The sequence below is a fragment of the Telopea speciosissima genome, chromosome 6, assembly GCF_018873765.1.
Source record: "Telopea speciosissima isolate NSW1024214 ecotype Mountain lineage chromosome 6, Tspe_v1, whole genome shotgun sequence".
Classification (NCBI taxonomy): domain Eukaryota; kingdom Viridiplantae; phylum Streptophyta; class Magnoliopsida; order Proteales; family Proteaceae; genus Telopea; species Telopea speciosissima.
Window position 1 is genome coordinate 12,818,828 of NC_057921.1, and position 144,179 is coordinate 12,963,006.

The 144,179-nt window shown below is 41.3% G+C and overlaps 1 protein-coding gene across 5 annotated transcripts; it reads right to left on the minus strand.

The window, feature by feature from the left end:
• Window positions 1-3,489: 3,489 nt before the first annotated feature.
• Window positions 3,490-104,260, minus strand: LOC122664318 (protein EXPORTIN 1A-like). 5 transcript variants are annotated; one of them, XR_006333325.1, is made up of 33 exons: window positions 103,896-104,260; window positions 103,042-103,158; window positions 84,606-84,698; window positions 84,410-84,481; window positions 83,736-83,843; window positions 83,519-83,601; window positions 59,438-59,579; window positions 59,161-59,229; window positions 58,970-59,047; window positions 58,703-58,765; window positions 58,554-58,598; window positions 58,253-58,360; window positions 58,067-58,156; window positions 57,057-57,260; window positions 56,327-56,386; window positions 39,218-39,328; window positions 39,014-39,111; window positions 38,806-38,914; window positions 37,673-37,738; window positions 37,059-37,157; window positions 36,862-36,942; window positions 13,281-13,370; window positions 12,198-12,283; window positions 11,999-12,079; window positions 11,732-11,914; window positions 9,383-9,449; window positions 9,187-9,297; window positions 5,737-5,844; window positions 5,525-5,662; window positions 5,308-5,445; window positions 5,136-5,240; window positions 3,921-4,095; window positions 3,490-3,820 (listed from the first exon to the last, which is right to left on the minus strand). XR_006333325.1 is itself a non-coding variant. In XM_043860089.1 (32 exons), the coding sequence occupies exons 1-32, from the start codon at window positions 103,992-103,994 to the stop codon at window positions 3,973-3,975; spliced, it is 3,225 nt and encodes a 1,074-aa protein (XP_043716024.1). In that variant the 5' UTR covers window positions 103,995-104,260; the 3' UTR covers window positions 3,827-3,972. The 5 variants fall into 5 exon arrangements, 2 of the variants coding, with proteins under 2 accessions (XP_043716024.1, XP_043716026.1); XR_006333323.1 differs by having other exon boundaries at window positions 3,490-3,807; window positions 3,888-4,095; XR_006333324.1 differs by having other exon boundaries at window positions 3,490-3,807; window positions 3,876-4,095.
• Window positions 104,261-144,179: the final 39,919 nt, after the last annotated feature.

Sequence of the window (144,179 nt, forward strand, 5' to 3'; positions counted from 1 at the left end):
TAGGCTTGTTTGAATTAAACCCAGAATTGTTCCGAGATTCCCAAATAAAGTAACAAGAAATTATAAAAACCGAAAAGAACCAAATTAGAGACTTATTAAGCGTGCAGTGCAACAGGGTAGAAATGTAGAATTGTTCCAAGGACAGGTGGAAGAGAAACTCGGTCCTCAATCCCAACGGACTGGCAGCCCAAATATGTTTAACCTAATCACATGATAGGAAAATGTGCCATAGAGTCTCTTACAAGTGCCACAAAAAACACAAGTGGGACCGATCTGGATCCATTTTGAGAGAGTATCCTTAATTGGGAGCTTTGCATGTAATACACGCCAAAAAAAATTTTAAATTTAGAATGTAAGTTAAGCTTCCAAAAAAAATTCCACCAAGAGGAAAGCAGTAAATTACTGGATGGGGAGTAAGAAAGAAGGAATCTAACAGCAAGTTTAGTACTAAAATGGTCATTGTTGGCCAAAGTCCAACACCATCTATCAATAGATTCCAAGAGAGATAAATTAATAATATGGGGTAGCAATGTAGGGGTCGAAGTTCTTAGTAAATCAAAATTCCAATGAAAGGAAGAAGTAAAGCGACAAACCTTTTCCGAAAATTGAATGGGGGAAGAATTTGGAACAATAGAAAAGTTCGGGATAGATAGGATCCAGGGATCCATCCAAAAGAAGGTATTTTGCCCATTACCCACTTTTCTAAGACAAAAGGATTTCAAAATAGGGATATTCTAGCAACACTATTCCAAGACCAAAAACCTTTCCTAAGGGATTTAGGGTCAAAGAGAGATGAGTTAGGGAAATAACGGGCTTTCAAGATTCTTGCCCAGGGGGAAGAATCTTCATTGAGCAGCCTCCATCCCAGCTTAAGGAGAAGGGTATCATTAAGGATTTTAGCTTTTCTAAAACCCAGACCACCAACAGACCTAGGGAGGCAAAGATTTTTCCAAGAAATCCAAGAAGACTTCCTTCTACTTCCACTATTGCCATTTCAAAAAGTCATATAATTTGAGTCAATATTATGACAGATTTTTAGATGAAAAGAAAAGCAATTCATCAAATAAAATGGAATAGACACCAACACGGATTGAATAAGAACACTACGACCTGCAAAAGATAGGAATTAGTTTTGCAAGAGGAGTCTATTACTAATCCGATGAACCACATAGGTAAGAGCCTTAATATTTTATTTTTCATGAAAAAGGTTTGTGCCTTTATTTTCCATGAAAGAGGTTATTTTTTTTGGTGAAAATCCATGAAAGAGGTTTGTTCCTAAATAACAAGTATCAAAGTGTATTTTAGGAATCTCCAAAATAAAGATATTTTCACTAAAAGGGGAAAGATTTTGTACACGGACGTGTAAACCGTGTACGAAACTCCCCCCCCCCCCTTTACTTTTTTTTTTTTATGAAAACCCCCCCTCTTTCCTCTCCGTTTCGTTCTACCATTCTTCTCCGTCACCGGCTCCCATCCCCCTCCTCCTCCGGCTCCAGGTCCCTCTTCCCTTCCCTCCCTCTCTCTCTCTCTCTCTTCCACATACGGCTCCTACCCTCCCACCCCCTCATCTTCCACAACCCTCCATGCCAGCATCCCTCTTCCCTTCCCATCCTTGTTCACCCAAGGTTTCCATTAATTCCTCTTTCAGGTTCTCCTTAGACTAGTCTTGTGACATTTCGCATTGTTTTGTGAGCCATTTAATGCACTTAAAAAGCCTATTTAAATTTCTTGATTTGAATTATTCTTGTATGAGTATCCAAAAATAAAAATAATTCCTGCACTTGAGGGTGAAAAATTATGTTGGATAACTGTTGCTGAAAAAACTTTGGTAGCACAATGTTCTTAGGATCAATGTGTTTCTTCTACCGTATTATGCATCTGATTTTAAAAACAGGGCAGTGAGCCAAACCATTGACATTCCTCTGCTATACCAACTAATAGATTATGAATTGCCTGATTTGCATGTTCTCCTTGCCTGCAAGTTTATATGGTTTGAAGGTGCCAGTATTCTCAACTGTGCCACTGGTAAAGTTCTTGGAAGCTATACCCTCAGATCTAGGTCGGCATCTCTCTTCACCTCCAACACTAGTTAAAACTTGACAACTGAACCTAAGACATTACAGAAATAAAAATTTATGGTTCCTAGCTTTTACAGTGTCCATTGTTGTACTCTGGCAGTTTTTCAGGACATTAGGTATGGAACACCAGATTAGAAGCTGTTACTCATCTTTTTGTTATGGATGTTATGCCTTAATTAGAATCACTATGCACTATAGGCATTCTTATTCTAAATACTTCCTATTATCTTCTTACATTTGAAGTGGAGTATACCAGCATACGGATCTTCCAAATCTTCAATAGATACAACACTGGCGCTGAGCTTTAAAATTTCAAAACTGTAAGTTACAGGGGAAAAGAGGGAGCAGGAGGGTAGGAAGTGATGGGGGGATGCTAGCATGGAGGGTTGTGGAAGATGAGGGGGTGGGAGGGTAGGAGCCGTATGTGGAAGAGAGAGATAGAGGGAGGGAAGGGAAGAGGGAGCTGGAGCGGAGGACGAGGGGGATGGGAGCCGGTGACGGAGAAGAATGGTTGAAGGAAATGGAGGAAAGAGGAAGGGGGGTTTTCATAAATAAAAAAAAAAGTAAAGGGGGGAAAAGTTTCGTACATGGTTTACACGACTGTGTACGAAACCTTTCCCCTTACTAAAATTAATCTCTTTTAAAATAATTAATTTCCTGTCTAGAAAGACAAATACAGCCGTAATGGTTAATAAATTTTCAAATGTAGTACTAAAAATGAAAATATCATCAACAAATAATAAATGAGAAATTTCTAGGGCTAAATGAGCAACTTTAATGCAATGAAACATACTAAGATCCCAATAAGCATTAAGCAATCCTGAAAGAACCTCCATACCTGAAATGAATAAGGACAGGCTCAAGGGACATCTTTATTGAAAAAGAGGAGAGGTCATAAGAGAGCCCACAAGATTATACTACTAAAAACCAAAACCTAAAAATAGAAAGACAGCTAGGAGAAAGTTCCACTGAATTCTATCAGACTTTTGACATATCAATTTTAATTGCCACAAAGCCGCTCCCCCCTCCATTTCCCTTTATTTCTTGTGGTTCAAGTAATGAAAAATTTCCTAAGCGCCTTTAGCACCCACGATATTCCAAGCATTAAGGCTTTGCAAGAAAAAGTGTAGAGCATGTTGAGCTTGGAATAAGTACAGGTCCTATCTATATAATAAACACCTGTGGACAATAAAGACATCGATCTGTTGTGAGTTAATTTTACCCAGCCAACCAAGTCTTAAAAAAGAAAAATGCTTGACAACTTAAAGTCCCTAAACCTATGCAGAGAATTTAAATTCATCATAGGCGCAAGAGTGATGGAGCGGAGATGGACAAAATTGAAGCTTTTTCAACAACCAAAATACAATATTACTCAACAGAGCCACCAATGCGAGAACCGCCCATACTAGTATACAGTAACCCTATATTGAATCATTGATAAACCTAAATGGGGAGTTACAAAATGTATTCTCAGTACTTTCTACACACGACCAGGCCACATTCTACTTAGCCGGAAAATGATTATCTCAGAACTTTTTGACACTCCAGTTTGCAAAAACACGAACAGGCCACATTCTACTTGGCCAGAAAATGATTATCTCTACATTAGCATCAATCACCATATCATACACTTCCTGCCATGAGTCACCCCCCCCCCTCCAACCGACTACACCATCACCCTGCAAGTAATCACCAGTAGTCCAAACAGCCCTTGGACCTGGAGAGGTACCTTCACAACCCAACAAATAAAAATTGGAAGGGGGAGAACAAAATGAGAAAAATACATAAGAAGAGCACCTTCCCGTTCACCTCCATATAAAATTTGGCAACGATCCAAGGCACTCACTGGGCGATGAACGCATGAGATTAGCACCATCAAAGATCAATCTGTCTGCTATGAATCAACCATCTCATCCTGTAGCTCATTAGGAGCAATGAGCCCTGGAATTGTAAGCATCCGCTGGCGCTCCCTCTCTCTCTGAGCTGCAGCCTCTTCAGCATAGAGATCTTTGTTGTCCTGCAAAAGGCTGAGCATTAGAAAGAAATCCATTTATAACACCCTGGACAATGGATACTACTAATATTTGAACATCCCCTGAACTGATTGGAGAACACTAACTAGAACATAGTTGGGTAGCCCTCAGGATTCATCTACAATAATTCCAACATAGAGATGCCTCTCACATCCTCCAGAAGGTTACATGCTCTACTTAAAACCCATATGGTTGGATAGCCCTCGGGATTCATCTAAAATAATTGACAAATCATTTCCTTCCAGCGTTATCTTGTCAAATACTCGAGTGGAGCTAGAGATTGAAAATAGTCTAGCTAAGCTCCACTGTTAGTCTTTGAGTAGACATGAGCCTGAGCCCAGCCTGCATAATATCACAGATACCGGAAACAGGCATATATGTTTACAACACATGGTGGAAAACCTTGAAGAGGTATTCACATAGAGAACAGCACAGAGGAAAAGTATTTGTGCATCCAACCAAAGACAAATGATTTTACCTAATCACTTCATAAATAACCAAAGGCAGTTGATTTTACTCCTGAATCACTTCATAAATAATAAGAACCACTCACACCACTTATTAAGCAAAAATAAGACAATCATGACAATGACTGGTACGTTTTCTCCCCCTTTATGCCAGACTCATATAGCATTTGTTGCTCATACATACTCCAGCATGAAATGTCAAAAAAGGTGTCAAGGTGTGTCTGGGGTAGTGCGGCAGACCAGGGAAGGGCAAAAGGTAGATTTTTACCCATTTGTTCGAGGGTTTTAAAAACACAAAAAAAAACTAATTTTCTCTCAAGAGGATAAAAATTGGACATCAAGTAAACAGAACTCTGCTACATTTGAGCAAAGAGGGCAACAAAAATTGGGGAGCTGCAGCATCAAAATTGTAGGTGTTACATATGGACAGTACATTCATGTCAGCTGATGTATAATATGCATCATTTCATGTGTACCACATAAGAAACAGATGCAACATTAAGCAAACAGGGGAAGATGGGAAGTGGAAGACTGATTCAACTAATTTATGAAATTACCTGAGCTGAGAATTCTTTTGACTGCACAAGAAAATCACGGATGTTATTCTTAAACGTCGAGAGGTCATTCCTCGACTCAAACAGTCCATTTACAAATTGAGTGACCTGCAAAGTCAAATTATTCAAACCAATGATCTACCGAGAAAAGAAGACACTAAGTCCAATTCCCTACCTCCATTGTTGTCATATTGGGAAATGATGTACCCAAAAGTTTTATGGTGAATTCACGCACAAACATAGAGTTGTTGGGATATGGATAAGGAACTGTTGACGCATCCCATAAAGGTTCTGTTAATGATCCAGAGTCCACCTGAACATGCATCACAGTTGTAATGATTCAGCTGCTAAATGAAACTGAGTCAAAATCAGTAACTTTGAGTTTTTGTTACCAGACAAAACAATTGCTGCAGCACTAATACATGCAACTTGAACCCAGGTTTATGGAATGTGTCTGTCAGAACAGCAAAAATCTCTTGCTCAATTGTCAAAAAGTAAGTCCGGTGGAACTGATTGCAGAACTCAGAAGCCTGTATGATCCATAAGAGAGTGAGCATCCACACCAGTAACCAGAAATATATGCAGGAAAGTACCAAAATCACACCTGAAAGTTCTTCAGCATCTCCAACAAAAGATTGAGTCCAGTTTCTGCAATATTTCTTTCAGTGTGCCGAAAAGCCCAAATGATAGAATCCATTACAAGCTTCAATTGCTAGTAATAGAAACAGCACAGCTCATCAAACTGAGTAATCCTCAAATAAACAAAGGGGAAAAAGAATGCAGCTTGGTTGCATGGCTCCTGCACCCAGCCCCTCTTTTTTTATTTGGTAGAACACCCAGTCCCTCTTAAAATAAAAAATCCCATCTGTGTTGATACCCCTGCACACGCTCTCATTGGCCCCCGTGCTAGTACAGGGGACTTGGCTCCTGTCCAGCCGTGGCGGGAGCTGGATGGTCCAGCGCTTGGAAACCACCCCAAAAACAAGGGGGGTAATTTCACATGTGGGGCCCAGGTGCGACCCACCTGTGAAATGACCTCCCTACCCCTGATTTTGCTGTCGTTTAGCAGGGCTGGATGCTCCAGCTCCCGCCACGGTTGGACAGAATCCTTTTCCTAGTACATGGACTACATGACCAAGCAGCAATCTCTTGCCCTAAACAAAACTATCCACAAAAAAAAAGCTAGGTGCACACAGAAGTACAAATGTAATAAATTATGAAAAGAAGCAGCCAAACAAGATATTTGATGCAGATAAATTGTATGGTCTAAAATACAAACCCAGGGATCAGCACTGGGGTGATCCATCACATAAAAATACAGGCCGGTCCATTGGGCCATAGGGCCAATCAGCCTTCGGCTGGGAGTTACTAGTTCTCTCAAAAGCAGAATTGTGAGGATGGTTTACTTGGTTAGCAAGTTATTTTAATTGCTAGTTTGTTTCCTTTTGTAATATTAGTCAATATTGTCTTTTTGTAGCAGTGTTTGGTGGCTTAGCAATAACTATGTAATTGCTTGGGGAACAATTTACTAATCCCCTTTGCTGAATTTTTTATTTTTGGTAAGTTTGTCCTAATATAAAGTAATGGACCTTAGGTCCTCCCCACGATTTAATGAAGTTGAATAAGCTTTGCTTTGCACAATGTTTTCCAGTGAGAGACCTTGTAGGGAGAGATTTCCTTGGCTTAGATAGCCAACCCTTCCCCTTTCTCTTCTCCACTTGATCTCCACCTTTCCCTTTTACTGTTTTCAATTTCTGGGTTTGACTGACACTAACCAAGGCCTATTTTGGAGCTGCTACTTTGCTCCCTGAAGTCCATATTGAAGCCCATATTGTTGCTGATATAGGTGCTAATCAAAGAAGAATTTTCCAGACCCTGAGGTTCTGGTTTTCTCCCAGAATTCTGCAGCTACCTCGAGATATCAGATCTCAGCAACCATTCACTCACTTGGGGTTATATCATAGAACTAAAATTCGCAAGATCTCGACCGAGATCTCGGTCCAAGGGGTCGAGATGAGACTTAATACAAGTTCTAAAAGTGCAATATCTCGATCAAGATCTACTCGAGATCTCGAGTCGACCCAGATCTCGACCCTTCTTATCCTTTAAAAGTATTGTAACTCGGCAGTACTCGAGATATCTCGATCGAGTTCTATCTAGAACCTATTTTCTTCCCCTGTTAAGGCTATGAGCTCATTTTACCTCCGGATTTCAACGTACAACCTGCCGGAGAGTTGATTTAGCTACACAATTGAAGGATTCAGCTACAAAATTGAAGGATTCATCCCAAATTTGAAGCATTTTTCAAAGGTAAACAATTTTGAGTCACCGAGACCTTGAGGCAGCAACAGGAAGTGTTGGTGATGATGATGATGATGATGGTGATGATTATGGTAGTGATGTTGGTGATGGTGGTGATCCTGCTGGAGGCGGTGGTGGCATGTGGAGTGGTGGTTATTACGATGATCGTTATGAGGGGATGCATGAGCAGTTCCAGTATGAGGTGAGAACGCAGGCGGATCTTGTGCATTACACAGGTGAGTCTCAGTTTACGCATGCCACATAGGATTGAGACCATGGTGCCCCCGCTACGTATAAGAGAAAGAAGGGTCGCAATCATTCATAGGCTCAGGATGATGACACGAGTATGCGGACGATGCTTGCAAGTTTCGAAAGAATGAGTATAGATACTACTAGTGAGCGTCATTCGTGGCATTCATCTCAGCGTCATCATGACTATGATTATGGCCAGGAGAGCACCAGTTCCGAATATAGTGGTTATGGTTAGTTTGGGCAGTCAACACTTGAGTTTGACAATCAAAGCACTAGGTCAGGTTTTAGGCCCATATTCCCAAATCCAAACCAGCCGCACCCATACATGCTTCAATATGACAATAGCAGTGGATTTTACGCCTCATGGAAAATGCCTCCCATGTATCCTAGGATAGGGGAATTGGCATATGTTGATGACAACACTTATATGAATGTTGTGGCAAACTATGTGCAACACCAGAACAACACTATGACATGGGAATTTTATGTGGATAGTTTTGGGACTCAATGCATTAATCAATCACAATTTATGTAATGTAACATTGTTAAACAAATTGATGCATTATACACTTTAACATTTCTAATGCTTATTTAAGTTGCTTTACATTAATTGAATGTTTTGATTGCTTTCTATTACTAAATTATGTGTAGAGTAGGGTATTTTAGTACGTCATCGCCTACCAACCTAGGGTCTAAAGTGAAACTCATATTTGGACTTTGTTTTTACAAAATCTGATAGTGCCATTGTGTTTAAATGGCCTAAAATCGGCTGAGTACCAAGTTTTAGACCCAAACTAGATCTAAAACCTACTGAAACCAGGTTTCGAGTTGGAAATGCACCAACTCGACCAAGATCTCGAGATATCTCGAGCCAACTCGGTTTTCCCAGGGGTTGAGTTGGGGTCGAGTTCCGAGTTTTAATTCTGTGAGTCATATTTGGAGGATCAATCCATACCATCAGAGGCACCACTCGACCTGGTTATTGGCCTCTTCTGGGGTCTGATTTGGGAGATACAAAAAATCTCCAATTTTGTACCCTAAAGCAAGAATTGGGGTAACTCTAAATCTGTCCATCAGTTTGACCTGAAACTTGGAGATCTGATTCCACCCATAGGCTCCTACACTCGATGGTAATATCCTCCTTTTCTCTTCTATTTTGCTGCTGCAATTAATTTCTGACCAACTTACCTTATGTAGCACTGTTGTGCGTGCTCTGCAATTGGGTAATACAGGCTGCTGCCTATTGTTTTTTTGGTTGGGAATAATTTTTGCATATGCAGGGTGTTGCTGGGAGTCCTAAGGTTTACTAAAACCTACTGTTTACTTGTTGTTAAGTTAGTTTTCATATACTCTTATCAGTACCTGTTTGGAGTTAATTGGTGATCCTGTCTGGGGTTAGGGTAGTTGTCACGTAGCCGTACATTAACATTATGATGGCATCAAAATTAATCATCAATCTTGGAGCAATTATTGTGACAGTGATAAACTCAACAAAACCAACCTGACTTGACAAGCTAACCAAAGCAGGGAAACAATGTGTTGCAATTGCACGCAGTAAAGAGAAGAATTTAAGGCGATGCTCTGGATAATCTTCAAAATTCTTTGTAATCATCTGGCAATAAAAGGTGATTTGACAATTAACAAAACTGGGAGACGTACAATATGAGTGCCTCATTTAATAACAGTGACATATTCACCTCAAGTGTGCATTCAAAGATGGCTTCAAATACACGTGGCACATCCTCTGTCATTGCACCCTTGTACCTAGGTTGGGAAAATAACAAAAGTGAGAAGCACTCCAGAACAAAGAATCATAAGCAGAAACTAGTTGTAGGTCAGGATTATAACCAAGTGACTAGCTAATCTTAGTAAAAACATTTATGCTACCAATGAATCCATACTCAACTTAAGGCACTTTTTACATTTGGAACTTACTGGCAAACCATATACCAACACAACTTTCATTTAAATTAAGAAGCTAAGATATGGTAGAATGGAGATTTACAATGTCAAGATTCAAAGAAGTAAAAAATTTGGATAATACCACGGTAAACAAAAGCATCTTGACTAGTCCCTGATCTCATAATGGAGCAAAATTGCCAGCAATGTCATTACCAGATGTATTAATGAGGTGATTCTACCATATAGCCAGAGGAGGAAAGAAAGTAGGAGGGAAGTAACAGGAAGCCAGATCCACAGGATTGATCCAAAACAGCTAAAGTTTACAACTGAAGCTCATGCAAGATCAAATGTCAATAGCAAGCCCATATTGACATTTGAGAAGCCAACAAGGCATATACATCAGATGTGTGAGCTTTTTTTTGGTAACCATGAGATGGGATAATTGACGTTGAGGATATGTGATCAAATCTCTTAAAAATGCACTTTGAAAACATTAAAAAATTATCCACACCATAAAATCTAACCAGATAAACAACCTTCAGCTACCATCACAAGGCCAATTTAAAAAAACTCAGTGTAACACCAGTTACACACCAAAGGGAAGACAAAAGTTCAGATCCAAAACAGGATACACCAATAACAATGATTCTGTTGCACCTCAACCGTGATTTTTCTTCCAATCAACTGATTCCTATAAAACATCATTTTTTTTGTCAGAAGAGAGGTCTAAATGAAACTTTCAAGCCAGCTCTCTTATTCCAGCACCATTAATTTCATTTCCAACACACAACACTCAGAGTCTAGTGCAGTAAGACTATCCAGCAAGCAGTGTCCCATAATCAACAACCCCCCCCCCTCCCCCCAAACAACAGAAAAAGAAATACCAAATATGTTCGGGACCATCTATCTATGCAGTTGACAAGTCTTGACCAAGCAACATATATCATCTCAATGCTATTTAAGTAAATAAAATAATTTAGGGTCTGTGTGAGTAAACAAAGCATAAAAGACTCCCTCTACCCACATTTAAGACGTCTAACTAACCTTTGGATTTTCAATTCACAGAAGAAAGAAAAAGCTGATGCATTTTACCAAGCTCGAATTTCCGCCCACATTATAACAAGGTTTTTTAAAACTCAGAATCAGGCAACATAGCAGCCTCCATGTCAAATGGAAAGCACATAAGTAGGCTTTAGATTAATTAGGATTTTAACTATTCAAAGATATTAAAGTGGAAAGCACATAAGTAGTGAATACTTGCATATAACATTCTTAAAAACATAAGGCAACTCTCCATTCACATTGTAACTGAACAAGTAGACATATTTCCTTTTGCCCAGAAGTTTCATGAACCATTGAACAGCAGTCCGACTGCCAATGGAATAATAGTCCAAATCCCACCAAGGATAAGAGGTCCTTTAAAAAAACAGACTGGTTAATAATTCAAATGGGATTGTCCAGACCAAGCAGTTGAACCCGGAGGCCTGCGATAGTTCATAGTTAACATTTCTATTTATTTAATCCGGACTTACTCGTTTAGGGTGAACCCCCCTTTACTATACCAAATAAAGGCGCTAGCTTTTGCTAGTGGGCCCAGCAAGCGGAGGGTGGTCGTAGATCACAAGCAATCCTTCCGCGTACGCACCTGAGCACTAGCTGATCATAGACCAAGTGCTTGATTGCATGGGGTGCGTTAGCACACGCAGTAGTTTGATTGCTGCTAGCAGGCGTGTTACCATACACAGTAGTTTGATTGCTTCAGAGCCCCTACTCGAGTAAGGCACACGAATTATTTATTTACTTCTTTATTCATTCATATTTTTCGGTTTTTTTGGGGCAGGGAGTCAATTGCACGGAGACTCGAAGTTGAGACCTTCAGTAGCATAGATGAACGCCTTCACCAACAGATCAACGATGTTTCTTGCTTAAAAGCAACATAGTGAAGTTAATAGTACTGTATATGCGATGTAAACCAACTGGACCATTGAAACCACTGGACTGTACGACAACCATTGGACCAACAAACCACAAGGCCAGAACAGTGGACCTCTGATACAATTTTAAAGGTATTTTCCAATAGTTGACATAAATGGTAAGAATAAGTTGGAACAACCTACATGATTAGCAGTCGGTACAGGACTCACTTATTAATGATGGTCGCAAACAGTGACAAGACCTCAGACTCCCTGGCATCTGGCAAATTTCTAGCATAGTCACCCATAACATGATCCATCATTGGTGGAACAAACTGCTTTCCAATTTGAGGTTGATCTTCAGCCTTGTCTAAGAATGTCTCAATGAGCTTTAGAGTTTCCTTCTTGACCGACCTGTTTCAACAAGCAAATATTCAAATAATAATGAATACAGAATTACAAAGAAAGACTCTAACTCAATCCAAAAGTCTTCTTCACCTCAAAAGTTTTACGTAGGAAGTTTTAGAGGCAAAGGGCCCTCCTTCCGCAATGCTGTTTGATATGAGCTCACTATACATTCTGTAGCAAGCATCAGAGTAAGAGAATAAAACTATTAACAAGGAAAATAGAGTATCAAAGCATGTCACAGAAGTCAGAAGCACATCATGAATATTACAGCATTTGAAAAGACAAGCACCTGTACACATTGAGCATGTCCAGAAAGATCAAGGATATTTGCGACAGGAAATATGTTCCAAGCGAACAGGCAACACTCGTATTTGTCTGCCAAATAAGCAACTGTTAAGTTATCACAACAAACATGAAGCGGTGCCAAAAAAAAGATGGTCCACCAAATTATTACACCTATAGAAACAAATTAAATTTATCCACCAGACAATGTATCAAAGCATATGATACACTAAAAATGAAATTCAAATTGCATGTTGGAAGACATTACTCACCTTCAAGAATGCTACTGACCTCACACAGCATGTAGAGTGACAGATTGCTTTTACACAAAACATTCCAAAAATATCACATTTGTTCACAGATGTGAATTTCAAACCACGTAGGTATATAAAAGCATATGTAACTTAAAACACAGCCATGCCTTGACGAATCCCAACACTGAGACAGAAGAGAGAGAAATGGGGGCATGAAAGAGAGTGGCTGAGACTTTGAGAGAGTGAGAGTGAGTGTCAAGGAGGGAAAGGCTGGTGTGTTTATCCTTCGAGAGCCATAGGAACTCCAAAATTATCCTTTAGCCTTGCAGCCTTTTTGACACAGATGACCCAAAAACACAGATTTATTCAGAGAACCTCTCAAAAAGAACATTCCAGCACTGCAATAGTACAACGGGATTCGGGGTTGATTTGCTGAATCAAAACGTGAATACCTGGCCCCAATGTAAATAAATGCCAGGACTGAAATACTTCATGGGCCAGCCCATGTCCATTGATTTGTATTGCTTTATGAATTATTGTTCTAAGACATTCGATTCCATAAGCTAAAAAGAATAGATCAGGCATAAGTGGGAACCCATAATGTGTAACTATCCCTACTGAACCTGCAGCCATGACAAATCAAGCTAAGCTAGTGCTTTGCATTTAACTTAGTAAACAATAACTTCCTGGGATGTAAAACCAATATAATATAATAAGAATTTTCAATTGTCGAGTTTTCTCACCGCATTACTGATTAATCCAGACTACTGCACAACAGATTTAATAGTTCAGCATAAAGGAAGGAACTGAGGAAGAGGCTTTCTATATGGTGATACCTGCAATATGTTAAGTACAGTCCTGATCACATCTTGATCTTTCAGAAAATCTACACTCTGACGTGCCTGCCCAATAATTTCTGCCCATTTCTGTAGGAAAGTATTATTTTGAGTCAGTTAAGAAGAAGTGCTGGCTAATGCAGAAGGAAACAAAATGAATTGTAATGCATAAGACGTCAGTAAGACAACAGAAAAATATGGAAGTTTGAACTTTCAATATTAATCCAAACAGTTAAAAACGGAACAAATCTTCGGAAAATGTCTGGTCTCTGTTGAATACAACACAGCCTTATCCCAACTAAATGGGGTCGGCTACATGGATCCTTGCCCTCCAATCTCTATTCGAGGACATACTTGATACAAGGCCTAAGCCATGCATGTCTTTCCCGAGTACCTCACTTCTCCTAGAGTCATTTTAGGTTTCCCCTGGCTCTTTTAGTTTCTTCAATCTGAATCAAATCACTGCTCCGTACTAGAGCATCCAAACGAATTGCTCGTAGTTTATCATGTATTGGATATACTCCCAAATCAGCTCTAATATGATCATTCCTTACTGTTAAGAGTTACCGTTTTATGTTTAGCATATTCTGGGGGTATTTTAGTCTTGTTTTATGTTTCTAGTTAGTTCTATTGACTTAAGGGTATTTTGGGGAGATTGGTTGTATTTAAATTAATTGCTGAGATTATAAATAATATTCCCCTCTCCACGATTTGAAATTAATCAAATCATGAGGGAGTTTCAACCTCTCAATCGATCTCTTCCTTCTCCTTCTCTTTTGTTCTCTATTTTCTTCTTCTTCTTCTTTGTTCTCCACTGATTAGCCTAGGGTTCTGTTCTGTTACATGGTATCAAAGCCCTAAGTCTGATCCACAGCCCTCCTTGGTGTTGCGGTTTTGAAGGCTCCTCCTTCCCTTTGCTCTCTTGCCGTGGTCCACAGCAACCAAATGCTGTATACTCTTGTCTGAACCCTAGTCATACACTAATGAAGGACTAGGGTTCCCTGGTATGTTGAAGATTGATCGTGTTTTGCGTCTGCTGCTGTCCAAGTTTACTGCAGATTGAAGTGATGGTTATTTACATCTGAGAAATCGATTTCTCAAACCCTGTGCAATCGATTTTTCTCTTCTCCTGGGATTTCTTCTTCACATCTGCTGCTGGTTTGGGGACCTTTATTCCCTTTTATTTTACACCCATACTTGATCGAATATTGGGCTGTTTTAGCCTCCTGCAGATTGTCGACTTTTACCCTAATCTGGGTTTTTTGCTGGAATCGATTCTGTGCCTTATTCCCCTTCATTGCTGGCTGTCTCTGCTCTCTATCTATCCCAGGAATTGGTTCACAATTTTATTTGCTCTAATGGCTGATTCTAAGCCTCCTACGGACAACTTCAATATTCAGATTACCACCATTAAATTAAATGGTGCCTCCAACTACCTCCTTTGGTCTCAAGCTTTTGAGGTTTACGTTACTGCTCGCCGGAAGATGTCGTATCTCACTATGACACCACCAGATCCTACTGATGACAAATATGATGATTGGAAGGCAGAAAATGCAACTCTTCTATGTTGGCTTTGGAATAGCATGGAACCTTCAATTGCCTCTAATGTTATGTTTCATAAAACTGCCAAGGGAGTTTGGGAAGAACTCAAGGAGAGTTACTCTCAAGATACCAATCTGTCCCGAATTTATGATTTGTATGATCAGTTTTTCTCTTTCAAGCAAGAAGGCAAGTCTCTTGGCGAATATTACAGTTCCCTGAAGGGGATGTGGTTAGAACTCAATGTGTACCAGCCTATATCTACTGATGCTTCGTGATTAAAGCCCAACGATCTGAATTTCTGGTTGCTAAATTTCTCTCTGGATTGGACACTGATCTTCAATCCGTCAAAAGCCAATTATTGGCTGGTGGGAAGATTCCATCCATGAATGAAGCGTATTGTCGCATCCAAAGAGTTGTTTCTCCTACGGTGGTGAAATCTGATTCAGCCCCTATCTCCAAAGATAATTCTGCCCTCTTCACTTCTACTGGAGGGCGTGGTCGTGGTCGTGGTACCTCTTCTCGAGGTCGTGGTTCTGGATCTGGTCGTGGTCGTGGGGCTGGTTCTAATGGTCGTGGAACTGGTTCTCACCTTGCTGGTTCATCTTCTGGTGATAGTGGTTCTCGGTGGTGCTCTCATTGTGGTCGTCCTAACCACACTATTGACAAATGTTGGCTGAAACATGGTAAACCACAATGGGAGCGAGAGCAGTTTGCAAATGCTGCAGTTTCTGATGGAGCGGCTCATTCTGTGCATCCTCCAGACACTACACATGGGTCTTCCACCGATAGTGGTAGTTCCTCTAATGACCTGGTCTCTCAGCTCTTACAACGCGTTCAGCAACTTGAGGCATCTTCATCTACAGCTACAGCTGTTCTTGCTCACCCAGGTACAACCACTGCTTGTCTTGCCTCCTCATCTTCTCCGTTGGTCATTGACTCCGGTGCCTCCTCCCACATGAGTGGTAAGCCTAATTTGTTTTCATCATTTACTCAGTCTACTATCCCATCTCGGATTTCTATTGCCGATGGGTCCTTTATACCTGTTACTGGTCATGGGGACATCCCCTTATCTTCTGTTTTTTCTTTATTTGATGTTCTTCATGTACCTAAGCTTCCTCTTAATCTTCCATCTGTTAGTCAATTAACTAAGACCTTGAATTGTTCTATAACCTTTCATCCTTCTCATTGTGTCATTCAGGATCTTGCAACAAAGACGACGATTGGTGGCGGGCATGAGAAGGGTGGCCTCTATTATTTTGATTTGGCATCTACTTCTACGGCAGCGGTTGCTACTTCTTCTAGTGTGTCTCCTTTACATTGGCATTATCGGCTAGGACATCCTTCATTATCCAAGCTATGTCATCTTGTTCCTAGCTGCAAATCTGTCTCCCGCATTGAGTGTGAAGCTTGTGAGCTTAGCAAGCATCATCGTACTGTGTTTCCTTTGAGTCCAGAGTCTAGGAGTACTTCTTTGTTTCAGTTAGTTCATTCTGATATTTGGGGTCCTTGTAGGGTCAAGAGTCGGTTAGGTTTTTCTTATTTTGTTAGTTTTATTGATGATTATTCTCGTATGACATGGCTGTACCTCTTGAAGGATCGATCTGAATTTGTATCTACTTTCAAACAATTTTTTAATGAAATTTGGGTTCAATTTGGTGTTCATTTGAAAATTTTGCGCACTGACAATGCACTAGAAATAGTCCAACGTGAGGTTTCCTCCTTTTGTTCTGACAATGGTATCCTTCATCAAACTAGTTGCTCATACACACCGCAGCAAAATGGTGTGGCAGAGCGCAAAAACCGCCATTTGTCAGACATTACTAGGTCATTGATGTTTCATCTGAATGTCCCTAAGTTCTATTGGGCGGATGCGGTATTAACGGCTTGTTTCTTAATTAATCGTATGCCTTCCTCTGTTCTTAACAATCAAATTCCTTTTAATATTATCTTTCCTGAATGGGCTGTTTTCTCTCTTCCCCCTCATGTCTTTGGTTGCCAATGCTTTGTTCATGTGCTTCGCCCTGGTCTTGACAAACTATCTCCTAGGGCCATCAAGTGTTTGTTCCTTGGCTATTCTCGTACCCAGAAGGGCTACCGGTGTTTTGATCCCGTCTCTCGCCAGCAGTTTGTTTCCGCTGATGTTACCTTTTTTGAAAACTCTCCTTATTTTGTTGGCTCTTCTGTTGACCTTGGTCCTGAGTTTGATACTGGTGGTGGTGGTAGTGTTATTGCTGCCCCTGTTCCTCCTCTCCCATTAGTTGCAAATCCTGGTTCCACCAATGTTAAGGTCTACACACGACATGCTCAATAGCAGCAGCCATCATTGCCATCTCAAACTATTGCGGCTGCCCCTCCACCGCCACCAGCTGACTCCTTGCCTGCGGATCCCACTTTAGCCACGGATGATCTCCCAATTGCAAAGCGAAAAGGTACTCGTACTTGCACTCAGAATCCTCTTTACCCATTGGCTAATTATGTCTCTGTTTCTCATCTTCCACTCCATTATCGTGCCTTTACTGCTGCATTACATTCTACTTTTATTCCCACCTCTTATACATCTGCCTTGTCCCACCCTGGATGGAAACATGCTATGGATGTGGAAATGGATGCCTTGATTTCTCGTAAGACGTGGTCCTTGGTTGATCTACCCCCTGGTAAAGATCTTGTTCGGTGTCGTTGGGTGTACACAGTTAAGTACAATCCAGATGGCACTGTGGAGCGGCTCAAGGCCCGTTTGGTTGCCAAGGGGTTTACACAAACCTATGAGGTCGACTACTTTGAGACCTTCTCTCCTGCTGCGAGGTTAAATTCTGTCCGTATTTTTCTTTCCTTGGCAGTCAACCTTGACTGGCCTCTTTTTCAGATGGATGTGAAGAATGCTTTTTTATATGGTGATCTCCAGGAGGAAGTCTACATGGAGCAACCTCCTGGTTATGTTGCTCAGGGGGAGGATAGTGTCCGGGTTTGTCACCTTCATAAGGTAATTTATGGACTGAAACAGTCTCCCCGTGCGTGGTTTGATAAATTCAGCAGTGTTGTGGCTGGTTGTGGGTTTTCTCAGTGCTATTCTAACCACTCTATCTTTGTTAGGCGTTAGGGGTCTAACGTGGTCATCTTAGCAGTCTATGTCGACGACATCATTGTTACCAGTAGTGATGCTTCTGGAATTGCACAGGTGAACTCATATTTGCATGATAACTTCCAGATCAAGGATTTGGGTAATCTCAAGTACTTTCTTGGTATTGAGGTTGTTTGCAGTTCTCGAGGTCTTAGCTTATCTCAGAGGACGTATGTCCTTGATTTACTTGATGAGATAGGAATGTTGGGTTGCAAACCTATTGATACTCCTATGGATCCCCATGTTAAGTTGGGTACTTTTGCTGATGACAAGGAATTTAGTGACCCACATCAGTACCGACGCCTGGTCGGTAAACTTATCTATCTTACGGTTACTCGTCCCGATATTTCCTTTGTTGTGGGTGTTGTTAGTCAGTTCATACAGACACCTAAGCAAATACATTGGGAAGCTGCTTGTCGCATTTTACGCTACCTCAAGGGTGCTCCAGGTAAGGGGCTGGTTTATTGTCGCCATGGTTTATTGTCGCCATGGTCATACCAGCATTGTTGGGTTCTCTGATGCTGATTGGGCTGGTTCTGACGGCGATAGAAGATCGACTACAGGTTATTGTACTTTCTTTGGAGGTAATCTGGTTACTTGGAAGAGCAAGAAGTAGACCACTGTTGCTCGTTCCAGTGCAGAGGCTAAGTACAGGGCTTTGGCTCATACAGCTGCAGAATTGATGTGGGTTCGTTATTTTGCTCATGAGCTTGGTTATCCTAGTAATCAGCCCATGGAGATGTATTGTGATAACCAAGCTACCATCTATATTGCCAACAACCCCGTTTTTCATGAACGAACCAAGCACATTGAAGTTGACTGTCATTTTATTCGAGATGCTGTCTAGAAGAAACTGATTACTACCCCTTTTGTTCGTTCCCAGTTTCAGCTTGGAGACATGTTTATGAAGGCTCTATTTCGACCTCAGTTCTTGAGTGGTTGTTCCAAGCTGGATCTAGGTGATGTCTACGCTCCAGCTTGAGGGTGAGTGTGAAGAGTTATCGTTTTATGTTTAGCATATTCTGGGGGTATTTTAGTCTTGTTTTATGTTTTCTAGTTAGTTCTATTGACTTAAGGGTATTTTGGGGAGATTGGTTGTATTTAAATAAATTGCTGAGATTATAAATAATATTCCCCTCTCCACGATTTGAAATTAATCAAATCGTGAGGGAGTTTCAACCTCTCAATCGATCTCTTCCTTCTCCTTCTCTTTTGTTCTCTATTTTCTTCTTCTGCTTTGTTCTCCACTGATTAGCCTAGGGTTCTGTTCTGTTACACTTACTTTATCCTTCCTAGTTTTGCTACTCATCCATCTTAACATCCTCATTTCCACTACATTGAGTCTATCTATATGATGCTTCTTAACTGCCTAACATTCTACACCATACATCATAGCCGGTCGTATGGCTGTCCTATAAAATTTTCCTTTCAAGTTTTAAAGGAATACGTCGATCACACAATCCAAATGCACCTCTCCACTACATTCATCCTATTTTAATTCTTTGTGAAACATCATCCTCTATATCTCCTTCATTAATTGAGCCCACATACTTAAAATAATCACTTTGCGGAATCTCTCTCTCTCATCAGTTTTTATCACCTCATTATCCGTCCTAGTGTAACTAAAGTCACACACCATATACTCTGTCTTCGTTCTACTTGTCTTAAAACCTTTTGATTCCAAGGTTGATCCCTGTAAAGAATCCCTGAAACCGTAACCAATGCCTGGCAAAGAGAGAGAGAGAAAATAGAGAACGGGTAATGGAGAAGAAGAGAGAACAATGGGAGAAAAGGGCTGTGCGATAGAATGTGTGCTATATCATACCAACCAACGTATATTGTATCAAGCCAAAACAGAATTACAAAAGGAATATAACTCTTACCTAATTAAGCCTAAAGGCTAAAACAAGCAACTTACTTAGACTAGGAAACTAACAACTAAAGACATAAACTAATAAAGGAAACCACAATCGGGGGACTCCCCCTATCGTGTTACATATCTCTTAACACTCCCCTCAAGCTGGAGTATACACATATCAGAAGAAAGCTCCAACTTGGACCTACAAGATCAAAAATGAAAGGTAGCACCAGTCTTGAACATATGTAGTGATAGACGCCAGCGAGCTCAAAGCAGCACTCCAATCAATAAATCCATCAACAATAGCAGTCCAAACAACTCCAAACGACAACACGTCAACACCAAAAGCTCTTCCCAAGGAAGTCAACAAAATGCAGCATCCAACGACCACATCAAACGTCCTTCCCAATGAAGGCAAAACAAAATGCAAGTAGTAACTTGCTCAAACAAAGACAAATAAAAGTACAACTCCAATGGTTACACAAAATCCCATAAAGGTGCAGCTCCAGTGGCTACACAAAAGTCCATCTCGAGGAAGGCACTCCAACAAATAGAGTCCCAAACAAGAAAAAAAAAGGTCTCGGATAAAATTGCTTTCAGTAGACATCTTCAATTTCCCCCTCACGTGTAGCATTACACGTTAACAAATAACGACCAATGATTAACATCTCAAAGGACGGACATCGCAACAAATCTCATAAGCAAGAGCACCAGCAAATAAGATCCCAATAAACTAAGCTTCAATCACACTCCACACGGTAACAAATAATCTCCCCCTCATGATAGCAACTAAAATCCCAAACTATTGCGATCTAGGGTCCACCAAAGCAAGATAATGGCAAATTTGTAATTAATCTATCAATCCCAATGTAATCCCAATCTTAAAACCCAACTATTGATCCACCCAGGAGAGGTAAAACACAAATACAAGGAAGTAATGGCAATCTGGTAATTAACCAGAATTTTCAAGTGGCTCTTGGCAGAATGGTAAATAACTCACAATTGAAAAAAAAGGAATGGCATATCTGTAATTAACCAAATAGTGGAGAGGGTCAAATGATATATAAAAGCAAAGGGCATAGAGGGAATTAGTATTTAGAGATGGGGGACAAGGAAGGCATGGCAAAATATGGACATAAGGAGATAAATAAAGAAGTGAGGGGCTAAAGAGGAAAACTAACTTTAAACAAGATATGGACATAATGGGACAAGAAGGTAATGTGACTGTCTTCTTCTCCTTGACAGTCCCGCAACCAGCAAAGCAAACAAATGGCAGGAAAACCAACACAAAAAGAAACCCATTTGTAATAGAAAACCTAAAAATCGAAGAATTGCAGTGGTCTCCCATCTTCAGCTTGAACCAGAGGTGAAACCTGGGAATCGATCATACCAATATCACTTCAGAAGGCTCTGGTAGTTCAAATCGATACCAACTCGTAAAAGGAAACCCATTCTGAAATATCGGATCTCCTCTTCATGCAACCAGTAAGAGATCAGCAAGCATAATCAAGAGGTGACTATCTTCAACAAGTGCAAATTGATACCTAGAACAGCAAAAAGCAGGAGCAGTCATCGACCCCATCGACCATACCTTCGAACCAGGAAATATCAGAAACCATAGCAGCGGTAGCAATAATCGAACACACAAAGGGTTTCAGCAACAAGAAAGCTCTAACAGCAATCGACTAGGGTTTGACAACCAAGAAAACCAGCAGTATATAAATCTTCTTATCTTCAATCGATCGATCAATCGAAAAACCAATCATCAAGGAATTTATTAACAGCAAACACACATGCCAAAAGCAACTTTCTTGGACCAGGAAATCACCAGCAATTGATTGCATCAAATTGCAGCAAAGGTAACCAACTAAAAAAATAAATCTTCGAGAACCATCAAGAACACTTGTTCCAAGTAAACGCCTACGACAATGACAAAAAATAGCGGCAAATAAATAAAACAACATACGACCGATAGTAGCACGCCAAGAGGAATCGATTCAGGTATAATCAAGGGGAACCAACGGCCACTCATCATCAAACAAATCGACAAGGCAGGTTTTCAAATTACACCATCAATAAACTTCGATCAACATGGATTGATCAGCAACATCAGCATACAAAGCCCTAGTTCTTTTTCTTCTATGAACTAGGGTTGCCTTCTTCAAAGTGGAAATCCTAGACGACTCTCAAAACGGCAATCACGAAGAGAACCAAGTATTGGTTACTGCTCTGATACCATGTAAAGAATCCCAGAACCTGTAACTAGTGCCTGGTAAAGAGAGAGAGAGAAGAGAGAACGGGATGGAGAATAAGAGAGAACAATGGGAGAAAAGGGCTGTGCGATAGAATGTGTTCTATTGTACCAACCAACGTATATTTATATTAAGCCAAAACAGAATTACAAAAGGAATGTAACTCTTACCTAATTAAGCCTAAAGCCTAAAGCCTAAAACAAGAAACTTACTTAGACTAGGAAACTAACAACTACAGACATAAACTAATAAAGGAAACCACGATAGGGGGACTCCCCCTATCGTGTTACATATCTCTTAACAATCCCCATAACTCCAACTTGGCGTTAATCCCTGTTGTTGTCTCGTCCACCAAAACAATATCATCAACAAAAAGCATACACCAAGGAACCTCAACTTGAATGCCTTCGGTTAAATTACCCATGATAAGCACTCAAATAAGGGATTAAAGTGTATCCTTAATGTAACCCAATTGTAATTGGAAATTCATTACCTTGAACTCCCCCACCCACAGTTCTTGCAATAGTCACCACACCATCATACATATCTTTAATTCTGTCCACATATTTACTTGAAACATTTTTCTCTAGTACTTTCCAAATTAACTCTCTAGAGACTGTGGCATAAGCTTTCTAGATCAATAAAGACCATATGGAGATCTGTCTTGCAACCTCTAAATCTTTCCATGAGTCACCTAAGTAAATAACTTATGTAGTGGATCATCCTGGCAATAGTTTAAATTCTCGCCGAGATCTCGGAAAACTCTAGCTTCTAGAGACGAGTTATTATACAAAACAAAAAAATGTAAAAACTCGAAAAACTCGACCGAGGTTCGAATATTTTGAGAATCTCGGACAAATCTCAGTGAAATCTTGAATATTTCGAGAATCTCGACCTCCTCAGTACTCATAGAGTCGTAGTATTGTATTGTTAGGACTTGAGAGTTAAGACATAGAAAACTAGGGTAGTAAGGTGTCTATGACTGTCTATGACTTATGTATTATTTATTGTACTTAGGTTGGGTGTATGTGTAATATGCATTGTGAACACTTCATTGTATCTTGTGGTTTGTAGTAGAAACTTTAAGACTAACTATTTCTTAAATAATTATTCAATATTATGTGCATAATTTACTTGTTATACTTGCCAATTATGTCTCATATCATTCAAACAATGTGTAGAATAGGCAATATTACATGAAGGGTTCGGCCTTTTACTGCCAACCAAAGGTGCAAATCCAAAACACCAAATTGGGTGGGTTTTAATATTTTTTTTTTTACAATTTGAACCTTTAAATATGTTTATTAAGCCTAAAACAAGCTTACCTTAGAGTTTCGGAGCCAACTATGGCCATATGCCCACCGAAACATAAAAAAAAAACAAAAATACATTGTCTCGCCAAGATCTCGGAAAACTCGACCTAGTCGAGACAGAGTTTTAGAACCTTGGTCCTGGCATAAAACCAAATTGGTTCTCCACAATAGTAGTTTCTTGTCTTAGGAGGGTTTCAATTAACCCTCTCCAATAATTTCATAGCATGACATTAGTTTATGCCCTATTAGTTATTGCAATTTTGAATATCACCTTTATTTTTGTAAATAAGAACCACAATGCTTCTCTTCAATTCATCTGGCTTTTTCCTAGTGTTCATAATTGTTAGAACTGTAGGGGTATTCTGGACATATTCTTGTTTCTATTATGTGGGTTTTAGTCCCACATTGCTTACTTGTAATTGTGTCCTCTATTTTCATAATATAAATAAAGAGATTGGGGTGATCATTAATCATCCAAGCCTTACTCTAATTCTAAATCTGTTAACATGGTATCAGAGCAGGTTTCGAATTAGGGTCCCCTACCTTCTAATTTCAGCTTCTTCTTTCTCTTCTCTTTCTCTCTCTCCCTCGATCTCCTCTTCTCTTCTCTCTTTTCTTCTTTTGTTTTCTATTCTTCGATAGGGCAGCACTGATGAGGTGATCCATAGATCCAGCTGCTGCCCTTTCTCACCTCATTCCATGGTTAAATAAATCTGATCGATATCAACACCACCTTTGTTGCGATATTTGAAGCTTCACAATAACTTGATGGGGAGTGTTAGAATCGTATGGGTATTATGGACATATTCTTGTTTCTAATATGTTTCTGTTATGTGGGTTTTAGTCCCACATTGCTTACTTGTAATTCTGTCCTCTATTTCCATAATAAAAATAAAGAGCTTGGGGTGATCATTAATCATCCAAACCTGACTCTAATTCTAAATCTGTTAACAATAATCTAATTATACAACTTGATTAGCCAAGATAACCCACACTTCTATTAGGACCACATCTAGGCCTTGGTCCTTGCCTACTTTTTTCATCCTCCTTAAAGCTTCTTTTACTTCATATACCCTAATTTTTCGTATTTATCTATGTGGTGTCTTGATGGGTAATGTAGTCTTCTAGGACACTATTACTCGAAGTATCTTCATTTAGTAGGTTGTAGAAATAATCGTACCATCTCTCCTTAATGTCCTCATCCCTTATTAGTATTGTAGCTCCTTCCATTTAGTAGTTTTTCTTTAATCTGGTCTCTGTTGAATGGGCTATAGACAAAATCAGCTCGTCGTTGTAAAGCACCTCCCCTTAATGTCCTCATCCCCTATTAGTATTGTAGCTCCTTCCATTTAGTAGTCTTTCTTTAATCTGGTCTCTATTGAATGGACTATAGACAAATTCAGCTCGTCGCTGTAAATGGAAGTAAGCTTTAGGTTCAGGTGTTCACAAACAAGAAATCATAGTTCATAGGACCGTGGACAGTGTATGTTTGGACAAGGTTAAAACTTAAAAGTGGACGACAACAAGATGGTCTAGATCAATAGCACCTGAATGGGAGCAGCTAAAATTCGATGAAGCTTGGTGTTGCGTCAAGAAATCGCCGGGTGGTCCTTCGGGTGCCACAACCTGCAAAAGGACGTCAGGGACAAGGGAGAACCGGTGTGGTTCCGGCCTAGGACTCGATGCCTAAGTTAGATCTCTCTGAGCAACAGATGAATAGTTGGAATTCAAGATGGGTTGATGGGGTAGAGTACCTCGGAATTTATAGTGAAGTATGGCGGTGTGGAGATCCCAGTTCGTGATGAGTAGTCCTCATAGTAGATAAGTGTTCCTCGTTAGTAGGATTTATCACTTAGTCGGTTGCTCCCCCATGAGAGGTTGAGTCCCAGTAGGAAAGATGTTCTCGGTAGATAGACATGCATGCGCCCTTGTATGTTGGATAAGATCCTCAGTGCATGAGTCCAGCTGAGGTTGTGCCTCTTATGGATGGTACCCGTCAAGTGGTGAGGTGAAGTATATCTCGGCGATGATGCCAGTAGCTTGCATGTAGTACTTGGTCTTGAACCTTGAGTGACCTTGTTGGTCCTTCTCCTTCGGGGCCAGGGTGGAGTACTTGAAGTGACTGGGCTTGGGTAGCCTTCCTTCTAGTGCCAGAACACGTGGCGGCTCACGATTGGTTTTGTGTAATTTTGGGTTTATCACTTGGCAACAGGAGAAAGTTGAAAGTTGTTTTCATTTTGGTGGAGGAAGAGACAAGGCAATTTTCTTGCAGTCAAGCTTGCTAGGGGTGTGCGGTGCATAGTTGTCACAGCAACTAGGCAACCCAAGGCGTTGGAGGGGTGCCGTGTCTCTTAGTCGGTTGCTCACAATATGTAATATAATAATGGCAATTTTATATAATTATGCCTACATGCAACATAGAGATCATATCAATGCAATGTGAAATAATTATGCTAGTAATGACCTAATATGAAAAACCACAATATAATGAACAAAGCATAGGAAATAATATAAACACATTCATCAAACAACAAAACAATAAACATAAATCAACATAAACTTGTGGAGTGTCGACAAGGCATGTTGTCGCCTTAGACCTAAGAAAGAGCTCGGACGCCTTGACAACTAAGGTATGGTGTTAATAGACAACCTCTGTATGTGGGCAATTACCCTATTAAGTAGTCCCAACTAGGGATTCTTAGGCTGTGACATACTGTTTTTATTGTAATATATACCTTGTAGACAATCTCCGTATGTAAGAAATTAGTGTTCTTAGGCTGGGGGGATGTTGGGATTCTCTAACAATTGCAGGGTTTAAATTAGGGTTGGTATTGTTTTAGCAGTCGACAACAGATCTTTGATACACTTGTGTCTGATGCGTCACTTTTTAGTGGATATGATTTTTTGTTCTTGGAGAAAAAGGGGTTGAAGTAATATTCTCTCAGTTCTCAAAAAAGGGGTTTATTCTTGTTGTAATTTGGGTTCAAGAGTAGTATTTCTGTAATAGGGGTATTATTGTCCTTGTACTCATTCCGGAACATTCTTCCATCTATTATAAATAAGAGGGGCTGTGAACATCATATTCACAAGCCATTCACTCACGTTTTCCCACATGGTATCAGAGCTGGGATTCACTTCGGGATTCCAACCCTAGTGATGTGCACGGAACCCTAGAAACCCCTCTTGATCTCTCCGCCTCCGCCTCTCTCTCTCTCCCTCGCGGCTTCTATCTTCTAGCTGCAAGCACCACCAGCCAGCACCGCCTTCCGCCTCCATCAGCATCACCTGCCGCCTTCGGCACAATCGCCGGCATCACCTACTAGCGTCTCCTGTCTCTGCTAGCCTTTCCGTTGGCAATTTCTGCCAGCCTATTTTGCCGTTGCCGCTTCTACCTACTGCCGGCCTCCTTCCAAGGAACTAAAACTCGGGTCTCGATACCAACTTGGCTCTTGGAAAAACCAAGATGAGTCGTCTCACCCCAAGATCTCGCCGAGTTGGTGCATTTTTTTTTTCCAACTCGAAGCCTCAACTTTGGGTCAACCCGAGATCTGGACCCGAGATCCGAGATCTCGCCGAGATATGTCAAGTTTTGTCGAGTTAGGTAAGGTATTTAAGTGGTTGGTGGGTTAAAAATATAGGTCGAAACCGAGGTCCAAGATCTCGCCGAGATATTGCACTTTTGAGACTCGCAGGCAGTCTCGTCTCAGCTTTTCCAAAAACCGAGAAACTCGGCGAGATCTCGCGAGTTCTCGAACTATGCCTCCTTCTACCCTTGGTGGTGAGTTGACTCCCATCAAGGGCATAGTTGTTAAGGCGCCTAGGTAAATCAAGGCAGTCGAGGGGGTTAAAAAACAAGGCGACAAGCCGTCGCCTAGGCGACCAAGCCAACACAAAAAATCAAGGCGAGGTCCAGGTGCTTGGATGCCTAGGCGTCCCCTAGGCAATGCCTTGAAAACTATGATCAAGGGTCCTTTTTTGGTGATTGGTATGTATTAAATCCTTTACCAGGGATTTTACTTGGTTGATGCTCTCTTGGGATTCTTGAGTTGTTTTGTGGGCATCTTATTATTCACCAACATCATCTTGTGAATTTCTCCCTACTAGCCCTATTAGATTGAACGAGACAAATTATCTCATATGGTCACACTCTTGCTTTCTAGCCATTGGTTCCCGTAGTCTCTCTGGGTACATTACAGGAACAATTATGATGCCTGTTGAGGCTAGTGCTTCCCAAGACAAATGGATGACATCCAATTTCTGTGTGATGTCATATCTTATTAATTCTATGGATCCCGAGATTGCTAATGGATACCTTCTCCTTGACAATGCTGCCAAGGATACATACTCTAAAGTGGGTAACACTGCCCAATTTTATGAGCTTCGTCAGAAGATTCATTCCACTAAACAACAAGAACTCTCTCTTTCACAGTATTACTCCAAATTGAGAGGTAAGTGGCAACAACTTGATTTTTATGGGCCATTTGCTGCTGTCTGTGATGAGGATGCTTTTGCCTTCAAGAAGTAGGAAGAAGGCCTGTGTTTGTTTGATTTTCTTGCTGATCTCAATATGGAGTATGACCATATCCGGATGCATGTTTTGAATAGGGAGGCCTTTCCCAACTCTGGGACAGGCATACACTATTGTTCAATCTGAGGAAGGGCGTTGTACTGTCATGGTTAATCCTGCTCCACAAGATCGCTCAGCTTTATTTAGTGGCCCCCAACAGCCTTCTCATGGGATTTCTTCTCGCCCTGTCAGTGATCGGCCCACTACTGATCGCCCTCCCTTGAAATGTGATTTTTGTGGCAAGGAATGCCATACTAGGGACCGATGTTGGAAACTTCATGGGCACCCTGTTGACACTAGAGGCCGTGGTCAAGACTGTTCTACTTCCAGGGCACACCAATCTTCCTCTGAAGAAAACACTGCTGATCAGCCCCTTTCCCAGGAAGAATTTAATAAGCACTTGCATCAGCTTATGACATGCCTGGACACTTCTAGTGGTAATTCCACTCCTTCGGCTACATCGCTGCCAGGACCTTCTCTTGCCGTACCTTCATCTTCTTCCACATCAGGTATTTCTAGTGGTCATTTTACCTCAATCATGCCCAATTCTTGGGTTATTGACTCGGATGCTACAGATCACATGGCAGGTTCATCTTCACAATTTTTGCATTTTTCACCACTTGCTTCTGCTCTAACTTCCTAGACTTTTGATTCTGCTTTGGCCGAACTCCATCGGTGGCACCGTCAGCTTGCTCATCCTCTTTTAAATTTTTTAGCTACTTTATTTACTGGTTTAGTTAAAAGTTGTAATTCATCAACTCTTTCTTGTGATGCTTGCATTTTTGCCAAGCAAACACGTGCAGTTTATCCCATTTCTAATAATAGAAGTTTGCATCCTTTCAATTGGATTTATTCTGATGTGTGGGGCCCTGCCTGTTGTGTTTCATCTTCTGGGTTTTGATGGTTTGTTACATTTATAGATTGTTTTAGTCACACCACCCAGGTTTACCTTATGCACCAAAAAGTGATGTTTTTTCTTGTTTTCAATTATTTCATAAAATGATTGAAACTCAATTTCATGCCCATATGAAAATTTTGCATACTGATAATGCCATAGAATATATGGACTCTTCATTTCAGACATATCTCTCCTCTCATGGGATTATTCACCAAACTTCCTGTGTTGATAAATCCTGCCCAGAATGGTATTGCTGAACGGAAGAACTGTCACCTCTTGGAGGTTGCAGGGTCACTTATGTTTACTATGGTTGTTCCTCCTCATTTTTGGGGTGATGCTGTCCTATACTCCTATCTGCTACTTATCTCATTAATCACCTTCCCACTCGGGTCCTTCATGCCCGCTGCCCTCTTGATGTTCTTTTAGGTTCTTCTTCCTTTATTGTTCCCCCGAAAGTTTTTGGGTGTGTGGTTTTTGCACATAATCACCATGTCCATGGAAAGTTTGATCCAAAGAGTCTTCGTTGTATTTTCTTGGGATATTTTGCCACTCAAAAGGGCTATAAATATTATCATCCCCCTACCCGCAGGCTATTGATCACCATGGATGCTATCTTTCGAGAATCTGAAGCTTATTTTCCTACTCCTAGTCCTCTTCAGAGGGAGTCTCTTAATGAAGAGGAATTGATTGCCCCACTGGATGTGTATACTCCTGTAATCGAAGATACATCCATTGAACTTGAGGATGGTATAACAGGGCAAGAACAGGAGCAGCAAAATACAATCCAGAGGGAGAGAACTTTGCAAATTTTTGCTAGGGGGCCTCGCAGAGTCTGGCATAAAAAGACCACCACTATTGAACAACCTCAATTGGAAGAGCCGGATTTAGTTCCTCCTTTTGGTAAGCCTTTCTAATTCTAGTCTTGATCTTCCTATTGCAATCCGTAAACCAAAGAGAATGTGTACCCAACATCCCATTTCTAATGTTGTGTCATACAATTCTCTCTCCCCTTCCTTTTATACCTTTGTTTCTTCTTTAGCCTCTGTTTCTATTCCTAACAACTGGCAGGATGTGATAGCTCAGCCAAAGTGGAAAGAATCCATGAATGAAGAAATGAAGACCCTGAGAAAACAATCAGACTTGGTAATTGGTTTCTCTTCCACCTGGGAAGAAACCTGTAGGATGCAAGTGGGTTTTTACTGTGAAATAAAATGTTGATGGATCGGTTGAAAGATACAAGGCTAGATTGCTTGCCAAGGGTTTAACCCAGACTTATGGGATCGACTATCAAGCATAGTACTATATCTCGCGATATATCGGTATCTCGGGCCTACCGAGATATCCGAAATATCCGAGATATCGCGAAATATGACCGAAATATTGCATTTTTTCTGCAATATTTCGGGGGTCCATCTCGGGGGGTATTTGGCCATATCTAGGCCTGAAACTTCATGGACAGCCTTATTTAAGCTTAATAAACACATTTAAACCATAAAATTGTAAAAATGTGAATTCAAATTGGTGTTTTGGGCTTGCACCCTTGATTGACATACGGTCGCCGACCCTAATATATAAATAGTTAAATACACATAGATTAGGCAGTTAATATTTAATAATAGTATTTAACTTCATCACATATCAAGTTAAAGCCAATACACATTGATGAGTACCATGATTCTCATAAACTCCATAATATTCAATAACTCGCTTAAAGCCTTAAAGGCAATACACTAAGTGTCAAAGTTAGTAAGTCACAAGACTCGCAACTCGCAAGTCACAACTCACAAGTTCATAGATCAATGAAATCACAACTTAAGTTACAAATTACAAGTGCTAAACTGCTAATAGTAGTTGTTGTGCCTCCCTGGATCAATCCCACTCATGCCTCGCTGGAGTCGACGTCCATTGCTCTCTGTTTGAAGGACATATGTGGACCACGGTATAGAATCGGAGAAGAAACGAGTGTAGTCATCCACAAGTGTCACATAAATGGAATCATCAACATACTGTAGATAACCTATCCTAGGATATAAACTAGGGTTACCAATCGATCCAGTCAGTGAAGAAGATGATCCACTGTGATATGATGTTGGCGCCGGCGCAAGAGGCGATGGCATTGGCTGCATGTATGGCTGGTGAGGTTGGTAGCTAGGTCCGCTAGGGTATGCAAAGATGTTATCTACAAAAGATGATCCAGTATGTCCCTGAGACTGGGACTGGTAGTCATAGTCCCCTACCCCACTAAACTGCCCATATGATGATGATCCATATCCATATCCACCGTAAGGTTGTGATGCACCATAATCCGATGCCAATGGAGTGGTATGTGCGTCAAAAGATGGGGCACGCCAATGTCCAGTCGGTCCTCCCTCCCTATCACCCATACTCAAACCACCAACAGAGCTAGATAGGTTATCAATGTCCATGTGATCAGGTTGCAACTGTGTTTGACAACCCCTACGCTTCCTGTTGTATGTATGTAGGGGGCCTCTCGAGGGTGGGGGTGTGGGGGCACGTGCTCCATGGTCCGTATCTTGTGTGGCATGATCAAACTGTCTCTCCAGTGAATCGGAGTGGCTCTACAGGTGCCGTATCCTGGGCCTCCTGGCCTACCACATAACGCTCTCGCATGCCGTCAAATTCTTCACCACCACCAGCATCACCATCACCACCACCAGCATCACCATCATCACCATCATCATCATTTGAGGACTTAGACCAGTCTTCATCATCAGCAACATTGCCACCAGTGGGCTGGAATGGTATGGGTGAGGCTTCCCTTGCATGTATCTGACCTTCGTCAGCCATATACTCGTCCACATCAGCACCAATCTCAGAAGCTATCATGGGGTCGGGCCTACCTCCCTCCTCATCCAACACTGGCTCACCTCTATCCTCACCTAATCCACAATAGGGTCCTCATCGTCGAAGTCAACTTGAAAGATGTCACTAGATCAATGGTGCCCCTCTGTCCCTCATGTCCCATGCGTATGTATTGCGTTTTAGCCTCAAGTTGTAGTGCACATTCACCGTATGTCGGATAAACGTTGAGACCCCAACTGTTGCGCCTCTTGGAGTGGATGAGTGCAAAGGTACTCCAGTTCCTCTCACAACCGGATGCGAACATGTTTGGGCAAGGACTTTAATTGCTATTCTTCTTAAGTTTTCACCGATTCCCATACAACACCCACCATTCAATTGCATTACAAGTTTACAACAAAAAAGACTTGTATCAAATGTTGTTTCAACTTTCAACTTTCAAATTTCAATACATATGTAATTTAAAACTTAAAAGAATTACCAAGATTCACCACGCGCTCCGCTCAGATCGCAGCCTCGGTTCAAAACTTCCCAATGCATCCCTAAATACCTTGATCTACACCCATGTGGAAAATTAGTAAGTACTTCTTCACTACTTATTTGAAAGCATCAATAAGTTGAGTTTCCAAATGAACTCACCTCATTGTTGCAAATTGCTTGGAGTGTACCATCCGGCTCCAACTTCTTCACTACTTGTTTCACAAAGATCAATAAGTTGAGTTTCCAACCCAAGCCTATTGTTATATTGATACTTAGGGTTCAAGTAGTATGCTGAAATATGACATATAGGATAGAGGTATTGTCAAATGCATAGGTAATTAGTAAATAATAATACTATGAATTAGTAAACATAAAACAAATTTACTCACTGACCTTATGCAGGTGGATGCATAAATTGATTCTCCCAATGAGCATTTATGATATCTAAGAAGTGTTTGCTATCTGCGAGGAGCCACACTATAGACACTATCTTTCATCAAGTCTATGAAAGATATAGGACTGGCATGGTTGGGCCCTTGAGCGGAGTCAAGAACATGTAGAACTTTAACTACGGCTCTAAAACTTTCACCACTTTGTTTAGTTTGGTCCAGAAGTCCTCAGATGACATCGTTGCTTGTGCTTCCCTCCCATTTGCAGTCTTGGAACCCTTCCATTCAAACCACTCCTCAGAAGCAAACATGCTTCTCAGCCCGGCCTTCTTTGTCTCAATGCTTTTGAGGGCAATGTAGTTGGTGGCAAATCTTGTAATGACAGGCCTAACCAAGTCACCCCCACATTTTTCCCTCAATAGATTGAGTGCATAGGAGTGGTTGTATACAAAGTTGGTGACTTGTCTTGCACTTTCAACCACAGTCTTCACCAACTTTAATTTTCCCATATCTTTTAGCATTAAGTCAATGCAATGGGCTGCACAAGGAGTCCAGAAGAGCCGGTACTTACTATTGTTCATCATCTTCTCACCGGCCAGCTTGAAGTTACTTCCATTGTCCGTTACAATCTGGACAACATTCTCAATACCCACATCTTTTTCCACTACTTCCTTTAACAATCTGTAAATATATTTTGCATCCTTTATCTCTTTGGATGCATCCACATATTTGAGGAACATTGTCCTCCCATCACAATAAACCATGAAATTGATGATGGACTTTCTTGTAGGCCCAATCCATCCATTTGCCATTATAGTCACCCCATATGTCTCCCACATATTCCTCATCTCACTAATGTACTCATCAATCTCACTCTTTTGTTGAGGTAGATAAACATTCATTACCTCATATGGGGTAGGGCCCTTGAATCCTGGGCCAGCCTCTGCAATGGTATCTATCATGGTATCATAATGGGGGTCTTGTGCAGTGTTTGCTGGGATGGTATGGTATAGCATCCACTTAGCTATTGATTCTTTAACCAATCCCTTCATCCCCTTCCATACTCCTTTGATTCTGGGTTGACTGCTTCCTTTCTTCTTATGCAATTTAGGATCAGATGTTGATGGTGGTACTGGTAGAGGTGTTGGGGCTGCCCTCACACTTTGTGATCTTTTAAAAGGATTCAAAGTTCTAGGACCTCCAGAACTGCCAGCTCCTCCACTACCCCCTACTCTTTGTCTCTGCTGATCATCTTGAAAACTTACTCTACTCCTTGAAACAGTCCGCCTAAAATCCTTAGCCTCCTCTGCTGTTTGTATGTCATCAGGTACTGCAATGTCATCATCATCAGAGGAGTCATCATCATCATCATCATCATCATTGTATCGTCTTCCTCCTCCCATCGAACTCCTCACTATATCCTCAAGTTGTTCTCTTATCCTTTGCTTGTCAGCCTTCCTCTTCTTTCTTCCCCTCAAACTATCACCAATCTCCCTGGCTACTTCAGTAGGGACCATATGACAACCTACAACATCTTTAGATCCTCCAGTCAGATGTTGTTTAAGTCTACTGGACCCACCTCCCATAAATTGCATGTGACAATAGTTACAAATAGATTTTCTCTTATCCCCATCAATGGGAGTACCATGTAACCATACAATGTCACCCCTATCTTTGGTGTGGTCTCTCTTGTTCCCTCTGTTCTCTTTGTTCCCTCCGCCCCTTTGTTGACTACTTTCCCCACCTTTTGCTTGCCCTTCGCACGTTGTCTATCACGATCCGCCATAATGATACTTGTTTTGCAATGTAAGTAACACAAATAATTAAAAACTTAATGTAGATGCACTTCAATTGACACTTTTAGATTACTAATACACTTGTATAGTTATTTAATATTTTTCCCCTAACCCTTATATTTTTCACATAGTTAAAACCAATTTTTTATATATAATGTTAATATAAGTATTGACCTAACACAACAAAACCAAAAATTAGTAAACATAATATACATGTAATGCATCTCAAAACATATAGAAATAACTTTCATATTTTTTCATTATTTTTTAAACTTAAAACTCATATTTTTCCTTATTTATTTCTGTTTTTTTAATTTTTTATATATTTTTCTTAATTTTCGAAAATTAAAAGAATTATTTAAGAGCAGAAAAATAAATCCGACACTGTGAAGCCGTAGATCGGCCATTGGTGTCTAACATATATTTAATTCATTACTATCTAAGTCATATTACCCCTAATTATTTCCTATTTTAGTTGTAGGAAAATGAATTTTTAAAACCAGAAAAAAAATAAGAAAAAATACATATGGGAAAAAAATTTCGACACCGTGAGGCTGTAGATCGGCCTCCGGTGTCTAACATGTATTAATATCATCAACATCCAACAACATTTGTACAAAGTAGTTTAAAAAAAAATAGTTTTAGAGAAATAGAATTTACCTTAAATAATGAAAATAGGCTTGGATGATGAGCTTAGATGACCCTCCGACGTCTTCCCGACGACAAGGAGCTTCAACAATGCTTGGATGAGGCTTGGAAGGGAGGAAGAAAAGCAAAAAATGAGGAAGAAGAGAGAAAAATAGAGTTTCAGCAGCTCTCGATCGAAATATCGACCAAGAGCTGCGAAATATGGTATAAAAGGGGCCCTAGTGTGACACTATTTGTCACTTTTTCAACATCTCGCGATATATCGTGAGATCCACGATATATCGTTGATATCTCACGATATATCGACGAGATATTGTATTTTTTGGTTTCGGATGTGTTTCGTATCTCGGACATGTCGAGATATACGAAATGTGGCGATATATCGCCGAAATATCGCGAGATTTTATACCATGCTACCAAGAGACCTTCGTCCCAGTTGCAAAGATGAATACTATAAGGGTGATTATTTTGTGTGCTATTAACCTTGGGTAGGATCTTCAACAACTTGATGTCAAGAATGCCTTCCTCCATAGAGACTTAGAGGAAGAGGTGTACATGTAGATTCCTCCGGGTTTTGCTACTTCAAAAACTCATGGGAAGGTATGTCATTCAAAGAAGGCTTTATACGGTTTAAAACAATCACCTAGAGCATGGTTTGGGTGTTTCCATAGAGCCATGGTGTCTATTGGGTACAAACAGAGTAATGCAGTTTGTCAAGAAGGTTAGGCAACACACTACTGTTCTGATAGTATATGTTGATGATATAGTAATTACAGGCAGTGATACTGAGGAAATCACCAAACTCAAGAAGTATTTGGGGAAACTTCGATATTTTCTTGGGATAGAGGCTGCCCATTCAGCACAAGGTATTTCTTTCTCTCAAAGAAAATACACTTTGGACCTATTGACTGACACTGGCATGTTAGGGTGTAAACCAGCAAATACACCTTTGAAACCAAATACCCATCTGAAAAATAAGGACGGAGAACATGTAGATAAAGGTGGTTATCAAAGGTTGGTGGGAAGTTTGATATATTTATCCCATACATGGCCAGATATTGCATTCGTCGTTAGTGTTGTCAGTTAGTATATGCATGATCCCCATACTTCCCATCTTGAGGCTGCCTATAGGATTTTGCGATATTTGAAGTCCTCTCCTGGCAAGGGATTCTTTTTACTCCTCATCACCATCTCCAAGTTGAAGCCTTTACTGATGCCGATTGGGCAGGGTGTCTAGATGACAAGCAATCTACCTCCGGATATTGCACTTTTGTTGGTGGTAACTTAGTCACTTGGAGGAGGAAAAAGCAAGCTGTTGTGGCCCGGTCTAGTGTTGAAGCTGAATTCAGGGCCATTGCTCATGGAATTTGTGTACTCCTTTGGCTCCAAGGTCTTCCTTGTGACTTGCATGTTCAAGTTGATCTTCCCATGCGTCACTATTGTGACAGTAAGTCCGCCACTAGCATTGCTCAGAATCCCGTCCAACATGTTGAGATTGATCGTCATTTCATTAAGGAAAAGCTGGAGTGGGGAAATATTTGTGTACCTTTTGTTCAGTGTAGTGAGCAGTTAGCTGATATATTCACTATAGGAATTCTTATCAAAAATTTTTGTTTTATACTTGGCAAGTTGGGCATGTTTGATATCTATGCACCAACTTGAGGGGGAGTATTGTAATTTTATTTCTGTAATAGGGGTATTATTGTCCTTGTGCAACATTCTTCCATCTATTATAAATAAGAGGGGTTGTGAACATCATATTCACAAGCCATTCACTCACATTTTCCCACAATTCTATACTATAACTTTGATGCTCTGATTTTCTTCTTCAATGAAGTGGTTATTCAAAACAAAAAAAAAAGAAAAAAAAAAAAGAGGACCATGACGGCAAAACACCTACCTGATTGGGAAGTTCCATCAACCTTTGCAAATACTCATCCCTTTTTTGGGGATCGGATTCAGCTTGAATCATTTGACCAACCTGAAAGACAGGCAGCAAGTGATCATTAGCATATTGCTACCACACTTCATGTCCACATATGTGCACATATACGCCTAATCCTAGCTACTTGGAGCAAAAAATTGTTATCAACATACAGATTCATAAAATGTATGGATCTGGTGGGGCTCCAGATCTGCAACAGTGGCTGGAAGGCCTGTCAACAGTTCAGAAACAAATGGTTCGTTTTCCCCAACCTGCAAATTGAAGAGGGGCAATCACAGAAAAAACAGTCATATAATAACACTCCAAACCCAGGACAAACAGACAATCCTTGGATCATAAAGAACAATGGAAAATTATCCATCAGATATAATGTCCTATGGTACTTCCGATTTGACACAGATAGTCAATGAATGTTCAAAATTTCGACTGGTGAGCTGATTTGAACCCTGGGGAAACAGAAAAAATTTGCCAAGTTCAACAAGTTTTGTTAAAAAATTTCAGCAATTTCAGCAATTTTTACCAATTTGGATGCTAAGGGAAAGAAAAATATCTCACTAACTTTGACAAATTTCACTCGAAATTTCAAAACTGGACACGGAGAGGAAATGTGCAACGGATAAAGTAATACTAACCAAACTCTCAAATGAAGTGATAATATTTTCAGACATCATTGATGCTTGACAGACCCCAAAAAGAGAAGGTGCACCTCCCCACTGTTTCTCAATTTACAGTATTATAACCTGGAACATTAATGGGAAAAAGTTACCTGTACAATAACAAATTTACGTTTGCACTTCTGAACAATCTTTAAAAATGTGTCACAGGCCATATCCTGAAAGGGAAATAAGGCATCAGTATACAAAGTGTGATCATGAATCATATACAGCCACATAGCCATCTTCATAAGAAGAAGCTGATACATGCCTGGGAGAAAACACCCAGGAAGTTGCAACAAAATAAAATACAAATGCATGAAAGAAATAGATCAATAATTGCTCATGCAACATGAAGGTGATCAGCCAAAAAGCATGATTTAAAAAAGGTTGTATATGTGCGACAGTGACATGGACCAGCATAAAAAATCATCCATGCTAGCCCAAGTTCAGGAAGAATTTCATAAAGGAGAAAGAATCTGATAGTCAGTTGAACTGCATATTTCTCTCCAAAAGGTCAAGCTTTTTAAATCATTTTCAATCAGCAAATTAAGAACAGCAACCCAAATGATTTGAGGAATAATCATAATGTTTGCATATGGGGCAAATTCTTTTTCAAAGAGTCCTCCTAGCCTAATGTTTATAGCCTCATTTATAATGCTTTCTTCACTCGTTGAAATACGTCTAAACTACTTGAACTAGCTACATAAATCCTGTTCCACCCCTCCATTCTATATAGTGCCATATCTTCTCGTAACTCATATATTCATGTCCCTTGACTGTATAATAACGGTAAATTTGTAACTGCATATGGCTTTCAATGTAAGTGATTGTGCACCATCCCTCTTTTTTTTTTTTTTTTTGCTTTGGTAAATCATTCTACGCCATCCTCATCCATTTTTATTTTTCCAATAGATAAAAAGATTTTATTGGCAGAAAAGTTAGAAGAAGTACAACAACACAACCAGACCTCCACAAGAGAACCCAATACACTCAATACAAATGAAAGTAGACCTGATCAGAAAATTACCATCCATAACCCTTTTAACACAGCCACCTTACACCAATATCACCTTCTGATTGACAATAAATATTAAATAGCTTGTGATAGATAGGAGGTTAAGAATGGATTATGCAGAGTTTTATCAGAGCCACCGACTGATCCAGGTTTTGGCAGGAAAAGTAAACACAAAAAAGTTCATTAAAAATTAAGAAGAATAATAAAGACGGGGACAGCAAAAGACACCTGAACTCCTGGATGTGTTTCATGCATGAATTCAAACAACTTGTTCACAACAGTTTTGAGGAACTTCCAATGAGCCCTCAAAAATTTCGGGTACTGACCAACAACATACCTGCCAATTGAAGCCGGGAGGGGTAGGAAGCAAGAAACTGAGTAAAGCAACCACTGGAGAAGTTGGCATTTAAAAGACAAGCATTTCTAAACATCTTACATAATGTTACTTGCTATGACAGCCTTGTTATCTTTTCCCTTCGTAATTTCACATAAGTTGAGTAGATCCCGAATGACCATTACCAGAAATCTATTCTCCTGCCAGAACACAATGCCAAGAGTAAGCATAGTTCCTGCAGAAACTAAATCCACCCACCCACCCCCAAAAATAAAGACTGCACTCTGAACCCATTAAGAAGCATACCTGCTCCTCCACCATGGACCCAGATATAGATCCTATTGCCCAGCATAATGTGTTTAAGTTGTTCCATGACCAATCCTCACCATTTAGTTGCTTGCTTAACTTTTTCAACATCTGAATTTTCAACAAGGAAAATTCAGCCAAATATAAAGATCCAAAGTAGTTCTTTCCAACAACTACCATCAAGAATGCATCAAGTCAACAAAAATGTATCAAGAGTCTTTGAACCCACCTAATTAAATAAGCATACAATCATCTAAATTCCAATATTTAAGGCAGACGAAAACAACTTCAGACAACCCATAGGAGGAAGGTGAGAATAAGCTTCCAAGTCTATAAATGCATAAAGTAAAGAATGGTTAAGATAGAAGACTAAAGCAAAATTCGAAATTTACAAACAGTCTCCATTTTTGCAGCATGAATAGATGATTATAGGTGAAACCTTAATGTCTACATATATGCTTTTGAGTTCTCTCAACGAGAAATCTCATCGTTTTGTTTTGAGGTTGGTATAATACATCAAAATTCTCCTCAACAAAATGGGGTTGTTGAAAGGAAAAACCACCATTTATTGGACGCTACTTAGTCAGTTGATCCTTAATGTTTTACACTAATGTTCAAAGTCTTATTGGGGTGATGGTGTTTTAACTGCCTACTATCTAATGTGATCTTTGAGTTCTTCAAAATCAATACCCTTTTTCTGTTGTTTTTACTTCTTCTAAGTTATTTGTTTTACCACCATGGATATTTGGCTGCACATGTTTTGCACAAAATCTTCGTCTGGCAATGAATACTGTCGCATTGTGTTATTAATTGTCTTTCTTGAATATTTTCGTACCCAAAAAGGCTATTATTGTTATGACCCTGTCACAAATCAGCAGTTTGCCAGTATTGACATTACGATCTTTGAAAATATTCCTATCCTTGTATGGATTCCCCTTGTAGATACTTCTTCTCCATCTCCTTCTGCACTTCTTCAAGTTTACAGGCAACGTCCCAAGGTTTAGGCACTACTACGTCCATATCGTCCACTGACCAATCTACTTGTGGCTCTGGAGCTCCAACACATGCCACTGACTTACCTGTTGCCCTACGAAAAGGTACCTGTTCTTGTACTCAGAGAACCATTATCAATTATCCTATTGCAAAATTCATTTCAGTTTCCCATTTTCCATTTGCACTCCTTTTGTTTTGTCTCTGTCTCAATATTCTATTCCCAAATCTTTTCACAAGGTGCTGTCTCATTCTGGATGGAAATTAACTGAGGGTGTGGAGATGGATGCTCTTCGTAATCGCCAGACATGGTCTCTGTCTCTCTGATTCACTTGCCTCCAGGTAAGGAGCTAGTAAAGTGTCATTAGGTGATGCAAACCCAATCCAAGATCAACTCTGGAAGAGAATAGGTAGGTATGAAAATAGACAGCTAGGTTGTAGAGATGGAATCCCACCAGTCTACCAATCGTAGGAGTCCCACCTAGGCCATTCCTCAGGAATCCCATCTGGGTTGCCGAGTCTCACAGCTCTTGTTTCTCACAAGGGCTCTCACAAGAGGATTTTTGTTTTCAAAATTCTGGGTTCTGAAATAGCATCCTACCATTCAATTATATAGGAAAAAGGAGGCCTAATAGTCTCTTGGATTACATCAAAATGAATCAAAAAAGACTGTCAGAATTCCAAGACAAAATGGAATTCCCAACACCTATAAACCAAACCCAATACATAGGAAATAAGTCCTAGACCTAGAAACTAACCCCAAAAAATAGAAAATTGTTCCCAAGACTTGGGAACTACAAAACAAAATTGAATAATGGAAAATATTTAATATTGCCTAGGAATATGAAAAGACACAAGGAAAACTAAAAGACTAATTCATAATACAATCCTAGAAAAGTAAATCCCACCACATTAATTAACCTAGGAATGAAAATAAGCTACTACTAAGCCTAATCCTGTATGTCTGTATCCACATTTTAAGCCCACTAAAGTGGCCCATTCTAAAAGAAAACACATGGAATCAAAGGCCCAATGTATACATAACCCCACCCACGGCTTATTTCTAATGGCCATGTTGAGCAGCAGGCTAGGTTGCTTGCAAAAAGCAAACTCAGATATATGGTGTTGACTATTTTGAGACCTTATCACCTGTTGTCTACCTTAATTTTGTTTGTGTTCTCATCTCTTTGGCAATTAATCTTGATTTCCCTTGCTTCAGCATTGATGTAATTTAAAAATGTTTCTCATATGGTGACTTACTTGAAGAGGTTTATATGGAACAACCTCCTGGGTATGTTTCTCAAGGGGTGCATATAAAATCTACAAGCTTCACAAAGACACAAAGTTAGTTATGGTCTAAAGACGTCCTTGAGAGCTTGGTTTAATAAATTTAGTAAGGAGGTTACTGGCTATGGGTTCTCACAATGTATCCAGATTACTATGTCTTTGTTCGTCACCAAGGTTCCAAGGTGATGCGCTAGTCGTTTATGTTGATGATATTATCACATCTGGCAATGATTTGTCTGGCATTGAAGGTGCCACGGCCTACTTACAACAATACTTTCAAATGAAGGACTTGAATGCTCACAGATATTTTTTTGGGAATTTAAGTTGTTCCAGAGCAAAAAAGGTATCAGTTTGTCTCAATGAAAATATATTCTTGATCTTTTGTCTGAGACTGACATGTTGGGTTCTAAACCTATTGATACTCTCCTATGGATCCTCGTAAAAATTTAGAGCATGTGATGATAAGTTGTTTGTTGATAAGCATCAGTATAGAAGATTGGTGGGCAAACTTATCTATTGAAGTTATAAGTCAATTTATGGATAAACCCAAGCAGGCTCAAAAGAGGCAATTAGTTGTATTTTGAGATATCTCCAGGGTGCACCAGGAAAGGTCTCATTTATAAGTCTCACGGTCATATTGATCTAGTTAGATACTTTGATGCTGACTAGGTTGGTGTTAATGGCAATAAGAGGTCAATGACTGGGTATTGTGTTTTTTGGGCGGTAAGATTGTTATGTGCAAGAGTAAGAAACAAATTAAAATGGCCAGATCGAGAGCTGAAGTGGAATATAAAGCCATGGCTCATATTGAAACTGAACTGATGTAGTTAAAATCCTTTCTCAAGGAACATGGTCTTCCCATCAATAAGCCTATTGAAATGTATTGTGATAATCAGACAGCCATGTACATTACTCGCAATCCTGTTTTCCATGAACGGTCTAAGCATATTGAAATGGACTGCCACTTTGTCACAGATATTATTATGAGGAAATCGACCTCCACTCTATTTGTAACTTCTGCACATTATAGAACTAAAACTCGCGAGATTCTCAGTTTTTCAAGACCTCAAAACGAGATCTCATACGAAACAAAAAACTACTCCATCTCGGTGAGATTCAGGTCGAGATCTCGACCCGACCCACATCTCAATCCATCCCCCTTTATATTAGTACCAGAACTCGCGAGGGAGTGGAGATCTAGACTCTGTCTTGACCAAGAGGCTGTTTGGGAGAAGCTGCAACTGGTTTTTCACCATTTTTGAGCTGGATTTCGTAGGGGAAGCTGCTGCCGACATCATTCAGCAACACCACAGCAAGATTTGTGCATGATTTGTACTTCTTTGCATCAATTTTGAAGAACATTTGAAAGGTAAACCATTTTTTCCCCGAATCTTTTTTTTTTTCAAAAAAATTTGTTCAAACCTTGGTTGATTCTTGTCAATTTAATATATGTTATATAACTTTGAACGATCTATCAATTGATGGAGTCCGAATTTTTTTTCCTTTTTTTTTTTTTAATAAAATTTTCTGCAAAAAAAATGATTATTTTGAAGAAAAATAGGATGAATAGTGATTGTTTGGAAGTGATTTTCACGTATGTTGGACACCTTTGAATGCTCTACGGCCTCATGGAATCATTTTTTTCACCCAAAAATATTATTTTATTTTCCAGAATTAATAATAATATTATTAAAATTTTAAAAAAATATGATATATTAAGGAAAAATACCTGTTTTTATTAAAAAATTATGTACAACATATGTACCATACGTCCAAATTAAAATGGTGTCAAATACATCATTTCATTATAATGTTTTATAATTTAAGGTATAAATTTTTTTAAAAGAAATTCTAAATTTTATTTTTAACTAAGAAATCAATAATAGGGTTAGGGGATAAATATGAGATAGCTTTTTTTTTTTTTTTGGCAGATAAAAAAATATATTACCAAAGCGGGAGATCAAAGAGGGAGGAATATACAAGGGGAAAACCGAAAAAAGGGGGGGAAGGCCCAAACCAAACTAAGAATGGGAATGAGGCCGTACAAGAGCACTATCTAATCCCCAAGAAACAACAATATGCTTGTTCCTTAGGAAATCACAAAAGGGCTTTTTGGGGAGAACAATCAACTTAGAGGAAACATCCAAAGAGATGGCTTTCCAAATCTGATCAAAGGACCCGGAATTGGAGGTTCATCTCCTAAAGTCCCTCTCCATCCAAATGTGGTACAGGGCTGCGCCAAACACTAGCTTACCGATACTGTCACAGATAGAACATCCAGGGAAGGTCATATCCATCCAGAGCCATTCTCTAGCAAAGGGGAGAGGTCTCCTACAGCGAGGCCAAATAGAAGAAGGGCTTTCTGCCAGATAGTAGAGGAGAAAGGGCAAGCAAAGAAGAGATGGTAAGTGTCTTCAGAACCATTCCAACAGAGGATGCAAGAAGGGGAGACACGGATTCTACGGTGAAGCAGGAAGGCTTGGGCGGGGAGGCAAAGGCTGAGGGTTCTCCTGGCTTAGAAGCTATGGCGAGGGGTGTAACCTTTGAACCAGACTAGCTTGTGCCAAAGGACAAGAGGGGCCTGGGTTCTAACAAAGTTCCAAGCAGATCTAAAGCTAAAGAGGCCATTGGGGGAGGGGAGCCAAATAAACTTGTCCGAGCGAGAGAGGGGGGATGGGGGAAGGGGGGGAAGGGAATGCCAGATCAGGGAAAGGGGGTAAGGGGGGAGTGGGGAGGGGGGGACCAGGAACCATGAGAGATAATGGATGAGAAGGGAGCAGTCTTGGGGATGCCGGTGGAGTAGATTGATCTAGCCCCAAAGAAGTTGTAGAGGATCCCATTAGGGTGCCAGGGGTCCAGCCAGAGAGAGATGGAGGATCCATCAGTAATATAGGAGGAGGTGGCTCTAAGAGCCAAAGGGCGGAGGAGGAGGTCTTGCGCCAGACCCAGGAAGAATCAGAAGGGGAGGGGACAATCCAGATGGAGTCATTCTTGAGGAGATGAGAATAGACCCAATGAACCCAAATGGAATCATGCTTGGAGGAAATCTTCCAAATAAGGTTAAGAATTCCACCCGTATTGGAGTCGCGGATACGGTGAATGCCAAGGCCTCCTTCAGATTTGGGGAGGTAGATGGACTTCTAGCTAATTGGATGGAGGAATTTGGACGTTTCCTTCCCTTTCCATAAGAAAGCACAAAAAAGGTTCTCCATGGATTTGATGGTAGATTTAGGGAGGACAAAGACACCACACCAATAAATGTAGGATGATTGGAGGATCGATCTAATGCATTCCAGCCTACCCGCATATGAGATAGCTATTTGATTGTTCTAGTAACTATGATTGTGTTTAATAGTTACTAATACAGTACTTTAAGTCTTTAATATATTACTTTAAGTCTTTAATAGTTACTAATGCAAACTTTTTTATGTAACAATGTAACAAGTAAGACATTTGGTACACAATGGGGGACCGTACTGATATAGCATGGCAACATGGAACCCCGATGTCGGAAGATAAAAAGAAGTCCAAGTGTAGATATCGTGGGAAGTTGTTAAATTCTAGAGGAGCCACTAAATTAAAGCAGCATTTGGCGGGTGGTTATATGGATGTTCTCAAATGCAAATGTTCCTTATGAGGTGCAACAGGCCATAGCATAGCACATGACAGGAGGAGGAGAAAAGAAAGCTGCTAGGGAAAGGCAACAAAGAGAGTTTGATGAGGCAGTGCTAGAGAGGCCTGGACGCCTGGTGTAGAGATCATTGGAGATGATACTGGATACATGCCTCCTCCTGGTGAGTTCCAATCAAAGGCTGAGTGGAGAATCTACCAGCAGACTTTGGCAGAGAGTAGACAAAGTTTTCATTTTGAGAATATTAGAACATTTGAGCAAGCAAGAGGAGCTGGTGGATCTGGCTCAGCAGCACCAGTGCAACAAGATGAGAGAAGAAGCACTAGCACAAGACAGAATCCACATATCCCACGGCCCCCAACACGACCATGAGTACATTCCCCAAATCCCATTATTGAGTAGGATCCATCTATGTTCAAGCAACAAGATGCCTAACAACCAACCATAACGCAAATGTATGGTAGTAGACAAGAAGAAGCATGGGATCCCTTAAGTAAGTTCATGTTCTATAATAGCATTCCACCTCATATAGCACAAGGAATATACTATTATGCATTCCTTGACGCTGCAGGGAGGGCTGGCGTAGGATGGAAGGGGTACACACCACATGAGTTAATGAATGTATATTTGCCCAAGGAACAGAAGGAGTAGCAAGAGTACATTAATAGTCACAAGCCAAAGTGGGAGATGTATGGGGTTACCATTATGGTTGCTAGTTGGACTGGACGTACTACACAATCCATTAGCAATTTCATGATGAGTTGTAATAGAAAGACAGTATTCATGAGGTCTGTGGATGCATCGAAGGAAATAAATGATACATCATATTTTTATAGGGAACTGAAGCAAGTGGTGGAGGATGTAAGAACAAAGAACGTTATCCAAATTGTAACGGATAACAGATCCAACTTTAAAAAGGTTGGGGTAAAGTTGATGAACAAGAAGAGTAAGAGCATCCACCTCTTTTAGACTCCATGTGCAGCATATTCCATTGATTTAATGTTGAAGGACATGGGGAAGAGAACTTTGGTGTCAAGTGTGGTTAAGATGGCAAGACAAGTGACCACATTTGTATATAACCATGTTTATGCTTTAGCCATGTCGAGGGAAAGATGCAATGGCGATTTAGTGAGGCATGGTGTCACTCGATTTGCCACCAATTACATTGCATCGAAGAACTTTCAGACGAAGGTGGTAGGTCTGAGGTCTATGTTTGCAAGTGAACAGTAATTTGGTTGGTAAGGGTCGAATTCAGAAGAAAGGAGGGCAGCACAAGAGACCATTGCAAGTGACTCATTCTGACTTGACTTGAATAAAGTTGTTGTCATATTAGAGTCAATGGTGGCAGTACTAAGGATGGTTGATACAAAGAAGAAGCCTACCTTGCCCCACATTTATGTTGCCTTTCAAAAGATGAAGGAAATGGTCAGAGCTGCAATACCCTAGAGTGCAAGGTTATACACTAACATCATTGATGATCGATGAGAGAAGCACATGAGTAATCCATTACATAAGCTGGTGAGTTCAACACTTCAACATACTTTACACTTTTTACATTTACATATTCAAAACTCAAAAGCATTAAGTCACTAACAAGTTATATTTGTGGTTTCCACTTTACCAGCATACTATCTGAATCCAAAGTATCAGTACTCGCATGATCTTGGGCTAAACACAGAATTGCTAGAGGCAGTTTAAAATGTTATTGAGGAGTTGGAGCCCAATGCATCGACACAAACTGAGTGCAATGATGAGGTGAGAGTATGGGACTTGGTAATTTGGTAGTAAGTAAAAGAATGTAATTACTAAATAGTAAATACTAACGCCTCTAACAATGTTTGAAATTTGAAATAAAAACTTATCCAATACTTTAGAGAGGCCACAACAAGTTTTAGTCGAAAAGCTGCAGCGGAGGGTAAACAAAGTCAAACCCTAGTAGGTGGCATGGCATTACATTTATGAATTATAATATTATCCCTTTAAGATATACATATTCCTAATATTCTATATTTGTAATGCAGCCAATTGGTGGATGCTTTATGGTACAAGTTCACCCAACCTGAGGAAGATAGCAATGAGAGTGCTCGCATAGACTTCTTCATCCTCCGGATGCGAGCACAACTAGAGTGCATTCTCATTGATCCACTCAAAGAGGCTAAACAGATTGGATCACAAACGACTAGAATAGCTGGTATATGTGCATTACAATATGAGAGTAAGGATGAGGCACATACGTGAAAGAATGGACACCAATGATAGAAAACCCATCGAGCTAGCCAACATTTTCCAGGAAGACTGATGATGATGAGGATCCCCTATTTCAGTGGGTGAAAGATCGTGGTGCACCAGATATGGATCAGCCTGGGGGTTGCGACCGCAGTCGAAACAGATGTTGAGGAATATATGTCGAAAGAGGGGCGTGTGCATTCAGAGTCATTAAGACCTTTTGAGGCTGCAGCAGGAAGTATTGATGATGATGATGATGATGATGGTGGTGGTGGTGGTGGTGGTGGTGATGATGGTGATGACCTTGCTGGTGATGGTTGTAATGACCCTGCTGGTGGTGGTGGCGTACAGAGTGGTGGTTATTATGATGATCGTCATGAGGGGATGCGCGAGCAGCATAGTTGTCATGGCGCCGCCATGGCGTCCTGGCGCTGGGGGAAAGGGCATATCGAGATCCGCCATGGTATATGTATAAATATCGAGGGATATGGCTTCCATGGCGTCGCCATGGCGTCGCCATGGACGCCATACCACGATATATGGGTATGTCGACCGATATTTGAACATTTAATGTATGAAAGTCAGATTTATATATATATATTTTTTTAAAAACGATTTAATAACTTAGATGCTTTTTCGTTAATGTGTATTGGAGGTGTAACTTTTTCAAGTTACACCTACAATACACATTATCATAAAACTTAAATAAACATAATAACTTATACTCTTATAGTCTTATAAGGTTATACCCTAATGGGGGAAATAGAAAATTAGAAATCGCAAAAGGAAAATCGAGAGGAGAGGGATCGTGACTCGTGAAGCGGCAACGGTAACTTCCTCGCTTCTGCAACTCTCGAGTCTCGCGGCCTTGAACAAGTTCGAAGTTCGAACTTCTCCGGTTCTCGGCAATCTCCAGGACTCCAACTCTCCAAGTAAGTAAATTTTTAATTTTTTTAATTTGGATCTTCTTCCTCCTCCCAGCAGACGCCCATGACCTTCTTCTTCTTCTTAACTTCTTCTTCTTGATTCTTCTCCTCCCACCTCCGGTAGTGATTACCCGATAGTATCTTTTTTTGTAATTTTTTCTCTTGCCTTGCTTCCTCCTCCCAGCGAGACCTCTTCTTCTTCTTCTTAACTTCTTCTTCTTGATTCTTCTCCTCCCGGCCTCCGATCACTACTACGCCATGAGTATCGTTTTTATTTTTATTTTTCTCTTGCCTTGCACAGCCACATTTACACACACACGGTGGGAGAGAGTCGAGAGACAGGGGGGATTTATTTCGATTAGTAGTCCTCACTCTCGACTCCTCTCGGTTTTTATTTTCTTTTTCTTTTTCTTCTTTGCTTGTACGATACGGAGACAGGGGACATAGTCGAGAGACGAGAGGGGGAGGGATTCATTCCGATCAGTCTTGTAACCATAGCCTTCTCGGTTTTTTTTTATTTTTCTCTTTTCTTCTTTGCTTGTACGATCCGAGATTCACAGAGACAGGGACATAGTCGAGAGAGAAGGGGAGGGATTTATTCCAGCCAGTGTTGTAACCATAGTCCTCTCGGTTTTTTTTTCTTTCTTTTTCTTCTTCTTGCCTTGCAACTAGCTTGCTTACGATGCTGAACCTTGGGACTTCTTGCCTTGCATTTTTTTTCTTCTTCTTGCCGCGATGCACACATACACGATGTCACACACAGAGACAGGGAGAGAGTTGAGAGACGAGAAGGGGAGGGATTTATTACAGCCGAACTATCTCTGTTTTTTTTTTTTTTCCTTTTTCTTGCCTTGCGATTGCGGTTGGTGCATGATCAGAGAGAAGGTGTTTGTTTTTGATTTTTCTTCTTCTTACCATGCACACAGCCACAGGCCCACACACACAGTTACACTTACACACACAGAGACAGGGAGAGAGTCGAGAGACAATGGGGGGAGGGATTTAATAATTATTACTTATTACAGCCAGCAGTCCATCACTATTCACCGATTTCACTCACGCCTCGCCACACTCACAGTGTCACACACACAACAGCAGCAAGCACATATTCAACTCCATAATTTCAGTTTTTTTTTTTTCCCCTCCATCCATTAATGTTAATCTGCTAACAACCAGTACTTGGATTTTATGTTTTGACTGTATTCCATCCTAGTTCAGCTTAATGTTAATATGCTAAAAATCAGTTTAATTGTTTTTTTTTTTGTTTTGTTACCTTTGTAGTCTACTAGTGTCTTTCACTCAACTAATGGATGGTTCTCCACCAATTAGTAGTGGGGGTGAAAATATTGTAGAATCTGGAGCTACTCCAGGATATGATCCAAGCGAAGACCCAGAAGAAAGGCCAAATCAAATGACCCTGGGTGGAAGTATGGGTATTGGCAGATCTAACAAACAAGAATGTTGTTAAATGCACCCTTTGTGGCAAAGAAATGAGTTGTGGAATTAAAAGATTGAAGCAACATTTGGTGGGTGGATATGGAGACGTTATTAAGTGTACCAAGACGAATGATTCTATTTCTCAAGTGATGAGGGCAGCTCTAAAAAAAAAAAGAAGAAACAAATTACGAAGTATTGGATGATGATGATGGTGATGATAATCTTGTAGAAGTTGGAGGGCAAATACAATCGAAGATACACTAGAAGGACAATCCCGGACTCACATGCTAGGGTGGCTCCTAGCTGCGGGACAATTGCTAAGAAAAGAAAGGTTACTCAGCCTCAAGTAAGGGGTCCCATGGATGCTCATGTTAGACGGACTCTGAGCAAGTAGTCAATGAGAGGCATAATAGTAGTTCTACTCGGACTACTATAGAGAACCGTTTTAGGACACCGAACAAAAAGCTAGAGTTGATTATCACATTGCTAAGTGGTTGTATCAGCAAGGTATCCCATTCAATGCTATTAAGGCAAGGACCTTTGAGGTGATGTGCGAGTCTATTGCACAATATGGTTCTTTATATATTCCACCTTCATATCATCAAGTGAGAGTGCCATTGTTAAGAAATGCGTGAATGAAACTGCAGAGATGAAGAAAAATATGAAGAGTATTGGAAGCGTATGGGTGCACTCTTATATCGATGGATGGACAGAGATAAAGCGGGAAGGCACTTAATTAATTTTCTCGTTAAGCGTCCCGAGGGACTTATTTCATGGGATCTGTTGATGCATCCGGTATGGTTCAAAGTGCACAAATGCTATTTGAATTGCTTGATAGCAAAATTGATGAGATTGGTGAGGATTATGTCATTCAAGTTGTGGTGACAATGCTTCAAACTATAAGTTGGCTGGTAAAATGCTTATGGAAAAGAGAAGAAAGCTATACTGGACTCCTTGTGCAGCCCATTGTTTAGACCTGATGTTGGAGGATATAGGTGGTCTGAAAGACTTTAAGAATGTGATAGGTAAGGCAAAAAAATAACCACCTTCATCTACAGGCACACACGTCTTCTTGATGCAATGAGGAAAAGAACTGGACAAAAAGATCTTGTGAGAGCAGCAGCTACTAGATTTGCAACTGCTTGTTTGACATGTCAGAGCTTAGTTAGGCATAAGGATGCATTGAAGCATTTGTTTATTTCTCGATGAGTGGAAGGGTTCTAATTTGTCAAAGACAGATGGAAAGAAAGTGGAAGAAACGGTGTTTCTTTGTACCATTTTGGAACACTGTGGAGGATTTTATTAGAGCATCGAAGCCACTTATTGTTGTTTTGAGGATTGTTGATGGTGATGAGAGGCCTGCAATGCTTGAAGTTTATGTTGCTATGGAAGAGGCAAAAAAGAAAATACGTGAACATTTAGCACATAAAGAACGGCTGTGGAAGAAAATTATAAGTATCATTGACAGGCGTTGGGAGTGTCAGATGGAGCGTCCATTGTATGGAGCCGCACTATTTCTTAATCCCGGAAAATTTTTCATGTTCAAGGAAAATGAAAATGGCGAACTGATTGCCAATCTACACATCTCATTGGTTGATGTCATGACCAGATTGGTAGTTGACCTCGCTATACAAGACAAGATAACTTTGCAAATTGATGATTATAGATATTCAAAGGGTTGTTTCGGGAGGGATATGGCGATTAGACAACGGACAACCATAAATCCTAGTAAGTAACTTAGTATTTTTAGTTTGTACCTACGTTGTATGCTACTATGTCTATGATGTATTACTATTAATTCAGTTTTTTTATTATATTTTTATAGTTACTTGGTGGAGTACAAATGGAGGTCGTGCTTTTGAGCTTTCAAAGCTTGCACGACGCATACTAGGCCTTTGTTGCTCTTCTTCTAGTTGCGAGCGCAACTGGAGCACATTTGAGTTTGTAAGTATTAAGTATTAACTTACATGATTACATTTACTTTTAATTTATTTTTTAGACTTTTTTTTTTCACTTTTGTTATGTCTTTTTATTGAAAAATGACTTTTTTGTTCTCTCTTGTTTATGAATTCAGATTCATACCAAAAAGAGGAATAGACTGGAACATTCTCGTTTGAATGATCTAGTCTATGTTCAATACAATAGCCGCCTCCATGAAAGGTTTCAACAGAGACGTGAGCTGGAAGGCAAAAACAAAACATATGATCCACTAATTCTTGATGAGCTGGATTGGTCTAGTGAGTGGATGGTTACCCAGTCAGAGGAAGATTTAGTCCATCCCAATGATGATCTCACGTGGGATGATGTTGGTAGAGCAATGGGGGCATCAATTGAAGCCCCCATCCGACCAAGGAGAACTCAAGCATCAACCTCTAGAGCCGATGTGACATATTCACGCCGTGGACATGCTAGAGGGAGAGGTAGCTCAAGGATGGCTGATGTTCAGGATGACTCTGAGCTAGATGAAGATGAGGAAGAAGAGGAAGATGATGTGAATGACGACGAGAATGTCGTAGATGACTATGTTGGTGTCGAAGAGCCACGACAAGAAAATCTGCCAAATGCAGATCTTTTAGATGAATATGATAATTAATTAGTTTTGGTCCTTTTGGATATTATGATTATGGATTATTTAAACTTTGAAGTTTGAACTTTAAACTTTGATCTTTGAAGATTAGTTAAGGACTTAAAGTTATCTATATTTGGTTGATTACTTGACTTTAATAATTTGATCTTTGATTCCTATATTCAGTTATCTATCTTAAATTATTTTTTGGCTTTTAAATACATAATTTCCTCTCCTCTTTCATCAAATTCATATATATTAATATATACCTATTACTTTGTTCAGGTTGCTTTGCTCCAAATCACACACACTGAAGAAAGACTATTGCTATCAAGCTTCAGTAACCAGGTTAGCCTATCATTTAATTTTTACTATTGCTTTCAATTATTTGATAGGTTATCTATATTTTCAATTTTTCATACTTTCATATACACTAATGGATATTAGTTACACTTTCATGAATTAAACCATAGTGGCATAGTATATTAGTAGTAGTGTAGTACACTTTCATGTTGATTTTTGATGTTATAGGACATATATTATGGCATACTCAATGACATTAAAAATAGAGAAAATAAAAAATTAAACATGGTCGACATGCTCGCCATGGCAACGCCATGGCGGGCGACATGTCGATATATCGACGTGACACCCTTCCACCGACTTGGATCGCCGTGACGCCGTGACAACTATGGCGAGCAGTACCAGTATGAGGTGGAAACGCAGGCGAGGAATGTGCGTAACACAGGTGAGTCTCAGTTTACGCATGCCACACAGGATCGAGACCATGATGCCCCGCTACATACAAGAGAAAGAAGGGTCGCAAACAGTCACAGGCTCAGGATTATAACACGAGTATGAAGACCGTGCTTGCGAGTTTCGGAAGCGTGAGTATCGATACTACTAGTGAGCGCCAGTCGTGGCATTCATCTCAGCCTCATTATGACTATGGTTATGGACAGGAGACCACCGGTTCTGAATATAGTGGCTATGGGCAGCCGCAGTCAATACACTATGACCATGACTTCGACACTCGGAGCACTAGGTCAGGGTTTGTTGACAACCTATTCATAGTCCCAACCCAGCCATACATGCATTCGGATACCGTGTATCGATCCCATTCTTCCCATTGCAACCGCCTCTTCCAGTTCCATACCCTAGGATAGGGTACCTTCAGATAGCTGATGACAACACTTATGCAGGCTGTGTGGTAGACTACACTCATTTTTGGCGTGATTTGACACGGGAAACTATGTGGCACAATTTGAGCTTTACTGGCATCTGAAACATGGCTTGGAAGACTAGATATATCTCATATATGTTAACATTGAACTTTACATTCGTAATGTTTATTTAAGTTGTTCAATATTAATTGTACGATTTGATTGCTTTTAATTACTAAATTATGTGTATAATAAGGCCTATTAGTACGTATGGATCGAAAACTTGACCAAAACCTGTCGAAACCGTCGAGTTGTCTCGGTTTCGACAGGTTCCGAGGCGAGTTACCGTGTAGCTTCAAAAAATCCCAAAACTAGACATGGTTTCGACCGTTTCGATTTCGGTTTCGGTCGAAACTTGGTCGAAACCATAGCCTTTTAAATACCTTTTTCCTTGGCAAAACCTCATTTCCCTTTGCTATCTTCTTTTCCCATTCAAAGCAACAACCATAGTTGTCATGGCGGCGCCATGGCGTCCTAGCGCTAGAGAAGTATGCATAACGGCCTACGCCATGGCTTCCCTCTTCGATTTCTTCTTTATTTCTTCTTTCCCTCTTTGATTTCTTCTTTCCCTCTTCGATTTCTTCTTTATTTCTTCTTTCCCTCTTCAATTTCTTCTTCCTGTCTCTCTTTCCTTCTTTGATTTCTTCTTCCTGTCTCTCTGTCTCTGTTTTGCAACTAAGAAGTCGCCAGATCTGATTCCAGGAATTAAATACTCCTTGTTTAGTTGATTTCTGTGATGAGTTCTTGCTGGAATTGATAGAACATGATGTGGTGATGCTTTGCCTGAAGGTTTAGACTAGACCGAGAAGAGTTGAAGGAGTTATCTCCTTCGTACTGCGCTGTTTTCCGTCCCAGGCTGAAGTTGTAAGGTTGAAGACAACCATAAATCCATAATCCAATCGTGGGTTATTACAAACCCTTATGTTTGCCTTTTTCCTAAAGTACCCTTCTCTTCTTTTATTCCCCTTTGTCCATACTTTACACATCCCTCCAAGTTTACCCTTAGTCGTTAAATCAAAACCCTTTTATGCCCTTTCTTAGATTCTGCTTAATTACAAGATTGCCATCCTTAAAACTTGAGAAACAATAGAGAAAAAAGAAAACATGGCTTGAGTATACATCTATTAAAACATTAAAAATAGATAAAATAAAAAATAAAACATGATTGACATGCTCGCCATGGCGGGCGACATGTCGATATATCGACGTGACACCCCTCCACCGACTTGGATCGCCGTGACAGCTATGGCAATGACAGAAGCTCTTCTTCACCTATCTTCTTTGGAATTCTTTAGGTGGATTTGCTTGGTTTTGGCTGGAATTTCTTCATAACCTTGCCATATCAAAGTTATTTTTGCATCTTCTTCTCCATTCAACTCATCTCTTCATAACCTTGCCATACACTTCCTTCTTTCTTTTTTTTGGGGGGGAGGGGGGTAGAAATACACTAATGAAAGGGGTGAAAAGGAAATGCAATATCCAAAGGACAAAGTGATTTTTCTAAAAGGTTTGGAAGAAGGCAACCCGTAATTCCGTGCCATTTCGTGATAGTCCAAATTATGAGATCCACCCTCCATGCTGCTTAAATAAAGGATAACCTAAACAAGATTGATTGAATATATCTAGAATGACCATGATTTAAGTTCATGGTATTGGTTCCAGGATCGATCACCCTGGAAATCGTTATGGGATTCGATAAAGATCAGTGTATCAGCCGGCATCGGAAGTTTTTTTATGGAAAGTTCTAAGTAAGGATTTGAGTACTAAGGTGAGAGTTCCAGAATTTTAAAGCATATTGATACTTTGTGGCGTGTGAATAAAGGATTGGCATATTGATACTTTGTGTCTGTATCGTATCAGCGTGTACGTTAGTAAACTTGGGTCAATAACCACAAGTACTATTTTCAGTGATGTTTTGGTGAAAGTAATTCTTGGATTGTGTTTAAAATGTAAAAAATAGGCAACCTGCAAAAAATCAGATCTAAAAAACCATATTTTTGGATCAAAACATTGGTTTCCCCATCAATGGGAAAAAATCTCTGGTTTCGACCAAGTTTCGACCGAAACCTATCAAAACTCGACTTTGGCCAGGACGAAACCTAGTCGAAACCCGAGTTTTTTTTTTCCTTGTTAATACATCATTACCGACCTAGGGTCCAACGCGAAACTCCTATTTAGAATTTGTTTTTGCAAAATCTGATAGTGTCATTGGGTTTAAATGGCCTAAAATAGGCTGAGTACCAAGTTTCAGCCCCAAAAATAGGTCTAAAACCCATCAAAACCAACCATCAAGTTGAAAAAACAAAAAATTACCCCAACTCGAGCGAGATCTCGCCAACTCAGATATTTGGCTGGTCGAAACCTGTATTCGAGACGAGTTTTAGTTCCTCGCTGCTCATCAGGTTAGTAACTTGTTTACCAAAGCTCTGTTCTGGAAATTGCAACTCCTACCAACCTCTTTAACCTAAATGTGATGCCAACACAAAATCCTTTCCTGTTCATCCTCTCAAAAGTTCATCACCTTCAGATACCCAAATTCTACAGATTATATAGCATCTCTTGTCTCAGCAGCACCTCTAATTTCCCAAACTCATGTAAGATCACAGTTTGGCTGCTTTCAATGGTTATAAATTGGCATTCATCAGAAACAACTTACGTAGAATTATCAGCAAGCATTCCTACTGGAGTTCCATACACAGTACTAGAATTGATGACAAGACAAAAGACATACCCAGCAAGAGACACAACTACTACTGTTGCTGGGCCAAAAATAAACAAAATAAATGAAGAGTTCACAATGGAGAAGTTTTGTTATTCAAATACCTGCTGTTCAGTATCTTCATGATCAAGGTGTGACAAATAGATCAGTGTTTCCCTCATGATCTACAATATTGAAATGGTCAAGCAGAGCCAAAGCAGATATATACAGAAGAAAATCCAAAAATGTACATATTTAAAGAACAAAAATATTAGTGTGCAGTATCAGGAATATAATTTTTAATCTTTAAATATCAATAAGTGAATCTGCCACTTGTTAGACTAGGTAACTTCCATCAGACCCCTCCCCCTATACACACAATACTCAAAAAAACACTTCCGGATTTAGTCCAACCTCATCTGATATTGCACAAGTAACCATCCAAACAAAAGGTGGAGACAAAATAAATCTGTATATTATTCACAAACCAGCCATTGTTATACATGTCAATTTTTATAAACGAAAATATGTACAGTGTAGCATATATTTCTTTTCTTTTGATACTAAAATGCATACAATACAAAACAAAAAGTTTAAAAAAAATATGTATTATATCTTAGCAATTTTATTTGGATGCATTTTCCAACTTTTTTCTGTATTTTTATTTTCCAATAAGTACATATAAAAATTATTACAATACCTACATATTATATATTAATATCAAATATTACTTTATTTATATACCAATATGTGAATCAAGCACACACACTAATCACCAGTCCGTTAATATATATATACTGTGACAAGATTAAATCCAGTTGTAGGCTTGTAGCAAGAGATAAACCAAGCACTCACCTTATATTGTACAAGCACATCATTGTCTTTCATTGTTTCACGAACAATATTCCCATTTTCATCCTCAACAATCAAAACTTCTTCAGGCTTCGCCATACGACAGACCATCAACATTCTCAACTTTGACATTGGAACAGCATAAAGCTGTCGCCGTTGGAGGAATTGTGAACCAAGGCCATCAACCATACCAGAAAGCAATGGAATCTGCAGAATCGGTACATAAGTACACACATTAAGTACCAAAATTTCAACTCCAGAATCAAAAGCAAAGCTTCCCACAGAAAGACAGAGACTAAGCCTTAAAATAAAAAAATAAAAATAAAAAAACCACTATGAACAAAAATGTATAGATACAACAATCCAAAGAAGCATGAATGTAACTGACAATATGTGCCAAAAGATTAGAATTGGTATGCAAGGAATGATCTCCCAATGCCTGAGCAATAGAAACTGCAGGCTTCACAACAAACACAGAGTATCAAAGACAAACTCAGAACTATCTATGCAACAAAAGATGAGGGCAAAGCATACAATCTAAGATAAGAAGTGCTATACTAAAAGGGGAAAAAAGTACAACTTGTTTTTCACCGAATTTGGTTACAAGAAGATTTTCCTTTATATATAATATATGGGGAATTTTCTGTCCAGGAACCTGGGCTGGGAGCATCCTCTGAAGCATCAACAGTAGCGAGATTTTGGACTTTCATTTGGGGGGGGGTGATTTCGCCCCACCCTGTGTCTAGGCGTAGGCACTCTGCTCCTGGACAGAGTTCTTTTTTCCATAATATAAAAATGAGTAACGATATGGAACCTCCCAACATCCCCAAATCTCTGAGACATTCTCGATCGATATTCAGATTACAAAAAATTAACAATACATTAACCAAACTTCAAGAACAATTTGACAATGCAAACTTCATTACAATAGACAATCATAAAAGTACTAGGCAACCATAAAAAGCTAAACTCACATCCTTGAACCAGACCCATTTATTTGAAACTATACACACCTGAAGCGCCATTGTGGCTGCATGATTGTCCAAATTATTGTGGGCCTCAAACAGATCTAAGACTAAGGAGTTCCAATAGTCCAAGCAGACCTGCACAATCATATCTCAAAGGAGTAAATATAGAGTTATGAAATATCAATACTAATAGGCGATTAACAAAATGCACATATGTGCTGATAGCATTACCTTGAAAACTTCGGTGTCATCAACATATGAGATGCCAATGAGATACTCAAGACCCAATAAAAGTGAAGATCTATTTTCTGGAGTTGCTTCAAGTATTCGAATATGGGACTGTGCATGAAAAGTACAGTTGGTATGTGTTTCCATGTTAGATTTGTTCAGCAGCCAGAAAGCATAAATTTCATTTATTACAATTAACACAAAAAAGACGATTTCCAAATTACTACCAGATATGTAAGCTCTTTGTTAAGGGTTTCTTTCTGTGCAATTAAAGCTAATCTCTGGACCAAGCAAAGAAACTTGCCTTAAAAAATGAAGTGAAAAATAATGCCAGGTTCTGAATAAATGCCTGAGAATAGGGGGGGGGGGGGGAAGAGGAATCCGTTAGAAAGATATAGACAGACATTATACAAGTTAGATGCCGACAGAAATTACAGAAAGTAAGCAGCTCACCTGCTCCTCACTAGACCCATGGGCATAAGCATCAGGGATATTTGTTCCAGGCGGAAGAATGGTCTAAGGGACACAAAATTAAACCAAATATTCAAGGATGTCTTAGAGAGGGAGTGGGGAAATCACTATGAAGCCATTAGTAAATGGCGGGAGAAAAGGAGATTGAGTTGAAACATAAAAACAATGAAATCAAAGATACTATATTTATATACACTTTCAGATGAGAATCTAAATGATTTTAGGAATGCTTGTATTCCATAACAATACCTGTAACTGCACCATAAAAATATTATACATTTTAACATATTGTGCATTATAGAAGTCACCGAACTGAAGAGCTGCAACCTGTAAACATGAAAATATCATATTTGCACTACCAAGTTACATTGACATTCAACGAAAGATGGTTAAAAAAAAAGAATGAGAAGAAAAAATTGTTGCAAGTGGCAGCTGCATACCTCTGTTAAACACTGGAGAGTAAGATTTCGACATGCAGCCACCAGGAAGAAATTTAGAAGTGTTTCCAGCTATTATATGCAAAAAGGCCAAAAGGAAAAAAAAATTGTATTTTTAGCATGGATTTGAAAGAAATAAATAAAGAGGATCAATGAAATTGTCCCTTTCTACAAATAAACATTTATTACATTTTAAAAGAAATTACTCACAAATTCGAATTCATAGCCATCAGAAAAAATAAATTCTATAACAAGAATCTTCTTTGGTTAGTGCACAAACCAGTGGTGATTCAAAAATATAGCCCAGAGGAATCCAAGAAAGAAAAGCATGTAATGTGGCCAGTGTTGCACGAATTAGTTCTGTCCTTTGAGATGCCGCTGACAGTACATATAAGCATAACTCGTGAATCAGCTGAAACTCACTGTGAAACAAACAAAACAAACTTGTCCATAAGCTATAGTTCAACTAGGAAGCATTCAAAACAAAAGAAACAGTAAACAATAAATACAGAAGAGTAATCATGCAATTATAACTTGAGAGCTGCAAACAAAGAAAAACTAGTATATCAGCAAACCTAAACAATTCACTATTAATTGCAAGATGCAATTCCAAATTGATAATCACTCCAAAATGATACATTCCTAAAAGAAGTTGCTGATCAAATAAAATCAAGAGTCAGTAATAAGTCCAACTCCCAACCCCCAACCAAAACAAAAAACCCAGAGGGAAGCAGAAAAGGAAACGTTCAGGGTAACCATCACCTGTCATCTACTACACATAAAGACTCACTTCCTTCCATTCCTTCCTCTAATTTTTTCTTGCTCAAAATTAGAACATTTTTAAAGATACAATCAGGAGAACTTGTGCAAAATATCTAAAAGCCAAGAGTCAGCTAAGTGTTTCAGGATTGATAACTGTGTTATTGAGTTATTCGCCTCTCTCAAATACCATGCGGCTTGCAAGCTCAAGCATGAGCATACGCGTTGCACTTGGGACTATCATGCCACCAAGGAGCAGACCTGTGTGCCTCCATAGTTTGATGAATACATTTAAGCAACGCAAACATTACTTTTATTATTTAAGAACTGCAGCATTTAGGGCTACATTTGAGGAAAGCAAGCATAACCCATTTTATTCAACAACTGCAGTCTTAAGGCTTCCTCTTGTTGAGTAAAGCCTGCCATAGTTCGAAACCTCTGTCGAAACCACAAAGATTTTGCAAGTTATTTTGTTTTCGATAAGGTTGAAACGAAACTAGTGTGACTAATGTAGTCCTATTGGTAGGAGACTAACTAGGAGCCAGTAAACCAGGATCTGTAATGAACAGGTGAATTGGCTAGGTCAAAATAGGGTTTTTGGTTAAATTAGGGTTAGGGATAGGGTTTGATGTATGGGTTATGTCAAGTTGAGGAAGGGGAGTCTATCAATGAAGGTCTTGAGATGTTTTGATGAATGGAAGTGTGTAAACTTGAATGGGCAGCAAGTTAGGGTTACAGTTTCGGGTTTTGGAAAAGAGGAAAAGATGGATTTCTAGGGTTTGGCCGGACAGAAGTTAACCAAACTTGAATGGTTTTCTTTGGAGGGTATGAGGGATAATCGCTCAGATTTGTAAATTTTTCCGACGGTTGGTTTGGGCTGGTAAGAAATTAGGGTTTTGGGTTTTGATTTGAAATTGGGGGGAGGTGGGAATTAGGGTTTCAGTGGTTCGGAAGGGCAGCAAGGGAGATTGAGTTCTCCTTATGGGCAGGGGGTGTTTTGGTTGAAGTCTGATGAAGTTCTGATGGTTGGTTAGGTCTGGACAGAATTATGGTTGTTGGGAAATTGAAAACAAAAAGGGGGGGAAAGTTAGGGTTGGGGATATGTAGAGGATTAGGAGAAGAAGATTGGGGATGGGGCTGAGTCCAAACTTACTTGTAGTTGCGAACAGTTATTGGCAGCAGCTTGTTGATGGAGAAACTTGAATAAAAATTGAATCTTTGACTGAAACTAGAGAGTAGAATTTGAAGAGAACCACCCGGGCTTCACATCGCAAGGTGTCGATTGGATCAAACACCAATTTCACCAGCCTTTATCAAACACAAGACAATCTTCAAAGAAGCAGATAAGTTGCAGCAGCTTGCAAAGCAGAATTAAACTTTAAAAGTGGAGAGTGTGGTGTTCCACGATTTTTATTGCTTATATAATGGCCCAAAGGCCTTACTCCTATTCAGCCTAGGAGTGTAAATACTCCTAGCCAGCTAACTCTAATATCACCTCCCTTGACTAATTCGTGGAAGGTGTGGACCCAAAGAAAAACAAAACTACATTAAATAAAAAAAGGGGACTTAAGTCTCTTCAAAACATGAAATAAACTAAGTATAGAGCTAATCCTGTATGCAACCTATGTACCCCTGTTTTAGGCCCATAAAAGTGGCCTATTACATAGAAAACCCATGGGACCATAGGTCCAACATGTATAGAACTTAACACTAGATTTATTCGCATCAAAATAAGCCTCTTTTGGTGATGTATCTGCATCAGTGACTCAGTAGGAATGCATGGTATCGACAAAAATTTCGGTTTTGATTTAGTTTCGGTTCAAAACAGTACATATAAAATTACAGTTTCGATTGGAATTTCGGTTTCGGCTTTTTTTTCAAGTGGTTTCACCTGTTAGAGGGTAAAAACTCCAAAAAAAAAATCCCAAATTGCCAAATCACCTACATTTCTTGGTGGAACAAAGTGTTAAGGACTACTACAACGCATCTATAGCAACAATTTGCCACATTTGAGCAAGATTTTTGTAAGATTCAAACTTAGAGGGTTAGAGGTATACCTTTTTCCCCAAAGGTTTAGAGCCTACTCGGAACTCTATGTTGTACTGACATATAGTTGAAGGAACTGTTTCACAGGGGTGTTTTAACCTTGGTTACACACTTGTACTTGACAACTTATAACACTTGTACACTTGTACTTGTAATACTTTAACATTATGTTATATTAAATAAATTTTCTTCATTCCAAATGCATATTTTATTTGTTTTAATTGAATTGTGTATGTTCTAATACTAAATTATGTGTTGAATACGCTATATTTGAGAAAGTATAGAGAAGGCTACGGCATACACTACCAACCTAGGGTACAGAACCAAACTATCATTTTGGGTGTGTTTTTCCTTACAATCTAAAGGTTCCAATATGTTTAGAAATGCTTAATCAGGGTTTCATTGAAGTATAGGGCCAAAATATGGTTGCGACACAAAATGGCCAACAAAAACAAACAGAGTTTCAGTCGAATTTCGGTCGGAACCCGAAGTATTTCAGTTTTGACGACCAGGGTTGAAACTGACATCTAGAACCTTGAAGCCTGTTCTGTAATTTTGATAATTGGTCAAGCTATGACATTGAGGTTTTGTTACCCATAGTCCAAAATTTCAACAGCATATTTTGCTTTCAACCCTTATCAAAACGAAATGGCATGCGAATTGAGGGGTCTTCAATGTTGTAATTTTTTTCACCGAAATTGACCATATTTTGGTGCCATTTTGGCCAATTTCGGTGGTATATGTCACCCATTTCGTTGCAATATTTCAGTGGTATGTTTCGGTTTCAACCATGGTTGAAATCACAATCGAAACCAAAATCTTGAACCTTGTTTCCTTGAGCCAGGGTTTAAAGTATCGTAACATAGCGGCCCGTAACTTTATCAGTAAGGGTCGATACGATATAGGGTTGATACAATACTTTTAAAAAAAATATACTGCATCATACCGTATCAGTTGAACACAACCAGTTAGGGGTCAATACACCTCAATACCCTATGATACCCCTCGATACACCTTGATACAGTATCGAAATGACCATTGAAACACAACAGAACCAGTCAAGGGAAGTCGGAGCAGCAACAGAAGTGGAAACCACCATCGCCGCACCGGAGCAACAATAGCAACGGTAGCAATTACAGCCACCAAACCATAAGAAGAGGAGGAAGAAGAAGAGTAGAATGTGTATCGGAGAAACAAAGAAGAATGGAGGGGGAAAGAGTGAAAAATTATACAGAGAAGAACACGAAAAAGAAAGAGGGGAAAAGCGAAGAAGAAGAAGATAGCTACCAGGGGAGTGTCAGACTGGTGGTCGCAGTCCGTCACCGGAGCCGGAGTCACAGTCTAGTGCTGCCAATAAAAGTTTTAAGAAGCAGGACTGAGGTTTTCGTTGCAACTCAGCATCTCAGCCCTCTTTAGTTTTTTTAAGCATGTTCCACATGATCCATATAGTGTATGAAAACTATGTACACTAGCAAATAAAAATGTTAGAAAAGGAATAAAATCAAACAAAAAACTACAAAATATAGCAAACAACAAGTATTTATAATCGGACATCCTATGAAAGCGTTTTGGGTCTGACCACCTAACGTCCTCTGATTGAACCAACAACTACTACTCAGCCTTATCCCAACTAATGGAGTCGGCTACAAAACTGTTCAATCAGATTGTTATAATCGACATGCATTATTTGGGTAAATTACACATGCATTACCTAATGTTTTAGAGAAATTATGCTTCAGGTACCTCATGTTTGACAAATATTATGTTCTGCTACCATACATTTCATAAATATTATGTTTGGGGTAACTTTTCTTTTCATATTTCGAATTTTTTCCATAGATATTATGTTTCACAGTACTCTTTTTCCTCTCCCTCTCTGACCATCTGCCACAAAAGTCACCATCAGCCAACACAACCACCGTGGAAGAGAATATAGACCCGAACAGGGGAAATCTACAAAGTGAAGATTACTCATTAATTCCTCTAGTCGTGGACGAAAACTCCTGAATGTGAAATGCTCCTCCTACCTCACTGAAGTATGCTTTCTATTGCAATTTAAATAGCCTAGAATAGAAAGAAAGCTTGTCAACACCTGCTCAAACCAAGGACTACCTCACTGTGATCTGTGAAGATAAGAAATGCTCCTCTTACCTTAGCAACTCACAGTTGCATCCATGCAACAACAGGAACAAAGTTTCGGCATGTTCTCTGTCGGATCATTTCCCCAATCCGAAGTACGCAGGGCATGGTAGCTTGTCCGGACAAGAACCAGAACCGATAAAATGGCAATCCGCTACACAATACACATACATATCTGATCCCCTGCAGTGACAAATTCGTGCGAAGAATGATCAATCCCTTAATACTTCAAGTGGCCTTGTTCTCATTTGGTGGTGTTATAGAGAAGCTGAACAAGGATTGGAGCAAGCATATGGTTAAAGCTTGGGTCCCCTATCTGTTTGGCATCAGAAGCCAGCTTCCCCTTGTAGTCCTCAAGGAGTTGATGAAACAAAGATTCCTCAAGGACGGGTTGAAATCAAGAAAACAGAGGAGTCGACTCAAAGACATGAGGATGGTTGATGCAAACCCGAGAGGGTAAGCAAGCCAAGATTGAATCTGAAAGGGAATAGGATAAGATGTAGAGCTGGAGTCCCACCAGTTTACCTGCCGTAGGAGTCCCACCTGGGTTGTTGAGTCTCACAGCTCTTGTTTCTCACAAGGGTTCTCACAAGAGGAATTCCAAGATTAATTAGAATTCCCACACTCCAAAACTAAAACCCATACATAGATAATATAATCACAATACATTGAACCCCACCCCCAAGAAAAATTAGATACTTGTTCCAAGACTTTGGAACTACAAACAAGGAAAATAATAAATCTGCCTAGGAATATGAAAAGACACTTGCCTACCTAGATATATGAAATAAGCTACTACTAAGCCTTATCTCGTATGCCTTCCTCGTATCCACCTTTTAGGCCCATTAAAGTGGCCCATTACAAAGAAAACACATAGAATCAAACACCCAACGTGTACATAACCCCACCCAAGGCTTATTTCCAATAAAACAAGCCCATTATGTGACTTCTCTGCATCAATGTTTTGTATGATCAATTGATGGAAACTACGTTAATACTCAATATAGTCAGGTCACACAGTGAATTTCATGAAGCACTTCTTCCATGATCTAGTCAACAAAAACATTGGCTTTTCAGACCAAGACATGCCTTCTCCATTCTCTTTGGCTTCATCGGACCCATTATTGGCAACGTAGACAACGATGGAGATGAAGATAATGACTCTAGTAGTTCTTGGTACGCGGTGCGGAGTGCAACAGAGTTGCAGAAGGTGGAAATTAGCTTCAAGAATAATGAGGGGAAGGGCAGCAGAGGAATAGAATTAAAGAGAAAATGATTAATGTAGTTCTCTCTCTCCCTTCCATCATAATTGAACCCAACGCGCACGCATTGTTCAAGCACTTAATTAGGCCGAGATTGAATTGGGCAAGACCCAGCATGAGTGACATTTTCAACCCACATGGATGACAGGGATAATGGTGTCGAACCAAAAGCCCTTGAGGGAGTGAAGGTAGTGAGAGGCAATGGCACAAGGTTCCGAGGAGAGCTTGCCGCAGCCGACGAGTGAATTCCTACACATTTAGAGAGGCGGAATTGGAGATGGAAATGGCAGCGGTAAACCATATCCACCAACATCCACACCAGCAACAAGATGGCAGCCCACCCACTGTTCATGTAGAGGAAGGGAGCACTGTCTCTCCATATGGACAGCATGTAGAAAAGAGGGTCTATGGCCAATGCCATCCCACATGCCAGCAGGAAAGCCATATTACACCTCTAAACGCACTTGCTCCAAGGATCCAGCGCCCTCCTCAATGGCCCTTCAATGACCGCCTCCGCTTCGATTTCGATCCCGAGTTAGTTCCTATGTTTCCGATTAGGATCAGGGACAACCCGGCACTAGCTTCCCAGTCAGATGGGTGGACTCGATCACAGCTTGTCGAATGAAAGGCTAGAACCCCGACCAGCATTCACATGTAGCACTCCACCATATGAATCTGACGATTATGAGGGGGTGAGAGAGATCGGAGAGAAAAGAGAGGGCGGAGGTGGTGCAAAGAGAGAGAGAGAGAGAGGGAAATTGAAAATATGGACGAGGTATCCCAAACATAATATATCAAACAATATGTACCTTGGGCATTCACGAAAAGTTAGGTAAACCAGGTGTAATTTACCGATATTATTTTGTACTAACCTGTATCATTTATTTCAAAAATATATTACTTCTAGGTGATTTACAGTTCAGAATCAGAGTTTTTGGAATAATGTGTCGTGTCAATAATGACAAAGGACCTCTTTATTTATAATATTACAAATCCAAGGGCAAAAAGGTATAGTAAGAAACTAATAAAACCCTAATAACAAAGAGAAAATATTCCCATCTCATGGTTCTCAACACTCCCTCTGTTGGTGCAAACATATCAAACATGCCCAACTTGGAGACCTGAGGATGGAACATCTTACAATTAAGGCCCTTGGTTAAAACATCAGCTAACTGATTTTCCGAATTAACAAAGGGAATGCAAATAATGCCATCCTCAAGTTTTTCTTTGATGAAATGCCTGTCGATCTCCACATGTTTGGTGCAATTGTGCTGAACAGGATTATGAGCAATACTGAAGGCAACCTTGTTATCACAGTAGAGGCGCATGGGATCTTCAGAGATAAACCCCAAATTACTCAAAATTCCCCTAAGCCACATAAGTTTGCAAATTCCTTGTGCCATGGCGCAAAATTCGGCTTCTGGAGCGAAAGACAACAGATTGTTTCTTGCTACGCCAAGTAACTAGATTGCCACCAAGAAAGGAACAGCAACCAGAAGTAGATCTCCTATCATCAATGGCCCCTGCCCAATCAGCATCAGCAAACATTTCTAGGCTAAGAGTCCCATTGTTGGAGAAAAGAATTCCTTTCCCAGGAGCAGATTTCAGATACCTCAATAACCTATTAACAGCTTCAAGATGGGATGTTCTAGGATCATAAAGAAACCAACTAACAATGCCTATAGCTAAGCAATATCCAATCGAGTGTGGGAAAGGTAGATCAGTCGGCCAACCAGTCGTTGATATTGTTCCCTATCAACGAGATCCCCCATCCCACTGCATAACTGGTGATTAACCTCAATGGGAGAGTCAGCAGGTTTACACCCCAACCATGGTTTGAGGTATCGGGTTGGATCGGCCGATTTTGGTCGGATCAGATCGGATCGGTATCGGACGAGACCGATCTCGATACCGATCCGATTCAGCTGTACGGATAGGGGTAAAAACGTAAAAAAAATAGCTTTTTAATAAGAAAATAGGGACGAAAGTGTCATATTTGCCCGAGTTTGGGCGATCCCGATCCGTATCAGCCAATCTGATCCCGATCCAACCCAGCCGATACCGAGATCATGAACCATGACCCCAACATACTATTCTCTTGGAGAAGGTTTAAAACGTATTTTCGTTGAGAGATGAAAATACCATAATCAGATCTTGCCACTTCAATCCCAAGAAAACACCGAAGAGGTCCCAAATGCTTAGTTTCGAACTCTCTTGCAAGTAGAGATTTTCAATGGGATATTTCATCATCACTGTTCCCAATGATTACTATATCATCTACTAGGGGTGTCAATACCCAAACCGAACCGGTTAAACCAGCCTGCCCGGCCCGAGTGAGACCGAACCACACCGGACTGATCTCTTATTGGATCGGCTTCGGTTTGTGGGTTTAGGGGTCATCCGGTTTCGGCTTCTTTCAGTCTAAACCGACGGTGCACTGTTGAACCCGACCAATAACCCCGAACCCAGACCGACCCAACCTGAACCAGTACAAACCCTACTAAAAACTAAATGCCTAAACCCTAATCCATTAATCCCTTATTCACTCTCGACTCTCGACTAATCCCTTTCATTCTCGACTCTCAGTGCCCAACGGCACTGCACTCAAGTCTCAACGTCACTCAGCGGCACCGGTACTCAAGCAACTGGCAACAGCACATACGCAATCAACAGCGGCAAGTTCTGATTTCTCTTTTTTTTCATTTCAACTCTTGATTCTTTGTTTCTGTTAGTGTTAGCTTTGTCCGCTATTTTAGCTTCTGTCAATTTGGTTTTATTGCGGAGATATAGTCTATTGTTAATGATTTGTGGATTTCTTCTTCTATATTGGACCATATTTTTATGCTTTACTGATTTCTAGTCTCTTTTTTTTAAATTTCTTATTCTTCATTGAACTTGTATAGCTCCTTTTGTTTCTGTGGCTATATTGAGTCTGGCTTTAAGTGATAATCTGCTTTTTTGTGAATCTTTTCTCCTTTCAAAAATTTTAGTCTGCTCCTGGTAATGACGAGAATGCTGACTGATTTTTTCAGAGAAACATGCGAAAAGATGCTGAGAAGCCAAGAACGAATCAAATATTGAATTCTGACTTCTGTGTTTATTCATGATTTTGTTATAGATGGAGCTCTTTACCCCATATAAAAGAAAAAATGAACCAAGTTGTATGTTCAGTATTCGTCTTTGTTAGCACTTTCTCTAAATTGAATTTCTCAATCAGGTGTTGAGTTAGTTGTTTTCCTTAATAAAAAGTGTATGAGAAAGGTTAACAATTTACATGAAGTTAATACTTTTATACTGTAATCAAGTTTAATCAATGTTACGTATATTAGCCTGATGATATTTTTCTAGTAAATTGCCTTCAGTTGTTTATCTGATAGGTTCTTTTATTTGGTACCTGTTTATAAAAACCGGTACTGAAACGAATCCAAACCAATATCAACCCGTTATCATAAACCGAAACCGACATGAAACCAAACAGCACCGAAACCGAAACCGAAACCGAAACCGATCCGAAACTGAACAGTTCTTATTGGTTCGGTTTCGGTTTCCCTAAAAGCCATACCAAAACCGAAAAAACCAAACCAAACCAAACCCGGAGGGAACACCCAATTGAGACCCCTATCATCTACATACACAATGAGGGCAGTGATCTAGGTTCCTTTCTTTTTCACAAACAAAGTATGATCATCCTGGCTTTGGTGATATCCAAATTTCTTCATTGCCTTTAGAAATCAACCAAACCAAGCTCTAGGGGATTGCTTGAGACCATATAGGGATTTCTTCAATTTGCAGACATGACCAGTAGCAAAAGGGAAGGAGAAATCAGGGGGAAGATCCATGAAGACTTCTTCTCCTAGATCTCCATTGAAGAAGACATTTTTGACATCTAATTATAGAAGATTTCACCCCAAATTGGCAGCACACAAGAGAGCTCTCATTGTGTTCATCTTTGCAACGGGTGCAAAGGTTTCATGGTAATCAATCGCATAAGTTTAGGTGAAGCCCTTTGAAACCAAGCAAGCCTTATACCTTTCAACAGTTCCATTTGCATGCTGCTTGACTATGAATACCCATTTGCATCCCACTAATTTTTCTTACAAGGCAAGGAGTGAGTTCCCAAGTCTTACTTTTATCCAAGGCCTGGATCTCTTCTATAATGGCAGCCTTCCACTGTGGATCGTTGATAGCTTCCTTTCAATCCTGTGGAATTGACACAGAACACAAAGAGGAAACAAAGGCCTGTTAGGAAGGATATAAAGACTCGTATGAAATAAAATGGTTAATGGGATGTTGATTGTTGAGTACACAACCCCTTTTCTTAGGGTAATAGGGCGGTCATCAGAAACATTTTCAATAGGGATACTAGGACAGATGTTACCTGAAGATGATGGCAGATTCGGTGAGGGCTCCACAATGGGTAACGGTTGGGAGCCGTCTATGGTATCTTTCCGCTTAGACTTCATCCGAGCATCTGAATATCACTTTCTCTGGTGTCAGTACATCACTATGGATGTACCTTTCATGAGCAGGAATGGAAATGGGTAGGCTACCAACAATAAGAGTAGGTAAAGAGAGCTCTTCTTCCTAAAAACTCTCCTTCTGAAGAGGTGTCGTGAAATAGGGTTCCGACTCATGAAAGGTACATCCATAGTGACATACAGGCGACAGCAAGGGGGATGATAACATTTGTATCCCTTCTAAGAAGCAGAATATCCCAGAAAAATGCACCAAATAGCACGGGATCTAGTTTGGAACGAGAAGGAGAAGAGTTATGGGCAAAGCAAACATACCCAAAAATTTTGGGGGGCAGAGAAGAAACAACTGTAGGATCTAGTAAGAAAGAAATAGGTGTCTTGAAATTGAGAACACTCGAGGGAACTCTATTAATGAGATAGGCAACGGTAAGGACTGCATCACCCCAATAGGTTTTAGGAACCCCAGTGGTGAAAATCAAGGCACAAGTTACATCCAGAAGGTGGCAGTTTTATCGCTCAGAGATGCCATTTTGCTCAGGAGTTTGAACACATGAGGTTTAAGAAAGAATGCCATGGGAAAGAAGATTGTTGAAAATAACCATCCAAATACTCAATTCCATTATCACTTCTTCGTACACAAATAGTAGCATTAAACTAGGTACGAATCATGGCAAGAAAAGATTTAAAGCAAGAAAAAGCATCATTTTTATTATGCAAAAGGTAAACCCATGTGAGACTAGTGCAGTTATCAATAAATGTGATAAACCATCTATAATTGTTAACAGATTTAAAATTAGAGTAAGGGTTGGATGATTAATGATCACCCCAAGCTCTTTATTTATATCCTTGAGAATAGAGGACAGAAATACAAATAAGCAATGTGGGACTAAAGCCCACATAATAGAAAAATAAAAGAAACAAAAGGAGGGCCCAAAATACCCCTACGGTTCTAACAGTTCTAACACTCCCCCTCAAGTTGGAGCAAATATGTCAATCATGCCCAACTTGACTAGATTAGGATGGAACAATTTCCCTGGCAATCCCTTGGTGAAAATATCAGCAACTTCTCCTTAATAAAATGCATGTCCACTTCAACATGCTTGGTGTGATCATGCTGTACTAGATTGTGAGCAAGCCTTTCAGCCAAAGTAACTCACAAATGCTTTGTGCCATAGCACGAAACTTCGATTTAGCACTAGAACGAGCCACCACATTATACTTCTTGCTACGCCAAGTGACAAGATTGCCCCCTACAAAAGAACAATATCCAGAGACAGATTTCTAATCTACAAAACCAGCCCAGACAGCATCGGTATATGCCTTTACTCGTACGTGACCATGAGGAGACAGAAGAATGCCTTTTCCAAGAGCTGACTTTAAGTAGTGAAGAATCCTAAGAACAGCCTCCATATGAGAAGAATAGGGGTCATGCATAAACTGACTCACAGTACTCACAGCAACAGCAATGTCTGGACGTGTGTGTGAGAAATAAATCAGCTTCCCCACTAGTCTTGGTATTGGCCTTTATCAACAGGTTCTCCCACCTTTTCTTTGAGACGAACAGTAGCCTCCATAGGAGTATCTAAAGGGTAACATCCTAACAAACCAGATTCAGACAACAAGTCTAAGAAATACTTCCTTTGGGAGAGAAGATGCCTTTAGAAGACCAAGCAACCTCAATCCCTAGAAAGTACCGTAGCTTCCCTAGATCTTTAATCTCAAACTCCTGCCTAAGAAACTTCTTCAACCGGTTGATCTCATCACCATCGTTGCCAATAACCACAATGTCATCCACATAGCCTATAATAAAGTGAGGTTTTTCCAACCCTCTTTATAAAGAGAGTGTGATCAACATCACTCTGCTTATAGTCCACAGAAATCACGATGATGCAGCTCCAAGTAGAAACAAGAAGAAGCCCTGAACTTAGGGTTTGATTAGGGAGCCATAGATTAGGATTATTATTTTTCATACTTAGTTTATTTTCTTGTTTTTAGATTGACCCGGTTTAGAATTGGTTGCACCCAACTGGTTCAATTGGTCTAATTTAAGATAAGTGTTCCTATTGGTTAATAGATCCTTATATCCTATTGGCTAGCATGGAATCTTCTTTTAAATTAGTTGTTTTAAGTTAGATGTCTTTTAACTTAAGTTAGTAGGGTTAAATAGGTCTTTTACTATTTTAAGTTATTAGTTTCAGTTTAAATTCCTTCCCTTCCACGATTTTGTGAGGGAGAAGTCATTAAGTTGTAGTAGGATTTGGCATAAAGCTATATTATAAATAAAGTAAGTCGTGGAGGGCTCCCCCACATTGAAATTGAATTAAAAAAGACTGTTACTGCTGGCCGATTGCTGCTGCTTCTGTTCCTGCTCCTTTGTGAGTGATATCCTTGTGGATCTCAAGGTGGATAGGGTGGGTGGATTCCTGCGACTCCTTGCACCGAGAAGATCGGGAGGTTCCTTCAATTATCAAGCTGCTGCCAGTGGATTCCTGCTGTGAGTTTGAAGTTTAATTTCTGTTTCCATTCATTCTCCTTCCCCAATCGATTCCGCCTTTATTTTCTGTTTTAATTTCATAAACCCTAGAACATCTAAGTTCTGTCCAACCCTACCTTTCACCCAAATCCCCTCAAATTTCAGGCATAACATCCTTACCATATAACCCACACACTCGATCCAGCTTGAGCCCAATCTGATTAGTCTATCCCTAATTCGCCTCATCTCCCACTAAACCCAAAAAACCCTACGATAGTCTCAATTCTGTCCAGACTATTTGAACCATCAGAATTGGCCAATATTCTTATCGAACCTTCCCCCCCCCCACTGCCAGTAAAACCCGAGCAGAAACCCAGCCCAAATATCCCATCCTAAACCCTAGTTTTCAACCTAGATTCTAAAACCTAAAACCCAAAACCCGAAACCTAATTCTATCCAGCCAAACCAGCAGCCCCATTGAGATCTTGTTGCTTGGCCTCTAATAGGATCCTTCTCCTATTTAGAGCTGCATTAGTTGGTAGAAAGCCAAGGCTGAACATGGCACCCCTGCTATGGACCCCACACAACCACCCCCAACCAATTCCCTTGCTGTCATTATGACTATGCTACAGAAGATTTCAACAGAACAGCAAGCTCTTAGTGATCGAATGTTGGTAATGGAACAAAGGCAGACTATGCCTCTTGTAGACAACCCTCTTTATGTAGAGAAGGACAGGTTTCAAGTTCACTCTGAAGTTCATGGAACTCTGGGAAGGAACCGACATCACAGAGATCATTCTAGAGGACATGGAGACTACAGAGATCACTCCAGGAACCGTGAAGATCACAAGGACAGAAGAAGATATAACAGAGGTGGCTACAGAAAAGATAGGGACAGAATTAGAGAAGAACCTTGAAGACCTAACTTTCAGTACATGAGGTCCTATTTCACTGCTGAAGGAGTTTGATGGGAACCTTGATCCCCAGATCTTCTATGACTGGCTTGCTACCCTGGATGATTATTTTAACTGGTATGACTTGCCTGAAAATCGAAAGATGAGACTGGCACGTACCAAGTTGATTGGCCCTGCCCGAGAATGGTGGCGAAAGACAGAGAGAGACATGGAACGCGAAGGTGATGCACCTACTAATTGGGAGGACATGAGAAATATTTGCCCAAACAGTACAAAGCTCAAATGCAAGATCAACTCAACTGCCTACGACAAAGGACTATGACTGTAGCTGAGTACATGCAGCAGTTCCATGCTCTTTCTTCTCGTACTGACACCAGAGAAAGTGATATTCAGATGCTGTCTCGATGTCAACTGGCAGTAAGGTATGAGATTATCAGAGGTATTGGAGTAACTGATGTCAGAGATGTGCTGGACTGTTTTGAGAAGGCCTTGAAAGCAAAGGAGCTATTTGCTTTAAGTAAACAGCCGGGTTCTACTTCCAAGCCGGCCTACATCAACACTAGCACCTCAAAACAAGGTTCCTCTATAGGCAGCACCTCTTGCCCTACTGTTCCTCCACGTGTGGATGACAAGGGCAAAGCTCCTATGGGCCAAAACGACACTTTCACTTGTTATTACTGTCAAGACAAGGGGCATATTGCTAGGGACTGCCCACACAAGAAGAAGCCTATCACTGTGGCTGAAAAGGAATGAGTTCAAGGTGAAGGTGAAGACCAAGACGGAATTCACTTACATTCACTTCCTCCTGATGATGAGGACAATGTGGCTGCTTATCTTGAAGACGAAGGTAATGATACTAGAGGTGTCCATGTGATCCTTCAAGAGACTGCTGCCCAACCAGAGTTCCAACCTTCTTCATCCATCAAAGAGCTGCTGTCCGCATACAAGCTTGAACCATCCGTTGAAGATGAACTCAAGAAACTTGATCCTGATTTGGAAGACCATTCTGTGATCTCCAACCATTAATCGGAGATGAATGCTTTTAAGACGGGGAGAGTTGATGCAGCTCCAAGTAGGAAGAAGAAGAAGAAGCCCTGAACTTAGGGTTTGATTAGGGAGCCATAGATTAGGATTATTATTTTTCATACTTAATTTATTTTCCTGTTTTTAGATTGAACCGGTTTAGAATTGGTTGCACCCAATTGATCCAATTGGTCTAATTTAAGTGAAGTGTTCCTATTGGTTAATAGGTCCTTATATCCTATTGGCTAGTATGGAATCTTCTTTTAAATTAGTTGTTTTAAGTTAGATGTCTTTTAACTTAAGTTAGTAGGGTTAAATAGGTCTTTTACTATTTTAAGTTATTAGTTTAAGTTTAAATTCCTTCCCTTCCACGATTTTGTGAGGGACAAGCCATTAAGTTGTAATAGGATTTGGCATAAAGCCATATTATAAATAAAGTAAATCGTGGAGGGCTCAACCACATTGAATTTGAATTAAAAAAGAATGTTACTACTGGCTGATTGCTGCCGCTGCTGTTCCTGCTCCTTTGTGAGTGATATCCTTGTGGATCTCAAGGTGGATAGGGTGGGTGAATTCCTGCGACTCCTTGCACCGAGAAGATCGGGAGGTTCCTTCAATTATCAAGCTGCTGCCGGTGGATTCCTGCTGTGAGTTTGAAGTTTAATTTTTGTTTCCATTCATTCTCCTTCCCCAATCGATTCCCCCTTTATTTTCTGTTTTAATTTCGTAAACCCTAGAACATCTGAGTTCTGTCCAGCCCTACCCTTTCAACTAAATCCCCTCCAATTTCAGGCATAACATCCTTGCCATATCCCTCACACTCGATCCAGCTTTGAGCCCAATCTGATTAGTCTATCCCTAATTCCCCTCATCTCCCACTAAACCTAAAAAACCCTAAGATAGTCTCAATTCTGTCCAGACTATTTCAACCATCAGAATTGGCCAATATTCTGATCGAACCTTCCCCCCCACCCACTGCTAGTAAAACCCGACTAGAAACCCAGCCCAAATATCCCACCCTAAACCCTAGTTTTCAACCTAGATTCTAAAACCTAAAACCCATAACCCTAATTCTGCCCAGCCAAACCAGCAGCCCCATTGAGGTCCTGTTACTTGGCCTCTAATAGGATCATTCTCCTATTTAGAGTTACATTACATGGCCTCGTGAAACCGACCAAACCAAGCTCTAGGTGACTGCTTCAGCCCATAAAGTGCTCACTTCAATTTGCGCACTCTACCTTGATAACTTTCACAAGAAAACCCTGGTGAAATATCCATGTACACCTCCTCACCAAGTTTTCCATTTAGGAAGGCATTCTTCATGTCCAGCTGTTGTAGATCCCATCAAAGATTGACTGCACAAGATAGCAAACCCAAACTGTATTCAACTTGCAACAGGAGCAAAGGTCTCCTGGTAGTCAATCCCATATGTCTGAGTGAAACCTCTTGCAATCAAACTTGCCTTATATCGATCCAAAGTGGCATCAACCTTCTGTTTGACCAGTAACACCCATTGACATCCCATTGGTTTTTTCCCTGCAGGAAGATCTACAACATCCCAAGTATTATTTTTTTTCAAGGCACTCATTTCTTCCGACATAGTTGCCTTCCACTTTCCATCTACATAAGCTTCCTGCCAATTTTTAGGAACAGAAATAGAAGAAAAAGAAGACACAAATGCACGAAAAGACGGAGAAAAAGAACTATAAGAAACAAAGCGAGAAATGGGATGTAAGGTGCAAGTCCTAGTACCTTCGCGATGAGCAATAGGTAGTTCGGAAGGAGAAGTCTCACCAGGAGGAGGAGGATGAGGATCTGGATCCTGAGCCGGCAATTGGATAGGTATTAGTGCCACAGTGGATTGATTCTACCCTCTTTTGAAGCATCTCTTTTGGTAGGTGATAACATTCGAGTTGTCAATTCTCTTCTGAAATTCACCGATGGTCTTCTGGATTGGATTCAACTCCCCCTGACTAGGAACATGACCATCATTATTTTCTACATGCTCCCCTCGTACAGGGATCCTTGCGGAAGAAGGGTCAGCAGCCAAAAGGAGGCTGGGCAGCAGCCAAAGTGGGCTCCAAAGTAGGCTGGACAGTAGCCAAAATAGGCTCCAAAGGAGGCTGGGCAGCAGCCAAAAATAGGCCCCAAAGTAGATAGGAGAGGAGGAGCCTCAAGGGAAGGAAACACAAACACATCTTTACTAGATCCAGAATTCTCCCCCTGAAAATGTGGGGATGGATAGAAGAAAAGATTTTCATGAAAAACGACATCCATACTGACCAAAGTACGACGGGAAGGGGGATGGTAACACTTATAACCTTTCTGGGTTGGAGAGTAACCCAATAAAACACACCGCAACCCACAAGGGTCAAGTTTATCATGAGATTTCGTGTCTCTGGCATAGCACACAACCAAACACCTTGGGAAGAACCACAAAGGTGGAATTCCCATGTAAAATTTCGGCCGGACTGTGGGAGTCAAAAACACAAGAAGGCAACCGATTGATGAGATAGGTTGCAGTGAGGATAGCATCCCCCTAATATTGGGAGGGAACAAGGCACGAAAACATCAACACCCTAGTCACTTCCAACAAATGTCGGTTCTTCCTTTCAACCACACCATTTTGGGCTGGGGTATCGACACAACTAGTGTGGTGAATAATCCCATTAACAGCCAATTACTTCTGAAATTGGTTTTCCTTATACTCGGTCCCATTATCAGTTCTCAAAACCTTGAGATTAGCATGAAACTAAGTTTGGATCATTTTATGGAAATGCTGAAAATAGGAAAAAAACTTGACTCTGTGTGCATAAGATAAACCCATGTATGCCTAGAATGACAATTAATAAAAGAAACAAACCAATGATGACCAGAAAGGGAAGCTTTACGATTAGCGCCCCAAACATCAGAATGCACCAAGTGAAAAAGTGAAGAACTCCTTTTATTAGAAATTGAATAAGTAGAACGTGTCTGTTTGGCCATAACACAAGCCTCACAAAAAAAATCGGTCTCATCTAATGTGGAGATGGTAACGGGGGTGGAGTGAGACGACCATCATCAAGCAGGTACAAGCCACCATGCACTTTGCCTAATCCAATCGTCTTCCCAGAGGCCAGATCCTGAAACACACAATGGGAAGGAAAAAAAGTCACTTTACAGTTAAGATCATGAGTAAGACTACTAATGAAAAGAAGGCTAGTAGTAAAATTAGGAATATACAAAACCGAAGACAAAATAAGGGAGGAAGTGCAGTTGATGATTCCTTTTCCAGATATGGAGGAAAGGGAACCATTAGCCACTTTAACCTTGTCTTTCCCAGAAGTGGGAGAATACCGATAGAACAGGCTAGAGGAACTGGTCATGTGATCCATTGCCCCAAAATTGATGATCCAAGGATGGGAAGCTACAGAAGCACAATGACCACCAAATGGAATACCTGACCCGGCAAAGTGTGAACTTGAAGGAGCAGAAGAGGTGGCAAGAGCTGATATAGTAGAGGCAGCAACAGCGGAAGACCTTATCATTCGTAGGAAAGCCTGTAGATCATCCTGGGAAAGCCCAGTGTCAGTAGCTGAGGTTGTAGGAACAGATTCAGAGAGGTTTGCCTTATTTTTTGTCTTCTTCTTGGCAGCCCGTTTAGCCTCAAAGCCAGCTGGTTTCCCGTGAAGCTTCCACCACTTCTCCTTGGTGTGGTAAGGCTTATGACAATGCTCACAAGTAACAATCCTTGTAGTAGAATCACCAAGAGAACCATGTCCGACAGGTGCAAGGGTAGCCTGGGTAGCAAACTGGAGGGCTAATCTGTCAGTATCAGGAGGATGAAGCATAGCAGTCAGAAGGTTCTCTTCAAAGGAGACCAAAGCATATGATTGTTCAAGTGTGGGAAAAGGGGAATGACCTAATACTTGAACACGAATCTGGTCATACTTCATGTTCAAACCAGCCAAAAAATCATACACCCTGGTTTTGTCCAAATGCTTCTTATATGCAATGATATCAGCAATTGTAGTGGGATGGTAATAAAAAAAATGGTCTAGTTGCTACCAGAGACTGCGTAAAGTAGCATAGTATTTGGAGACAGATAACTCCCCCCTGATTAGTATTATTGGACTTCTTCCGAAGTTCATATACCTGTGCATCATTACAAGCTAACCTTATGTCCCCTTGCAAGCAGACCAAATCTGATGGGCTGTATCAAGGAGAAGAAAACCATTGGCAAGGTCAGATTGCATTGAGCCAATCAAATAGGACATAAGTATACCATTGTTGGAGATCTATCTGGTCAAGAGAGTGCCAGGAGTAGTCGGCATGGTGATAGTACCATCAATATGGCCAGTAACCCACGACCAACAATAGCAAAGTAAGTCGAACGGGACCAGATCAAATAATTGCTCCCATCATAGGATTAGGGAGGAGATCACGGTTGTCATTCCTACCAAGCCCATCAGCACAGAGGTGCCAGTAGAAACTTCAGTCACCCATAATGCGGCCAAAAAAACCAAATTGCAAAGGAGGGTTGTGCTGACAAGAAACACAAGAAATCCTTTAAATTAAAGGCTGAAAATTGGAGGAGAATCCCCTTTCAATGTGACAAGGTGTGTCTCCAAAAATCAGTAGCAACAGACAAGTGTAGCCCCTAGACAGATTTTTTCAGGGTTTTGAAAAAAAGCCCTGTTAGGCATGGTACAAAATTTCACGATATATCGCTGAAATTTAGGTAAATTTGGGTAATTTTGACACTACCGAGACTAGATGGGCTTCCAAAATGAAAAAAGTTCAAATTTCGTAGAAATTTCGGTATATTTCGTAGAAATACTGTGTATTGAGCAGTATATTTCGGTAAATTTTGATACATTTCGGTATATTTCGGTAAATTTCATAGAAATACTTTGTGTATTAAGTATTGAACTATTGACCATTATGAAGTTTATGAGTTATGACTTATGCACTTATGACTTTATGAATTTAAGCTTTAAAGTTTAAACTAAAGGCTACATTTGACTTTATTTTTGTTTCATTACTTTGTTTAAATTTCTTATTATGTCTTTTAGTACTAAAACAATATGTATTTAACTATTTTATACATCAAGGTCCGACCGTATACAGTCAATCAAGGGTGCAAACCCAAAACACCACTTTAAGTTCATTTTTTGTACAATACGAAGGTTTAAATGTGTTTATTTAACTTAAATAAGAGTGTACATGAAGTATCAGACCTTAATATGGCCAAAAACCCATCGAGATGGAGTGCCGAAATATGGCAAAAAAATACCATATTTCGGCAAAATTTCGGTATATTTCGGATATCTCGGTAAGCCCGAGATACCAATATATCGCGAGATATTGAACTATGCTGTTAGGCTGAAATCGATAGGGAAGAAGAGGCCCAAAAACTTAATTGTTGAGGCTCAAATTGGAGGCAGATATGTCTTTATAATTGGAGAACCAGCCTTCAAAAAATCAGCACCAACAGAGGCTCAAAACCCTGAGATCGATTTTTTCAGGGTTTTGAACAAAACCTTAATTTTGTTGAGATCGATGTAGGGAGAGAAACCTGCAAAAAAACACTGGATTGAGCTGAAACTTGGCTCGAGTGTGGGTCTAGAAGAGACTGAGCACCCCTCCAAATATCAGCCCCAACAGAGGACAGCAGCTCCTAGATCGATATTTGTCAAGGTTTTGAAAAAAAACCCTGTTTTTGGAGAAATCGATCTAAGAGGTATTCAAAAATTTCAACAAAGGAACCTGCTGCAGTTCTTGATCTTTAATAAGGGAGATTGGTTCTTTACAGTTGAGGTGGAATCAATCAAATATGTGAAGCTTCAAATATCGCAGCCAAGGTAAAATTTATTTAACCATGGAATGAGGTGAGAAAGGGCAGCAGCTGGATCTATGGATCACCTCATCAGTGCTGCCCTATTGAAGAATAGAAAACAAAAGAACAAAAGAGAAGAGAAGAGGAGATCGAGAGAGAGAGAGAGAGAGAGAGAGAGAGAAAGGAGCTGAAAATAAAAGGTAGATGACCATGATTCAAAACCTGCTCTGATACCATGTTAACAGATTTAGAATTAGAGTAAGGCTTGGATGATGAATGATCACCCCAAGCTCTTTATTTGTATCCTTGAGTATAGAGGACAGAAATACAAATAAGCAATGTGGGACTAAAGCCCACATAACAGAAAAATAAAAGAAACAAAAAGAGAGTCCAAAATACCCCTACGGTTCTAACAGTTCTAACAATAACCATGACGATCAACAGTCTGAGAAGGACCCCAAATATCAGAGTGAATAGTAGAAAAAGCGATATCACATTTCACATCACTAATAGGTAAGAATCTCTAGTATGTTTTGCAAATTCACACATCACAATGAAGTTGTTCTTAACCACAAATCTTAATCAAATCCGGAAATAAAGAACGTAAAATATGAAAAGTAGGATGTCCCAAACAGCGATGCCAGTGGTGAAATTTGGTGAGGGCACTGTCAGAACGAAGAGTGAGAGCAGAAGATGGGAGGGGTACAATTGGTGGAGACTCCAAGTAGTAGAGACCATCACGGACCCGACCATACCCAATTGTTGTGTTCATCACTAGATCCGGAAACAGACAATGAGTGGAAAAGAAATGAACTGAACAATTCAACTCAGTAGTTAGACGATAAATAGACAATAAATTAGCACATAGTTTGGGAACATGTAATATTGAGGAAAGGGAGAGATGGGAGGAACAATTAATTGAACCTTTACCAGAGATAGAGGACATAGATCCATCGGCAACACGGACCTTATCTTTTCCAGAGCAAGGGGTATAGTTATGGAAGACCTCAGAGTTGCTAGTCATGTGGTCCATTGCCCCAGAATCAATTAACCATAAGGGTGTAGAAGAGGAAACAAGAAAATTACCTGACTGAGCAAGACTGGAGACAGAAGGAGGACTAGAAGTAGTCAACTATATCACCAATTTTTGGAGGGCATCCATCTAATCCGGGGAGAAAGGTGTCCGTGTACAAGTAGCAGGGGACTTATCAACAACATCAGTGAGATGAGCCTGGGAATGTGTGCCACCTGATTTGAGAGGATTGCACCCATTCTTAGGGCACCCATGGAGCATCTACCAAGTATCTCAAGTATGACGAGGGCGACCACAATAATCACATTTGACGGGTTCTCTAACAGAAGGAGAAGCTGGAGAAGCCTTAGAAGGGTCCATGGGAATAGGTGCAGCTAGAGTGGTAAGTAATGCCGACCTCACAGGGGTAGTCGGTGGCATCATCACAGTCCGGCAGTGTTCCTCAGATTGAACAAGGTTATATGCCTGAAGAATAGTAGGAAAAGATTCATGTCCCAATATCTGAATGCGGGCCTGATCATATTCTGGATTTAAACCAGTCAAGAAATCATAGACCTGTTCCATTTCCCTTTCCTTTTGAAAAGTTCCAGCATCTTCAGGGTGAAACTATAGGAACAGGATGGTAAAAATCCAGTTGTTGCCAGAGAGTAGTCAGGGCCGAATAATAAGCAGAAGGGTCAGCTCCTTTTGAGTAGTATTGCAAACCTGTCGACAAATCTCATAAATCTGAGCATAATTCTCTGCCTGCGAGTAGATCTGACAAACAGCATCCTACAGATCTCTGACTGAATTGAAGAGAATAAAATTGGGGCTGATTGAGGGCTCCATGGATTTAATCAAGAAGAACATAACCAACGCATCATTCCCATCTCATGTAATGGCTGCAGTGGTATCGGTTGGTTTGGGTGTAGCTCTTGTAAGAAGCCCAAAGTAGTTGTGTCCCCAAAGTGTAAGAAGACATGCTCAGGAACATGTAAGATAATTCTGACCATTTAATTTGAAGGGGCCAGGCTGGAGAGTATGATGCCTAGTGTTTGATCGACCAGATGAGGGAGCATTGGTAGAAGTAGTACTTGTGATTTTGTGTTCCATGCTTAATTAGGAAAAGACTAACACCCAAAAGTAAGGAAGAAGACCGGAAGAAGCAGCGAACGGCCGCAACACCGACGGAGGAGACATCAATGGTGAGGCGCAGTAACCAAGGAAGGTTGCGGCAAGAGAGGCACAACGACGAGGGTCGTGGCAGCACCAGCAAGGAGGGTTGGCAGAGAGGTGTGGCATTAGAGGGTGCAGCGGAAAGCGGCATGGCGACCAGGGGGTGATGGCGGCGGCAGCGACGGCAACCAGAAGGGTCTCGGCTCGTAGCGAGGAGGCATGGTGACCAGGCTGGGTCATGGCGGAGCAGGGAGGCGCGGCGGAGCAGGAATGTAATGCAACCAGGTCGTAGCGGAGGCGCAGCAGAGCAGGGAATCGCAGCGGCAGTGGCCGGCGCAGGTGGAGGTGACCAGAGACTTGGTCGCACCGGTGATTTTGGTTCACCAAAAAAGTGGGTGAGGGTGCAGAGGTTTAGGCGTATAAGTTGAGGACTTAGTAGTGCATTGTTCAGATGTCGTCTACCAATCTAGATGTGGAGGCTGTAGCCCCCAAAGGCAGCGGTGGTGGTGGAGAGAAGCAATGCGAAGAACGAAAAAAGATTGTTTAGGGTTTCGGCTCTGATACCAAGTTCAGAATCAGAGTTTTTGAAATAATGTGCCGTGTCAATAATGACAGAGGACCTCTTTATTTACAATAAGAATTACAACCCCAAGGGCAAAAAGGAAAAGTAAGAAAATAATAAAATCCTAATAACAAAGAGGGTATATTCCCATCCCACAGTTCTCAACATTTACTATTTATTATATATTTTTAAAACTGCATCTCACATCAGTTAGGCACACATGCTTGCCTTGTGGGGTACAATAAGGCCTTAACACCTTGCATGTTCTTCACCCTTGAATAACTCTGGTTCTGGTATGTTCAGGTACAAAATTTACAAGAAGGAAAAGAAATTCAGTTGTAGCATTGCTGTTCTAAATTATTGAAAAATATGGGATCACAAGATCACAAGATCCTGAGAACTGCTTGTGTAAACAAAATTATTAAGAAAGCAAGAAATCCCAGCATGGTTGGAAAGAACAAATAGCATATACCTTGTAAAGACAACAGAATAGAGTAACAAAAAGAAAACAGACAACAAGCACATCACATAAACAACTCTTAAAGACAACAATATCGTTTTAACTTTTACATGAAAGAAAAATGGCATCCCAAGCTAGCAAATGATTGGGTTTTGACATATCAAGCAAGCATCAGTGAGAACCATGAAGAACACATTATATAACATAATTGCTAAGCATTTCAAGGGCATCAACACAATTACCTGTTTAAAGACTGTTTGAGTTCTTTGATCTTTTGTTGAGTCATCTCCCCTCTAGAGAAATCAAAAACTTCTTCACTTAAAAGCTGCAAAGCAGAAGACCATTCCATCCGAATTTGCTTATATACCATCCAAATGGAACAGGGAGTAATAACCTTTAATATAGCCAGAGTTCTCTTGTATGGTTTCACTAGTCTTTGCAAGAATAAGGAATAATTACCTTCAATATAGCCATACAGTTCTCACATATGGTTTCACTAGTCTTTGCTGCAGAAACAAGATCGGGAATGAAGCTTTGCCATCTGGCTGGCCACTCATGTTTCAAAATCTGCATTTTTAGGTGGCATACACGACGTAAACCACATTGATGAGTAATTCCAAATACAAGGAACAAAAGCATTAAAGGGTTACTGAGCCAGCTAATCTGAATGCATAATAAAGTCTTGAAAAAGAGAGCTTTTTTCAGTTTCTTTTTTTCAGAGGGTGGAATTGGGGGGAAAGAGGGAAGACAGAAATCTCAATATCAATCAAAATCTGACAAGCAAAAAAAAACAATTGGGCACTCACAGGAAGCCGAAAGTGTAAAAATACAAACATAAAATTGCATGCCAAGAACAAAATCGCACCCTAGCCTGCAAACTTTGGTACCCCTAAATACAACTTCAGTTTAGAACACAGAAACAACAATGCACACCAGAGAAACAAAGTCACATGGTAGCACACTAGTAGGTATCAGTAAACGCTACCATGCCTGTTGGCATAATTAAAATGTGAACATAGACGAACAACGAAGCAGAAGGATGAGCACAGATATGTAAATAACCTCGGCCAGTCCAAAGCCACACCAGTGGTGGGGGGAGGGATACACACACAGGAAACAAGAGTGGACATTACCTGGACCAAAATGATATTGAGTTTATTGACATAAAGTCTTTCCCGCCGAAAAGAGGTCTCATTACTCGAAAGCTTTACAAGAAGCAACATCAACCACAGAAGTAAATACAGGTATATCATGTGAAACATAAATACAGAAAACATTTGTTTTATAGATTTCCTCTGAAAATTGAATATATTAGAAAAAAGTACATACCTGTACTATGACCCCTGATATGTAATTTTTCATCCCATCTCGTTGTTCAACTGGCAAGGCATTCCATCTGTACTTGATGACACCTTCCAGAACCTGTACAAAAAAAGGAATGCAATATTCTTTGAATTCAGGTGCACCATACACATGAACTGTAAATTATGCCCAATTTTAGTAAGCACTTGGAAGCCTAAAATTCCTAATATCTCTATGAGCAGTCACATCTCCCAGGTTATTAAAAGGACTATGCACTAAAACTACTCGCATCTACTCTTTAAGGCAAAGCCATTGTGAAGCAGGGTTAGTGTTGAAATATGTTTATTACCAGAGTACCAAGTAGGGAATTCTGGTCTTTTTGTCTCTGTTATGTTCTACCAGAATACCGTGAATTCGGGTCATTTTGTCTCTGTTATGTTCTACCAGAATGACCATGAATTCTTTTTGCAGAACGCCGCTATGGTGTAACTCACCATTATGGTCAGATGACCATGAATTCTTTTTGCGGAACGCCGCTATGGTACAACTCACCATTATGGTCAGATGACCATGAATTCTGTTTGCACGTCATTAATAATAACATGTAAAATTTGTTTACAAAAATGGTTGTAAAATTTGCTTATAAAAATGAATCATTGCTCCCCAAAATTGATGAACAAGTATTGATGCCTTTATTGATCATAGTCATATGAGGATTTGAAACAATCACAAGTTTATTTAAAACAAACGAGGAGATTTAAAACAAACGAGGACTGACCTTATTGATAGAATTTTCTCAAATTTTTTGAATTCCAAGACCATGGTATGGGTATCCCTCCAAAGTCTCCAAATGGAAAGCTCCTGGTGCTACTTGTTTGGAGATTCTGTATGGTCCTTCCCAATTGGGTGCTAGCTTTCCCATGGCTCTTGGATCAGAGGCCTCTATTTTGCGAAGTACAAGGTCTCCTTGGTGAAATTTCTTGGTTTCACTTTTGCATCATGATGGTGTGTCGTCTGTTGTTGGTGCGCAGCGTTCCTTACCCGTACTGTTTCTCGGATTTCCTCCAACAGGTCCAAATTTGCTCTTACTTCTTCAGCATTAGCTTCTTGATCATAGAGTTGTACCCTCAGTGAAGTTTCTCCTATTTCCACAGGGATCACTGCCTCGGTTCCATATGTCAACATAAATGGTGTTTCGCCTGTTGCGAGTCTCGTGGTTGTTCGGTATGCCCATAAAATGCTCGGCAGCTCCTCGGCCCATAACCCTTTGGCCGTCTCCAACTTCTTTTTTATTCCATCCAGTAGGATTTTGTTCATTACTTCTGCCAGGCCGTTAGATTGGGAGTATGCCATCGAGGTCTTTCGTAGCTGAATCTCACACTGGTCACTAGATACTTTGAACTTTTGCTCAAATTGCTTTCCATTATCAGTGATAAGGGTTCTCGGAATGCCGAATCTGTATATAACGGAATGGAGGAAGAATCTCCATACCTTTGCAACTGAGATTGATGCCAAAGCCTCTGCCTCCACCCATTTGGTGAAGTAATCAACTGCCACTGCCACAAATTGTCTACCTCCTGACGCCTTTGGAAATAGACTTAGAATGTCCATCCCCCACTATACGAAAGGTAATGGACTGGAGATGGAAGTGAGCTCCGTGGCCGGTTGACATGTGATCGGTACGAAGGTCTGGCATTTAATGCATTTGCGTACAAAACTCATTGCTTCCTTTCATAGATATGGCCAAAAGTATCCTTGCCTGATGACCTTGTAAGCCAATGTTATGCCCCCCAAATATTGTCCGCAATTGCCTATGTGGATTTCCCTTGGAACGTATTCTGCTTCGGATGGCTTGAGGCATTTCAAGTAGGGCATGGAATAAGCCTTCTTGTATAGCACTCCTCCGACCATTGTGTACTGCGTTGCTCTCATTCTTATCTTTTTGGCTTCTTCTTTATTTGTTGGGACTGTGCCCCCTTGGAGATATGTTATGAGGGGGTCCATCCAACAAGGTTCAACCTCAATGGGTAGTACGTCCTCGATTTCTTCTATACTTGGTGCGCCGAGCACGTCTATGTACATCGTTCGGTCTAGATCTTGAAATTCTGAGGTAGCTAGCCTAGAGAGCGCATCTGCCAAGGCGTTCTGTGCTCGGGGCACCTGTGATATTTGAAAGCAAGTAAACCCCTTAATTAGGTTGCGTACCTTTCCCAGATATTGTGTCATGCGTGGTTCCTTCGCTTCATATTCTCCATTCACCTGATTAACCACTAACTGAGAATCACTGTGCACGGTGATGTTCTTTATCATCAAACTTTTTGCCAGATTCAAACCAGCGATTAGGGCCTCATACTCTGCTCCGTTGTTCATGGTCTAGAATTTAAATCTTAGCGCGTACTGCACCAAGAATCCCCCTAGACTTGTCAATATTAGGCATGCACCACATCCGTTGCCGCTGGACGAACCGTCCACATACAGAGTCCAGGATTCTGCCAACTCCCCAACACCATCCTCTAGTTTACCTCATCGTCCGGTAGAGTACATTCGATGACGAAGTCGGCGAGGGCCTGAGCCTTGATGGCGGCACAGGGCTTATACTGGATGTCAAATTCTCCCAGTGCTACCGACCATGCCACCGGCCGTGTTTGGCCAGGATCTTCTTCAAAGGTTGGTTTGTTATTACCTCTATGGTGTAAGCTTGAAAGTAGGGTCTTAACTTCAGTGCAGCCATTACCAGAGCGTAAGCATACTTCTCGATATTGTTATATCTGGTTTCTGCATCTGAGAGCACCTTGTTGACATAGTAGATTGGTCTTTGCACCCGACCATCTCCTTGAATTGACACCACACTCACCGCTACTACGGTAATGACTAATTAGAGGCTTTGGCTTGCTCAAGAGTGGTGGTTGGGTCAAATATCTTTTCAAATCCACAAATGTTGTATGAGACTCTTTCGTCCATTCGAAAGTGAGTCTAGTTCCTTTTGCTTCTCTCCCGGGCTCGATTTTTTAATGCCTTAAAGAAAGGGAGGCCGGTCACCAAAAGCTAAGATAAACCTTCCTAGTGCCGCCACTCTTCCCGTCAGTTCTTGTAAGTCCTTGACTCTGCCCGATGGGCGCATTTCTAGTATAGCCTTGATTTTGGCCGGATTAAAGAGAGGCAACGGTCACCAAAAGCTAAGATAAACCTTCCTAGTGCCGCCACTCTTCCCGTCAGTTCTTGTAAGTCCTTGACTCTGCCCGATGGGCGCATTTCTAGTATAGCCTTGATTTTGGCCGGATTAGCCTCTATTCCCCTTCTTAAGACCATAAAACCGAGGAACTTCCTCGAGATAACACTAAAGGTGCATTTTGCTGGGTTCAATTTCATTTTGCTTTCCCTCAAGACCTAGAATGCCTCCTCCAGGTCGGTGACATGGTGCGCTGCCTTCAAACTTTTTACCAGCATATCATCTACATAGACTTCCATATTGCGCCCTATTTGACCTTTGAAGATGTGGTTCACCAATCGTTGATCGGTGGCTCCTGCGTTTTTCAACCTGAAGGGCATACGGGTATAACAGTACGTATCCCTTCCGGCAATGAAGGAAGCCTTTAAGATATCAGGCTTATACATTCTAATCTGATTATATCCAAAATAAGCGTCCATAAAACTCAACATTTCATGGCCGGCCGTTGCATCTATTAGTAAATCAATACGAGGCAAAGGGTAGTAGTCTTTAGGGCATGTTTTATTCAAATAAGTGAAATCGATCCACATCCGCCACTTGTCGTTAGGCTTGGGCACCAGTACAACATTGGAAAGCCATTCTGGGTAGATGGCCTCTTCTATGAACCCTGCTTCTAGTAGCTTGATTACCTCTTCAATCACCTTCTCTTGTCGCTCTGGGGCGAAGATCCTCTTCTTCTGAAAAACTGGCTTGGAGGTAGGATACGCACTGAGCCTATGCTCGACCAACTCTCGATCTACTCCAGGCATGTCTGATGCCGACCATGCAAATACATCAACGGTGGCCTTCAAAAAACCCACGCGGCTGCTCCTCTGCTTGCCACTCAGGCCCGCTCCAATCTGCACGGTACGGTTCTCATCTCCTTCAATGATTTCTATGGGGACTACATCCTCTGCTGGTTCTGTTCTCTCATGCTCGGAGTTATCCCGATCATCCTCCAGGTTGATTAAGAGCGTCTGGGGCTCCTTTCCCTTGGCTCTCAAGTAACCCTCATAGCACTTTCGAGCAGTTATCTGGCTTCCTCTACACTCTCCGACTTCTTGGTCGGTAGGGAACTTCATTACCAGGTGGGGGTGGAGACCACCGCTTGTAGAGTGGTGAGTCCTGGTCGTCCCAGTATCCCGTTGTTGGTAAAATTTACCTTCACCACTAAAAAATTCATCCTCACTGTAACGAGTTTGGGTTCCGTCCCCACCGTCACCAATAAATCAATTGACCCTTCTACGTGCACCAAGACTCCATTGAATCCGTACAAAGGAGACTTAACCTTTTTCAGCATCTCGGGTTTCAGAAGCATTTTCTCAAATGCATCATAGTACAAGATGTCAACTGAGCTTCCATTATCCACGAGGATCCTACCCACAGTGCAATTGGCAATAGTCATTTTGATTACCAAGGCATCATCGTGGGGAGACTGTATGTCAAATAAATCTTCATCCGAGAACGTGATCTGATGCTCGGTCCTCCTCTTATCAGGGACTTCTATTTGGAACACGCTCCGAGCATGATTCTTCTTAGAGTTGGAGGATTCGCCTCTTAGCCCTAGGCCCCCGTATATTGTGGCAATTTCCCTCAATGGGGCATTCTCGGTATGTTGTTTCCCTCTTGCCCGGTCTTCCCTGTCCAACTGAGTAGGTGATCTGGCCTTCTCCTCAGGCTCCCGGGGACGATACTCCTGCCTCCTCTCATTTCCATCTTTCTTAACAAATCGGCTTAACCGGCCCCTCTGAATGAGGGCTTCGATCTTGTCCTTCAATTGCCCACAGTCCTCAATATCGTGGCCATAGTCTTGATAAAATCGGCAGTATTTGCTCTTATTGTGCTCATGTACAGGTTTGACCATCTTAGCAGGTCAACGCAAGGTCACCTGGTCCTTTATCTCATTCAAGATATATGCCTGGTTGTGATGAGAGCAGTGTAAACTGGTTCTGCGTTGCTCTTGGCAACCCAGGCCCTGTTATCTCTCTTCCTCTTTCCTTCTTTCTGTTCTTTGCCATACTTTGGACCGCTCTCCGCAACCTGAACGTCTTTCTTTTCTTGACCTTTCTTTTCGGGTTTGCCTTCCTTTTCTTGCTCGGCTGCCAAAACTTCGGCCAGGTTGATGTGCTTTTCGCAACGTGAGAAAAGTTCATACATATCCACCGATTCGTCCATAATCAGGGACCTCTTCAACTCGACATCCCTGATGCCGTTGCGTAAAGCCTGAAACTTCACGATCCAATCCAAGTTTTGCACCTCCAGTGCCTCCATGTTGAATCTTGTGAGAAAGTCCCTAATTGACTCATCGGGGCACAGCTACATAGCCAAGAGATTGGCGGCTGCCTTTTTATGGACCCGGCTACTTACGAAGTGGGCCAGAAAGGCCCGCCCAAGCACCACAAAGTTTGTCAGGGAGCGTGGCCGAGGCGCGAAAACCATTTTCTCGCTGCCGCCTTCAAAGTAGAGGGGAACGCTCTACACATTATTGCGTCTGAGGCGCCTTGAAAGAACATCAAGGACTTAAAACTTTCCAAGTGATCTTCTGGATCTGCCGTGCCCGCATACTGCTAAATGGCCGGCATCTTGAATCCCTTCGGCAGAGGTTATGCCCGGATATCATCTGTAAATGCCAGATCGGTAAATGGAAGTTATGATTTGGGGCTAGGTTCTTTCCTCTCATGACTTCCTAAATTTGATCCTGCAACTCCAATACTTTGTCGTTCAAAGCTTGTTCGACTTTGGTCTTCTGGGAGCCTTAGCGCTTGCCGTTCCCCTGTATTTCTTTGTCCTTCCGTCAGGCGTTATTTGCATTGCTGCGTTCTCGCTGAACTCAAGGGAAGGAGTTCTTTCCTTGTCCTATGGTGGACGTGGGGGTACCTAGATCCCCTGCAAGAAATCGCGTTGCAGCTCCACTATCTTCTCCATCTTATCCTACCATCGAGCCTGCAGCACGTCAAATTGTTCCACTATCACGTACCATGGCGGATCTCCAGGGAGCCTCGGATGGGACTCCTCCTGCTGTGATTCATTCACTTTAAGGATCGGATCCTCTACTTCCTAACGAGAGACTCCAGATTCGCCCAAAGCTCCTCCCTAAGCGATGGCAAGAGCGACGGCTGAAGCAACGGCTGGAGCAACGGTTGCCACAGCGGCGACGGCGGCCCTAGAAATCTTCGATTGATTTCGGGTATTCATCATGGTGGAATCTTCGCAGGTTTCTGTTCTTCGCTTTCCAAAAATGGTGCCAAAGAATGTTGCACAAAGAATAATGCCCCGAAGAAAGATTTGCGAACACTGCAACTCTCAAGCTAGCCTGGGTTAGAAAAGATTATGGAAAAACGAAGACTACTCCGTAAGGTTTCTTGATTTCTCTAATGATCAAAGAAGAAGAATGAAATACATGGGTGCAAGGACCCCTATTTATACAAGTTCATTCCCAATCCCTTTCCTTTGATACTTCTTGGATCTGCCAGAGGGCTTTCCTTTTTGGTAAGGTGGTCCCCGTATACTCGGATTAGGAAACCCTGCAAGAAGGGGGATTCTCTCCTCAGATCTCGGGATTTTCCATCTTCTTGCATGTAAATTACGGTTATAAGCCTTTACCCACTTGGAAGTTCTCAACTGACTTTGCTAACGTGTCTAGGCCTGCATAACTGTCTCGTCCGTAGCCCCTGCTTTTCTGGCCGAGGGCCGGTTACTTATAACCCAAGTCGGACCACGTGTCAAGCAGGGATTGAATAGATAAAACATTGTGTATCAAGACCTTATCTTGTTCTGGGTGGATACGAAGATGGATGCTTTGTTATCACGTACGACATGGACTCTTGTGGATTTACCTCTTGGTAAGGATGTTGTGCATTGCCATTGGGTTTACACTACTAAATATAACCTAGATGGTTTGGTTGAGCGCCTAAAGGCATGGTTGGTCGCTAAGGGCTATACTCAGACATATGGTGTGGACTATTTTGAGACTTTTTCCCCTGTTGCTAGCTTGAATTCTGTTCGTGTTCTCATTTCTTTGGCAATCAATCTTGACTGGCCGCTCTACCAGCTGGAAGTTAAGAATGCTATGGTAGCCTTCAGGAAGAGGTTTATATAGAGCAACCTCTGGGGTATGTTGCTCAGGGGGAGCTTTCGGGTAAGGTTTGCAAACTTTTTAAGGCTATCTATGGGCTGAAACAGTCTCCACGTGCTTGGTTCGATAAGTTCAGCTCTATTGTTACTCGTTGTGGTTTCTCATAGTGCTATTTAGACCACTCTATATTTGTTCGTCGACAGGACTCCAAAGTTGTGGTTCTTGTTGTTTATGTTGATGATATCATTATATTCGGTAATGATGCTACTGGTATTAGTGAGGTGAAAGCCTATCTTTCATCAGCATTTTCAAATGAAGGATTTGGGTTTTCTCCGGTATTTTCTTAGTATTGAGGTTCTTCAAAGTAAGAAAGGAATCAGCCTGTCTCAAAGGAAGTATGTCCTTGATCTCTTATCTGATACAGATCTACTAGCAGCCAAACCAGTTGATACTCCTATGGATCCGCATCAAAAATTTAGCTCTACTAATAGTGAAGACTTTGAGGACCAACATCGGTATAGGCTATTAGTGGGAAAGCTTATCTATCTCACTGTCATTAGACCGGATATTTCTTTTGCGGTTGGCGTGGTTAGCCAATTTATGCACTCTCCTAAGAAAATTCATTGGGAGACTGTGTGTCGTATCTTACGGTATTTGAAGGGAGCTCTAGACAAGGGGCTCATCTATCGTCCCCATCAGAATGTTGACATTGTAGGCTTTTCTAATGCTGACTGGGCAGGTGCAGATGGTGACAGACGATCCACTACAAGATATTGTACCTTTGTGGGAGGTAATCGAGTAACTTGCATAACAAGAAACAGACTACAGTTGCTAAATCCAGTGCAGAAGCAAAGTATCGGGCCATGGCACAAGCTGCAGCTGAAATCTTTTCTTCATGAGTTGGGATTTCCGATCATTCAACCCATGCAGATGTTCTGTGATAATCAAGCGGCTAAATACATTGCAAGTAATCCCGTCTTCCATGGGCGAACTAAGCATATTGAAGTTGACTGTTACTTTGTCAAAGATGCTGTTCTGCAGAAGTTGATTGTCACTCCCTTTGTTCCTTCCACTGTTCAGCTTGGCGATGTCTTTACCAAGCCTTTGTTTGGCACTTTGGCCCTACTTTCCACAATGGATGTTTCAAGCTGGGCATGGGTGATTTGTATGCTCCAGCTTGAGAGGGAGTGTTAAAGTCACCACGTTGGGGGTACATGACCTATATGTACCGTGGGGTACATATGTTTCATGTACACTTTACACCTCACCTTCTAATTTCCTAAACCTTCTATTTCTTTAACCATCTATTTCCTAAACTTTCTATTTCTCATAGGTTTCTATTTTAGCTAAGTTTCTATTTCTGTGTAATTTGGTTTAGGAAGGTTTCTCTTCCATGTGATGTAATCTTTCTCTTTAAATAATACAATTGCGAGGGTGAGAGACAACCAAGGAAGTCTGCAACTTCTCTTTGCAGTCTATCTCATCGTCCCCTTTATCTCTGGTCTATTTCTTCTCTTCTTCTTCTCCTTCTTTATCTCTAGTTTATTAATTGCATCATTGTTACATGGTCCACTTCAAACATCGCTGACATGGCCATTTTCCAGTTGTGGAATTGCAACTTTCATTCCATTTCCAGATCCCTGTTTATCCGCGCAACGGCTTTCGCGCATCGCGCTCATTCCGCTGCTTGGTTGGTCTACAATCAGCTAGCGTGCCCTTTGTGTTGTAGTAGGGCTGTTGCTTGTTGGGGCAGGGCACTCCTCATTCTTCATTCGAAACTAATGAATGTCGGATCGAGGGTTTCTGCCTTGTTATCAAAAAGGGGAGTTGGGTAAAGCAAACTCCCTCCTTGGACAAGCACGGGGCTTAGTCAAGTAGAACCGGGTTGCGCTGCTTGATGCTCCAATCGAAAACAAATCAGTGGGACCATGACAGAATATGCGTTATAAAGGTCAATCCCTCTCTCGTTTCTGATCTTCACTTTAAATCTCTCTCACCCCTCTCTTTACTTCTCCTCCTTTATCATTTCTTCATCAGCTTTTCCTTCTTCTTCTTCTTTTTACTGTATTTTCTTTCCTATTATATTCAACAATACTGGCAGTCCCAACGATTCCTTGAACCTCTTCCTCCAAGTCCTTAAACAGTTAAACCCTGAGATTTAGGTTGTATGTTCCCCTCCCCAAGGTGAATCAAACCCTAAAATCTGATGCCTAGTACCATACCTACTGAGAGTTCGAACCAGAACTCGAAGTCTGGTTTTTTACTTACCGCTAAGCCTTGTTGCAGCCCTTTTCATTGGATCCAAGTTGTCAAGAAGCTTCTATTGTTTGCTGGATTTGATAAAGCTGGGAGATACGATCCTACGGTAGAAGTTTCAGACTCAAAGGAGTTTATTTGGGTGAAATTATTCCACCTGAAATCGAAATCATCTACTACTGGTTGCTGGTGTAGTGAGGTTGAAGACAACCCCAACGATATAACAATCCCCTCCTCTTTTATTCCTTCTTTCCATATTACCCTTCCCTTTATTCTTAATACTGCCTTGCCCTTTATTTTTGTTTATTGCCTAGTCTATCATTGATCAATAAATAATATTTCCTTTCTTGTCCATTTCCCTATTTATTACTACCAAGTTGCCCCTTAAGTATTCTGGTTAATTACAATTGTGCCACTGCATCTTAGATTTGAGCCATCTATTATTCGGGTGTGCCCAAAAGCAATCCGCGTCGGGTTTTGGAACCCAAGATCCGCATCAAAACCAGATACAACCATCCCTTCAAGGTACCTAAACAAAAACTAACTTAAACTAACCAAATACTTGCTATTGAAGACTCCAAGCAACATAAACTACCGACCATACTTAACCAAAAAAGAGACTTTCTAGACTAAACTTACTTAACAGCACATGGGACCCACACAATCTTATCTATATACTTATTCCTGTGAACAGGATTAAGTCCCCAAGTATAGGTGTATAAAAGAGACCCACCGTCCATTCCATCAATAAACCAAAAATAAGAAGCTGAAGGCCCGAAAACCCATTCCATGGGACAAAATAAAGTCTTTCTAGTCCCAATTGAACGATCTGAACTGCATGAATGCCTCTATCTACCAATAAAGTCTTTCTAAGCCCAATTGAATAATCTGAACTGCATTGCTCCCTCTATCTACCAAGTGTAGAAGTGTTTTCCATCTACTAAGCCTAGTAGTGTGGGGTCAAGGATGGTTTAATAGAAGTCATTGAAAGCTGGTTTTAGTTTTAGTGGGAGGAGTGTCCCACACTTGATGGCTTTTTCCCCTATAGAATTAGTATTCAATAGAATCATTTATCTAAGTAGAAGTAAGAAACAAAAAAGGTTATGTGCTTAAATGCCATAAGGTAATTCCATAACTAAGCTTTTGAATTTGAATAAAGATAAGCAGCTTCCTGCTGAGGTTCTTCAGCTTGCTGGCTGTGACAGAACTAATTGCTGGTCGGCTGTTGCTACTCTTCTGGTACAGCTATTATCTTCTGGTTGTTTACTCTCAACTACATGATTCAGGTCAGTAGATTGAATTCTGCAATGCCATCTGAGAGTAATGATTAAGGAACAAAGCTCTTTATGATTGTTTCCTTCAGCTATTTATCTGTTCTCCACTGTATTCAACCTGCAGTGTTCTTTTTTGTTCTAATGGATTCTTCAGTTGATTGATTTTCATTTGAAATTGATTGGTATTGTTCATCTGTACCTTATGGTTAGGAAGAATACTCAGATTTCTTGAATTGAATATAAAATCTCAATACTCTGATTTCTGAAGTGAATCCAAGAATTCATCACAAACTCCAGAATTTCGCTCAGGATTCGGTCAAGACCTACCAATTTTATTCTCTATCAACAGGCCACCTAATGTAATTCCAGATAGATATAAAGCCAACTAGAACCAGAACCAGGATCTGCTTGGGTTTAATGCAATTGGCTAGGGCACAATGGATGATTAGACGAAATTAGGGTTAGGGTTTAATGGAGTTTAGGGTTTGATGGTATGGACAGGATAAGCTGATGTGGAGGGGTCTTCTATTGAAGGTCTTGAAGTGTTCTAATGGAGTTACAGATGTAAACTAAGATAGCTATAGATTTAGGGTTTGGGTTTTGGGAAAGTGAAAGGAGAAGAGATCTAGGGTTTAGAGCTAGGGTTAGGTTAGAGGATTAGGAGAAAAAGGGTTTGGGGGATTGGGGATTATATGCTTACTTCTTGTTGAATGGATCCTTGAATTGATAGCAGATCTGAATAACTGAGCTATGAATCTTCACACACTCGGCAGTAGCAAACTTGAACAAACTTGAACAAACTCGAAGGAGCGAAGCAGTGAACTAGTGAAGGCTATCTCAGCCTCACCTTCACAGCCTATCTCAGGACAATGGAATGCATTAAAGCAATATTCTTCTTTATTAAATCGTGGGGGGCTCAATTGAGCTCTTACATTGTATAGCCTGTAAGGCTAGACAGAAAATAAATTCTAACTATGACTAGGACTCAAACTAGAAATAGGAATGTTAACCAGGACTAGGACTTCTAATTAGGATTCAAACTTGCACTAGGAATCCTAATTTAGAAATACAACTCAATAAAGAATAATAAAAAACAAATACTAATTTAAATCCTAACAACCCCACGACTGCTGCTGGTGTAAGGAAGAATCCCCACACCTGGTGGCTGGTTTTAGACAGCCAGTTTACATCAACTCCCCCCTTCTTAAAAACATTCATCTCTGACGAATGGATGAAAGACATGTAGCGCTCATAGAGATCTGGATCAAGGCGCTTGAATCCAGGTACTGTCACTATCAGGATGATCCTTCCATTTAACAAGAAAAGAGTAATAGCCGCGACCACCCCACATAGTAGTAAACTTGTTATCAAGCACATTCTCAATGATATCAGCAGTAGGAGTGGTAAACTGTGGGAGGTGGAGAGCATGTGCAGTATCACCTTCGTCCGAATGGTGGCCGACATAGAGAGTGAGATCAGCCACATTGAAAACATTGTTAGTCTTCATGGAAGGAGGAAGCTCGAGCATATAGGCATTGGTCCCAATGCGTTGCAGCACCTTGAAAGGACCCATCTTGCAAGGATGGAGCTTATGATTGGCCCCAGAAGGAAGTCGCTCAAGAGAAATACGAACCATCACCAAATCACCAGGTTGGAATTCCACATATCGGCGATGACGATCAATTGATGCCTTGTATCCTTCAATGTTAGTAGCAATGCGTCGGGGAACGTCGATATGGACCTCGGTGATGTGGCAGAGGAACTCATCAGCTTCCGCACTAACACGACCATGAGGAGGAAGAGGAAACAAGTCCACGGGGCGCTTGGGTTGCATACCCAAAACAATCTCAAATGGGGTACGGCCAGTGGTCCGATTAACAGAACTGTTGTATACGAACTCAGCAATATCAAGGATAGAAGGCCAATCTTTCTCATGATCATGAACAAGACATCGAAGGAGATTGCCTAAGCTACGATTAACCACTTCAGTCTGCCCATCTATTTGAGGATGAAAGGCAATGGAGAACTTCAGCTTGGTATTGGTCTTCAGCCACAGGGTCTTCCAAAAATAGCTAGTGACTTTCACATCACGATCAGAAACAATAGATTCAGGTAGCCCATGAATGCGTACCACCTCTTTGAAGAAGAGTTTGGCTATGTGACTTGCATCAAATGTCTTCCTGCAGGGAAGAAAATGAGCCATCTTCAAGAACCTGTCTACCACAACAAATATAGAATCATGACGCTCCCGTGTAGATGCTAAATCCAGAACAAAATCCATGCTGATATGTAACCAGGGGGAATGAGGTACTGGAAGAGATGTGTAGAGACCTGTGTTTTGCTTATTACCCTTGGCAAGCTGACAAGCACGACATCATTGTATCACTTGTTGTACATCGCGCTGAAGATGTGGCCAATAATACAAATCAGCAGCTGCAGCATATGTCTTGCTAATGCCAAAATGCCCTCCCATGCCACCGCCATGTAGTTCCTTAACGAGGTGCTATCGAAGGGACGTGTTAGAGATACATAGGCGTGTCCCTAAGAAAAGATATCCATCATGTAAAGAGTATTTGGCATCAGTTCCACCTTGCCGTAATGTACTATGAATGGGAGAAAAATCAGAATCAGCCATGTACTCATCCCTAATATGTTCGATGCCTGTACTGTGAGTAGAAGAGGTGGACATGGTGAGTACTTTCCTACTTAGCGCATCAGCTACCTGGTTCTCTTTGCCTACCTTGTACTTCAGAGCGAAATTAAACTCTTGGAGATAGGCAATCCATTTAGCATGTCAGTTGCTTATGGATCGCTGAGAATGGAGATACTTAAGGGCTTGATGGTTAGAATATAGAATAAATTCCTTGCCCACAAGGTAGTGTCTCCAATGCTTTAGAATTTGGATCACCGCATAAAGTTCCAAATCATAGGTAGAGTAATGCCGCTTAGCATCGTTGAGTTTCTTACTATAGTAGGCAATGGGATGATTTGATTGCATGAGAACTCCTCCAATCCCAACATGGGATGCATCTGTAGCTACCTCAAATATGAAATCAAAGTTTGGAAGTCGTAGAACAAGTGCCTTGATCATCTTTTGCTTGATCAATGCAAAAGCTTTGGTAGCAGCCGGTGTCCACTGGAATTTGCCCTTACTTTTCTTCATGCATTTAGTAATGGGTGCCATGATGCCACTGAAGTTCCGAATAAAACGCCGATAAAAAGATGCTAGGCCGTGGAAGCTCCTGACCTCTGTCAAGGTTTGTGGTACTGTCCAATCGACTATGCTTTGCACTTTCTCCGGATCAGCTTCGACCCCTTCTGACAATATAATAAACCTAAGGAAGACAACCTTAGGCAGCATAAAAGAAAATTTTTTGAGGTTGATGAAGAGTTTTTTTGTACGTAACACTCTCAGCGCGTTGTCACGGACTTAGACCTTTCTAAGCAACCGCATCGGCACTTAGCACTCACACTAGCACTAAGTCAGCCTTTCCACAACTCTAACAAGGGGCTTGGGAAGAGAACTTAGAGAACAAGAGAATTTGAGTGAATAGAACTTGTATTTCACTAGAAAGCTTAAGTAAAAAGCTTGAATGCTAACTTGCTTGGTTGGGAGTTTGGTTGGTTAGTTGGATGGTGCCCATACCAAATGAAGCCATCTCTATTTATAGGCAATCAAGAACCCAAAGAATACCTCAGATATTTACAAGTGTCATCTATCCAATGGTTAGGAAATTTCTAGTCTAAGGGACTAGAACATTCCTACCTCCTTTGTGGAGGATTCTATCTACTTGGAGAACTCTAGAAGTCTCCTCCTTCCTTAACTATATACAAGGTTTCTAGAAGCTTCTTTAGAACCTTCCTTAACCTTCCATGCTTCTAGAGGTTTTAGACTATCTCTAGACTCTTCTCTAAGTGTAGAGAGCTCTAGGCCATGGACTTGATCTTAGCCCAAGTTCCAAGTCCATGGGCTTGCAAGTTAGACCCGTGGGTCTTTGTTGGACAGGCCGTGACAATGTACTTCAGATGATCGAGATAGTCCTCACTGGTGTGACTGTAGATAAGAATGTCATCAAAGTAAACCACGAGAAACTTGCCGATGAATGGATGAAGTACCTGTGTCATTACACATATGAAGGTGCTTGGCACCTTTGTGAGACCGAAGGGCATCACTTTCCATTCATATAGACCATGCTTTGTTTTGAAAGCAGTCTTCCATTCATCTCCTGGGCGGATCCGAAGCTGATGATTTCCGCTCTTCAAGTCAATCTTCGAAAAGAAGGAAGCACCTGTAAGTATATCTAACATGTCGTCAAGTTGTGGAATAAGAAATCTGTACTTGGCGATGATCTTGTTTATTGCCCTGCTATCAATACACATTGTCCATGTACCATCTTTCTTAGAGTAAGTAATGTTGGGACAGCACATGGGCTCATGCTCTCAACAATAAACCCCTTGCGAATCAGGTCATCCACTTGTCTCCTGAGTTCGGCATGCTCAGTAGGGTTGAGACGGTAAGTAGGCAGATTTGGTAGCATCGAACCAGGTACTAGGTCAATGGCATGTTGAATATCCCTCATAGGAGGTAGCTCATCAGGAAGATCGTCAGGTACTAGATCTGAGAAGTCGTCAAGTAGATCTTTTATGGGTTTGAGGTGAATAGTAGTAACGGCTGCCAACACTGCTTTCATGAACAAGGCTAGTATCAACCCTATCTCTTCACTGGCAGCAAGGAATTCACGGTGGGGTAGGGACAGAAGTCGTGGCTCCACAGGGTTTACTTTTATAGTACCTGTTCTAGCACGTGGTACCTTACTGCTTGATCCTTCTTTCATTGGCTGTTTATTATCAATAGTCTTCAAAATCTGTTGTCGCTTCGACTGGGCAGCTCTAAGCCTTGGCTTCATCAATGGTATATTGAGTGGGTTGAGAACCAGTGGTTTTCCCTTGAAGTTAAAGAAACATTGATTCTTTGTACCTCCCGTTAACACATTGTTATCATACAACCATGGTCTCCCAAGTAATACATCAGTCAGAATCATAGGAATCACATCACACCAGACATTCTCTTCGTAACCAGAAATTTTAAGTGGCACTGAGCATCGCTAATTAACCTCTAGAGTGTCCCTATTAAGTAAAGATACCTCATAGGGTTGTGGGTGAGGTTCAACCTTAAGCTTCTCTTCAATAACAATGGCTTGAGAAACTACGTTGACGCAACTAACACTATCCACGATCACTTGTGCTGCTGCTGATCCACTATCCATCAGTGTATAAAAGATGCAATGCCGACACTAGTCCTCTCCTTTAGATTCAGCAACCAAAATGTGGGTTACTACATTCACTTCATAAATATCATCTTCTAAAGTATCATCATAATCTTCTCCCTCAAGGGCAGCATTAACAGCCCAATTGTCATTAAGTTGTGGGTCACACACTTCGACATCTGGACTTGCTTCCATAGCTGCAATTACTGAATTGGACTTCCCTCTTTGTGGACAGTATCCTGCATAATGACCCTCTTGCTGACAATGGAAACACTTGTTGAGGTTTTGACTATCCATAGGTGCCTTACCTTTTTCCTCTGTAGTTTGTGGAGTTCAAGTAGGGAAACCACTAGATCTATTAGGAGTAAAAGCTCTCCTAACATCACCGGACTGCAGTGTGAAACTGTGAACCTTCATGGGGCAGCTTTGATTAAATCTTCAACATCCATGGCCTTTTCAAAACAGTGATTCAGATTATATATTTCAACCACGCCCATCTTGTCTTTAATGTCAATCCTCAATCCCAACTTGAAACGGGATATAAGCTGGTCTTCATTCTCATCTACACCCATTCGTGAGAGCAAGTCATTAAATTTATCAATATACTCCTCAACTGTTAAAGTGTCTTGTCGTATAGTGTTCAGCTGATCAAGCAAACACCTCTGATAAGAAGGAGGTAGGTACTTTTCTTTGAGAATCTCTTTCATAGTTGCCCAAGTAACTAGTTCCATGTGACGACGGATCAACCTGTCTTCATGTGTACACCACCAATCTCTAGCTCCTCCAGTTAACTTAGTAGTGGCCAGCTGCATCTTTCGGTCCTCAGACAACCGAAACCACTTGAAGTAGTCATCTAAAGCATTCAACCAATCATGGAATGCAATAGGGTCATGTTTCCCATTATATTCTTTCAGATCCAGCTTTACCTTATGCTTGTCATCACGGTAGTACTGATTTCCATCGTGATCTTCATCCTCTTCATGGGCAAAATTGTTGATAACCTTGTGTGTCTGTTGTGTGGGAACCCTCTGTGGTAACCTAGGAAGCAATAGCTTCAATTTGTTGTATCTGTTGTGGAGGTGCACTAGCGCCTTGTTGTGACAGTATATTGACTTGTTGCTTGATGGTCTTCACATCTTCAGATAAAACCTTGACTATTTCATGCAGTTGTTGTAGAGTGATTGGATCACTTGATTTTGGAGAATCCATAGCTTGCTCTGATACCAAATAATGTAATTCCAGATGGATATAAAGCCAACTAGAACCAGAACCAGGATCTACTTGGGTTTAATGCAATCGGCTAGGGCAGAATGGATGATTAGATGAAATTAGGGCTAGGGTTTAATAGAGTTTAGGGTTTGATGGTATGGACAGGATAAGCTGATGTGGAGAGGTTTTCTATTGAAGGTCTTGAAGTGTAAACTAAGATAGATATCGATTCAGGGTTTCGATTTTGGGAAAGTAAAAGGAGAAGAGATCTAGGGTTTAGAGTTAGGGTTAGGTTAAAGGATTAGGAGAAAACGGGTTTGGGGGATTGAGGATTATATGCTTACTTCTTGTTGAATGGATCCTTGAATTGATCGCCGATCTGAATAACTAAGCTATGAATCTTCACATACTCAGCAATAGCAAACTTGAACAAACTTGAATGCACTCGAAGAAGAGAAGTAGAGAACTAGTGAAGGCTATCTCAGCCTCACCTTCACAACCTATCTCAGGACAGTGGAATGCATTAAAGCAATATTCTTCTTTATTAAATCATGGGGGGCTCAATTGAGCTCTTACATTATATAGCCTTTAAGGCTGGACAGAAAATAAATTCTAACTATGACTAGGACTCAAAATAGAAATAGGAATGCTAACTAGGACTAGGACTCAAAAAAGAAATAGGAATGCTAACTAGGACTAGGACTTCTAATTAGGATTCAAACTTGCACTAGGAATCCTAATTTAGAGTTACAACTCAATGAAGAATAATGGAAAACAAATACTAATTTAAATCCTAACAAACCTACGACTGCTGCTGGTGTAGGGAAGAATCCCTACACCTACCCGATGATTACTTATGCTCGGCTGGTTTTAGACAGCCAGTTTACATCACCACTTCTTGAATTCTCATATTCAAGAGCTTAAAATAAACCTCACTCATCCTACCACACCCTTTAGTGATTGAGAGAAAATAACACCTCTTTGGACTTATCCCACACTGCAAAACCCAGTCTCAAACATCAATTTTGATCCTCAAACCTCAAGTCACAGGAAAGACAAAAAAGGCCTAATGAAAGAAAAACTACCATATTGAGATAATAATATTGTGTAGTTTAGATACATATAAATCCAATAGATTCATCGTACAAAAGAATAAGTGAAGAATAAAACCAACCTGAAGCGCAAAGAACTTAGTGTTCAGGTTTTGCGAGTTTTGAAGAATGTGAACCACTTGCAACCACATATCTGGGTTGTTTTGCAACTCCCGCAAAATCTGGTCTGCAGCTGTCCTCTGCCAGCAAAATAGGAAAGAAGGGCATAATTTTCCGACACATTTGATAGACGCGATTCACAATATCCCAGAAAGAAGATTCCAGTAAAACCATTAGATCCAAATTCTTGCATTGCAAAAGAGAAACTAATCTCCTAGAGTCTCGGGAAAAATGAGTCCACAACAATTAATATGACCGTGTTTACAAAGCAGCAGCTTTTCATCATCAAACCCGGAGATTGAAACAAATTAGAACCCCAGAAGACAAAACTGGGGAAAAGGAGCAAGCTTTTCAGTAATGAACTTCAAAAGTACATACAGTGGTTCAACCTCACTTTGTTGTAAGAAACAGGATTTGCAGTAAAAAGAAAACCCAAAAAGGCAACCGCATTCACAAAGACTTGACCTTTCACTAACCTTCCATCCCCGCGGAAGAAGGAATAAAATTGCATTCCTCCTCGTAGAACCAAATATACAGAAAATTCCAGTAGGGAAAGCACGAAGGCAACTAAAGATTCCAAGACAGTAACCATGCAATGTTTGTCGGAAAATAACTATTATAGGAGAACATGAAGAAGGCATTCAGTACCAAGTATAATAAAATCCAACTCAAGAAACACAAGAAAATAAAAGGTGCAAAACAACTTTACACCTCGCTAAGACACCCGAAACAGTACTTAGATACAGAGACGAAGTAAGATATCGAAAGCTTCAATTCATTAACAAAACAATCGAGACAAAGAACTACATAAGCTCACCTCCTCCTTAGATCCCGTGCCATAGAACGCCGCGACAGTGGCATCAAGTAAAGCCACATCGATCGGCTGACTCAAATCCCTGAGCTTTTCAGCCGCCATGGATGAACACCAACAACAACGTTTGCTCTCTTAGAGCTTCAAACCTTCGACACACTCCAAATGGAGCTCCAAAACCCTAGTAACAGCACACACAAGGACCTTTCGTAAACCCTAATTCTCCATTACAGTTTGAACTGAGAGCTTCAAAAAGAAGCAGATAGAGAGGTTAAGAGAGAGACAGAGACTTTGAAGTGGCTCTTTTCCCACCCCTTCCCTCGTTTTTTATTTTGTTTATAGTTCCCTGCGGCGTTGTCTCGCTAAAAAGCTCACTCTTTTTTTTTGGTCGAAAAAAAAAAGCTCACCCGCTACAGAGACTAGTAAGAGAGAGAAACCCATTGAAAAAAAAAAGAGAGCGAGAGAGACCGAGTCGAAATCTTCGGCAATTCGGACAATTTGGATTCTCTGCTGCCGATTAGACAAGGGGTATAAATGAATAGCTGAAATCTGTTTCTGTATCCGTGTTTGTATTCATTTAGCATTATTCGAATCTGTCTAAAAGCTAAACGGATGCGGATATGAGTAGGTTATAGTTATCCGAAAAGCTATATTTACATGTGAATGGATAAAATATCCAATTCGTATCCGTTTAGCACTATCCGAATCTGTCCGATAGTTAATTGGATGCGGATGCGGATGCGGATGCGGATATAGCACTATCCGAGCCGAATCTGATCCATTTACAGCCCTAATTAAGACATAGTAAAACGGTAAATTATTGCATTATCCCTGCTCAAGTGCCGTGCTCAAGTGGAGGTAAGGTGGTCATTATCGTCTTGCTGTGTCTTGGCAGTAGGATCCTGCCGGGCAAAGATCTAGATTGGGACCCTGATCCTCTACTGCTGAGCTGCCGGGCAAGCAGGACCCTACTGCTAAGACACAGCAAGACGATAAATTATCGCTTTATCCAACCCTCGGGGTCCTCAAATTTTATAAAAAATGATTAGCGAATTAGGGAAACGTGAAGGGGTGGAAATGTAATCGTATTTGTACAGACTTTTACCGAAAATTACCATCTGGCTCTAGATCTTTAACAAAAAAAAAAATCTGGTTCTAGAGGCAACCTAGTTGTATGCTGATCATATAGACGATAACGAATGTATTTTTTGTTTGTAACGTTTTTTTCTCAGCCCATAGAGTTTGGTGTCATATCGTGGAGATTTACATGATCCGAAGATATTATTAGAATTCAAAAATAAGTTACCTGCTCTCCCTCTAAGAAAAAAACAAGTTACCTATTTTACACGTGCTGTCACTTGGATCGTTTGTGTATCACCTGGAAATCTAAAGGTTTGAATTAACTGAGATTGGTCAGAGGCAAGAGACCAAGGAGGTTGTGGCATTTGTCGGCAGTTAGCATTGGCGGTTATTTGCCATTACAGTACAATAACACTATTATTTGTCATTGCAGTACAATAACAACTATTGTTATTTCCTACTGTTACTTTTTTTTTCACAATTTGAAATCGATAAATAAAGCATATCTTTTTATTTTTTTTTGTAAATAGAAATTCATTTATTTGCTGGTGAAAATCAATTTTTCATCGTCGTTGGGTAGATATAAGATTTTTAAATTTGGTCAAACTATCTAACCAAAAAAATAAAAAATAAAAAATTGGCCAAATTGTCTAACTAAAAAAATAAAAATTAAAAAATATGGCTAAACTGTCGAAAACGTAATAGACAAAGCCTTCCTAAATAGGTTGTTATTTATGACGTTTTGACTCCCTAGGAACATAATTGAACTTACATTTATTAAAATATATTGTCAAAAATGAGATATAGGAAACAATAGCCTAGCATGGGATTGGCACCGATCTCAAGGGGCGAGGATAGCATCATAATTTCCTTCTTGTTTGATTCAACCAAAAGGTTATTGACACAATGGGCAATAGCTTCAAGGAGGCCACTATGAATTGCTAGAGCTTCAACTTCAATGATACTAGAGAACTGATGAATCTCAGATTTGGCAAGTAAGGCTCGACCTTCATGATCTCATAGAACATGGAAGTTACTCATTTATGACTTCATTTTCAAATTAGTAGCATTCAATCTTTTTTTTTAGCTACAATATCTACATGACTATACAGTGGGGTACTTGTGTTAAAATTAGATAATTTAATTAAGGTGTGTTGCGTGTGGAAACCTCCGGTGCCCAGTTCGCCCACGGATGAGCTTGCAAAAAACCGAGTGAGCGCAAGAGAGCCGATGTGGCTCCGGCCTAGGAATCTCCGACGCTCAAGTCAGGTCTCCAATGCGACAGCGTAACAGTTAGTGAAAGTAAGTTCCACAATAGAGCTCCATACCTTAGTATTTATAGAGGGAGATGAGGCGGTTGGAGGAGTCCTAGTATGGTAAGAGTCCCTCTTTGGTAAGGCTCTTCCCCGCGAAGCGGAGTGGAGTGGAGAGTTTCTTTCGGGGTCGGACTCTTGTTAAGGTAAGAGTCCTAATGGGAGTGTGATTCAGTATCGTGATGAGATCGTGACTCGATTCTTATCCCGTGATTCTCGGATGGTGCTAACGTAGCACCGTGATCTCCGACGGGGCGTTATGGTAGCCTTCGTGGAGAGCTCGACCAGAGCTTGGCCTCAGGGCTCGGCTTAGGAGATCGGCCTTGGCCTGTATGACCTGAGGGTCATCATTAGTTGTGTGAGCTCGACCGCGCTATGGTGCTCCAATCGCAGCCGACCTGTGTTGGCTCGGGCCATGGGGTCGGCGGGCGTGCCACTCAACCATGATGGGGAGATCTTTCGGTCAGCATTGATCTGTCGTCGTGTCGTGCACTCAATGCTCGGTTGAGTTCTTGGGTAGCCACTACGATGGCTTTGGCGGAGGGCTCGGCCTCAGAGATCAGCCTCAGAGATCGGCCTCAGAGCTCGACCTCGTCTTACCCGTGTGAGTTCGGCTCGGTGTCTGCGGCTGACTTGGGTGGTGCTTGGCGAGCCCGGCAAAGCAGCAAGATTTATCGAGGATCGGGTCAGCCCGGTCTTCCACTGAGCTCGGCTCGGTTCTTGGACTGACCTCGGCTCGGCCACATGGTAGTTTCTGACTGGTGAGGTGATTTTATGCTGTATCAAGGTGCTTGGTAATTACGAATTAAAATGCATTACCAAGAATATCGTTATGATACTTTTATTGTCCTCGTGATTGGATATACCAATAGCTTTAGGAATTGATATCGGATTGGTCGTTTCAGTTGATATCAATACCCAACTGATCTTAATGCGATTTCATGGATTGGATTGGGTATCAGATCCCAATTCGTTTAAGCCGATACAATCCCTTTAACCCATGCACATTATGATTTAAGATTTTTTTGTTTCCTTCTAGGTCTCTCTCATCTCTAGTCTGCTCTACACCAAACTCAAAGAGTCTTACTGTATTTTGTTGTTCTTCAAATCAAACAGTCCGGAATGGCAGTTGTATGGTGAGATTTTGCATATCTAGGACACTTTGATTGTTTCCCCAATATTTTTTTATCATTTAAATTGATTTTGATGGCTCTTTTCACACTAAATCTCAAGTTTATAAAGAAGTCAGACTATTGTAACATGGTTCAATTTATTGTTTGAATTTATTTGCAAAAAATTGCATTATTCACGTATTTTTTTGCCACTTCTTGTTTAATTCACGAATAATATGAAAATTAAATAAATATCTTGCATTTATTCATGAGTGATCTACAATATTCATGTCATGAGTTTTGGAAGAAAAAAAATTCGTTGTTTGATTTTTAAAAAAATTTTAAATTCGAGAACAACTGAAAATAAAACATATGTTGAATTTGTCCATGATTTTGTACTATGTTGTATGTTAGATCAATTGATCCAAGATCCAAATAAATTTAGTTTGGATCATAATTGAATGTATATGGGAAGAAAGCAGAAGAGAGATCAAGAACCAAACTTTTGATTACGAGCACACGAACAATCTTCTTCTTTCTCTAGATATCTTGAAAGGCTTCTCCAAAGAACTCCACACCACAAATCCATCGAAAAAGATGGAATCCCACAAAGAATACAAATACTTGAAGAGAGAGAGATGAAATTTGGTTTCCAATATATTGGCCTTAGGATTAGAGGTTCTCTATTTATAACCAAAACCTTAAGGTCCCCCCTTTTAAATCACACTTGGAATCGACAAAAGAGGAGGGAGAGAGTGTCAAACCCCAAACCACCCCCTGGGAAGATTAGGTAGGTGACCCAAATTGCATAATGGCAATCTGCCAAACCCCATGGATCTAGAAGTTGTTAATACATTCATGGTTCCACATTCATCACATTACTACAAGTAAGATTAGAGTGCTGCAGATAATCTACAATGATAATAAGAAAGAAAGTGTAGCGATACGGGAATGATGATGATGATGATGATATATATATATATGAGTTCTGATACATTCCCTCCCAGTACAACCCACAACTGAAAGATAAAGCTGACAAAAGCTAAAAGGAAATACATACATATATACATATACACAGGGTGAGATAACTCAACCCCAAAAAGAAAAAGAAAATGACAACTAAACCAGAAGCAGAGACGAGGATAAACTCCTATCAAAAGCAAAATAGAGTCCCCAAGACAAAAACATCAGAAGCGCCCCTCACTGGTCTTCATCAATAACCACTGAGAACGCTCGCAACATTGGTACGACCTCCGTCGGGGTCCACAGCAATATCATCATAATAACCAGGGCTCTCCTCCTCATAATGAGTTGCCATGCCACAGCGGCATCCACATGTAGAATCATCTAGAAGAAAAATATATATAACAGAGTGTGAGCTCCACCAACCTCGTGAGCAAAACATATCATCATGCATGCACATGTAACCACAATCCACATGATCGTACATGATATGCAAGCCCAGATTATTTATTAACCACCTAACAATACAACTAGGTCAGGTTAGTGCTACTACAATCCCCAATACATGTATCCCTGGTGTGGGCTTGGTTACCCTTTTGCGCGATACACCCATTGGGTTGTCGAAGAGGACTAGCCGGCTCCAGCATCTCCCTACCCAGGTCAGCTCGATCGACCCTTTGGATTAACTCCTGTGAGGCAACCGACTCAATATAATTCCACCAAACCGATGCATAATCTTTATATGTGGCATGTAGCCAAAAATTCACCTTTCGGTGCTTCCCAAGCTTATAGCCTGAGGCTTCCCTGCAAATTTTCCCTGGGGCATCCCAGCTGTGCTGAGGCTTCCTGAGGTAAACGCCTCTAGGATTTTACGGTAGTCCTCATAGTTATCCAACACCTTAACCCCTATTGGCAAGGGTGCGTAGCATGAGTGAAGAAACTCTAGCCCCATATCTATATGGCATCATATGAGTCGGGCGGTGTCAGCCGTATCCCATACTACGAGCTACCACTAGCCTCATTTCAAAGCCGACTACGACATCAAGTCTAACATTCACAATCATCATGTAAAAATCATAGTGTTGATCAATAGACAATCAATGTGTAATGATTTTGAGTAATTGAACAGAATTTAAATAACACAACATTTATAATTTAAGAATTTAATTGCTGGCATAATAATACAGTTACACATACATACACGATAATATTTCACTCACCTTGGTCTGGTTCTAAGAACTCAGTTGCAAATTCAGTTCCGGCTGCAGCCTCCAGGGCGGGATCAAATCCTAGATAGAAATAAAAAAATTTAACATTTCATATTCCAAACTATTTTTGGAGGTCCTAGGGTTGATCTAAGCTCACTGGGTTGACCCGGTGTTCAATTGATCATCACTTGGAATTCTCTAGGCCTTGCACTGGGCCTTGCACTGGGCTTTAGGCCTATGTCCCGGTGCATCATCCAAAGATGGTGGCCTCGGGGCAGAATGATCATTTTCTATATTAGTACATGTTCCTAGGTCATATTAGTCTTACAGTGTTGACCCCAACTTGACAGTGTTGCAGGACCAACACAGGCAGAGTTTCCAAGTCCTGCGGGGCCCACTTGGGTTCCCAAAGCACTCATACACATAGACAGATGTGGGGAGGGGCATTTTGGTCATTTTCCACCTCCCTACACCGTATCATGGCCCTAGGGTGAGGATCCCCAGGTCAGAGCATCAAAACAGTAAAGTTTCCTTCACTGGGCGATGTCTGCATCATCCAGTGCATCGCCCCAAACATCGCCCAGTGATTGTAAAATCGGAATCGGGCTGAGATTCCTAGGTTTTGAACCATGGGCAGTGTATGGACCTTCTCCTAATGCATGTTAGGTCATTTTGGACCCCCAGGGGTACCCCTTGCACTGGTCCTTATGGATTTTCAATTGGGCCCACCACTTGGCTGCTAGAGGCTACCCAAACAGCACAGTGAATAGTAGCCCACGATTTCTTGAGTTACAAAACTTGGTTTTAGCTACATGTAAGGCTGGATTTAGGTATAAAATGGTAATTCAAGACTATTGCCACCTAAGGTTAGGTCCCATGCAGCCAAGGCATGAAATCAGGGCTCCAAATAGCCCGTTCTCAGTGTAACACATCAGTGTAGCCAAGCACAGCTCTGGTTTTGATTCCAGAAGCAAAAATAGATGTATAAATCCTCATAAAACACTCAGATCTTCCATGTTTCATGCTTGCATGGCAGATCTGAGATAGTACATGGCAGTCCCTAGCTGTTCTGGGCTGCCAGTGATCAGAAATCCATCAAAACACATGAATCAAAGAGGGCAGCAGGTATGAGCATATGTGTTTATACTTGCATAGGTATGAGAAAGCATGAAATCAGGGCCTTGGATGCAAGGCTACTCCCTCCTTCCTTCCTTCTTCTTCTTCCTCTCTTTTCTCTCTTTTCTTTCCTCTCCCTTCCCCCACGATTTGAACAGTAGCCAAGGGTCTACAGTGAACCCAAGGCACTAGTATATATACCCTAGCCCATGACTAGGGCCTATTTGGCTACTAAGGCCAGTTTCCAAAATGCATTTTTGACTGCATTCTCAACCATTCTGAGCACTTAAGTGGGGTCCACAGTGATCCAGGGGTATTGTTGGGGGTGACCCAAAATTTCCTGCCCAAATCCTAGCTCGGGCAAGGGAGCGATGCACGCTGGCTAGTGTGCAATAAGGAATTAAAGTTGCACCTTCCCTCATAAGGGCGTCTTTTAGGGGATTGACAAGCGCTTGGTTCTATAATTGGTATCAGAGCAGGTGGTCACGAGTTCGAGTTTCCCTGGTGCCATGGGTGCTCTGTTATTGGGCGTGCATTTGGGGGGGGATTGTTTGGGGTGACCCAAAATGCCCTGCCCAGATCCTGGCTCAGGCGAGGTCGCGATGCACGCTGGTTGGTGTGCAATAAGGAATTAAAATTACACCTTCCCTCACAAGGCGTCTTTTGGGGGATTGGCAAGCGCTTGGTTCTACAGGTATGAGGTGGTCCCTCAAACTCCCCTTAACCTATGGAGGGTGCCCATGTCTAATATGGGTGGTCCCCACAGATTAAATCCTTAAAATAATACAGTTTTGTACTCTGGCCAATGTCTCTGGGTGATGTCTGCATCGTCCAGTGCATTGCCTAGAGAATTCAACAAGGCCGAAACTCTGTGGGCTTGCACAGAGGTTTGACCCAGGGTCAGGGCCTTGTACCCATATATCATTTAGGGTCTTTTACACACATTTCTAAGTGTGGGTCCCATATTTATGGAGGGGAGAAAGAATACCTAGAGTCCAAGCAGTACATTATGCTATGGGCCATTCAACTGCAGGGATCAGCTGTCTATCTTTTGACAGGTATGTAGGAAGACTTGCATAGGGTTTCTTCATCAAGTTCAATCACTACAGTGATACTCCACAGTGTGCTTGGATGTCATGTCTGGGGTTCTGTCCTTTAGTCAAGATTCCAGTCAATCAGGGGCCGGGTTTGACATTTCTCCCCACCTTACAAAAATTTCATCCTCAAAATTTGCTTACCTTGTAGTTCAAAGAGTTGGGGATATTTCTCTTTCATTTCTTCGTCACGCTCCCAAGAAGCTTCTTCTATGGGATTGTTTCCCCATCGAACCTTTACAAAGGCGATCATGCGATTACAAAGATTATGCTTCTTCCTGTCCAATATCTCCGTAGGCTGTTCTTCATAAGTCATGTCGACGTCTAACTATTCAGGTTCAGTTGAGAGTACATATGTTAGGTTGTTGATGTACTTTCTTAGCATCGACACATGGAAAACATCATGGACGCCCAACAAAGATGGCGATAATGCCGGTTGGTATGCTACGGGTCCTACTTTATTGAGGATTTCATAAGGACTAATGAATCTTGGCTCAACTTGCCCTTCTTGTTGAAACCTAGCAATCCCTTTGTTGGAGATACTCGGAGGAATACTTTTTTCCCGACTTCAAATTCAATGTCCTTCCTTCGATTATCCGCATAATTTTTTTATCTTGACTGGGTCGCCTTGATTTTCTCTCTTATGACATCCACTTTGTCACAGGTTGCTTATATCATCTCTGGCCCGAGATATCTTCATTCACCGACCTCGTCCCAATATAACGGGGTTCGACACTTCCTGCCATAAAGTGCTTCAAACGATGACATGCCAATGGGGGAGTAGTGACTATTGTTATATGCAAATTCCACCAAGGGTATATGAGCATCCCAACTGGCGTTCATTTCCAAAACACAGGCTCTGAGCATGTCCTCCAGAGTCTGGATAGTTCTTTCTGATTGTCTAAGCATTTGCGGATGGAAGGCTGTACTAAGATTCAGTTGAGATCCTAGTGCCTTTTGTAAAGTCCTCCAAAACCTTGAGGTAAATTGAGGATCTTTGTATGACACAATACTGATAGGCACGCTGTGTAAGCGGTTATATTTTCTATATATAGTTGGGCAAGCTTCTCCATTGAATAACTTATCTTGATTGGTACGAAGTGAGCTGACTTTGTTAGTCCGTCTATAATCACCCAAATCGCATTCATGTCCTTCCTGGTGTTGGCTAGATTTGTCACAAAATCCATGGTATTCCTTTCCCACTTCCGTTTCGGTATAGGGAGTGGCTATAATAATCCATACGGTCGTCGGTGTCTCTCTGCCTTAATTTGTTGACAGGTGAGGCATTTAGACACGTATATTGCTATGGTTTCCTACATACCAATCCACCAGTAGTACTTCTTCAAGTCCTTGTACATCTTCGTGCTTTCAGGATGAATCGTATAGGGTGAGTTGTGCACCTCTTTAAGGAATCAGTCTTGGATATCATAATCATTAGGCACGCACAATCTGTTTTGAAACTTCAATGCTCCATCATGAGCCAAAGAAAAATCTAGGTCCTTATGGACTCCTTGTTGAACCTCCCAGATAATCTTAGCCATGGTTGCTAGTTGTATAGCCGTTCCTTCGATCACAAGTTCTAGATCAAACTTTCAAGCTTCTTCTACCAACTGCTCGCTTACGACCAAGGAAGCGAGAGATGCAGTCTGAGATTTTTTGCTTAACGCATCTGCTACAACGTTGGCCTTTTCAGAGTGGTACTGGATTTCACAATCATAATTCTTTACCAATTCTAACCACCACCTCTGTCTCATATTTAGCTCCTTCTAGGTGAAAAAATACTTCAGACTCTCGTGATCGCTGTAGATTTTGCTCTTTTCACAATATAGGTAGTGTCGCCATATTTTTAACGCAAAAACCACCGCTGCCAACTCTAAGTCATGAGTGGGGTAGTTCTTCTCGTGTTCCTTCAGTTGTCGTGAGGCATATGCGACCACTTTACCTCTCTGCATCAGAACGCCACCCAATCCTGTCCTGGATGCGTTAGTATATACCACCATTCCTCCAGTTTTGTCCGGAATGGTTAGAACTGGAGCTGTTACCAATCGATTTTTTAACTCCTGAAAACTTTTCTCGCATGCTTCATTCCACTCAAACTTGGCGCCCTTCTTTGTAAGTTTTATCATGGGTGCCAAAATTCGCGAGAAATTTTTAATAAATCAACGATAATAACCAGCCAATCATAAGAAACTTCGGATCTCGGTACTCTTCAGTGTCTCCCACTCGAGAACCGCCTTCAACTTATTCGGGTCTACTTTAATGCCATCCTTGGTGATGATATATTCTAGAAATCCAATTTGGTGAAGTTAAAATTCACATTTGCTAAATTTGGCATATGGCTGGTGTTCCCGCAACCGCTACAGCTCAAATTTAAGGTGTCGAGCATGCTCTTCTTCACTCTTGGAGTACACTAGAATGTCGTCAATAAACACAATGATGAACTTATCCAACACATCATGGAATACTCTATTCATCATGTCCATGAACGCTACCGGGGTGTTGGTTAACCCGAACGACAAAACCAGTAATTCATAATGTCTATATCGAGTTCGGAATGCCGTTTTGTGAATATCACCGCTCTTGATCTTCAATTGATGGTATTCGGACCTAAGATCAATCTTGGAGAAAACTCTTGCTCCTTGTAGCTGGTTAAATAGGTCATCAATGCGCGGCAATGGGTATCGATTCTTGATGGTCAGCTTAATCAACTCGCAGTAATCGATACACAGCTGTATAGTACCATCCTTCTTCTTAATGAACAACACGGGTGCTCCCTGGGGTGATACGCTAGGTCGTATAAATCCCTTCTTCAGCAGGTCTTGAAATTGGACCTACAACTCCTTCAACTCAATAGGTGCCATTCGATATGGTGCCTTGGATACCGGTGCTGCACTAGGAATTAGGTCAATCGCGAACTCTATCTTGCGATCAGGCGATAGTTGAGTCAGATCTTCTAGAAAGACATCAGGAAATTCCCTGACGATGTCAAGTTCCTCTAAAGGCTTCACCTTTGGCTCAGTATCTATTGTTGTGGCCAGAAAACCTTGACTTCCTTCATCTAGCAACTTCCGAGCCTGAAGGGTGGATAAGGTTATCCTTTTGGGTTTTCTCACTGGCTTATTTTGGTAAGTGAAAACTGACCCATCTTTCAACTTAAGCACTATCTTCTTCTTCGCACACATGACGTTCGTTCCATAGGCGGACAACCAATCCACGCCTAATATGACGTCAAAACCCTTCATATCGAGCTTTATTAGCCGCGGTTAAATTCTTCCCACAAATTTCTACTTGACAGGGGTCATAGACTTCTTTCAAGTTCACGATACTATCCGTTGGTGTGCTGACTACTACTTCGTGCCTGATGTCTCTCGGTTGATCCTCCATCCTACTTGCAAAAGTGGTGGAAATGAAAGAGTGGGATACGCCCTAGTAGAATAATACTCGTGCAGGTATGGTTGAGACACTCAGGGTACCTAGGATTTGTATATAATTTAGGTTGCATAAATAAACCAGTTGTTTCCTACAACTTAGTAGTGTTTAGTAAACTTACCTGTCAATACGTCGGGATTCTCCTCAGCTTCCTCAATTGTCATTGTGAACACCTTCCCCTCGCGTTCGATTGTCCCGTGGCTGAAAAGGTCTAGTGTAGGACTAGTTTGGCGAGTTGTTGTTGTACCCACGCGATCTGCACTCTTTAGCCATGTGCCCTTCCTTATTGCACACGTAGCACTTATCAGGTGGAACAGTAGGTGTTGAGGCTTGGTTCACTTGACTTGTAGCTGGTCAGGCTGGCAAAGCTATTATTGTCGCTTGACTTGTAGCTGGTTGAGCAGGTCGATTGATAGTAGGGTAAAAAGGATTCTGACCCATGTTTGGCCTACGATACGGAGTCGGACTAGGGCTTGAACTTGTTCCTCGATAAACTTTGTTTAGCCATCTAAAAGTCTGAAAATTATTTGGCCTTTTGTTCAATCCAGGCAATGTCGTAACCTTCTCTTTAAATCTGTCTTCTATGGTCTTCGCCTTATCGATCACCCGAGCATATTCCCGAACATCCATAATCGACAGTACTAACCCAATTTCAGGTTTAAGTCCCTTCTCAAACTTCTTCGCCTTACTAACTTCCCCTCTCAAGTACTCTAGAGCAAAATGGAATAGGTCTTCAAACTGCTATTGGTAATCCAACATTGACCTAGTCCCTTGTACCAGTGCGGTGAACTCAGCTTCTTTCCTGTCCCTGAAACTCTCCAAGAGGTAGTTCTTGAAGAAGACTTCTTTAAACTGGTTCCACGTGGGATTTGGATGAGTGGCTTCTAGATTGGGTTTAGTAGCCTTCCACCAAGCTTCAGCCTCATTCTATAGCTGATAACCCACACATATCAGCTTTTGTACATCCGTGCACTCGAGCACTTCAAATGCCTTCTCTAGGCGCTAATTCACCATTCCGGCTGCATTGCCTCAGAAGTTAACTTAGAAAACGTAGGTGATTGGAGTTTCTTGAATCTCTCCATTACCTTGGCGGTGGAGTTTTTCGTTAAGTGTTGAGGCACAGGTGGTGGGAAAAGTACGGGCCGGTTGGGTGGTGGGGGTTGTGCCGCACGCTCATGCATCATGGTTGCAAATTGCATAGACATCTGACCTAGCAATTCTTGTTGTTGCTGCATGGTTCGCATCATAGTGGTCATGACCGTAGTTACATCATCGGCTGCCACATTCGGCTGAGGTGCGGCAGCAGTGGCTTGTGTAACCGCTGGTGCCTCTGTCAAAGCAGCCAATGCTTCAGAATTTTAAGCCTTAGTTCCATTTGGCAATTCAACCTCCGGTATAACACGAGGGTGTTTTCCCTTTCGACCACCTCGTGAACTTCTTGTGCTAACCATGGTTGCTTTTCTTAAAAGAGCAACACAGTCAATAATCCAACACTTCCTTTGAGGTCAACAAAAAAATTCCTAGTTATGACATGTACACACCTATTCCACAGTTCCAGTGATTCTGTTGTCATACCAGCAAGGTGGATTATTATCTTTGTAACTGTTATTACAGATATGTATATATTTTTTCCTTTGAAGTGTTTCTCTTATTTATGTTCTTATTATTTAAGTATTTTATGCGATGATAACTATGCATGACACTATATGATAGATTTTAAAATTTTAACCAAAAGCTTTTAAATATTACCTGAACCTAACAGGCAAGTAACTCCAGCTTCTTTCTAAGCATAAATTCCATCGTGATCAGGTATTCTATGTCAACTCTAACTTCCTTGGCTAAGGATACATAAAAATATCCTTCCCCTGGTCCACCAATAGCAGCAAGGGCTAGATAAAAGTCCAACCGGTTCTCGGCTCAGGGTAGTACTAGACGTATCCGTCTTAGTCTCTCTCTTAGTTGCCTAATATAGATCATGTTGCTGGGGTCTCCAGTCTTGGATGAGGTAGTAGGTCCTGTCATGAAAAGTTTCTACACATCTATACGTAATTAAAAGAATTAAGTACATGTCTATAGGAATCTAAGCAACTACAATCAATAAAGATATAAATGGGTTGCCTCGAGGCATCTTAGCATCTAGGGTTTCAACTTGATTGGACAACCTATTGAACCTTAGTCTTGGTTAGCCTAGGCTATGGGTATGGTAAGACCTACGCTCACTACACATTGTAAATACGTAGTACAACATACTTACATATCTATGTTCGGATTTGCATAGCATCACACCACTCGGTTCATACATACACAATATTAGGAACATAATAATGAATATTCACACACACACTATTTCTTATAGGCATACATATATTTATCTATCATTAGATAATTAAACACAAGAGAAAAAAAAATTCCAAATTCCTATGTGTTTTATACTAGAACTCCCAAATAGTGGTTATGTATTCCTAAATAGGCTATTTAGAAATATTTGTATTCATTTAATTAATTAATTATTATATTTTCTTTTATACATGTCATAATTATTTTATAAAAATTTATATTTTCATGTTTGTTGGGTTTATTTTAGGCAATACCAAAGTTTCCATGAGTTGTTACACAAAACAGCAACATTTTAATCTCTGGGCGATGTCTCTAGGCGTTAGGCTCATCGCCCAGTGCTATCGCCTAGAGAATTGAGGCTCAGATATAACAGTCCGAGAGGGGCCCATTTCATTCTAATTTTTCCTAAACTCTTCTAAACACCTAGGGCAGACCTTTGGAGGGTAGTGTGATTTTCCACACCAAATGCTCGCATTTCCTCGGGTTTTTTGCGAATCTACGCATGCCTAGGTAAGATTCTTTGGTCTTTTTCACTACATTAAGTCTTTTCTTTGTTTCTTCTTGTTTTAGCTAGGGTTTTATCAATTTTCTTTGCCCTAACCACTCATTTCTTCTCTTTTTGTAGCCTAATGTCTACTCGCCACCTTATGGCACGAAAATCTGTAGCATGCAAGAGGCTACGATCTGAGAGCGAACATTCTTCTTCCTCTATGGTGCCACCTTCTTCTCCTAGGGATGATTCTTCATCGGAGGAGCCCAAGTTTGATAGGTTTGTTTTCTCTAGGTATGAGCACTCCAGGGATTGGGACAAGTTTAGGTCCCTAAAGATTGTCAATGGCTGGGTAGTACAGGTGGATGACTTCCATCGGTATAGTTTGTTTACTAGGTTCAACACTTTGGGTTGGGCCTCTATGCTATCACCTACAGAACCATGTTATCCCAATTTGGTTCGATATTTTTACTGTAACTTGGTGCCATTTGGGGCACAAGAGTTTGGACTAGAGAGTAGAGTGAAGGGAGTGGATATTAGACCACTGCCTCACTAGCAGGGATCTTGGGGCTGCCCACACTGGGGATAGGTGCTATTACAAGCCCGGATTGACATTTCTGAGATGTTCTCTTTGGAGACTAGGAGGAGGGTCTTCAAAGTATTGACTGGGTCTGAGAGCACACCCAAATCTGAGGCTTCCTACAAGCCTAGTGCTTGCATTATCAGTAGGTGTGTGACCTGCAACATCTATCCTAAGGGCGAAAACAGGGGTAGCATTTCTATAATGAGGGCCTATATTACTTACTTCTTACTGGGGGTGGGCAGAGGAGGTTCAGTGATAAACCTCCCATATTTACTGCTTTAGGCCATGTTGTACCATGCCCATAACCCCTCTAATGGGAACCTTCCATATGGGAAGGTCCTTACTTTGGTCTTCCGGCACTTCGAGGTTCCTTTGGAGGGTGAGTACATGGAGAGGGATAGGTCTAAGCCCATCAACAAGACCTCAATACTGAAGATGAAGGTGCCAAGGGGTAATCCACAAGAGGAGGAGCAGATGGAGGTGCAGGGTGCTGAGGAGCAGGGAGATATTGAGGGAGACATTCAGGGTGAGGAGCATGGTGACTTCGAGGGGATTGGCACACAGTTCACAGATTTGCCCGCTTAGGAGGCGACAGGGGCCACTAGCTCACATGTGCCAGATCCATCTGAGTGGGCACAAGTGATGTCACAATTCCAGGGTCTCAGTACTCAGCTCACTGACATAGCGACTAGGTTGGATCAGGGCTTCTCATCTTTGGAGGGCAGGGTGGTATCTGTAGAGCAGCGCCTGGACTTTTGGGATAGATTCTACCGCGTTGACTCTCGCCAGTCCTAGCCTCCATCGGAGTAGTGCTCCCGACAACTTCTACATGTGCAGGCTAACTTATTATGTAAATCAGACCTTGCTTACCTTTTTTTTTTTTTATATGGTTTATGTAGTTTCCTTTGGGTGCGGTGTCTATATGTTTCTTTTTTTTTTTCCTACTGATGTAAACTTGAAGGTAGTACCTTTAGTTAAACAGTTTGTAGTGGCTCGTCCATAGTTATCTTTAAATTAATGGAATTATTGCACCTTAGTCTTTTACTTACTTCTACCTCCCCTGTAGCTTTTACTTGATTACATTTTTTAATGTTGGTAGCTTATTATCCTTATTCTACATCCCGTGAATGTACGAAGAGCCTCTCGCTCTGATACCAAGCTCTGTCACATCCCAAACCACCCCCTGGGAGGCTTAGGTAGGTGACCCAAATTGCATAACGGCAATCCACTAAACCCCACGGATCTAGAAGATGTTAATACATTCACGGTTCCACATTCATCACATTACTACAAATAAGATCAGAGTGTTGCAAATAATCTACAATGATAACAAGAAAGAAAGTGTAGCAATACAGGAATGGTGATATATAGATATACATATATATACATAAGTGAGTTCTGATACATTCCCTCCCAGTACAAACCACAACTGAAAGATAAAGCTGACAAAAGCTAAAAGGAAATACATACATATATACATATACACAAGGTGAGATAACTCAACCCCAAAAAGAAAAAGAAAATGACAACTAAACCAGAAGCAGAGACGGGGATAAACTCCTATCAAAAGCAAAAAGGAGTCCCCAAGAAAAAAACATTAGAAGCGCCCCTCACTGGTCTTCATCAATAATCACTGAGAATGCTTCCATCATCGGTACGACCTCTGTCAGGGTCCACACTAATATCATCATAATAACCAGGGCTCTCCTCCTTGTAATGAGCCGCCATGCCACAACGGCATCCACCTGCAAAATCATCTGAAAGAAAAACATATATAACAGAGTGTGAACCCCACCGACCTCGTGAGCAAAATATATCATCATGCATGCACATGCAACCACAATCCACATGATCCTACATGATATGCAAGTCTAGATTATTTATTAGCCACCTAACAATACAACTAGGTCAGGTTAGTGCTACTACAATCCCCAATACATGTATCCTTGGTGTGGGCTTGGTTACCCTTTCCCGCGATATACCCATTGAGTTGTCGGAGAGGATCAGTCGGCTCTAGCATCTCCCTACCTAGGTCAGCCCGACCGGCCCTCTGGATTAACACCTGTGAGGTAACCGACTCAATATAATTCCACCAAACCGGTGCATAATCTTTATATGTGGTATGTAGCCAAAAATTCACCTTTCAGTGCTTCCCAAGCTTATAGCCCGAGGCTTCCCGACAAATTTGCCCTGGGGCTGTGCTGAGGCTTCCTGACGTGAATGCCTCTAGGGTTTTACGGTACTCCTCACAGTTATCCAACACCTTAACCTCTGTTGGCAAGGGTGCATAGCACTGGTGATGAAACTCTAGCCCCATGTCTATATGGCATTGTATGATCATGAGTCGGGCGGTGTCAACCGTATCCCATACTACAGGCTATCACCGGTTTCATTTCCAAGCCAACTACGACATCTAGTCTAACATTCACAATCATCATGTAAAAATCACAGTGTTGATCAACAGACAATCAATGTGTAATGATTTTGAGTAATTGAATAGAATTTAAATAACACAGCATTTATAATTTAAGAATTTAATTGTCGGCATAATAATACTGTTACACACCTTGGTCTGGTTCTAAGAACTTAGTTGCAAATTTAGTTGTGGCTGCAGTCTGGCTGTAGGCCTTGAGCGCGGGATCAAATCCTAGATATAAATCAAATATTTAACATTTAATAGTCCAATCTATTTTTGGAGGTCCTAGGGTTGATCTAAGCTCACTGGGTTGACCCGGTGTTTAATTAATCATCACTTGGAATTCTCCGGGCCTTGTATTGGGCCTTAGGCCTATGTCTTGGTGCATCATCCAGGGATGGTGGCCTAGGGGTAGAATGGTCATTTTCTATATTAGTACATGTTCCTAGGTCATATTAGTCTTACAGTGCTGTCCCCAACTTGAGAGTGCTGTAGGACCAACACAGGCAGAGTTTCCAAGTCCTGCGGGGCCCACTTGGGTTCCCAAAGCACTCATACACATGGACAGATGTGGGGAGGGGCATTCTAGTCATTTTTCACCTTCCTACACTGTATCATGGCCCTAGGGTGAGGATCCCCAGGTCAAAGCATCAAAACAACAAAGTTTCCATCACTGGGCGATGTCTCTGGGCGATGTCTGCATCGTCCAGTGCATCGCCCAGAGATTGCAAACCCGGAATCAGGCTGAGATTCCTAAATTTTGAACCATGGGCAGTGCATGGACCTTCACCCAATGCATGTTAGGTCATTTTGGACCCCTAGGGGTACCCTTTGCATTGGTCCTTGTGGATGTTCAATTGGGCCCACCACTTGGCTGCCAGAGGCTGCCCAGACAGCCTAATGAATAGTAACCCATGATTTCTTCAGTTACAAAACTTGGTTTTAGCTACATACAAGGCTAGATTTAGGTATAAAATGGTAGTTCAAGACTGTTACCACCTAAGGTTAGGTCCCATGCAGCCAAGGCATGAAATCAGGGCTCCAAACAGCCTGTTCTTAGTGTAACACAGCAGTACAGCCAAGCAAAACTCTAGTTTTGATTCTAGAGGCAAAAACGGATGTAAAATCCTCATAAACACTCATATCTTCCATGCTTCATGATTGCATGGTAGATATGAGATAGTACATGGCAGTCCCCAGTTGTTCTGGGCTGCCAGTGATTAGAAATCCATCAAAACACATGAATTAAAGAGAGCAGCAGGTATGAGCATATGTGTTTATACCTACACATGTCTGAGAAAGCACGAAATTAGGGCCTTGGATGCAAGGCTGCTCCCTCCTTCCTTCCTTCTTCTCTTTTCTTCTTCTTCTTTCTCTCTTTTCCCTCTTTTCTTTCCTCTCCCTTCCCCCACGATTTGAACAGTAGGCAAGGGTCTAAAATGAACCCAAGGCGCCGGTATATATACCCCAGCCCATGACTAGGGCCTGTTTGGCTGCTAAGGCCAGTTTTCAAAATGCATTCTTGACTGCATTCTCGGCCATTTTGGGCACTCAGGTGGGGTCCATAGTGATCCAGGGGTATGAGGTGGACCCTCAGACTCCCCTCAACCTATGGAGGGTGCCTATGTCCAATATGGGTGGTCCCCACAGATTAAATCCTTAAAATGATGCAGTTTTGCACTTTGGGCGATGACTCTGGGTGATGTCTGCATTACCCAGAGAATTTAGCAAGGTTGAAACTCTGTGGGCTTGCACAGGGGTTTGACCCAGGGTCAGTGCCTTATACCCATATATCATTTAGGGTCTTTTACACACATTTTGAAGTGTGGGTCCCACATTTATGGAGGGAAGAGAGGATACCTGGAGTCCAAGCAGTACATTATGTTGTGGGCCATGCAACTGCAGGGATCAGCTGTCCATCTTCTGATAGGTATGTAGGAAGACTTGCACAGGGTTTCTTCATCAAGTTCAATCACTGGAGTGATACTCCACAGTGTGCTTGGATGCCATGTCTAGGGTTCCTGTCCTTCAGTCAAGATTCCAGTCAGTCAGGGGCAGGGTTTGACAAGGAGTCAGCCACTTAAGTGGCCGCATTCAAGTTTCTCTCAATTGTGTAACTCTTCATTCAAGAATTGGGGTGTGCGACCTAACAAGATAATACATGGCAGGAGTACTATATCGTGCTTCCATCTAACCAACATAGCACATCACTAACAAACAATCTCAAAATACCCCAAACAATCCAATTGCACTAGATCTAGAACTCTTGATTCCTCATGATGAGCAATGCCAACCCTTTGTATGCATCGTACACATGACTATGTTGTTCACAAATATGACAAGTCGCTAGGACAATGAGTCACAAAACAAAGGTGTAATGTCAGATGATTTTTACTGAGCCCCTCATGTCAATCTGATTGTATCCAATAGCTTTTCCAATCGCGTCCCGCTGGACTGCATCATCCATGATCCTAAGGAGTACGTCAAAGTAGTGTCATTGGGTGTTCTCTTTATGACATTGTCTTAGGTAATAAGGGTACTGAGGGATTAATATAATCCATGTGGCTCATGTATTGACGAAGCAGGGATCCATTCAGTCACTCTCACTATCGATCCGTACGAATACATACAATATGATATGTGTGCTATGGCGTAACTCCCACTAAGGTGGGCATGTCACTCACAAAAATATAAACGCCATAGTCATTGCACCAAGGGCCTAACTTGTGTTTCTAGCAGTCACCCTCATGGTTTCTACCTGAAACCTCACATCCGGCTTTTCACAGGTTACGTAGATGTGTGGTATGTTCCAAGTTGGAACTGATAAGGTCTCATCTTAGCTCTAACTAAAGCGCCATGAAGCACAAATGCTCATAGGCTCATATTGCTGACAATCCACAAGTGCCAAGGCGAGTCACTTGTGTGAGTGTGCCGACTCAATGCCTGGTGACATCTTTACAATAACAAATGAATGTGTACACACAATATCGCTCAAACAAATATATTTCATAAATAATTGAAAGAGAGAGATATAAATAAATGTCAATGCATAAAAGTGTTCCAAAGTAAAAATACATATCAAATCTGTCTCAATCCCAAGTTCATAACATGAACAAGGAAAACATCTCTGGCAATGGCTTCGTCAATGGACCAACCAACATACTGCCAGTGGAGATATGTTTCAGAACAACTTCACCTTGTGTAATCATGTCTTGACTGTAATGATATTGTATGTCAATGTGCTTGGCTCTCCCATGAAACTTAGGCTCATTTGCAATTGCCAACGTTGTTGTGCTATCACAATGTATAAGCACAATGTTATCTAAGTGAATAGAAACACTAAGCGTCACACCCAGACCCCAACCTACGATTTTGGTATGACTAGGATGCTTTCCAATACCCTAAACCGGCCACCATCGGAATCTTGATGCAGTGGCTTAAATCACAGTCAACTCAATACAACTCATATGTACATCAGAGTGCGAAAAGAATCACATTTACATTTTAAGCAAATATAAAATCAAGAGTACGAAAGCATTTTTAGTACTAAAAGAGTTCAAAAGTCTAAGTGATAGATAATTTGTTATATTGCATCGTATCTCAAATGGTCAATTAAAAACTCAAACAACAGTAATATTACAGATTTTATACAATACAAATGATGAAACTTAAGAGAAACAAAAGGAATAAGAATCTCGATCCAAGTGCCCCATTGGCACAATCATCAATATCTACTTAGTATCATAGTCCGAAGTCATCAACTACAAGTCAGCAACACCAAACAAAACATATCCAACAGAAAGAGCACCAACATCACCTAGAACACATCTACAAAAGTTGCGCAAAGAGCAGTAAGCTCCACTAAGCCCAGTGAGGAGATGGGGAACATACATGCAATAACACATAGTCCATGATGCATAAGTTAATTAGCAATATTAGACACCTAGCAAACATGTCTAAGTCACTAGGTTTTTGCTACTGTAACAACTCGGGAAACATCACGGATCACTTATCTTATCACTACGATGCAACCTCAATTATAACGTTGGGATCCGTGCCAATTGAAGCCACATGCCACTAAAAGGCAGACCCCAATAACAAATGATCATCCCTGACCTAGCCTCTACCAGTATCCTCAGGCACATAGAGAGCCCTGATTACCCAACACCTTAATCCCTGTTGGTAAGTGTTACACCCACACCCGAAATATACCTAAATACCCCGGGGCAAATTAGGCCTTACCAAAAGATAATGCTATGATGGGCAATGGTCAAACACTTATGACCTTGATCCGAGTATTTTATTATAAGTGTCCCCTCGAAGCCCTGAGAGTATGGGTCAAAACCCCGTAACTTTCCTTGAAGTTTAGGCCCTGAAAGTAGCAATGGAGTCACGAACGGACTCACTTGACTGGTTCTGCTCGTGGATCCGCCCAAGCTGTTACTTGCCCTTCTGGTTTATTTTCCTGTGGGACCCACATCTCCGTATCCCAGACACCATACTTAGACCCCTTTGACCTTTAAAAGGAAAGACAAGCCTCATATTCCCTTTTCTCTCCCCCTCCCAAGCAAACGGTGGAGGAGAAAAGATAAGGAAGAAGAAGAAGTGGAAGTAGGAGTGGAATGTGAGGGGAAGAGAAGACGGTGGAGGCCATGCCAAGATGGTTGGCTGCCCCATATCTCCTCCTCTTGCTGTCTGGACAAGGCTTAAAGAAGAGAAGAAGAAGAAGAGATGAAAAGGAAGGGAGGAAGGAAAAGGAGGTGGATCTTCAAGGCTGGCTAGGGTTGAAATTGGAGCTCCTCTCACCAAGGTATGACCTAAACCCTTGGTACATATCTTCCCATTTCCATTTTGATAGGTTCCTTAAGCTTGAGCTAACCTAGGGTTCCATTTGAGACTTAAGGTGAAGCTCGGTCCTTAATTGGAGCTCAAATGATGCTGACCAAACCCTGATTCAAGCTCCAATAAGCTGCATTGCAGCCATTGCTGCTGAACCCTTGGTTCAAAGCCATGAAACCCTACCTTTGGACCAATTGGAACCAAACCCTTGTGTGATCTTGGATCTATGAGGTAAGCCTAGGTTCTAGTGACCCTAAAGAGACCTAGACACCCTCTCTATGACCCTGAGTGCTGGGTGAGCTCTAGGCTTCAAGTTGGAGGAAAAACCTTGAAAAATCTCGAAAAAGAACTCTGATGGACACACCATCGGAACCACCAATCGTGATACCATCCATCAGTCCATCTAGTATAATCCTAGTGACTTGACCTGAACGGATGAAGGAACGTATTCACTCTGTGCCTCTACCCGTGGGTCTATTCTCTCTTGGGTATGTCTTAGGGATCGAATGGATGCAAGGGTGGATAAAGATGGTGTATCCGTTCATGGATCCGCTCGCTTTAAGGTGTGTCTCAAAAATCGAATGGATGTACAAACGGATCCAAATAAGAAGCTTCGTCTGTGGATCCGCTCCTCATGTTTTAACCTTTTGGCCTGAACAGAGTCAGGGACAGACTCACCCTGTTGCTTCCGCCCATGAGTCTGCTAATGCTGTATTGGTTGAAACTTAGTTTTAACCTTGGGGGCCTAGCATATGACCCCTTTATGCACATTTTAATGATTACTTTTGTGTTTTTAGGCTACCCAACTCGATGGTTAGTTGGTGCATCAATGAGATTCATGTAAACCACGTCGGGTGACACCCGAGTTCGGTGAGTGGGTTTTGGGTGATTTTGTTGGGCTTGAATATACATATTAAGCAATCTTAATCATGCTACTATATAAATATAAGCATTATGCGCATTGCATTATTTACCTCAATGTCAACTATTATGAATGTGATATTATTCTCACCATTGTATCGGGTGACAGTGCTGGGTGTGCTGTTATCAAAACCCTAATTTATTTAATTATGAAAACTATTATATGTCATCTTGATCTGTATGTGCAGTGCCGTGTTGGTACCTGGGTACTAGATAGAATGGGACATCGATGCACCTAGAATACCTCTCTGGATAATAGGACTTGCATGTAGTATATCTATGGCTAGGATGCTTACTCCCTTATGCTACGACCCTTGCTAATAGGGGTTTATGTGTTGGATAGTCTGAGCACCTGTTGCTTGTGGGGGTGGGAGAGGCCAGCTCAAGGGTAGTGATGGCTATCGGAGTCTGCCACTAGGTGACCGGATGGTTTCTACCGGCGTAGGCTCTCATGTGATAATTGAGGTTTCACTGGGGCAATAAGTTACGTGACCCATAGTGTCTCCTAAATTATCATAGTAGCATACACTTGACTCATAGAATTATGTGTTAGGTGGAAAATGAATCTAACATTAGCATGCATCATGTCACACCCCAAACCACCCCCTAAGAGGATTGGGTAGGTGACCCGAATTGCATGACAACAATCTGCCAAATCTTAATGATCTAGAAACAGTGCTTACATTCATGAACCACAACCACATCTTATCCAATAGTAAGATCAGAGTAATGCAGAACATCTACAAGTTAAAGAAAACAAATGGAAGCATAGCGATACAGGAAATGGTGATAATATATACATAATAAACTTTGTTTGAACATTTCCCCGGCACACATAACCCACAACAAGAAAAAGAAAAGCTGATAAGTACAGTACTACATACATAATAATATATAGGGTTAGGGAACCCAATCCCAAAAGAAAGAAAGAAAAGAAACAACTAAAACCGGACCATGGTCAAAATAGGAAACCTCCTAGCAAAACAAAAAAGAGTTCCCAATACAAAATATTAGAAGTACTCCTCAACGGTCTTCATCCACGACCACTGAGAAAGTACGTAGAATCGGTATGACCTCCGTCAGGGTCCACACCAACATCATCATACAAACCAGGACTCTCCCCCTCGAGATAGCCCGCCATACCACAGCGGCATCCACCTGCAGGATCATCTAAGAAAGAAAACAACACATAACAGAGTGTGAGCCCCACCAAGCTCGTGAGCAAATAACAACCATCATGCATGCCTATGTAATCACAATCCATAGTTCACATGATCTACATGATATGCAAGTCTAGTTTTATTATTATTATCCACCTAGCAATACAACTAAGTCTGGTCTTGCCACTACAATCCCCAATACATGTATCCCTGGTGTGGGCTTCTAACCCCTTCTCGTGATACACTCATTGAGTTGTCGGAGAGGACTGGTCAGCTCCCGCATCTCCCTCACCAAGGCCAGCCCGACCAACCCTCTGTGATTATCCAGGGGGAAAACCGTTTCTTCCCTCATGCACCATTCTGGTGTTCTTTTATTTATGCACCATTCCGGTGTTCTTTCATCTCTTTTTCTTTTTCACTCCCTGATAGTTGTCCCCACAGGCATCCAACACTTTAACCCCTGTTGGTAAGGGTTCGTGGCACGGTTGATGAAACTCTAGCCCCATGTCTATATGGCATAGTATGAGTCTAGCGGTGTCAATCGTACCCCATAATACGGGCTACCACAGGCCCCATTTCCAAGCCGAGTACGGCATCTGGTCTAACAATCACAATCATCATATAGAATTCACAGTGTTGATCAACAGACAATCATTATGCAGTGATTTGAGTAACTTGAATTATAAGTAAATAACACAACATTCATGATTCATTTATTAATAGCCAGCATCAGATCGTAATTACATTCGCACATACGATAGTATTATTCACTTACCAAGTGTTGGCTCTAGGCACTCAGTCACAAATTCAGGTCCAGCAGTTGTCTGGTTGTTGTCCTCGAGCACGGAATCAGATCCTAGACACAAAATCAAGCATTGTTCTATTTAGTTATTGGCCCTACATTGGTGCCCTAGGGTTACCCTAACTTACTGGGTTGACCCGGGGTTTAGTCGGTATCATTTGGAAACATCGGGCCTTGCATTGCATCTTAGGTCATGTCCCGGTGCATGGGCCAGTGCCAAGGGAATAAGGGCATTTTGGTCATTATCAGTGCCCGCACCTGCTACTAGGTTAAATTTGGTCCCATTATAGTTTATGACATAATACACTACTGTCCAACTCAGGATAGTGCAGTAAAATCAATCACAGCAGTGCACAATCACCTACGGGGCCCACTTAGGGTTCCAAACCAATTTTCACCTATGGACAAATGTGGGGGGAAAAATCATTTTTGTCATTTCCCACATCCCACAGTGTCCAGGGATCAAGGCCATCAGGAAATTATAAATCTGCCCCTTTATTTCAGAAAGATTCCATCACTGGGTCTTGCACTAGGCCTTGCTGCATTGCCCATTGCATCACCCAGTGCCTGCAGAATCAACCTTGGGCTGAGTTTCCAAGGTTGGACCTGTAGGGCTGGGCCCACACTTGATCCTCTGCATGTTTGGGTATCAGGGTAGCCCTAGCAATGGTCTATCCCATGGTACCACTGGTTTTCCCATCAAGGTTCCAGTCAGCCTGGCTGTGGCTGTCCAGATAACCCTGGTGAATAGTATTTAGGGTTTTGCAAATCTGAGAACTTGGTTTCAGCCTCATGCAGAGCAGGTAATACATAGAAAATAATGGTTCAAGGCTGCAACCACCTAGGGTTTAGCCTCTGCAACCCTAGCTTGTAGTCTGCGCTTCAATCCATCAACCAGAAGGGGATCTGGGCAGTGCAAGCATGCACAGCCAGAATTCGGCCAAGGCAGCAGCATAAGTAAATGCTGATTTTCATAGAAAAACCCAGATCTACCATGCATAAGGTCTGCATGGCTGATCTGGACCAAGACTGGGCAAACCCTAGCTTGTCTGGGCTGCCCAAGGTTGCAGAACACAACATGCAAGGGGAAAGAATGGTGAACAACAGGTATGCATATAGTTTTTATACCTAAAAACATTGAAAATAGCAGTGGAGGAGCTCGGATCAGTCAGGGATGGGGCAACTGCAGCTCTCCCCTCTTCCTTCCTCCTTCCCTCTTCTCCTTCTTCTTCTTTCTCTCCTTTCTTTCATCTCTTCTCTCTTTCGGATTCAGATCTGCCAAGGGTTCTAAAATGAATCCATGGCCTCCTATTTATAGCCTAAGGCCAACTAAGGCCTGTTTGCCTTCTTAAGTCCCTTTTTAAAAACTCATTTTTAAACTGATTTTGCCTGATTCTGGGTCCACTGGTGGGGTCCACACTGAACCAGGGGTATGAGGTGGTCCCTCAGACTTCCTTCTATCAGTGGAGAGTGTCCATGGTCAAGTTGGGTGGTCCCCATAATTTAAGTAATTAAAAATATCCAAAAACAGCCACTGGGCCGTGTCACTGGGCCTTGCTGCATCGCCTAGTACATGGCCCAGTGAATTCCAGTAGCATGAATTCAAAGGGGGATTGCACAGGGGTTTGACCCTAGGTTAGGGTAATGTCCCCACATGCCCACCATAGGTTCTTACATGATTTTTCAGAGGTTGGTCCCACCATTATAGGGAGGAGAGAGATTACCTGGAATCCAAGTTGTACATTAGTCTGTGAGCTGTACAAGTGCAGGGGTCTGCTATCCATCTTCTAACAGGTATATAGGAGGATAAGCACTGGGTTCCCTCATTGATCCATGTCACTGAAGCGATGCTCCACAATGATCCTGGTTGCCATGTCAGGGGTTCCTGCACTTCAGTCAGATTCCAGCTAGTCAGGGGGCAGGGTTTGACATTTCTCCCCACCCTACAAAAATTTCATCCCCAAAATTTGCTTAACCAGTAATCCAAAAAGTTGAGGATACTTCTCCCTCATTTCTTCCTCACATTCCCATGAAGCTTCTTCTGCTGGGCTATTTCCCCATCGAACTTTTACGAAAGCAATGGTGCGGTTTCGGAGGTTATGCTCTTTTCTGTCTAGTATCTCCGTGGGGTGTTCTTCATAAGTCATGTCCACGTCCAACTGTTCAGGTTCAATTGATAACTTATGTGTCGGATTGTTTATGTATTTCCTCAGCATTGACACATGAAAGACATCATGGACACCCGATAAAGATGGCAGTAGGGCTAGCCTATATGCTACAGGTCCTACTCTGTGAAGAATTTCGTAGGGACCAATGAATCTTGGGCTCAACTTGCCCTTCTTGTTGAAACGTAGCAATCCTTTGGTTGGAGACACTCGAAGGAATACTTTTTCTCCAACCTCAAACTCAACATCCTTCTTTCAGTTATCCGCATAACTCCTTTATCTCGACTGGGTTGCTTTGATCTTCTCTCTTATGACATCCACCTTGTCGTTGGTCGCTTGTATCATCTCAGGTCCGAGATATTTCCACTCACAAACTTCATCCTAGTAGAGCGGAGTTCGACACTTTCTACCATAAAGTGCTTCGAACGGTGCCATGCTAATGGTGGAGTGATAACTGTTGTTGTATGCAAATTCCACCAACGGTATGTGGGCATCCCAACTGTCATTCATTTCCAAAACACAGGCTCGGAGCATATCCTCCAGAGTCTGGATGGTTCTTTCTGACTATCCATCCATCTGCGGATGGAAAGCTGTACTAAGGTTTAGTTGTGATCCCAATACCTTTTGTAGACTTCTCTAAAACCTTAAAGTAAATCGAGGATCTCTGTCAGACACAATACTGACAGGCATGCCATGTAAGCGAACTATGTTGTCAATGTATATTCGGGTAAGCTTCTCCATTAGATAACTTATTTTAATCGGTATGAAGTGAGCTGCCTTAGTCAGTCCATCTACGATCACCCAAATTGCGTTCATGCCTTTTCTAGTGTTGGGCAAGCTTGTCACGAAATTCATAGTGATTCTTTCCCACTTCCACTCAGGTATGGGAAGTGACTGTAATAAATCATACGGTCGGTGTCTCTCCGCTTTTATCTGTTGGCAGGTGAGGCACTTAGACACGTAGATTGCTATGGTCTGCTTCATTCCAATCCACCAGTAATATTTCTTCAAGTCTTTATACATCTTTGTACTTCCGGGGTGGATAGTATAGGGTGAGCTGTGTGCCTCTTTGAGAATTCGATCTTGGACATCATAGTCATCTGGCACGCACAATCTATCATGGAACTTCAATGCTCTATCTTAGGCCAATGTAAAATCCGGGTCTTTGTGGACACCTTGTTGGATTTCCATTATAATTTTGGCCAGCTCGGGGTCCAATGGTTGCTTCACAATTATTTCTTCTTGTATCGACGGCTGTAGGTCCAACGCTGCTAACTGCATAGCTACTTCTTCGATTACGAGCTCCAAATCAAACTTCCGAGCTTCTTCTATTTATTGTTCACTTACGACCAAAGATGTGAGAGACGCAGTCTGAGATTTTCTGCTTAATGCATCTGCCACAACATTGGCTTTGCCAGGGTGGTACTGGATTTCACAGTCATAATCTTTTACCAATTCTAACCACCGCCTCTGTCTCATGTTCAACTCCTTCTGGGTGAAGAAATACTTCAGGCTTTTGTGATCACTGAAGATTTCACTCTTTTCACCGTATAGGTAGTGTCACTAAATTTTCAATGCGAAGACTACCGCCGCCAATTCTAGATCATGTGTGGGGTAGTTCTTCTCGTGTTCTTTTAATTGCCTGGAGGCATATGCGACTACTTTTCCTCTCTGCATCAAGACACCACCTAGGCCTGTTCTAGATGCATCTGTATACACTACCATTCCTCCGGTTCCATCTGGAATGGTCAGAACTGGAGCTGACACTAAACGGTCCTTCAATTCGTAGAAGCTTTTCTCGCATGCTTCATTCCATTCAAACTTGGTGCCCTTCTTGGTGAGTTTTGTCATGGGCGCCAAAAGGTACGAGAAATTCTCAATGAATCGGCGGTAATACCCAGCCAATCCTAAGAAACATCAAATTTGCGTGGCATTCTTTGGAGTTTCCCATTTGAGAATTGCTTCCACTTTGCCAAGGTCTACCTTGATGCCATCTTTGGTGACAATATGCCCCAGGAATCCAACTTGGTTAAGCCAAAATTCACACTTATTGAACTTGGCATAGAGTTGATGTTCTCGCAGTCGCTGTAACACGAATGTAAGGTGTCGCGTGTGCTCTTCCTCACTCTTAGAGTACACCAAAATATCATCAATGAATACTATGATGAACTTATCCAGCACATTATGGAATACTCTATTCATCAGATCCATGAATGTTGTTGGGGCGTTGGTCAATCCAAACGATAGGACTAAGAATTCGTAATGTCCATATCGAGTTCTAAATGTCGTTTTAGGAATATCACCGCTTTTGATCTTCAATTGATGGTATCCCAATCTAAGATCGATCTTGGAGAAAACTCTCACTTCTTGATGTTGATCGAATAGGTCATCAATACACGGGAACGGATATCGATTCTTGATTGTCAGTTTATTCAATTCGCGGTAGTCGATACACAGCCGCATGCTACCATCCTTCTTCTTTACAAACAGCACAGGTGCTACCTAGGGTGATATACTGGGTCGAATGAATCCCTTCTTTAGCAAGTCTTGAAGTTATACCTACAATTCTTTCAGCTCAATTGGCGCCATGCAGTAGGGTGCCTTAGATACCTGTGCTACCTCAGGAACTAGATCGATCGCGAACTCTATATCGCGGTCCGGTGGCAACTGAGTCAGATCTTCAGGAAATACATCAAGAAAGTCTCTGACGATGTGGAGTTCTTCCAAGGGCTTTACCTTTGCTTTCGTATCTATTACGATGGCCAAAAAGCCTTGGCATCCTTCTTCTAGTAACTTCCGCGTCTGGAGCGCAGATAATGTTATCCTTCTGGATTTCCTTCTTGGTTCACTTTGATAGGTAAAATCTGACCCATCTTCCAACTTAAACTTTATTCTCTTTTCCGCACATAAGACGTTGGCACCATAGGCAGACAACCAATCCATGCCTAACATTACGTCGAAGTCGTTTATATCCATCTTGATCAATCGTGCGATTAGATTCCTCCCATAGATTTCAATCTGACAGGGGTCGTAGACCTCCTTCAAACTCATGACACTTCTTGTTGGTGTGCTCACTAATAATTCATGCCCAATATCTCTTGGTTGGTCTTTCATCTTACTCGTAAAGGTTGAGGAGACGAAAGAGTGGGTTACGCCCGAGTCAAATAATACTCGCGCGGGTATGGTTGAGACATTCAGGGTACCTAGGGTTTGTAGGTAATTTAGGTTTCATGAATTAAACTCTATATTCTCTATAATTCACAGTGTTTGATCACTTACCTGTCATTACGTCAGGGTTTGGCTCAGCTTCCTCATTGGTCAGAGCGTACACCTTTCCTTGCATCCGATTGTCTCATGGCTGAAATGGCTTGGCGTAGGGTTGATTTGATGAGTTGCTACCGTACCCTCACGCTCTGCAATCTCTAGACATATGTCCTTCCTTGTTGCATCGGTAGCATTTGAAAGGTGGAGCTCCAGGTGTCAAGGGTTTGCTCGCTTGGTTTACCGCTGGTTGGGCTGGCGAAGCTGCTGTCGTCGCTTGACTAGTAGTAGGTTGAGCGGGTCGTGTGAATATGGAGCGGAAAGGATTCTGACCTACACTCGGCCTACGATACAGAGTTGGAGTAGGACTTGAGCTCATTCCTCGGTAACTTTATTTGGCCAACCATAGGTTTGGAAAATATTTGGCCTTTTGTTTAATCCGGACGACGTTACAGTCTTTTCTTTCTCCTTTTCTCTGAATCTATCCTCCATTGTCTTCGGCTTATCAATCATTTGAGCATAATCCCGAATGTCCATTATTGACAATACTGACCCAATTTCAGTCTTGAGTCCCTTCTCAAATCTCTTGGCCTTACTAACTTCCCCTTTCAAGTGTTCTGGAGCAAAATGGAACAAATCTTTGAATTGTTGTTGGTAATCTAGTACTAACTTGTTCCCTAGCACCAGTTCGAGGAATTCCGCTTCCTTTCTACCCTTGAAACTCTCGGGAAAGCATTTCTTGAAGAAAACCTCTTTAAACTGTTCCCAAGTGGGATTCAGGTGAATAGCCTCCAAGTTAGGCTTCGTGGCTTTCCACCAAGCTTTAGCTTCATTCTGCAACTGATAACCCGCACATATAATCTTCTGTGCATCCGTGCACTCAAGTACCTCAAATGCCTTTTCTAGTGCACTGATCTATCATTCCGGCTGCATTTCTTCAGAGGTTATCTTAGAGAATGCCGGTGGTTGGAGTTTCTTAAATCTCTCCATAACTCTAGCGGTGGAATTCTTAGATAAGTGTTGAGGCACAGGTGGTGGAAATAATCTTGGTCGATTGGGTGGTGGTGGTGCAGTGCGCTCATGCATTAGGGTTGCAAACTGTGCGGACATTTGACCAAGCAATTCTTGTTGTTGCCGCATGGTCTGCATCATTGTGGTCATGAACGCAGTTACATCACTGGTTTCCCCATTTGACTGAGGTGCTGCAGCAGTCGCTTGCGCAGCTGTTGGTGCTTCTGAGGAAGAACCCGATGCCTCAGCATATTGGGCCTCAGTTCTACTAGGTAATTCAACCTCTGGTATAATTCTAGGTTGTTTACCTTTACGACCTCCACGAGAACTTCTAGTGTTGACCATTATTGCTTCTCTGAAAAGAGGAGCGGGTTTAATATTCCAATTCCATCTAGATTGATCAACAATTTATCTCCTAGTTAAGTAGGTACATATTCCATTTCATGGTTCCAATGAGTATCAAGAGTCTTGCCAGTAAGGTGGATTATTAGATTCACTGTCTTGGTTCATTAGGTGATGTGTCTTATTGAATACTTTTTGTTTCCCCTTTCTTACATGTTTTTACGTATCAAAATGCTATGCATGGTGCTATATCAAAATTTCATACTTTTAATTAAAGACTTTTAATTAATTACCTGATCTAGCAGGCAAGCATCTCCAGCCTCCTCCCAGTCACATACTCCAAGGTTAACAGGTACTCTATGTCAGCTCTCACTTCTTCAGCTAAGGTCATGAAATACTCTCGGTCCTCGGGTCCACTAAGGGCAGCAATGGCCAAGTAAAAGTCCAGTCGATTCTCAGCTCAGGGTAAAATCAACCTTATCCGCCTCGGTCTCTCCTGTAAATGTCTAAGGTAGATCCTAGTGCTGGGGTCTCCAGCCTTGGTAAGGTAATAGGTCATGTCACATGAATTGGTTCTAGGCATCAGGACATAATTAAAAGAATTAAGTACACGACTATGGAAATTTAAATAACTATGGACCAGTAAAACAAACTCTTGGGTTGGCTCGAGGTACCTTAACGTCTACATGATTGATTGACTAAGGAATGCTAATCGGTCCTATTCTCGGAGATTCTAACCTAAGTTTGGATAAGATCTATGCTTCCCACACGTACTACGCATGTAACACGACATACCTATGTAGTTGTGTTCAGTTTGCATCACAACAGTCCAGTCAATTCATACATTATAATAGGCAAGCATAATGTATACTTATAATACATACCATATATTATATATAATTATGCACATTAATATATATAACACACACTTGTTAAAAAAACCTAGTCCTATAGGTCCTTCCCTTAGTCCCTATTTGTAGAATTTCACCTTCTTGAGCTTATGAAACCTAAGTCCTTAAGTTGTCAATTTCTTATTATATAATATATTTTAATATTTTTTTATTATTTAATAATATATATATATATTTTTTGTAAAAGTCTTTACTTTAATGTCCTATGAGAGTATTATGCCCAAAAATAAGATCTCCATGTGAAAATTCTGAAATCCTGCAATTTTACCATCACTGGGCAATGTCTCTGGGCGTTGCCACATCGCCTAGTGCCATCGCCCAGAGAATCGGGCTCAGGCTTTTTAAGTCCGAGAGGGCCCCATTCTTCCCTATTTTCACTCTAGACTTCTCTAAACACTTGAGAGAAATTCTAGAAGAGCAAGGGGACCACTTCCACACTATTTCTCATCAATTCCTCAGGCTATTTGCGATCACATACGCTCTCTGATACGCTTTTAGGTTTTCTCTATGTGCTTACTTGTTTTTTTTTCTCCATTTTTTCTTTACCTAGGTTAGGTTTTACTATTTTACCTGCCCTAAACATGGTATTTTCTCTCTTATTTTGTAGAAAATGTCCACTAGTCGGTGTAAAATAAGGAAATCAGTAGCCCAGAAGAGGCTACGGGCCGAATTTGAAGAATCTGCCCAATCTTTGGTTCCATCTTCGTCTCCTATTGATACCTCTTCCTCTGAAGATCCCGAATTTGATCAGTACCTCTTTTCCAGGTACGAGCATGCTAAAGAGTGGAGGAACTTTGCTTCAGTGAAGATAGTAAATGGTCGGGTCGTTAGGATAGAGGACTTTCACCAATATGGCCTCTTTGCCAAGTTTAATGCTCTGGGTTGGGCGTCGATGTTGTCCCCCACTGAGCCATGTTATCCCAATTTGGTTCGGTATTTCTACTGTATTTTGATGCCTTCGAGCACACAGGACTTCGAGATAGTGAGTAGGGTAAAGGGAGTGGATATCAGGCTGTCTACTTCTATTATGGCTAAGATTCTAGGTCTGCCTGACACCGGGGATAGGGTTTACTACCAACCCCGCTTGGATATATTAGACATGTTCTCCCTCGAGACTAGGAGGACTGTCTTTACTGTGTTGATCGGTTCAGGGAATACCCCCAAATTCGAGATAGCCTACAAGCCTAGTGCGAGAGTCATTAGTAGATGTGTGACCTATAACATCTACCCGAAGGACAGCAACAAGGGTAGTATCTCTATGATGCGGGCCTACATCACCTACTGCTTACTAGGTGCTGGTCAGGGGGGTCTAGTTATCAACGTCTCTTATTTATTACTTCAGGTGATGCTCTACCATGCACGAAACCCAGCTGATGGGAACCTTCCTTATGGTCTTCAGGTATTTTGGGGTCCCACTGGAGGGCGAGTACATTGACAGGGCCAAATCCAAGCTGATAGACAAGACTTCCATTTTGAAGATGAAGGTACCTAGAGAGGATCCAGTAGAGGATGAGGAGCCGATGGATGCACCAGAGGGTGAGCTTCATGGTGGTGGTGCACAGGTTGAGGGCCAGATTGGAGAGGAGCAGGGTGACATCGGGGGTGCCACTCAAGGTATGTATACAGAGGAGCAGGGATTAGGTCCAGATGACCTCGAGGGTTTTGATACACAGTTTACAGACTTACCTGCCTACGAGACAATCGGGGCCACCAGTTCATAGGTTCCAGGGCCTCCAGATTGGGCTTAGGTGATGACACAGCTGTAGAGTCTTGGTACACAGATGTCTGATCTAGGTTCTAGAGTGGATCAGGGTTTCACTTCCTTGGGCAGTAGAGTGGGTGCAGTTGAGCAGAGATTGGACATCTGGGATCGCTACTTTCGAGTCGATTCGCATCCGCCTCTGCCTCCTTCAGAGTAGCTCTCCGCATGATCCAGACACTTCTAACTACATGGACATGATCATTTCTTTTTATTAGTTTATGCATTTTAGTCCTTTGCCTGATGTACTTAGTCTAGGGATTTTTATTTTTTATCAGCTTATGTAGTTGTTGAATTGCAGCTTATGCAATCAAACTTATGTAAATATTGTTAAATTAATGAAAATTTCATGTCTTTGTTTAATTGCATCTACCTCCCTTGTAGCTTTTACTTATTACATGTTTTATTAGTTATACCTTGTTAACCCTAGTCTGCATGTCATAAATGTAAGAAGAGCCTCACGCTCTGATACCAAGCTCTGTCACACCCCAAACCACCCCCTAGGAGGATTGGGTAGGTGACCTGAATTGCACAACGGCAATCCGCCAAATCCCACGGATCTAGAAGCAGTGCTTACATTCATGAACCACAACCACATCTTATCCAATAGTAAGATCAGAGTAATCCAGAACATCTACAAGTTAAAGAAAACAAATGGAAGCATAGCGATACGGGAAATGGTGATAATATATATATATATATTAAACTTTGTTTGAACATTTCCCCGGCACACATAACCCACAACAAGAAAAAGAAAAGCTGATAAGTACAATACTACATACATAATAATATACAAGGTTAGGGTACCCAACCCCAAAAGAAAGAAAGAAAAGAAACAACTAAAACCGATCCACGGTCAAAATAGGAAACCTCCTAGCAAAACACAAAGGAGTTCCCAACACAAAACATCAGAAGTACTCCTCAACAGTCTTCATCCACGACCATCGAGAAAGTACGCAGAATCGGTATGACCTCCGTCGGGGTCCACACCAACATCATCATACAAACTAGGACTCTCCTCCTCGAGATAGCTCTCCATGCCACAGCGGCATCCACCTGCAGGATCATCTAAGAAAGAAAACAACATATAACAGGGTGTGAGCCCCACCGAGCTCGTGTGCAAATAAAAACCATCATGCATGCATATGCAATCACAATCCACAGTTCACATGATCTACATGATATGTAAGTCCAGTTTTATTATTATTATCCACCTAGCAATACAACTAAGTCTGGTCTTGCCACTACAATCCCCAATATATGTATCCCTGTTGCGGGCTTCTAACCCCTTCCCGCGATACACCCATTAAGTTGTCAGAGAGGACTGGTCAGCTCCCGCATCTCCCTCACCAAGGCCAGCCCGACCAACCCTCTGTGATTATCCAGGGGGACAACCGTTTCTTCCCTCATGCACCATTCTAGTGTTCTTTTATTTATGCACCATTCCGGTGTTCTTTCATTTCTTTTTTCTTTTTCACTCCCTGATAATTGTCTCCACAGGCATCCAATACCTTAACCCCAGTTGGCAAGGGTTTGTGGCACGGGTGATGAAACTCTAGCCCCATGTCTATATGGCATAGTATGAGTCCAGTAGTGTCAACTGTACCCCATAGTATGGGCTACCATAGGCCCCATTTCCAAGTCGAGTACGGCATCTAGTCTAACAATCACAATCATCATATAGAATTCACAGTGTTGATCAAGAGACAATCATTATGCAGTGATTTGAGTAACTTGAATTATAAGTAAATAACACAGCATTCATGATTCATTTATTAATAGGCGGCCTCAGATCATAATTACATTCACACATACGATAGTATTATTCACTCACCAGTACTTGGCTCTAGGTACTCAGTCACAAATTTAGTTCCAGCAGTTGTTTGGTTGTTGTCCTCGAGCACGGAATTAGATTCTAAACTCAAAATCAAGCATTGTTTTATTCAGTTATTGGCCCTACATTAGTGCCCTAGGGTTACCCTAATTTACTGGGTTGACCCGGGGTTTAGTTTGTCTCATTTGGAAACACCGGGCCTTGCACTGGGTCTTAGGTCATGTCCCGGTGCATGGGCCAATGCCAAGGGAATAAGGGCATTTTGGTCATTATCAGTGCCCGCACCCGCTACTAGGCCAGATTAGGTCCCATTATAGTTTATGACATAATACACTGCTGTCTAACTTAGGACAGTGCAGTAAAATCGATCATAGCAGTGCACAGTCACCTGCGGGGCCCACTTAGGGTTCCAAACCAATTTTCACCTATGGACAGATGTGGGGGGAAAGTCATTTTTGTCATTTCCCACATCCCACAGTGTCCAGGGATCAAAGCCATCAGGAAATTATAGATCTACCCCTTTATTTCAGAAAGATTCCATCACTGGATCTTGCACTAGGCTTGGCTGCATCGCCCAGTGCCTGCAGAATCAACCTTGGGCTGAGTTTCCAAGGTTGGACCTACAGGGCTGGGCCCTCACTTGATCCTTTGCATGTTTGGGGATCAGGGTAGCCCTAGCAATGGTCTATGCCATGGTACCACTGGTTTTCCCATCAGGGTTCCAGTCAGCCTGGCTGTGGCTATCCAAATAACCCTGGTGAATAGTATTCAGGGTTTTGCAAATCTAAGAACTTGGTTTCAGCCTCATGCAGAGTAGGTAATACCTAGAAAATCACGGTTCAAGGCTGCAACCACCTAGGGTTTGGCCTCTGCAGCCCTGGCTTACAGTCTAGGCTTCAATCCATCAACCAGAAGGGGATCTGGGCAGTGCAACCATGCACAACCAGAATTTGGCCAAGGCAGCAGCATAAGTAAGTGCTGATTTTTATAGAAAAACCTAGATCTACCATGCACAGGGTCTGTATGGCTGATCTGGACCAAGACTGGGCAAACCCTAGCTTGTCTGGGCTGCCCAGGGTTGCAGAACACAGCATGCAAGGGGAAAGAATGGTGAATAGCAGGTATGCATATAGTTTTTATACTTGAAAACAACAGTGGAGGGGCTCAGATCAGCCAGAGATGGGGCTGCTACAGCTCTCCCCTCTTCCTTCCTCCTTCATTCTTCTCCTTCTTCTTCTTTCTCTCCTTTCTTTCCTCTCTTCTCTCTTTCGGATTCAGATCTGCCAAGGGTTCTAAAATGAACCCATGGCCTCCTATTTATAGCCTAAGGCCAACTAAGGCCTGTTTGCCTTCTTAAGTCCCTTTTTAAAAACTCATTTTTAAACTGATTCTGCTTGATTCTGGGTCCACTGATGGGGTCCACACTGAACCAAGGGTATGAGGTGGTCCCTCAGACTTCCCTCTATCAGTGGAGAGTGTCCATGGTCAAGTTGGGTGGTCCCCTTAATTTAAATAATTAAAAATATCCAAAAACAACCACTGGGCCTTGTCACTGGGCCTTGCTGCATCGCCCAATGCATGGCCCAGTGAATTCCAGCAGCATGAATTCAAAGGGGGACTGCACAGGGGTTTGACCCTGGGTTAGGGTACTGTCCCCACTTGCCCACCAGAGGTTCTTACATGATTTTTTAGAGGTGGGTCCCACCATTATAGGGAGGAGAGAGATTACCTGGAATCCAAGTCATACGTTAGTCTATAAGCTGTACAGGTGCAGGGGTCTGCTATCCATCTTCTAACAGGTATATAGGAGGATAAGCACTGGGTTCCCTCATTGATCCATGTCACTGGAGCGATGCTCCACAGTGATCCTGGTTGCCATGTCAGGGGTTCTGCACTTCAGTCAGATTCCAGCCAGTCAGGGGGCAGGGTTTGACACATCATCCTGCTTGAAATTGTTTGTGTGTATGTATGTGCATTTCCTTTTGCTCCCTCACTAGCTAGTGTAGGTAACCCCATTGCACAAACCCTTTTTAGTTGATATGCAGGTAATTCACTTGACGAGCACTGTTGGATGCGAATCAAGTGGAGCCAGTGGCTGTGACTTGGATGTAGATGTATACCCAAGGATGGTGTCCTAGTGGCCATTATTTATGATTTAGTTTCTGTACTCATCCACAATTATGTATAAACTTTATGTATAATTATAAGGAGATAATGAATGGTTACAAAACATTTAGATTGTACTGTGTGTTATCATTAGAGAATCGATGCTCTATAATTTCACATGATTTAATTAATTTTTGCTTCCACTAACTGTGTGATTGGAATGATTTATTCCATTTGATACGTTCTTTATCTCGATTGATGATAGGGTGGACTATGGCTCGGGACACTGCATCTATGATCCTTGTAGGCATTGGGATGACACGTGTTGTCCCAGTCGCTCCCTTTGTAGTAAAATATCTTTCATCGGGTCGGGGGCATGACAGAGTGGTATCAGAGCAATGATGCTCTGCATCGACCACAGTCTGACGTAGCTCTTAATTTACTCTCCACAATTAGGTTCTAAACTAAAATCTCAAGAGCGTAAATCACTGTGTGTAGACATAGGAGAAGACTGATTGTGGTGAAATGAGAACCTAGAAGATAGTAGGTAACATGGAACTTAGGACTTAAAATGTAGGCTATTAAGTTACAATTGGAGTAATGCTTTGTTGGGTTCTAAGTAGGTGATAGATGATTATGATAATTCATAATAAACAATGATAAATCCAACAAAACCACCCCATAATTATGAACAATGATTCAAATAAGAGGGAATCAAGTAAACATAAATATATATATATATATATATATAGAAACAAGTTCAACCACCATATTGTTCCAAATTCTTGCTTGGGAGTGATTATGATTCTCCCCAACTTAGCATCCATGATTCCATATGCTCCAACTCAAAACACAAGATCCCAATAAATCTAACTTAAAACCTAAGATTCTGTCCATCCCAGATAAAAAGTACATATATCCACCATACTCAAAGTTCCCAAACTAACTGATCAAAAAAAGAGAAGAAAAGCAAAAAAGCTAAGAGAAAATAGTTCCAACATCCCAAACTCAGCGACAAGAAAAGAAAAGACTGATTTAAAACAACTTCAATTGCTTGGAGAAAGTGCTGGACTTGTCACACCTCGAAACCACCCCTTGGGAGAATTCAACGGCTGACCCGAATACCTGACGTATTTGGAGACCACCAAGATCCAGATGCAGTAAATACACGTCACAAGCACAACATAATTTCAAGATAACACGTGTTACATTGATCAGAGTGCAGGGAAAGTAAAGTGCTATAAGTTTTATACATATTATTTATATTGAAAGTTCCAACAGCTCGATGTTCCCAAGTTCACGACCATCGAGCCAATACACCACTATTCTAAAATATAAATAGTGGAAATTTATCCACCAAAACAGGATAGTACTAAACAAAAGAAAATAAAAAGATAATGCCACATCATCAGTTCATGTTCTCTAAGTAATCCTTTCTGCCACAAACGCCTTCACCTGCAGGATCATCTAAAAAGAGGAAATTCCACAGGAGTGAGCTCCACTGAGCCCAACAAGTAAAAGATAGACCACACACACAATCATGCATCCTAAATGCATGGGTTTAATTTTAATATTAAATCCACCTAACAAACAAATGCCTAAGTCAGGTCAGTGCTATGACAACAACTTGGGAGACGTTCTCAGTTCCTTCTTAACCGCCCTGAGACGTAACTTCAACTGTTGTATGGAGCCCATAGTGGTCGTTGGTATTATATACCTTCCCATGGGTAGACCCCGATAATCATAGCCAGACCTCCATCCCGACGTCCTTCACACTCCTCAATGACGGGAGCTATGATCATCCAACACCTGAACCCCTGCTAGTAAGGGTTGTAGTACTAAGAAATGACATTCCTAGCCATATGTGCTAAATGGTATAGTACGAGGTGTACAGTGCTCCCGTATCCCATACTATGGCATGCCATACCTCTCATTTCTAAGCCGACTACGGCATCTAATCAATCACAAGCATTCACATTTTCAACCATTCTATTTTATATCATTCACAACCATAAATTATAGACAATGAAATCAATAA

Coding starts and splice junctions, on each gene's coding strand:
- LOC122664318 (XM_043860089.1), bottom strand. CDS start 103,994: ATGGCGGCTGAAAAGCTCAGGGATTTGAGTCAGCCGATCGATGTGGCT. Junction 12,080..12,197: donor GACATGCTCAATGTGTACAG/GTGCTTGTCTTT, acceptor TGCTTGCTACAG/AATGTATAGTGAGCTCATAT. Junction 5,845..9,186: donor TGGTTAGCTTGTCAAGTCAG/GTTGGTTTTGTT, acceptor TTCTATTACTAG/CAATTGAAGCTTGTAATGGA.